The sequence below is a fragment of the Neoarius graeffei genome, chromosome 10 (genome assembly GCF_027579695.1).
Source record: "Neoarius graeffei isolate fNeoGra1 chromosome 10, fNeoGra1.pri, whole genome shotgun sequence".
NCBI classification, from domain to species: Eukaryota; Metazoa; Chordata; class Actinopteri; order Siluriformes; family Ariidae; genus Neoarius; species Neoarius graeffei.
The window spans coordinates 80,788,909-80,895,285 of NC_083578.1; the positions used below are offsets into that span (position 1 = coordinate 80,788,909).

The following is a 106,377-nucleotide window of genomic DNA, read 5'->3' on the forward strand; positions in this document are numbered from 1 at the left end:
TACTACATATAAATAAAACCTCATACTTCATTCAATCTGGTCATGTTCATGAAATTCCTACTTTATGTCAATATCGTCGGTGATTGGAAATTTTAGATGATAGGCTGATTTTATACACAACGCAATCCTGACATCATTTCCTCCCAAGATATGGTCTGTTTTCAAATGAAAATATCATTTTGTTGTTAGGGGCGGCACGGTGGTGTAGTGGTTAGCGCTGTCGCCTCACAGCAAGAAGGTCCGGGTTCGAGCCCCGTAAGCCGGCGAGGGCCTTTCTGTGCGGAGTTTGCATGTTCTCCCCGTGTCCGCGTGGGTTTCCTCCGGGTGTTCCAGTTTCCCCCACAGTCCAAAGACATGCAGGTTAGGTTAACTGGTGACTCTAAATTGACCGTAGGTGTGAATGTGAATGGTTGTCTGTGTCTATGTGTCAGCCCTGTGATGACCTGGTGACTTGTCCAGGGTGTACCCCGCCTTTCGCCCGTAGTCAGCTGGGATAGGCTCCAGCTTGCCTGTGACCCTGTAGAACAGGATAAAGCGGCTAGAGATAATGAGATGAGATTTTGTTGTTATAAATATTGATACTTACACAACCAGTTCCCGTGTCCGGCGCACTTGTTTTCCCCACTCTTCGCGTCTGATGGGATCCTTGGGAAAGGTATACAGACTATACCCGGCTTCCCTGGTGTTGGAGCAAAATCCAGCCACACAACGAGCAGGGATATTCACCTAAATAAATAACTCAGGCGCAAAAATATTCACTTGCAAAGCACTGGTGAACAACGAGAAGTTGAGAAAATGTCTGTCAGCAGTTCTGCATGTGACATCATATCCGCCTTCTTCCTCGGCCGTGGGTTGGCTTGCCGTGATATCGATTTATCTGCGTGGCGGGCCATTCAAAACGATGTTTCTTACTATTCTGTCGCGCGATGTGTGAAGTAAATCTGTCATTTTATTCAACTCAATATGACGGAAATTAACAAATTAACATGTTTTTTGGTGTCCGGTGCACTTTAAGCATTGATTGAGAACTTGAACAGTATACTTGGTGATGTCTACGTGACTCTCCCTCTGCCCACAGATAAGCCTAGTCACATTTCTTCCAGGTGATTGAGTATTATGGCCCTTTTCCACTACCCTTTTTCAGCTCACTTCAGCTCGCTTCAGCCCGACACGGCTCGCGTTTCGACTACCAAAAACCAGCACGACTCAGCTCGCTTCAGCCCTGCTTAGCCCCTAAAACTCGCACCGTTTTGGAGTGGGGCTGAAGCGAGCCAAGCCGTGCCGAGTGAGGTTGGGGGCGTGAGCAGACACTCCCCTGTGCACTGATTGGTGAGGAGGAGTGTCCTCACATGCCCACACACGCCCCGCGAGCGCGCTGGGATCTGTAAACACCGCAAACCCGGAAGAAGAAGAATTACGAATTACGAGAATTTCTGAAGCCTTATGCGCCTCGCCTCATCTATACGCTCTTGCCAGTATCTGTTGGCGTTGTCGGTGACAACAAGCCACAGCACCAAGACCAGCAACACTAACGACTCCATGTCCTCCATGTTTATTGTTTACTCTCCGGGTCGTGAGACTACCGCTTAAAAGCTCACTGAATCAGTGACATACAGAGCATCGTGGACGAGTTCGCGGAGCGCAAGGCTCGTCGTATGCCCTTCAAATAATGCGCGCAGTAGGCTATTGATGTTTTATTATGAGCCATGTACAGTATGTCACCTAATGTTTTTTTGTTTCTGAGTTACATGTTCGTTTGAAGGACTTAATGTACAAAATAACATAGTTGCACCCCGTAGTGTTGAAATTGGTAAACACAGTGCATTCAGTGAGGTTTGCACCGCCCTCCTTTTATTTCTGACTCTTCCTGTCACCGTTGCAACCTCTGAGCGCTCATTCGTATGCCCTTCAAATAATGTGCGCAGTATAGGCTATTGATGTTTTATTATGAGCCATGTACAGTATCCTAATGTTTTTTGTTTCTGAGTTACATGTTCGTTTGAAGGACTTGATGTACTAAATAACATAGTTGCACCCGGTAGTGTTGAAATTGGTAAACACCGCAGTTGCGGACATTTTGTAGCCTAAAATGATGTTATGATAAGCTTTAATAAAGGGCCCGGTCATTTGCCCCGCCCCCGGCCCGGCTCTGACTTGTTCCGCCACTGTCACTGATGTCACTGTTTGCGCTGCTTAACGACATCACCTGACGTCCACCCACTTTCGCTAACTCCACCCAATGTGTCCACCCACTTCCAGCCAGCACGGTTCAGCGCGGTTGTAGTCGAAATGCAACTCCAACAGCCCCGCTCAGCTCGACTCAGCTCGACTCGGCACGGCACGGCTCAGCCGCGTTTGTAGTGGAAAAGCGGCATTAGTGCACAGCCTGAACGAGAACAGCTGTCCTCAATGACTTCCAGCCACAGTGGATACATGCCAATTGTCTGAAAAGGTCTCCTCCAGCATCCCTAACTCCTCTCATCTCCCCCAAAAAGATAGGAGCAATACAGCAATCAAAAAGTTCCTAGGGGACCTCATCTCATCTCATCTCATTTTTGACAGGAGCAATACAGCCATCAAGAAGTCTTAAGAGGACCTCTTCTCATCTCACCTTTTTACATACACATATAGTAAATTTTATATTAGCTTTCTTGACACAATCAAAACAAATTTGTATACCATACATGCCTATTCCTGCGTGATAGTGCATGTACGGTAGCATCTCAATACTGATTCTGACGTATGTCCTACATTACTTATTTTCTGGGCTGCATTACTGGTCACCAACTAGCCTTCACTGTTGTGGGTTGATACACTCTTGTCATACAGGTGAAATTATTCATCCCTCTTTTCCTGAGTTCTCCTCTTTCACTGGTCATGTGATATGTCATCCAATCCATGTTAGACGGTGAATTAACATTGTCAGAGTAGAAAAGGAACCAAGTGGGTTTGTTTCTCTTAGCAACTGTATGCTAAAAGGAGGCACATGTCAGGTTCTCAGTACTTCCTGCTGTTTCTATATTCATGATAACTTTCAGAATATTTCAAATCTCATCAAAGATACACGTCATGCATCATGCTTACTGTAGGTGCGCCCATGCTTTGTGTCCTGCTACTGGTGTGTGTGTATCCCATACATTATTTGATGTTGGCAATTACTTATAACCTGTACAATGGTATGAAGTATACTTCAACAAAAGAGTCTTCATGGTAAAACTATAATGATATATAATCATATATCATTATATGATGGTAAAACTATAATGATATATAATCATAATATAATCATGCTATCTGTTATCACCCAAGTGAGGATGGGTTCCCCTTTAAGGCTGGTTCCTCTCAAGGTTTCTTCTCCAAAGTAAGAGTTTGGAAAGAAAATGAAATAAATCAAATGAAATTGTAATTATTGTAATTTTCAAAATATTGTGACCAATTATTGACAGTTCCATAAAAATGTAATCATTATGAAACCCTAATAGATCAATATAAAGAAGCCAAATCACGAAATGATGCAACAAATATCACTCTTACTAAAATGTCTGTGAATGTTGAATATATAATCCTAGTACTTAAACTAGTTCTGCTCTAGAACTCCCTTACACTGCACCATTTTCCTGCTAACTCACACAACTCACGACTTGACAAAAAGAAAGTGATCTAAATACACCATGTGTATTTATTTCAGGATAAAACTAAAGTGGCATAACTACATGACTGGAAATGGGGGGAAATCATTGATAAAGCTATTTTGTAAGGTGCTTCAAGAGTTTGGGTTCTTAAATAGCTTTTCCATCATGAGGAATATATATGAGAGTATCTGTCATTAGTTCTACAATTAGAAATGAAAAGGTTTAAATTACTTTTTCTGAAGGAACCAGAACCTTATTAATGTTCTTTGGTTTTATCTGAAAAAACAGAAGGAAGATGAAGTTTATCAAAAATCAAGCAGTAGAGTTACCACTATGTGGTTTGAAGATCACATCAAGAGTATGTATGATGAGAAGTGCCAGTTCAGGGGAAACATTTTAGGAGTGCACTGTGGCTTTGTGGTTCAGCAGCCTGCTGAGAGATGTGAGAGTGAGAGAGAGAGAGGTTGCGCGATTGAAATGTAAAATATAGACATAAGCAAAAAAAGTACACTGGAAAGTAATATCCCTCAGTGGTTAACGGTTCAAGGAAGAACTGTCTCTAAATAAAGAACCTTGTGAAAAAGTGAAATATCGAAGAGTTGATTCCGACTTCATCGGGTTCTTATCAGCTCATTTAAAACAAAATCCTAAAAGGTGTTGGGGTTTTTTTTGGACTAGTAATAAGACCACTAGTTTATCTCACTCGCTTCTGTTAACCTCTTTTTCCTGGTCAGGGTCATGGTCGATACCACCTATCCCAGGAACACTGCATACACACTGGATGGGCTGCCAGTCCATTGCCAGGCAACATACACACACATTCACACAGTAACACTTGGGGGAAATTTAGCATAGCCAATAGTCCAGCTGGCATGTTTTTGGGAGGTGGGAGGAAACCGGAGAACTTGGAGGAAAACCGCACAGACATGGGGAGAACGTGCATAGAAACTCTGCACAGAGAGTAATGCAATCCTAAGATAGAACCAGGGACCCTGGAGCTATGCGGCAACAAGTATGCCCGCTTCATGGATACACCATGCATCCCTGTACTAGGTTGTACACCTGAAATTTACTTGTTGAGTACTTTTTTTAAAGTACCACTTTTTATATCACAAAGGTTCTCGTGACAATATTTCATGCAACTTTAAAATTGTGATGCTTTTTTAAGACGTTCTACTTGAAATTTTTCTGAAAGGACTCTCTCCTCAACCTTTTGTTGTTCCAATGTGTCATCTCTAATTTTGATTGCCATTATTATCTTTCCCACAGTTTACTCATCAAGACATTGTTTCTAACCTAATTCTAGGTAGAATTTAGTTTTTTTGTGATCTAGTGTATCCTTGTCAGTAATAGCACCGAAAAGCTGAGTTCAGAGCAGCATCCAAACATGGCCCCTACAGACTATACTTCCCAAGCACCACAGTGCCTCTCATCTCTTGAATTCTAGGAAGTACAGCTGTTTCCCATTTCCCCAGGAATCACCTCCCTATATAAACCCAGCAAACACAAATGCTCACTGTGAAGTTTCATTCTGTGTCTGCGTACCTGATCATACAAGCCTTGCATTCCAGTTCTGACTATTGGTGACTTTGACTATCTTTGCATGTTTACTTTGATTCTGAATTCTTTCCTAATGTCTGACATGACAGTTGTTCATCGACCTACCCTTGCCCGTCCCCAAATGTGCCTTCAGATTGCTGTTTCGGATTTGGTTACCAGTTTGCGACACACCTGCTCTCCCCTGTGTTTGCATCTGTAAATGCCTGCACGCTGACAGGATATTTCACCAGCAATGGGTGCAGCAGAGGAAGAAAAGCAAACTGTTCTCAATGGTCAGCAGTGATTGTGTTAGGATTTTGCTGGGATTCAAACCTGGTTCGCTGGTGTGATAATCCAGCAAACCCCCACTAGGCCACCAGGGGGATGGCGCAAATGCAGAGGCGTGAGGTGGAAGTAGAAAAGTATCAAAAAGTTTATTTACAATATATACAGTCCAAAAAGAAATAATCCAAAACGCTCAGAAGATGAAGGGAAAAATAAAAAATATCCAAAAGTTCAAAGTCAAAACAAAAGCCAAAAAAACAGAAAAGAAAAGGCAAAAATACCAACGCTCAGAAGATCCAAAAAACAGTAAATACTAAGTCCAAAAAGAAAAGCAAAGTGCAAAACCAAAAAGACAAAGGCAAGGAACACGGTACAGAGGTAACTGGAGCTAAACATAACAGCACAAAGACTCCGTGACAAGAGGACTGAACTCAGGGGTATAAATACACAAACTAATTAAGGACAGGGCGGGGCAGGAAACAGGCAATAAGACAAACACAAAACACAGAACACAGTGGCAACCTCTAGAGGCCAAAACAAACATGACCAAACAAAGGAAATAACAGCGGCCTCTAGAGGCCAAAACAGTCCCAGTCCTAACAGATTGTTAGGAGTGCACCAGCAAATGTTAAGTGAACTTAACACCAGAATGTTACAATTAACAGCTGTTGTCTCGCAGGCCATCCTGACATGTCCCTCATCCTCCACCAGTGCAGCCATGATGGTTCTCCGAACTGCGAAGTACTCCAGAGAGGTTTCAGATTATAAAGGGTTTCTTCAGTTTTCGTTATATTTCACAACCCTCACAGGAGCAACAGAGGAGCAGAAGCTCATGCAATTCCTCAGTCTCCTCACAGGCAAGGCCATGAAGTGGGCTAGTGCTGTTTGGGAGCGTGGAGGTGAACACACCTCCTCTTATGACCGATTTATTGAACTGTTTAAGCGAGTCTTTGATCATCAGCCTGATGGTGTTGAAGTAGGGGAGAAATTACCATCAGGCAGGGCGAGAGGAGAGTGGCCGAACATGCTCTGAAGTTTTGCATGCTGACAGCAGGAAGTGGGTAGAATGAGCCAGCCCTAAAGGACACCTTTCGCCAGGGGCTGTGCCCTGAGGTTCTCACCAAACTGGCATGCCACAACGAGCAACTCACTCTCAACTCCCTCATCGACCTGGCCATCCACCTAGATGACTTGCTTCAAAACAAACTCTTGTTACAACCGTTGCCAGCCCTTTGACCTACTCCACAATCCCTGACTCCTATGGAGGTCTCCCATGCTCACTTACAATGTTCTGAAAGGGACAGGAAGCATCATGAAGGGTTGTGTTTTTACCAAGGTGAATCAAGCCATCTGATAGCCAAGTACCCTGTTCACCCACCTAACCCTAGAAGGGAGGTTCTCACCAACATGGAGACCTGTCCGCCCAGCCCGGTGAGCCATGAATCCATTCACACACCACACTCTCTCAAGATTCATGTATTGTTAAAGCTCCCAGACTTAATCCATGTTCTCTCTACCTTCATAGACTCAGGGACAGAGAGCAACTTCATCAGTCTTGAGATCGTCCAGAGGTACAACTTGCCCATGGAAGAACTCCAGTGACCAGTGAACCTCAAGGTGATTGATGGAGGTCCCATCAGTGACAGGCTCATTACAACATGCATGTCACCTTTCAAAATCTAGGTTGGGGCTCTTCATTTCAAACATATCACCCTGCTAGTCACTCACACAGCACAGCATGCTATAGTTCTGGGTTTCCTGTGGCTCCAGCTTCAAAACCCCCTAATTTCCTGGCAACACAGAGAAATTCTACAATGGTCCCCATCCTGCTTCCAAAACTGCTTGAAACTTCTGCAAGTCACCCTTTCATCCACATCTGTAGAAAGCCCGTTGCCTGGAAATATCGACACTCTTCCCCCTGTTATCATGATCTCAAAGAGATTTTCAGTAAGGATAAGGAAAGCAGCCTACCTCCTCATCAAAACTATGACTGCGCCCTAGACCTTTTCCCAGGTATGACCCCATCTTGCAACTGCATATATCCTCTGTCCATCAGTGAACAAGCTGCCATGAAGGAGTATGTACAGGAGCTACTACAACAGGGGTACATTAGACCATCTATGTCCCCAGTCTCAGCTAGCTTCTTCTTCATGGAAAAGAAAGGGGGGGCTTCGCCCATCCATTGGTTACTGAGGTATTAACCAGATTATAGTCAAATACCCTTCTTTGCTTCCCCTGGTGCCATCGGCCCTGGACCAGTTAAGGTCAGCTAGAATCTTTACCAAGTTGTACGTTTGAAGTGCCTATAACCTGGTCAGAATTTGGGAGGGTGATGAGTGGAAGACCATCTTTAGCACAATGTCTGGGCACTTCAAATATTTGGTAATGCCTTATGGACTTTCTTGCACTCCCAGCATCTTCCAATGTCTACTCAACGACATCCTCAGAGACATACTGGAACACTATGTTATCACCTACATAGATGATATTCTGATCTATTCCCCCAATGAGGGCTCACACCACAAACATGTAAGGTCAGTGCTTGCTCGGTTACTTGAGAATCATCTTTATGTGAAAGCAGAGAAGTGCGAGTTTCGCATTCACCAGATCTTGTTCCTTGGGTACATCATCAGCATGGAGGGAGTAAACATGGACCACAGTAAAGTGTCTGTGGTCACCTCCTGGCTGATGCCAACTACCGTATAGGAGCTGCAATGCTTCCTGGGGTTTGCCAACTTCTATACTCACTTCATCCGTAGTTTCAGCATGATCACTGCACCTCTCACTGCCCTGCTGAAAAAGGGCCCGCAACATCTTCAGTGGAACCCAGCTGCCAAAGAAGCCTTTAAGCAGCTTAAGGTCACCTTCACATCAGGCCCCATTCTCAGCATGGAGGTAGATGCCTCTGAGACTGGAGTTGGAGGGGTGCTATATCAACGTTTTGGAGATAAGCCAAAGTTACATCCCATGGCCATTTTCCTCAAAGAAACTCACCACAGCCAAGCAGAATTATGACATTGGCAATGGAGAACTTCTAGCAATCAAGTTAGCTCTTGAAGAGTGGAGACACTGGCTTGAGGGTGCCACACATCCATTTACCATCCTCACCGATCATAAGAATCTCGAATATCTGAAGACAGCTAAACACCTAACTCCCCGCCAAGCCAGGCAGACACTCTTCTTCACCCAATTCAGATTCACAATTTCTTACCACCCAGGTCCCAGAAACACTAAAGCAGATGCCCTGTCCAGAATCCACACCACATCCAGACCCACTTCAGAGCCCACAGCAATCCTACCACCTGAGTGGTTTGTGCATGCCATTACATGGGAAGTAGACAAGGAAATAGCACAGTCCTAATTTCCAAGTCCTCCTGAGAACTGTCCTCCTGGACTCATGTATGTGCCTCCCAGAGTTCGAGGTCAACTCATCACCTGGGCCCACGCTTCTCCTGCCTCAGGGCACCCCAGCAGTCAACAAACCTATCAACTCCTCCAGAATAAGTGCTGGTAGGAAAACATGGTTTCAGAAATTAACCACTTTGTTTCATCCTGCCCCACCTGTCATGCTCCGCCCCAGACATCCACTCCGGAGATTACGGATCTCTCACACCAGCGCCGATCCTTCTCCCCTGAACTCACTTCCTGGTTTTCACTGCTGCTTATTTAAAGGCCATTCTCAGACTCTGTTTTTGCCAGAACGTCTCGTTTCTTGCACTAAGGGTCTTTTATTGTTTATGTTTTTTTGCGCTAGTGTTTTTTGTCTTTGCCTGTCTCATGTTTTTGTCAAGTTGTTTGTTCTCATTTTGTCCAGACTATTTTTGCTGTTTGTTTTTCGTCCTGTTTGTTTATCTTTTGCAACACCTTTTCTTCCCTGTATTAAATCATCTTATTTATTGGATTACTGTCTGTGTTCTGTTTTTGGATCTTAACTTCACCATACCTCCACCAGCCCTAACACCACCTGCACCCAAGCTAAAGTACCCCAGGCTCCACCTGCTGGAAAGCTCTGACTGCTCACGGTATCTCAATGACCCTGGTCACATATAGCCATAGATTTCATCACTGACCTACCCTGATCCCAAGGTAATACAGTCATCTTTGTTGTCATTGACCACTTCTCCAAAGCACTCAAGTTCATTCTTCTGTCCGGCCTACCCACTGCATTTGAAACTGCAGAACACCTGTTTTACCATGTTTTCAGATATTATGGTATCCCAGAGGACATCAACAGTGACTGGGGTCCCCAGTTAATCTCCAGGGTTTGGGCCAAGTTTATGGACAGATTAGGGGTCTCTATAAGCCTAACCTCAAGATATCACACACAGGCCAATGGCCAGATGGAGCACGCCAACAAGGAGGTCGGGTGGTTTCTCAGAATCTTCTGCATGAAGAACCAAAGGGATTGGGTGCAGTTCCTCCCTTGGGCCAAATACGCCCAAAACTTGCTGAAATACTCGGCTACCCAACGAACACCATTTCAGTGCATCCTCAGTTATCAGCCACCACTCTTCCCTTGGGATGACTCCCCAACGCAAATCCTGGCTGAGGATTCCTGGTTCAAGAGATGCGAGCAGGTGTGGGAGGGAGACCCAACATACCAAGTGCACAAGCTCCTCAATTCTCAGCACAGACAGGGACAATTAGAGTACTTAGTGGATTGGAAAGGGTACAGCCCAGAGGAATGCAGCTGGGTAAATGGTCAAGACATCTTAGACCCACTCCTCACCCAGGAATTCCACATTGAACACCCAAACAAGCCAGCACCGAGAAGAAGAAGCCATTCCAGAAAGGAGATCACTTCCAGAGTGAGCGCCTTGGGAGGGGGGTGTTCTCTCAGTAATAGCACCAAAAACTTGAGTTTGGAGAAGCTTCCAAACATGGCTGCTATGGATTACACTTCCCAAGCACCACTGCGCCCCTCATCTCCCGAATTCCAGGAAATGTAGCAGTTTCCCAGTTCCCCAGTAATCACCTCCTTATATGAGCCCAGCAAACACAAACACTCACTGCAAAGTATCATTCTGTGTCCGCATACCTGATCATACTGAGCCTTGCATTCCAGTTCTGACTATCCATGACTTTGACCCTCTTTGCGTGTTTACTTTGAGTTTGAATTCTCACCTAATCTCTGACACACTGTTTGTTCATCGACTGACCCAAACGTGTCCCCAACTATGCCTTCAGGTTGCTGTTTTGGATTTGGTTACCAGTTTGCAATGCACCCGCTTTCCCCTGCATTTGCATCCATAAATGCCTGCACCCTGATAATCCTACTACTTATGAGGGTTCTGGTCCAGGATACTTGGGAAGCAACAGTGTTTGTTTCTGTTACACTATTTCTGCTTTTAATTTGTTTCAAGTTTTACTTTTGTATTATTCTGCCTCTTCTTTCAGCATTTTCCTTCTCAGGTAGAATTACTTTCTTCACTTGGGATTCACTGCCTGGTGGTACTGAACAGATTGAAAAATACCGTATATAAGCTTTTCTGGATTGCTTTTCTGTATTTGTATTCTGTATTTTCCTTTCAGTCTTTGCTTTCCTGTTCACCTGGGTTTGTGGAATTATTTCCTCTCGTCTGATTGCTTCCAAAACAATATGCATTGGTGCATGCTGACCCACAATTTTTACTGGTGTGATCTAGTGCATCTTTGCTCTGTGGGTTTCATGGGAGTCTCATCACCATCACTCTGATTACACCACAGATCTGCAGAGCCACACTGCTGCATAAGCTCTGGTGACCTGTCATTTCCTTAAGGTCTTCAGTAACCTGACGTGTTGCATGCTGAGAATACGAGATTAACAGATTGAGGTTCATTAACCACAGGCTACACAAGCATCACCATGACATCAGAGTACTCTGCCAAACAACCTTGTACATTTAGCAAACCAATGGTAGGTACAGCATGTGCCTTTGCAACCACCAGAGAAAAACAGGATGCCATATGCTTGCTTTCTATAAGACACTTTAGCAACATCTCAGGTAAATAAGCAAATAAATAAGGAAATGTCTAATAAGATGTGTATTTTGTGTCCAGGACACTACTGAAAGCAACCCAAACTTTAAAAATCTGAGAAGAAAATCCATCCATCCATCATCTGTAGCCACTTATCCTGTACAGGGTCACAGGCAAGCTGGAGCCTACCCCAGCTGACTATGGGTGAGAGGTGGGGTACACCCTGGACAAGTCGCCAGGTCATTGCAGGGCTAACAGAGAAGAAAATCAAAATGGCCAACTATATCATTCAGAACAGTTTGGACTTTGTCTTGATCAATGTCTTCCAGAACAATAAGAGAGCCTCTTGATTTTCTTATATTGTCCACTTTGGAGATTGGGGTACACAAGTGATGGCAAAAAGCTATAATTGTTGCCCACTGCTTACAAAAAAAAAAATGCTCTGCAAATGCTTCTCTGATATCAAGACTGACAGCTGACCCCTGAAAAGCCTGGAAGCTGGAAAGAAGTCATTTAGGAAATCAAATTTATGACTAAGTCATATGTAGACTTGTCTTTGTAATATTTTAAGTTGTAATTTCAATAAGAATATATTGATGAGACAGCAGTAATCTGATGTGTCAGAACTTGTGCAATGATCTTGGGCACATTTTAGCATTTTACAGAGAAATGATCAATGTGTTCAGACCATGTGGCCAACAGGTAAATGTGTTGTTACTGAAAATTTTGACCGAACCCACCCACTCCCACACAATGCTGCACCTATCCTGCTCACTTCCACAGAAAGTTTAACCATTCTTCCCAGCTCCCTCAGAAAGTTTGTCCTGTCCTGCCCGCTTCTGCAGAAAACTCACTCAATCTTGCCCACTCATCTGGAAATTTTGACCATTCCAAACTGATACTGCAGTACATTTAACCACAGAAAGCTTGAAATCTTGACCAATCCCTCCCACTCATGCAAAATATTGGAGACATCCATCCACATTATTTCCTGAGTCATAATTCTGAAAGAAATCCTCATTGATTAAGGCAATACTTTTATGTCGCACACACTGTGCGAATTGTATGAATTATTGGGGATTAAATTGATTCATATTAGTGTTTATCACCTGAAAACAGACAGGCTGGTAGAAGTATTTAACCAAACCCTTAAAAACATGATTCATAAGTTCGTTCACGGAGACGAACAGATGAACTGGGATAGGTGGCTAGATCACCTATCTGTTGTTTGCAGTGTGTGAGGTCCCACAAGCCTCCACCGGGTTTTCCCCATTTGAATTGCTGTATGGACCGTTCATCTTTTATATCCATTATGTCATATTTTTGGTTTCCCTTTTTCTATTTGTATACAAATGAATTCTGGCTTCTGTAAATTATTTTTAAATTTCAAATTTTTATGTCATGGACAACCATAAATCATTTCACTACACAGCATATTGTGTATGGATGTGTGTGACCAAAAAAATGGAATCTGAATTGGAGAAATGGTAGCGCATATTCTTTACAATATAATTAATAAAAGAGTGACATACTGAGTCATGTGTTGACCAGGCCATGTGGCATCACTAAATGTTCTTAATGATCTGATTTACAGATATGCTTTGTCGTCTCATGCTCATTCACTAGGTCAGGATTTAGGGTAAGAAATTTGAAAAAAAAAAAAAGAAAGAATAAGTTACAAAGAGTGAATTTAAGTGGATTTAAGACAGCCAGTGATTCACCTGTTCAGACAGCCTGGGGAAGTTCATTCCACCACCTTGGTGACAGGATGGATAAGAGCCTGAGTACATCTCTTCTTTATCCTGGGAGAGATGGTAGGTATTGTATACAAATTAGAGGCTCATGTTAGAGGCTCAAAGGAAGCCATGTTAGAGGCTCAAAGGGAGCATGGTGCAGAGCAGGGTGTGATGTGCGTTAAGGTAGCTGGGTGCTCTTCAAGTTTTGACTTTGTAGGCTAGCATCAGCATTTTAAATATGAGGCAGGATATCCATTGCTACAGAAAGGGAATGGAGGGACCATGGCAATGGGGTGGAGTGGGAGAACCTTGGGACATTGGAAAAAGTCACACAGCTGCATTGTAGAACAGTTGCAGAGGTCAGCTGGTGAATAGGAGCAGACTTGCCAGGAGCATGTTGCAGTAGTCCAGTTTCAAAAAAGACAAGTGACTGAACAAACACCTGAGTGGCCTCTGTGGATAAAAATATTTGGATCCTGCTCATGTTGTGAGACAGTTTACCAATGTGTAGCAAGAAGGACAGTTTGTTGTCCATGGATAGCTCAAGGTTGTGTGCATTGACAAAGAGTAAGATCTGAGAGCTGTCTTGGGAAAACACAAGATCTTGACATGAAAATGCATTTCCAGAGATGTACAGCAGCTGCATTTTGCTGGGTTTTAGTTTCAGCTGATGAGCTGTCATCCACAGTGAGATGTCTGCCAGACATGCTGAGCTCTGAGTGGAAACATGAGTGTCCGAGGGAGGAAAGGGGAGAATGAGTGTCATCAGGATATCAAGTGGTATGAAAACCCATGTGAAGATATGACCTCACCAAGAGAGTTGGTATAGAGGGAGAACAGAAGAGGAACCAGCACTGAGTCTTGTGGGAAACCAGTGGAGAATTTGCATGGAGTAGATGTGGATCCCCTCCATGTCACCTGATATGACCAGCTCTCTAGGTAAGAAGCAAACCGCTGCCATGCTCTGTCATGAATTCCAAGATTCTGGATGGAGAGGAGAGTCTTGTCATTAACTTTGTTGAAGACTGCTTACAGGTTAAGGAGGATGAGGACTGGTGACACTTTGGGAGATCTAGAAGCACAAAGGTTCGAAGTAATGGCCACAAGGATATTCTTTTTTATGTACTGTTTCTGTGAAATGGACTGAGAATAAGTTGATAGAGCCACTTATTTTGAATAGTTGGGTCCACCTTTTTTTTAATTGCATCTCTGTCCACGAGGAAACAATGTTCTTGTGTTTGAGTGACAGCTTTATTGGTGGAACTGTGGTTTCTGTCCTTCTGACATTCTTTAGCAGTAAGGGAGCAATGTTTTGGACCCTGCTGCAGGGTAGATGAGGAGCATCAAATGTTTACCAGACATCTAAGGAAGGCAGGCTATCTGTAGCCATTGGAAGATGGAACTGGGATGTGGTTTAAAGGCATGATTAAACAGTCCATTTGGCTCTATTGGTTTTGTGATTCTTAAACCTGCACAAAACTATTTTGTGCTTCTTGGCAACAAGCACACAAGGTTGGTTCCTTCAAGTACACCTGGTGATGAGCATAAACCAAGCGAGAAGAAAGTTGCCCCAGATGTCCCAGGACTGAGGTGTCAATTAACTGCCTAACAGAAGGATCAATGTCTGCAGATTGGAGTTATTGATGTGAGCAAAAGAATAGTCAATATGTTTTATATATATATATATATATATATATATATATATATATATATATATATATATATATATATATATGGTCCAAGTGCACTAAAGCAGTGTTTTTCAACCATTGTGCCGCGGCACACCAGTGTGTCGTGAGAGATCGTCAGGTGTGCCACGGAAAATTGTTCAATTTCACTTAATCCGTTCAAAAAATTATTATTTTATAAATAATCTCATTGTTGAGCGTCTGTACCTGCAATGTAGTGGCTGGCTAAGTAATTAAATACTCTTCCAAGCCAGTGGGTGGCAGTAGGTTGTGCAATAATTATTAATTTAAGACAAATTAAAAGATGCATGGGAGAAGTTGCAGTAGGTTATAACACAACAGCGATGGATAAATTTTTGAAAAGGAAAAATGCAGACTATGAACTGGGTACTGGACAAAATTCAAACCCAGATGAAGCGCCTAGTAGGAGTGGTGATCAAAAGAAAACGAAAACCGTGAGCTCGAGGCAGTACAGCAAAGGCTATCTTTCGTTTGGATTTACTTTCACTGGGGATCCAGCTGCACCGACTCCGTTATGCTTGGTGTGTGGGAAAAAGCTATCCAACGGTGCCATGGTCCCAAGCAAGCTTAAACATCATCTCCAAACAAAACACCCATCACTTCAAAACAAGACCACGGACTATTTTGTTCACTTGCGTGAACAAACTGAGAAACAGGTAACTTTCATGAGAAAAACCATGAAGGTGTCTCAGAGAGCTCTCAAAGCTACCTACTTAGTAGCTGAACTCATAGTTAAAACAAAAAAGCCACACACTGTTGCAGAGACATTATACTACCTGCCTGCAAAGCCATTGTGACTGAGATGCTCGGCCCTGACACGGCTAATGAAGTAGGTAAAGTCCCTCTCTCCAATAACACAATTGCCAGACGTATTAGCGACATGTCTGCAGACATCGGAAGCGTTGTTTTGGAAAAGATACACATCAGTGGGAAATTTGCAACTTGATGAGTCCATGGACATTAGTCGACATGCTCAACTCTTGGCCAATGTGCGTTTTGTGGATGGGGACGTAAATCAGAGAAAACTTCCTATTTTGCAAGGTATTGCCAGAAAAAACAACAGGTGAAGAAATTTTTCGGGTCACATCAGAATACCTTGAACAAGGGGGGCTTAATTGGGAAAACTGCGCGAGTGTCTGTACTGACGGTGCAGCAGCTCTGGTCGGCCGCACCAAAGGCTTCGTTAGCAGAGTAAAAGAGCGACACCCAGACGTGATTGTTACGCACTGTTTTTTGCACCGTGAGGCGCTCATTGGTAAGACTTTACCCGCAGACCTAGCTCCTGTTTTGGATGATGTTGTGTGCATGGTAAACTTTGTAAAGACAAGACCTCTGAAAAGTCGCATATTTGCATCTTTATGTGAGGAAATGGGAGCGGAGCATAAAGCCTTATTGCTCCATACGGAAGTCCGATGGTTGTCGCGCGGCAAAGTGCTGGCTCGTGTATATGAGCTGCGGGAGGAACTAAAAGTGTTTTTGACTGATGAGAGGTGCAATGACGCAAAGCTGCTTGCAAGTGATGAGTGGTGTGCAAGGCTGGCTTACATGGCAGATATATTTCAGCATCTAAACAAACTGAACACGCGAATGCAAGGCCGACATGAAAACCTGCTCACAAGCATAGACAAAATAAATGGTTTCCGTTCAAAGGTGCACCTCTGGCAACAACATCTTGAAAGTGCCAACCTTGACATGTTCCCCCTCACCCAGAAATGGCAAAGAGATGTTAACACTGCTGCACTGTGTGAGGTAATAGGTAAACATTTGAAAGCACTGGAGGAGAAGTTGTCATTTTATTTCCCCTCCACATTCACTGAATGCCTTGACTGGGTCAGGGACCCATATAGCTCAGCAACAATTTTTGGAAAGGACATGACTTTGCAGGAGCATGAGCAACTAATTGAACTTAAGACCGTGGTTTAAAACTAAGCTTTGCTGAACTACCTTTGGACAGTTTTTGGTTGACTGCTGCCATGGAGTTCCCCATTCTGGCAAACAGGGCTATTTCGACACTGCTCCCATTTTCCACAACATATTTATGTGAGCTGAGCTTCTCAAGCATGACTGCTATGAAAACAAAAAACAGAGAAAGACTGAGAGCTGTTGAGGAAGAGCTTCGTGTGTGCCTTTCTTCAGTTCCTGCCAGGATTTCAGCTTTGTGTTCATCTAAACAGGCCCAGGTTTCACACTGAACGAGTGTTAACAGATTAAAAGACTAAATTGTCATTATATATGCTGCATTTGGCTACAATGTGTCATTTTGTAATTTTTTTTTGGTTTTGGTGTGCCTCAGGATTTTTTTCATGTAAAAAATGTGCCGTGGCTCAAAAAAGGTTGAAAAACACTGCACTAAAGGAGCTAACCAATAATGCTGGAAGACAAAGTTGTGTTGACATTTTTGTGAATGGTGTATAAAGAACATATAAAGTAATGCCAGACCTGATACAGACCCACATGTAATATAGCCACATGTAATATGTAATATAATCTTGTATGAGGCATACAGGTTGATGAAATAGAAAAAAATGGCTTCTTGTGCTGTATATCAAACTATAAGAGTTTTAGAGCCATACAGTTTAATAAACAGCATCAGAGCCATTTTTCATTCTGTCCATTCATCACAGAGCCCAAACAGATACAAAAACTTTTTTAGAAAACTAAAGAAAACAGTAATGTGAACAAAAATAGATAATTATACTTTTTGTAAATATTTTATGGGGTGGGGAAGTTTGATTCAGACTATTTCAGAAACATCTATGTCCACTGTGGCATTTCGAAATGAGGCAAACACAGGCAGATAAGGATTCAAATCCATAACAAACAAAGGAAAAGCTTCAAACCAGAAGTCGCACAAGATTATGAATAAGGAACAGGAACAAACCAAGGGAACCAATGCCAACTCTAGGAACGCAAAGAATTGCAGTCAGAAATGCAAGACTTTTCTGACTGTGAGATAAACAAAGAGCTTGATGACCATAAACAGAAGAAAAAGCAGGTTGGAAAGACTTTATGGATAATGTATGTGGACTAACGACATCAACTGGCAGGCTGCAAGGTGTCACATAGTCAACATGGAGTACTTCAGCCAGTTATAACAGAAAACATACACAATGCAGGGCTATATGGTTCTTGCAACTTTATATAAAATAGATTTTAAAAACAGCAGTTTGATGAAAGTAAATATTAAAATGAGCATGTATTGTCTAATATTTGGAGTACAACAACAACAACAACAATAATAATAATAATAATAATAATAATAATAATAATAATAATAATAATAAACACAAGACCACAAGTTTCCTCTTTACAGCAATATGTAAAACAAATAATGTGGTCAAAGTAAAACAAAATGATGGAACAGGTTACCATTAAATGTAATAACAACAGACTACGTCAATTGTTACACATATACACATTTTAGAAAATGAATTACAAAAGAAAAATAGGTTTTAAACTTCTTCATTCCATTAAATTTTAGAAACTCACAATTACAAATTTGATTTGTGGAAACAGTTTCACATTCTGCTGTTCCTCATTACAATAGATAGTATTTATAATTAAGAAAAATTCGTATTTAGCATGTTGCTATTTACGCTCATGCCAATGCTTTTCAAAATAATGTATGAAATTATCATAATCCAATTAAGAAAAATATCATTTTTCAAGCCTTTTTAAAAATGTTTTGAAGAACCTGAAAATGACCTTGATTACTCATCTTTCTGATGCTTGGCTTCATCATTTGAAACCAGTAATGGTGGCTCTAATGATAGACCAGGTATATCGAGCCTTTCTTTTTCCTCACTCACCACCGTCTGGGGTAAAATAACATCGTCATAGTCCTCCTGTGGCTCCACGTCAGCTTCGAATGTTACTTTGTCTGCAAAGGTGGTAGGAATAATATATCTCAGACAAGTTATGAACTCTTTTATAGAAAGAGCTTAGAAATAAGGAATGTTAGAATACCAAGTAAGTTGTCAGGTCTGGGAGGAAGGAGTGGCTCAGTGGGGTTGCTGTTTGCTGGTGGTTTGGCATTTTCTTCATCAGCTTCGTCATAGTCAGTGCCAGAGAAGCTTTGACTTGTGCTCATATTCTCCTTGTCATTTTCAGAGGCACTTACTGTCACACCAAAAATGAATAAGAACACAGAAGGATGTACAACTGTGACATAAGGATGTACAACTGTGACACAAGACACGGTGCAGCATATAGACTTACAAAGTAAAGAGGGGTCACAGCACCTGGGAGTACTTCAAATATTTGTACTTCACTAATATACTTAAACAGCATTTTAAGGGACTTGTACTTTACCTGAGTATAAATCAAAAGTAACACCTTGTATCCATATACTCTTTCATCTGTTGGGGGGGGTTGCATATATATCCACTTTTTAAATGAAATTTCACAAACTACTTCTACTTCGAATTGAATAATACACAGTAACCATCCTTTCATTACCTGAATGAGGCAAACACCTGGATCCACTGGAAGTTATTTAAATCACATTGTAAAAATTAATAAATGAAAAGGACTTACCTTCACTCTGGTTGTCCTCCATGGGGTTCACAATGGTACCAATATCGTCATAATTTTCAGAACCATTTTCAAGATTATCTGCTGTTTTTGGGATAAACTTATAGGTTAATGAAATATATATATATATATATATATATATATATATATATATATATATATATATATATATATACACAGTGGTGCTTGAAAGTTTGTGAACCCTTTAGAATTGTCGATATTTCTGCATAAATATGACCTAAAACATCATCAGATTTTCACACAAGTCCTAAAAGTAGATAAAGAGAACCCAGTTAAACAAATTGGATGAAAATCTTACACTTGGTCATTTATTTATGGAGGAAAATTATCCAATATTACATATCTGTGAGTGGCAAAAGTATGTGAACCTCTAGGATTAGCAGTTAATTTGAAGGTGAAATTAGAGTCAGGTGTTTTCAATCAATGGGATGACAATCAGGTGTGAGTGGGCACCCTGTTTTATTTAAAGAACAGGGATCTATCAAAGTCTGATCTTCACAACACGTCTGTGGAAGTGTGTATCATGGCACAAACAAAGAGGACCTCAGAAAAAGTGTGGTAGATGGTCATCAGGTTGGAAAAGGTTACAAAACCATCTCTAAAGAGTTTGGACTCCACCAATCCACAGTCAGACAAATTGTGTACAAATGGAGGAAATTCAAGACCATTGTTACCCTCCCCAGGAGTGGTCGACCAACACAGATCACTCCAAGAGCAAGGCGTGTAATAGTCGGCAAGATCACAAAGGACCCCAGGGTAACTTCTAAGCAACTGAAGGCCTCTCTCACATTGGCCAATGTTAATGTTCATGAGTCCACCATCAGGAGAACACTGAACAACAATGGTATGCATGGCAGGGTTGCAAGGAGAAAGCCACTGCTCTCCAAAAAGAACATTGCTGCTCGTCTGCAGTTTGCTAAAGATCACATGGACAAGCCAGAAGGCTATTGAAAAAATGTTTTATGGACGGATGAGACCAAAACAGAACTTTTTGGTTTAAATGAAAAGCATTATGTTTGGAGAAAGGAAAATACTCCATTCCAGCATAAGAACCTTATCACATCTGTGAAATATGGTGGAGGTAGTATCATGGTTTGAGCCTGTTTTGCTGCATCTGGGCCAGGACGGCTTGCCATCATTGATGGAACAATGAATTCTGAATTATACCAGCGAATTCTAAAGGAAAATGTCAGGACATCTGTCCATGAACTGAAGGTGGGTCATGCAGCAAGACAATGACCCTCAGCACACAAGTCGTTCTACCAAAGAACGGTTAAAGAAGAATAATGTTTTGGAATGGCCAAGTCAAAGTCCTGACTTTAATCCAATCCAAATATTGTGGAAGGACCTGAAGCGAGCAGTTCATGTGAGGAAACCCACCAACATCCCAGAGTTGAAGCTGTTCTGTACGGAGGAATGGGCTAAAACTCCTCTAAGCCGGTGTGCAGGACTGATCAACAGTTACCGGAAACGTTTAGTTGCAGTTATTGCTGCACAAGGGGGTAACACCCGATACTGAAAGCAAAGGTTCACATACTTTTGCCACTCACAGATATGTAATATTGGATCATTTTCCTCAATAAATAAATGACCAAGTATAATATTTTTGCCTTATTTGTTTAACTGGGTTCTCTTTATCTACTTTTAGGACTTGTGTGAAAATCTGATGATGTTTTAGGTCATATTTATGCAGAAATATAGAAAATTCTAAAGGTTTCACAAACTTTCAAGCACCACTGTATTTACACACACACACACACAATATATACATATATATATATATATATATATATATATACATATATATATATATATATATATATATATATGATATTAGATGGTTGTGCAAAGATACGAAGTTTATGTTCAAGTGTGAAACATATTCGTCAGTGAACAAAGTGGCCAAGTGAAAATACTTTCAACACAAGAAGATAAACTTCATATCTTCGTGCCACTGTGTAATTTTCTTTATTTTATATTATATGGACACATCCAGGGCGGCACGGTGGTGTAGTGGTTAGCGCTGTCGCCTCACAGCAAGAAGGTCCTGGGTTCGAGCCCCGGGGCCGGCGAGGGCCTTTCTGTGTGGAGTTTGCATGTTCTCCCCGTGTCCGCGTGGGTTTCCTCCGGGTGCTCCGGTTTCCCCCACAGTCCAAAGACATGCAGGTTAGGTTAACTGGTGACTCTAAATTGACCGTAGGTGTGAATGTGAGTGTGAATGGTTGTCTGTGTCTATGTGTCAGCCCTGTGATGACCTGGCGACTTGTCCAGGGTGTACCCCGCCTTTCGCCCGTAGTCAGCTGGGATAGGCTCCAGCTTGCCTGCGACCCTGTAGAAGGATAAAGCGGCTAGAGATAATGTGATGTGATGTGATGTGGACACATCCACAAAAAATGCAAGTTTATCAAAAGATTTTTTTAATTTAAAAGAATTTTAATTTTGAATCGGTTCACCATTCTGACAGAAAGAGAGACGACGAGGCTAATCCAGTGCTAGGTTTAAGCACTAAATATATAAACTGAAGCTAAAAGATGTGCTGAACACCCAAAAGGCTACCAAAACTTCATTATATATATGCTTCACGAATGTTTACAAGAGAAAACCATACCAATGGACATCAAAAAAATGGAAAAGAGACACATCAGAGATGTAAAACTTCTGCGCTAGCGAATGACTGAAAATTTGTAAACAAACATGGCTGCGAGGTTTGCTTCGTTAAAAGCGGAAGATTTGGAGAGAATTTTGGCTGCCAGGTTGCTCCATTGTGTGTAGTTGTCGCTGTTGATTTTTTAAAGTAACTAAGTAAATTACACAGGGAAAAACAAACAAATAAATAAATAATTGGCTTGACTGTGCAAGCATTGGTGTGCAGTAGCATTGCCCCACGCTAACATGACACCAGCTAGAAGGTAACTGGACTGCTGCGCTAACAGCACCGAGTCATGGGTAAGCTTGCGTTGGCCTTCGCTAACACTACTGCTACACCGGTTGGAAGCTAAGTGGACTGCCGCACTAACAGCACCGAGTAGTGGGTACACAGCAAAATCCCCAGTGTTGAATTAACACCCAGAGTGTTGATTTAACACCCTACTGTGTTTATATAGGTCCAATGGGACACAAATTAACTCTGAAGGTGTTAATTCAACACTGAGGAATTTGCTGTGTAAGCTAGTGTCAGCCTTCACTGATGCTACTGCTACGCTGGCTGGAAGCTCACTGGACTGCTGCACTAACAGCACCGAGTCACGGGTAAGCTCGCATTGGCCTTTGCTAACACTACTGCTATGCCGGCTGGAAGCTAAGTGGACTGCCATGCTAACAGCACCGAATGGCGGGCAAGCTTACGTTGGCCTTCGCTAACACTACTGCTACACCAGTTGGAAGCAAAGTGGACTGCCACACTAACAGCACCAAATTGTGGGTAAGCTAGCGTCAGGCTTTGCTAATGCTATGCCGGCTAGACGCTAACTGGACTGCCGTGCTAACAGCACCAAATCGCAGGTAAGCTAGCATTGGCCTTCACTAATGCTACTGCTATGCCAGCTGGAAGCTAATTGGACTGCTGGGCTAACAGCACAGAATCACGGGTAAGCTAGCCTTGGCCTTCAAGAATGCTGAAGCATGTGTATGTATAATAATAATCATATTGGCTAGCTTTTTTTATGGTCTATCAGATATATTCCATTCAACTAGCATGATATTGAACTCATCTTTGACTCATTCAATATCATGTTACCTGAACGGAATACAGTGGTGCTTGAAAGTTTGTGAACCCTTTAGAATTTTCTATATTTCTGCATAAATATGACCTAAAACATATCTGTGAAGAATCTCAGTCATCAAGGTACATAGTAATCTGTGGTTGGTTGAAGAGAGCAACTGGACTTGCTTGAAGATTCTTGAAAACGTTTCGCCTGTCATCCTAAAGGCTTCCTCAGTTCTGTCTGACTAATAGGGAGTATCAAGTATTTATCCTCTCATGGATCATCATAGAATCCGCGTCAGAATGCTGATGGCTGCATTGTAGGTGGCTGATAAAAGATGTCATAGACACCCACCTCTGTTCAGTGATGGTCATTCCAGGTTGACAAAAATGAACAATCCTCTCTGGCTAAGATGTCTGCCAGTTTTCTGGAAGTCCTCTCATACTCCCGCACCAGTCGAAGGGATCTCATCCCAAAGTGCGTGTTCCATCAATGATGGCAAGTCATCCTGGCCCAGATGCAGCAAAACAGGCCCAAACCATGATACTACCACCACCATGTTTCACAGATGGGATAAGGTTCTTATGCTGGAATGGAGTGTTTTCCTTTCTCCAAACATAACAGAAGAAACCTTTATTTATTCGTCACATGCACACTTCAAGCACAGTGAAATTCATCCTCTGCATTTAACCCATCTGAAGCAGTGAACACATGCACACACTCAGAGCAGTGGGCAGCCACACCAGAGTGCCCGGGGAGCAGTCAGGGGTCAGGTACCTTGCTCAAGGGCACCTCAGCCCAAGGCCGCCCCACGTCAACCTAACTGCATGTCTTTAGATAATAACGCTTCTCATTTAACCCTTTGGTGACTGACCCCTTGAAAATGGTTCCTCCAGGAACGATGACGTTTCAGTTGTCAAGACAACGGAAAAACTAAAATACAAAAACAGAAAGATATGTCACAATGCTCTTGTGCACAAAACAAAATGCTCTTGTATTTTAGTTTTTCCGTTGTCTTGACAACTGAAACGTCATCGTTCCTGGAGGAACCATTTTCAAGGGGTCAGTCACCAAAGGGTTAAACCAAAAAGTTCTATTTTGGTCTCATCCATCCACAAAACATTTTTCCAATAGCCTTCTGGCTTGCCTATGTGATCTTCAGCAAACTGCAGATGAGCAGCAATGTTCTTTTTGGAGAGCAGTGGCTTTCTCCTTGCAGCCCTGCCATGCACACCATTGTTGTTCAGTGTTCTCCTGATGGTGGACTCGAACATTTACATTAGCCAATGTGAGAGAGGCCTTCAGTTGCTTAGAAGTTACCCTGGGGTCCTTTGTGACCTCGCTGACTATTACACGCCTTGCACTTGGAGTGATCTTTGTTGATCCACCACTCCTGAGGAGGGTAAAAATGGTCTTGAATTTCCTCCATTTGTACACCATCTGTCTGACTGTGGATTGGTGGCATCCAAACTCTTTAGAAATGGTTTTGTAACCTTTTCCAGCCTGATGAGCATCAACAACGCTTTTTCTGAGGTCCTCAGAAACCTCCTTTGTTCGTGCCATGATACATTTCCACAAACATGTGTTGTGAAGATCAGACTTTGATCGATCCCTGTTCTTTAAATAAAACAGGGTGCCCACTCACACCTGATTGTCATCCCATTGATTGAAAACACCTGACTCTAATTTCACCTTCAAATTAATTGCTAATCCTAGAGGTTCACATACTTTTGCCATGCACAGTTATGTAATATTGGATCATTTTCCTCAATAAATAAATGACCAAGTATCATATTTTTGTCTCGTTTGTTTAACTGGGTTCTCTTTATCTACTTTTAGGACTTGTGTGAAAATCTGATGATGTTTTAGGTCATATTTATGCAGAAATATAGAAAATTCTAAAGGGTTCACAATCTTTCAAGCACCACTGTACATCTGATAGACCACTCAAAGCCAGTCAATATTATTTAAATACGTCACTCAGATCTGCAATGTATTTTGTATGAAAAATACAAGTTTTTCAACACGAGAAGATAAACTTCAGATCTTCAAGCCAACATGTGAATTTCTTTTTATTATATCGACACATTCACAAACAAAAAGTACCCAAATTTATCAAAACAATTAATTGATTTCCTCACGAGTGACATATAGAGATTTATGTCATGGTTTTGGTTCTTTATGTCCCGGATGTAGCTTGTCTGAAACATATGATTGGTAGCCTGGGAAATCCCATGCTGCTTTGCACAATCATTCCGATCTGAAAAGACAGCATGGAAACTATGGTCTAAAGGCTCGCCTGAGTTAGGGAGCCAATCAGAGAGTGGGGAGGGGTGGAAAGCCGGTGACGCGTACTACTCGACAAACGGAAGCTTGTAGTTTATTTGGGACTGTTTACGGATCACATTTAACATGGCAGCGAGCGATACAAACCAAACTTTCGATCAAGCTTTAGACAGTGTTCTGAATAGTTTAGAGTGAAAGTTTGTTTTAAAAAAAGAACAGCGTTTGGCGTTACAGTCTATTTTTGTTTTGCCTTCTCTTTCCTTTTCTTCGCCTCTTCGTCGTCTTCGTCACTCTAACTACGTCACTGGGTACAACTGCCATGATTGGCCATGGGCTACGTATACGCCAAATGATAGACATTCACAACGTCCAATAAACGGCCGTTGACAATCGTAAACCACACCTCCCCTACGAGAAATTCAATAGGCAGATTCCAGACCATATTTCACTTGTGATATGGTCTTGTGTTAACCAGACTATATGATTGGTGTATTTCCCAGTAAAACACGTGTCCATATAATATTATTATTATTATTATATATATAAAATACTACAGTACAATGTGGAATAATTTCACTGGAATTAAACCAATTCATAATCTGGAATTCTTTCTAATGAATCATATCAATCATCATTCTGAAAAGATTTAAAGACACTGTGCATCACCTTTTTCATTCAAGCTCTGCATTTCATTCTTGTTGATCTCCACATCATTGTCTTCAGAAGAAGATTTGAATCTCACTGGAAGGAAAATTGGGTGAAATTTGACATGTTTGAAAACAGAAGACAATACATTTCAACATGGGATTTCTGATCATCCACACTGTAAATTTTGTTGTAAAATTTTAGGGTGAGATCATGTCAATGTTTGCTTCAAGGCACAGGTATTTCACTAAATATTTCAGTTGATTTTCTGCTTCTTACTGACAGTGGCGATCCTAGAGTGATTTACTCCCCGGGCGAAACCCCCTGCTGGCACACCCCCCGCCCGTCTTTTTTTTTTTCGGGGTTTTTTTTGGGGGGGACCTTTTTTTTTGGGGGGGGAACGTTTTTTTTTTTTTCACGCCCGCGCTCATGCCTCCCCCCCCGCGTTGGGCTCTGTATTAGCCAACAGAATGTTAACAGCTTTACATGGTCATTTAAGCATTTCTCGTCGTGTGTTGTACGTCGCGGACACGGCCCGTTATAAATTTACTGTTACCAGAATGGCAATGATCAAGTCGTAATGTATTACTTCAGACTCTGTGTAATGTCATAGTAGTGTAGTACTATGGTAGTAAAGTCTTTTTGATGACTAGTACAACGTTCCGCTGGCGGGATTGTGCATATTATGGGGCTACGACAAGTTAGGCACACACACACACTGATGACGTCACCTGCGCAACTTTGGTACAGAGGGCTACCGCATGACGTCACTGTGCCGTGAGATTTTGTTAAGCGCCAAAGACCAAGTACACATCTGAGATTGATATTTTATATATGAGATTGATATTGATAATTCATAAAAAAGTACACACTTGGAAGACCAAGTACACATCTATGCAAGTACATACATTCATAAAACAAACTACACCTGAAATGTAGCCAGGGCCGGTTCTGCCCTAATCTGGACCCGGGTGCAACATCGCGCAACCCCCCCCCCCCCCAAAAAAAAAAAAAACAAAACACCAGTCTAAATCAGTTAGGACAACCATCACATAACTATAACTATAAACATTTTATATCAACTATTTTAACTAAATGGGCTATAATAAATAAGCCTGCAGGCAGCCACGGCGGGCTGCCTCAGAAAAGTAACCATTTGTCCTACCTTAAAACTCGTTTTGCATTTTCTACCTCCTTTTTTGTATTTTCGACCCTCCGTTTATTTTCTTTCCTTTTCTGAAAACCCGATTTGTGTCCAGACATTTTGTTCTGCTACCAACGATCTAACTCGTCAGGTCTCGTCTCTCAAGCCCGCGATGATTCCCGTGGGAAGGGCAACAATTGATACATTTTTACAAATGACCAATAAACAGCCAATAGGGAGGTTGCAACGTTCAGGCTCTCCTTTGCTCAGAGACACTCAGTAATGCACTTATTCTCTGTCTCCTGGCAGAAAGCTCCTTGGTTTGCTTGTGTCTCAATCACAGCTGGTATAGAGATCTTGCAGTCACGTGACCGGAAAGTACACAGACGCCATCTTGTCGGGCAACAACACAGCTGAATACTGCTGCACTCGTGTACAGAATGGTTCAATTTCAACTGACGGACTACACGGCTCATTTTTCTAATGAACAGAAAACTAGATATATGTCTAAAATAAACGACCTACAGATTAGTGACCCTTATGGCTTTCCGGACGGAGTTTTCACGACCGTGTCAGTGGATGTTGAACTGCCAGCGGAATACCCGGACGTTTATAATTACCTCATCAACATTCCCTCGCTGTTCAGTGGTGAAGCACTGCGTGCTTATAAATCTCTGGACAGTTATCTTTACAGAAATTCAGGATTTGTCAGTGACTCAGATGTGGCATCTTGTAAACAAGAAAACAACAGTCCTCATTGGATGGGTAAGTCACTTAAGTATTACTAGTATTGCACTGACCAGCCGATTATAGAATAGAATAAGGTAATTCCAGCTGTAATTCCAAATCGTCCATTTTGTTTACATGGATCTGGCGTTGGAGAGATAGAGGCTTAGCAGTGGAGGTTTGAGTGGCTGTTTTCTGAGCTTAGTCAACAGGCCGGCTCTACAGCCTCGCTTTTGCTTCCTCTCCCGGCGCCGCCTCCTTCGCTTTGCTTCCGATAACAATCCACGGAGACCCCGCTGGTCTCGCTATCTCGTCCGGAATGTTTTTTTTTTTTTTTCTCGTCCGGAATGTTGTGCATGCGATGGAAATCACTACAAACCGTCATTTTCTGCTGGAAACCAATGTCCAGTAAGTCCATACGGTTGTAGTGGATATTGAAGTCCGGTACAGACGAACAACACGCAAAAATACACACAAAAAACAAAAAAAACGTGCACAGGTAGGGAGAGCTTGTAGCCGCAGCCGTTGTAGTAGAATTGTATATAGTAGGGTTTTCCAGAAGAAAAGGTAGAAGTAGAAGCAGAAGTAGAAGGCGGAAATATGGCGTTTGATCGACAAGATGGCGTCTGTCACAATCTGGATCGGCTGTGACGTCACATGCAAGTGCTCCATTCTGTAGAAAGACTTCTTTTCTCCTTTCCCATCAGCTTTGTTGGAACACCCTAACACAGCACAAAAGTTTACCATTGTAGGTTTATGATGAATCAAGTGCCTCGTGGGTTTAAATATCGCGCGCTGCCGTTATTTCCCCCTAATCACGAGTTTGTTGGTCTTCCAAAATGGCGCAGGGTTTGTTTACTTCCGGTTTCCGGTGACGTCAGTGAAAAGGGTCTATTGGGCTTCCCCATCCAAAATGTTCACACACACACACGCCCGTCTTGTTTTCTTTTTGAACATCTTTTAGATGCTTTGGATCTTCAAGCAGTTAGTTTAGCTTGGTTAAAAATAATAATAATAATAATAATAATAATAATAATAAAATTAAATTTTTAAAAAATCCAAAAAAATGTGTAGCCCAAATCATTCTGGTTCAACCCATAGTCATCTCATCTCATTCATCTCATTATCTCTAGCCGCTTTATCCTGTTCTACAGGGTCGCAGGCAAGCTGGAGCCTATCCCAGCTGAGTACGGGCGAAAGGCGGGGTACACCCTGGACAAGTCGCCAGGTCATCACAGGGCTGACACATAGACACAGACAACCATTCACACCTACGGTCAATTTAGAGTCACCAGTTAACCTAACCTGCATGTCTTTGGACTGTGGGGGAAACCGGAGCACCCGGAGGAAACCCACGCGGACACGGGGAGAACATGCAAACTCAGCACAGAAAGGCCCTCGCTGGCCACGGGGCTCGAACCCGGACCTTCTTGCTGTGAGGCGACAGCGCTAACCACTACACCACTGTGCCGCCCCAGCCATAGTCATATTATAATATTTTCTGTTGATTTAACTTGTTGTACAGGAGTAGCTCAGGGGTCATGCTTGTGCACTTGTGCCTTCACTTACAGAAAATATTGCATTTATTTTATTGTATTTAACTGTAACATAAATGCATTAATATATCATACTATTACAAACATATAAGGACATGCAACAGTGAGTTATAAATTAACTGTATAGTATCCTGTATTTTCATATATTATTAATATTTTAGTTCTGTTATTTCTTTGGACTTAACTGTGATGAATTGTCAGCCTAAATAAAGAGTACCGGTTATTAGAAGGCATGGCTTATAAACCAAGAACGTTCATTTTTATGTGAAATATGTAATTTTTAGATTTCTTCCACAAAAATGGGTCCTTTTGATGCAAACAGAACAGGTCAATTCTCAAATCTCTTCAGATAACATTTATCAATAATATTTAAGGAGAGCGGTATCATGGTGGTGTAGTGGTTAGTGCTGTGGCCTCACAGCAAGAAGGTCCGGGTTTGAGCCCCGTGGCCAGCGAGGGCCTTTCTGTGTGGAGTTTGCATGTTCTCCCTGTGTCCGTGTGGGTTTGCTCCGGTTTCCCCCACAGTCCAAAGACATGCAGGTTAGGTTAACTGGTGACTCTAAATTAACTGTAGGTGTGAATGGTTGTCTGTGTCTATGTGTCAGCCCTGTGATGACCTGGTGACTTGTCTAGGGTGTACCCCGCCTTTCGCCCATAGTCAGCTGGGATAGGCTCCAGCTTGCCTGCGACCCTGTAGAACAGGATATAGCGGCTACAGATAACGAGATGAGATTTAAGGCGAGCAGGATTTCTAATTTTATACTTTTTTGTAAAAAAAAAAAGTGGTATGTGGTCATCATGATAAAATTAATTGTATTTAATATAGTTTTTCATGCATGCAAGTGGGATTTTTACAAGAGTGACTTTCATATCACTTTTCATCACAAAGTTTTTGCTCTCTTTTTCTGCACAGCAAAACACCTAAGGAGGATGGCCTGAGATTTCCACCTAGTGGTTGATTGTAGGTAGCACGGTGGTGCAGTGGTTAACACTGTTGCCTCACAGGAAGCAGGTTGTGGTTTTGAACCTGGTCCTGCTGATCTACTGCAAGGGGAGGATCCAGGAAAACAGGAAGGGGGAGCATCAGCCCAATAAGGCTGGAGGTCCAGGGGCCGCCAGAGGCCCCTGGAACCTCTACAGTTTTTAAATGCTCGGAGATGCATTTTGAGCTGTCAGACACATGTTGTAAATGAAATCTCTTAAAGAAAATCACCATTTCAAAAATGTTTTAAAAGTAGGAACTTTCAAAACCATTTTATTAGTCACTGAAAATTAAAACACAAAAAACAGGTCAGAGTTGGAGGTATGTGCGTAGAACATAATTACAACTGATATATGGTAATATTTTAATGAATCCAAGATGGCGGCACGTACACATGCAGCGGCTCCTCTCCATCCCGACAGAACGGTGTTTTCGTGTTTTTTGTGTTTTAAAAACAGCGTGTATCTGTTCGTCTTTGTCGCATCCATCAGTCTTAAGGCGCACATACTCCCGTGAATTTCTGCTCGACATCCGCAGAACTATATTCATGGATATAAATCCAGCGGACGCGGAAGTGCTATGCGACTACGGTTTGCTCCGGAGGCCTGCTCAACCACCGACCCCCACTCCTGCATCCAGCCCACAGTGGAGACGCCACAGGCGGAACATGCAGAAGCAGAAGAGGGGCAAGTGCGGAGGTATCCGGGCTAGGCTAGCGGCTAGCCCTCACCGGCCAGCTATCCCTACCTCTGGCCAACGTACGCTTGCTGGACAACAAGCTGGATTATGTCCGCCTACTCGGCTCATCTTCTAAGTCTGTGAGTGTTGTGTCCTTGTGTTTGTGGAAACATGACTTAACGACATCGTCCCGGACTGTGCCATTCAGTTAGCCCGGCTAACATGCTACCGGTCAGACAGAGTGCTAGTCAAGGCGGGGGGAGACTCGCGGTGGAGGACTTTGTGTTTACATCAGTGATGCCTGGTGCCGTGATGCTGTTGTGGTCTGCAAACACTGCTCACCACTGGTGGAGTTTATAATTATTAAGTGCCGGCCATTCTACCTGCCGAGGGAATTTACAGCCATATTGCTGGTAGCATTATACATCCCTCCCGGCTCCAATAACAACAGGAGTGAAGGACTGAATGAACTCTATCAGCACATCAGTGAGCAGCAGACAGCCCACCCAGATGCTTTCCTCATCCTGGCTGGGGATTTCAACCATGCAAACCCCAAGAGCATGTTTCCAAAACTCTATGGACATTTCAACTTTCCCACACGTGGAAACAATACTCTGGACAATGTTTACACCATGCATAAAGGTGCCTACAAAGCCCTCCCCCTCCCCCACCTTGGTGCCTCAGATCACTCCACTGTTATGCTAATGACAGCATACAGGCCGCTGGTTAAAGTCACCAAACCAACTACAAAGCAGGCACGGGCTATTGCTCTAAGGCCAAGTTTACATTAGACCGTATCTGTCTCGTTTTCTTCGCGGATGCACTGTCCGTTTACATTAAAACGCCTGGAAACGCCGGGAAACGGGAATCCGCCAGGGTCCACGTATTCAATCCAGATCGTGTCTGGTCCGGTGTTGTGTAAACATTGAGAATACGCGGATACGCTGTGCTGAGCTCTAGTTGGCGTCGTCATTGGACAACGTCACTGTGACATCCACCTTCCTGAATCGCTGGCGTTGGTCATGTGACGCGACTGCTGAAAAACGGCGCGGACTTCCGCCTTGTATCACCTTTCATTAAAGAGTATAAAAGTATGAAAATACTGCAAATACTGATGCAAATACTGCCCATTGTGTAGTTATGATTGTCTTTAGGCTTGCCATCCTTCCACTTGCAAGTGGTAAGTGACGCGCATGCCCGATATGCACTGAGATCACACACACAGCGGTTCAGTCCTGAATCACTGCTCGTGCACTTCACTCGTGCACTCTGTGAGCTGCGCAGGGCCGGAGTGCGCACCCTCCAGAGGGCACTCGCTGTTCAGGGCGGAGTGATTTGGAGCGCAGGATGCCTGCGGAGCCGAGCGTATCCGTGTATTGGCGTTGCTGTGTGCACGCGAATCATGTATTGGCGTTGCTGTGTGCACGCTAATCGTTTTAAAAACGTTAATCTGATGATCAGCTGATATGGTCTAATGTAAACCCCACCTAAGACAACGAGGGAGGCTCAGCCTCCTCTAAAAATGACGAACATCGTGTAGGATGAATTGCGCTAGGCTTATGTTATAGCCGACCTTATAACATTGCTATTTCAGATCCAGAATCATAGAAATATATGTGCTCAACCCAACTACAGTGTGAAATCATTCCGTTATAACTTTCCCCAGTTTGCCTAATGTGTGCGTGAGTTTTTCCCCCTCGTGACAACGCGATGCAGCCCAGCCTCAGTGGACTTCAGTGGCATTTGGGAGCTATGCGCTTTTCAATATCAAAATGCAAGACTATTATTGGACAAATACTGCGAAAACGCCCGCCCACGGACTCCCATGGACTCCCAGCCTCACAGTGGGAGGGACATGGCAAAGCTTTCCGTGAGGAGACTGGTGATTGGTGAAAGCGGCCGGATATTTTCTTTGATTGACAGCTTGTTTCAAATATAGACAGGCAGCGGTGAATCTCAGTTCAGTCCCATGCGGATTCGCAAGTGGTGTGGTGTATTGTAAGAGCTCAGCTTATATTTCGATTTAATTCATTACATACGGTTTCTATCAGCTTTTTTAGTTTGCATATATTTTCATTGTAAATAAAGTGTAAATATTTACAATGTATATAAGTTTGCTATCTTAGTTCCAGAAATTTCATTTGAGTGACTGAACTTGAACTTGAGGGGGCTAGTCAGCTAGCAAGAAAGCTGTGCACGGATGCCAAGCATTGTTGATTTAATTTTGGCGAAGCCATTTGCCAGTCTTCCTTTCGAGGAAAAAGTTAAAATTAAAGAGCAGGGTAGACCAACGCCTCAAATTGACTTGGTGAAAAAGGTAGGGAATAATACTCGTTCCTTTCAGCTCTCCTGGTACGAGAAAGTGAATTGGCTAACAGCAAGTGACCCACATCAACAACAGTAAATAGGCTACTTTAGTAATATGTCATGGATGGACCAAAAATATAGAATCTATTTAAAATGTTTATGCTGAGTATATTATATTGGAATATATATTTCTCTGGATATGAATTAAACACAGCTACAATTTGGAAAACATTTTTAAACAAAAACACAGCCGAGAACATTTCACACTACAGACCTGGATTAAAAGTGAAGGGTTATCAAAATTGTCAATAAAACATTTCTCAGTCAAAATAAGTATAATATAGGGAAAGTGTCATTGAATGAAATGTGTGGCACCCAGCTCTATGTTTGGCGCCCCAAGGCCAGTGCTTGTGCCTATTCCAGAACACTCTGCTGTTACTGCTGAGGTTCCTGACAAAGAGCTGCTTTCAATAATGATCAATTTTTAAACAGTATGCCACATGCCACAATTTTCTCGTCTCGTCTTCTTCCGCTTATCCAGGACCGGGTCGCGGAGGCAGCAGTCTAAGCATGGAAGCCCAAACTTCCCTTTCCCCAGACACCTCGGCCAGCTCCTCGGGAAGAACACCGAGGCGTTCCCAGGCCAGCCGAGAGACATAGTCCCTCCAGCGTGTCCTGGGTCTTCCCCGGGGCCTCCTCCCGGGGGGACATGCCTGGAACACCTCCCCAGGGAGGCGTCCAGGAGGCATCCGAAAAAGATGCCCGAGCCACCTCAGCTGGTTCCTCTCGATGTGGAGGAGCAGCGGCTCTACTCCGAGCTCCTCCCGAGTGACTGTGCTTCTCACCCTATCTCTAAGGGAGCGCCCAGCCACCCTGCGAAGGAAACTCATTTCGGCCGCTTGTATCCGCGATCTTGTTCTTTCTGTCATTACCCAAAGCTCATGACCATAGGTGAGAGTCGGAACGTAGATCGACCGGTAAATTGAGAGCTTCGCCTTTTGGCTCAGCTCCTTCTTCACCACGACGGACCGGTAAAGCGACCGCATCACTGCGGAGGCTGCACCGATCCGCCTGTCGATCTCACGCTCCATCCTTCCCTCACTCGTGAACAAGATCCCGAGATACTTAAACTCCTCCACTTGAGGCAGGACTTCTCCACCAACCTGGAGAGGGCAAGCCACCCTTTTCCGGTCGAGAACCATGGCCTCGGACTTGGAGGTGCTGATTCTCATCCCAGCCGCTTCACACTCGACTGCAAACTGCCCCAGTGCATGCTGAAGGTCCTGGTTTGAAGAAGCCAACAGGACAACATCATCCGCAAAAAGCAGAGATGAAATCCTGTGGTTCCCAAACAGGATTCCTTCCGGCCCCTGGCTGCGCCTAGAAATTCTGTCCATAAAAATTATGAACAGAACCGGTGACAAAGGGCAGCCCTGACGGAGTCCAACATGCACTGGGAACAGGTCTGACTTACTGCCGGCAATGCGAACCAGACTCCTGCTCCGTTCGTACAGGGACCGGACAGCCCTTAGCAAAGAGCCCCGAACCCCATACTCCCGAAGCACCCCCCACAGAATACCACGGGGGACACGGTCGAATGCCTTCTCCAGATCCACAAAGCACATGTGGACTGGTTGGGCAAACTCCCATGAACCCTCGAGCACCCTATGAAGGGTATAGAGCTGGTCCAGTGTTCCGCGACCAGGACGAAAACCGCATTGTTCCTCCTGGATCCGAGGTTCGACTATTGGTCGAATTCTCCTCTCCAGTACCCTGGAGTAAACTTTCCCTGGGAGGCTGAGAAGTGTGATTCCCCTATAATTGGAGCACACTCTCCGGTCCCCTTTCTTAAAAAGAGGGACCACCACCCCAGTCTGCCACTCCAGAGGCACTGTCCCCGACCGCCACGCGATGTTGCAGAGGCGTGTCAACCAAGACAGCCCCACAACATCCAGAGACTTGAGATACTCAGGGCGGATCTCATCCACCCCCGGTGCCTTGCCACCGAGGAGCTTGCAAACCACCTCAGTGACTTCGGCTTGGGTAATGGACGAGTCCACCTCTGAGTCATCAGCCTCAGTCTCCTCAGTGGAAGACATGATGGTGGGATTGAGGAGATCCTCAAAGTATTCCTTCCACCGCCCGACAATGTCCCCAGTCGAGGTCAACAGCTCCCCACCCGCACTGTAAACAGTGTTGGCAGAGTACTGCTTCCCCCTCCTGAGGCGCCGGATGGTTTGCCAGAATTTCTTCGAGGCCGACCGATAGTCCTTCTCCATGGCCTCCCCGAACTCCTCCCAGTTCCGAGTTTTTGCCTCCACAACTGCCCGAGCTGCAGCACGCTTGGCCTGCCGATACCCGTCGGCTGCCTCAGGAGTCCCGGAGGTCAACATGGCCCGATAGGACTCCTTCTTCAGCTTGACGGCATCCCTTACTTCAGGTGTCCACCACCGGGTTCGGGGATTGCCGCCACGACAGGCACCGGAGACCTTGCGGCCACAGCTCCGAACAGCTGCGTCCACAATGGAGGTAGAGAACATGGTCCACTCAGACTCAATGTCCCCCGCCTCCCTCGGAAGCTGGGAAAAGCTCTCCCGGAGGTGGGAGTTAAAGACCTCCCCAACAGAGTGCTCGGCCAGACGTTCCCAGCAGACCCTCACCATACGTTTGGGCCTGCCAGGTCTGTCCAGCTTCCTCCTCCGCCAGCGGATCCAACTCACCACCAGGTGGTGATCAGTTGACAACTCAGCCCCTCTCTTCACCCGAGTGTCCAAGACATAGGGTCGGAGATCAGATGACACGACTACAAAGTCGATCATCGACCTCCGACCTAAGGTGTCCTGGTGCCACGTGCACTTATGGACACCCCTATGCTCGAACATGGTGTTCGTTATGGACAAACTGTGACTAGCACAGAAGTCCAATAACAAAACACCACTCGGGTTCAGATCGGGGAGGCCGTTCCTCCCAACCACGCCCCTCCAGGTGTCACTGTCATCGCCCACGTGAGCATTGAAGTCCCCCAGTAGCACAATGGAGTCCCCAGTCTGAGCACCCCTCAGTACCTCTCCCAGGGACTCCAAGAAGGCCGGATATTCTATACTGCTATTTGGCCCGTAGGCACAAACAACAGCAAGAGCCCTCTCCCCAATCCGAAGGCGCAGAGAGGCGACCCTCTCGTTCACTGGGGTAAACTCCAACACATGGCGGCTGAGCTGGGGAGCTATAAGGAAGCCCACACCAGCCCGCCGCCGCTCACCACGGGCGACTCCAGAGAAGTGGAAAGTCCAGCCCCTCTCGAGGAGCTGGGTTCCAGAGCCCAAGCTGTGCGTGGAGGTGAGCCCGACTATCTCTAGCCGGTACCTCTCAACCTCCCGCACAAGCTCAGGCTCCTTCCCCCCCAGCGAAGTGACATTCCATGTCCCAACAGCCAGCCGCTGTGTCCGGGGATCAGGTCGTCGAGGCCCCTGCCTTCGACTGCCACCCAATCCACACTGCACCAAACCCCTACTGCTACCTCTGTGGGTGGTGAACCCACAGGAGTGCCACAATTTTAAAATATAAAATGTTTAAATATACCCCCCCCCAAAACCACCATCATGTATATTGGACAGTAGGCTAATGGGCCAAAAGAACCTGTTATTTCACAGTTTGTGACCCTGCCAACAATCAGCCAGATCAGAGGCAAGAGTATGGGCAAAATTGATGTGTTTTTTCTTTTTTCTTTTAAAATCTGGAAATGGGGCGGCACGGTGGTGTAGTGGTTAGCGCTGTCACCTCACAGCAAGAAGGTCCAGGTTCGAGCCCCGTGGCCGGCGAGGGCCTTTCTATGTGGAGTTTGCATGTTCTCCCCGTGTCCGCATGGGTTTCCTCTGGGTGCTCCGGTTTCCCCCACAGTCCAAAGACATGCAGGTTAGGTTAACTGGTGACTCTAAATTGACCGTGAGTGTGAATGGTTGTCTGTGTCTATGTGTCAGCCCTGTGATGACCTGGCGACTTGTCCAGGGTGTACCCCGCCTTTGGCCCATAGTCAGCTGGGATAGGCTCCAGCTTGCCTGCGACCCTGTAGAACAGGATAAAGTGGCTAGAGATAATGAGATGAGAGGAGAAAATCTCGAAATATCGTAACCGACCAGCCTCCCCTGTTTGAAAGACTACCAGCCGCCACTGAAAGCAGGTACATGTGTGGCCAGAGGGGTCCTCAGAGGCACTCCAGGACTGTTTTTCCACCACTGACTGGAGCATGTTCAGACAGGCGGCCACCTACAACAACACTACAGATCTCCAGGAGTATACGGAGACCATCACTGCCTACATGAGGAAGTGCATGGATGAAGTTACAGTCACCAGAACCATCTCCATTCAGGCAAATCAGAAGCCATGGCTGACAGGGGAAGCCCACAGGCTCCTGAGGGCTCAGAACACCGCCTTCAGAGCTGGGGACAAGGTGGGCCTGAGGACAGCTAGGGCCAACCTGTCACGAGGCATCAGGGTGGCCAAGAGACAGTATTCCAGGAACATTGCTGACTACTTCAACAACAGCAGAGACACCAGGAACCTGTGGCTGGGGATTCAGACCATCACAGAATACAAGCCCTCGCCACAGACCTGTGATAACTCCACCTCTCTGCTGAATCAGTTGAACGACTTCTTTGCTCCCTTTGAGACAGACAACAGTACCATGGCACAGAAGACCCCACCACCTCCTGGCGACCAGGTGTTGACGCTGTCCCCAGACAGCATGAGGAGAGCTCTCAGGATGACAAATGCACAGAAAGCCCCGGGTCCTGATAACATTCCTGGTCGTGTCCTGAGAGACTGTGCTGAGGAGCTCACAGATGTCTTTACAGACATCTTCAACATCTCGTTGAGCCAGGCTGTTGTCCCCATGTGCCTCAAAGTCACCACCATCATCCCGGTCCCGAAGAAGCCGTCTCCCTCCTGCTTCAATGACTACCACCCAGTCACACTCACTTCCATCCTCATGAAGTGCTTCGAGTGGCTAGTCATGCGGCATATCAAGTCTGCCCTCCCCCCCGCCCTTTCCAGTTTGCATATCAGTCCAGCCATTCGACCAATGATGCCATCTCCACTGCCCTCCACTCAGCCCTCACCCACCTGGAGACAAAAGACTCGTATGTCAGAATGCTGTTCATAGACTTTAGCTCAGCATTCAACACAATCATTCCTCAGCAGCTCATTCATAAACTGGACCAGCTGGGACTCAACACCTCCCTGTGCAAATGGCTGCTGGACTTCCTGACGGGGAGACCACAGGCTGTACGGGTTGGCAGCAACTCCTCCAGCGCCATGTTTACCTGCTATACCTCAAGTGCCCTTGACTGTTTATTTTATGTCCTTTTGCTCCAATTTATGTGTATATGTGTATGTATATACCAGTGTGTGTGTGTGTGTGTGAGAGAGAGAGTGTTTAGTCTATGTCTATTTCTTATCTAGAGTGTTTATACTGTTTATATTGTTTATTTCAATTATTCTATTTTTATTTATTGCATTGCCTGTTTGCACCGTGGGTCAGAGAGGACTGAAATTTCATCTGTGCTGTATGTCGAGCATGTATAGCATATTTGACAATAATGTTGACTTGACTATTTATGAAAGTTGCATTGTCATATAATGTAGTACACTGACCACAAAACACCTTATATCAATAAATTATTACTATTTTAGCAACTGCAATCTGAGCTCCTGCTCAGGACATTCAGTGTACATATTGAGGTATTTCACCTGACGTCACAGGGTCATGTGACGCCCCGGTGTCCGCCATTTTGAACGTCAAGCTACATACTAACGCTGCAGACAGAGAGGGAGAACCGTCTTGAAAAAAAACATGTTACAGACACTTAGAATAGATTAATTTGTCAGTAAGCACTCTATAAATAACCATGGTGTTTGCTTGTTGTGCTGTGGGCTGCCACAACAGACAGGGACAGCGTGCAGGACGCTCCTTTTACCGGTTTCTAGTGATGGGAATTTCGGCTCTTTTGGCTCTTCTTACTATAAGGAGCCGGCTCTTTCGGCTCCCGAGATTTTATTTTTGATTTAATTGCTGCAATTAACTCATCTCATCTCATTATCTCTAGCCGCTTTATCCTGTTCTACAGGGTCGCAGGCAAGCTGGAGCCTATCCCAGCTGACTACGGGCGAAAGGCGGGGTACACCCTGGACAAGTCGCCAGGTCATCACAGGGCTGACACATAGACACAGACAACCATTCACACTCACACCTACGGTCAATTTAGAGTCACCAGTTAACCTAACCTGCATGTCTTTGGACTATGGGGGAAACCGGAGCACCCGGAGGAAACCCACGCAGACACAGGGAGAACATGCAAACTCCGCACAGAAAGGCCCTCGCCGGCCACGGGGCTCGAACCCGGACCTTCTTGCTGTGAGGCGACAGCGCTAACCACTACACCACCGTGCCGCCGCTGCAATTAACTAGTTAATTAATTACATTATTATTTATATTTTATCAATAGGATGTTTTCCATTTTATTTTTTAGTTTTTGTAGCCATTGTAAAGCTTTGTAAAGTATAGCAGTGTAACAATGTTCTAGCTATAGAAATAAAACTTACTTACCAATTTATAAATTATTTTCTCACAAACATAATGCAAAACTGTGTTATATTACCAATATAAAATACACAGCTGATTTTCCCCTCCTCAGGTGCCTCACAGACTCCTCTCCCCTACGCTCCACAGCTTTAAGCATTACACCAATTTTCGTATTTTCGCAGCTGTGAATGACATCAACCCCCCCAACCAAAAAAAGTAGGCGTACACCATGCTACTTTTTTCCTTTGAATGGTAATAGACAACACAAAGACGCAATTGGACAGCAACTTTTTTTGTGAAAGTCTCTCTCTCTCTCTCTCTCTCTCTCTGAGGCACCTAAGGACAAAAAACTAATTCGGCTCCCCAACTTGGCTCCCACCGAAGAGCCGGCTCCCGTCGTTCACTTCAAAGAGCCGGCTCTTTGAACCGGATCGTTCGCAACCGGCACATCACTACCGGTTTCCTACTGACCCAGACAAGAGGGCCAAATGGATTGCAGCTGTGAAGAGACAGGATTTGGAGTCAACAGAGTACTCCAGACTTTGCAGTGATCATTTCATTTCAGGTTAGTTTATCAGTTAACGCAATTTTGATAAAATATATAGCAAAAAGTAAATGGGTCAGTGTTTGTTAACCCATCTGAGCAGTGAAACAAGGCAGTGTTAATTTGTCTAGGGTTGCATGTAGCAGACATCAGACATAAAACGCAATAACAGAGGCTAGAAAGAAACGGGACACAGAAATAAATAAACAGGGCTCCATACCAAGGCTGGGTACAGTGTTTGTGATAAAAGACAGATCCAATTTAACACGAATCACAGCTTACTTTCTTGTTAAAATGTGCAGAGATCTCCACCATCTCATACCGCCTTGCGCTGAAGGACTTAAGCGTGCCGTCCAAAATGGCTGCGTCACGTGACTTGGTCATGTGGGTGAAATACCTCAATAAGCAGAGGTGGAAAAACCCGGGTGCAGAAAGTAAAAACCCCGCCACATTTTTGCTCCAGCCAATTCAGTGAACCAGCTGATCCTAATTACCACATCCCCTAAGCCAGGTTGATGAGCTAATTGGTGAAATCATCTGTGTTGAGAGCACAGGCAGAAGGAAAACCTAAGCAGGACTTTTACTTTGTCAATCCAGTTTTTCCACCTCTGCATATAAGACAGTGAATATACCCAGGTAAACTGAGGTAATGTAAGTGGCCACTTAAGACAGAGCTTAATAGATAGATAACTATCAACAAAGATGGCAAGAACTGCATGTCTACAATACAAAGTCAGTAACTGCAATCTGAGCTCCTGAGTCTAACAGATTGAGATAACTATACAATGATTGTGTGAGTTGCATGTGAACAAGTCCGATAATACGTCTTCATTCTCAAGATTCAGGAGATTTCAAGCAGATTTTCTTCAGAGCCATTGCAAAAATCAACATTTCTCACAAACCTATCCAGCTGCTGTTGTAAAAATCAAAGTGAGGCTCACCCTCAAAACAGCACGCGTACCATGTACATACACAGGGTATAGTAAGTACGGGGATACCCGATTAATGAATATGAGCAGTAGCCAGACAGCTGACATGTTTGTGTATATACAGTAAGGCTGCTGCAGCATCTTATAATTTTGGCTTGTGAACATGCGTGTTAACAATACCATAAACATAAAAGGATGGCGGACACCCTTTACATGCAGTCTACAGTGCAGTCCAGTAATACAGTATGTTATTATGTTGATGCATGAAGTTCCCACACCCTGTTAAAGTCCAACAGGACTTGCCCAGCTTGCTTTTCACTGCATTCATGTCACAAGTGAAAACAATTTAGCTAGGACCTACGATTAAATATAAATTTATTCCATAAACTCTTCAGCTCTACATAATGGTTTATTTTTTAAACCTTATTAATTAAAAAACAACAGGCATATCTTGGTATCTGCAATACAATCAAGTCACAATTCCAAATAGCCATGCACTAAAACTTTTTTTTTTGGATGGGGGTGGGGGGCAGGTGCACCTCCCTTAAATCCGCACCAGTACTGGAGTCTTTCTGTGTGGAGTTTGTATGTTATTGAGGTATTTCACCCACGTGACCAAGTCACGTGACGCAGCCATTTTGGACGGCACTGACCCATTTACTTTTTGCTATATTTTATCAAAATTGCGTTAACTGATAAACTAACCTGAAATGAAATGATCACTGCAAAGTCTGGAGTACTCTGTTGGCTCCCAATCCTGTCTCTTCACAGCTGCAATCCATTTGGCCCTCTTGTCTGGGTCAGTAGGAAACCGGTAGTGATGTGTCGGTCGCGAACGATCTGGTTGTCCTGCCGTCCTCTGTGCTCCACCCACACGTTATTCGCGCTACAATCCTATTGATAAAATATAAATAATAATGTAATTAATTAACTAGTTAATTGCAGCAATTAAATCAAAAATAAAATCTCAGGAGCCGTTTGGGAGCCGTAAGAGCCGGCTCCTTATAGTAAGAAGAGCCAAAAGAGCCGGCTCCCGAAAAAGAGCCGAAATTCCCATCACTAGAAACCGGTAAAAGGAGCATCCTGCACGCTGTCCCTGTCTGTTGTAGCAGCCCACAGCACAACAAGCAAACACCATGGTTATTTATAGAGTGCTTACTGACAAATTAATCTATTCTAGGTGTTTGTAACATGTTTTTTTTTCAAGCTGGTTCTCCCTCTCTGTCTGCAGCGTTAGTATGTAGCTTGATGTTCAAAATAGCGGACACCGGGGCGTCACGTGACCCTGTGACGTCAGGTGAAATACCTCAATACTCATACCTGTGGGGCTCTGGTTTCCTCCCACAGCTCAAAGACGTGGATTAAGTCAACTGGCTACTCTAAATTCCACATAGGTGTGAATGGTTGTTCATCTCTATGTAAGATGAAGAATGCTGTTTTGTGTTACATTGTTCGATTCTGTAAGGTTACCATAAGTGTGTCTACATGCAGAGATAGAAGAGAAGACACCTCTGGCCGTTAAATGAGATAACAGGGGAACATCTGATATGTCAGTCATGCTAAACTGTATAAAAAGGTGTGTTGATAACAGAAGCATGGCCGTAACTACCATTGAGGACACCGAGGTCATGTCCTCGGTATTTTTTCAGAAATTTAAAATTGGTCTACGCTGAATTCGAGCAGTGATCAATGTAAAACGCAGCATCCACATCCACATGTCATCTGTATTTCCCCCCAATAAAATTCACATTTGTCTAATGTCATCTGAAATCTCTCAGCCTCTATCTCTATCGTTGCCGTGTCTAACGCAGCGTCACGCGACGTAGCCTATACTAGTGTCGGCCGGGGAAGTTGGGTTTTGGATAAAACAGGCAGGGTGTAGTCTAAGCTCTATCACATATGCCTACCTAACCTAACGTAGGCTAATAGTAGGGCTGCACAATTAATCGAATTTAATCGAAAATCGCGATTTTGGCTGCCACGATTAAATTAAATGAAAATCGCGATTTATTTCCATTTAAAATGCGAGCTCTGCTGCATATCTGATCAAGCACTTTGACCAGTACTCCGCCAAACCATTAGGGGGCGAACCGACGCATGTAAGGTTTCATTACTCCGCCTAAATAAGCAAGCAAGCCAAGTGCGCAGAGCTTCAGTGCAGCGGTATCTTCAAGGGGTGATAGCGTGAGAGTAGGTAACAGATTGAGGCGAGAGAGAAAAGCTAACTATGTCGGAACAACAGACTATTTAGCACTGGAGCCAATGTTGTGACCTGCCTTCGCTCATGTTTAAAGCCAGAGCATGTTGATAGGCTGGTCTTTCTAGCTAAAAACTTGTAGGCCTCAGTATAATGCTATGTAATTGTTGCAATTGAGTTTTCAGTTCCTTCATCCTTTGGTAATTTCTTGGATAAATTTCATTTATTTGTCATTTGGAAATCAGAATTTCTCTTTTAAATTTCATTCTGCACTGAAAGCTGTTCATATTGTTTGTTTGAATATAGTGAAATAAAATTTAAGTGATTTCCCTAACATCAAGAATAATCGTGATTAATAATCGTGATTACAATTTTGATCAAGATAATCGTAATTATCATTTTTCCCATAATCGTACAGCCCTAGCTAATAGTCACATCGCATTATAGAGCTTTATCTGAGTGCAAAATGAAAATGTTGCAACAACAAACTAAATTAAGGTTTGGACAGCCAACAGAAGAGCAGGGAAAGAGAAGGAGGGAAGGTGAGAAAATATTGTCAGTGCAGTGGCAGACCGTTCAGCGATGTCATGCCAACTTTCCAAGGGGAAACGTTTCATTGTCATTGCCTATTACATTTTAGTTAGCATTTCGAGAAACATTCAAAACTACGTTGTCACAGGCAGCCCTGTGCAGGGCTTACTAAACGGGCTTGTTTGAGTAACTCTCTCTCTTTCTCTGATAACTCTCTCTCACTCACTCACTCACTCACTCACTCACTCACTCACTCACTCACTCACACAGACACACACACACACAAATAATACACTCTCACACACTCTCTCTAATACATAGTCTTCACACAGAACTAATAGCCCTACATTCTAATGTAATTTAAGATAATGAAATGTAAATAATGCCAATACTTCAGGTAGCTGAGCAATACACTCAGTTCAGTTCAGTTTCGACTTTTATGTCAGACAAAACTCCACAGTTATGATGGCACAGTTTTAGAATTGTTGAAGTAAATGTGTTATGAGCCAAACTTACATTACAGGCAATGGTGAGAACACTCTGTTTCAGAGAATGCATACAAATGGATCGCAATTCAAGACAGCCAGATAGACTGATGCCTTTACATTACTGCTCAGAATGTCTCTACACATACAGACACCCACAAATAACACACAAACTCTCAGCCCATGTTTACATTAGACCGTATCAGCGGATCATCAGATTAACGATTTTAAAACGATTAGTGTGCACACAGCAACACCAATACACGTTTCGCCTGCACACAGCAACGCCAATACACGGATACGCTCGGCTCCGCAGGCATCCTGCGCTCCAAATCACTCCGCCCTGAACAGCGAGTGCCCTCTGGAGGGTGCGCACTCCGGCCCTGCGCAGCTCACACAGCGCGCGAGTGAAGTGCACGAGCCACGATTCGGGACTGAGCCGCTGTGTCTGTGATCTCAGTGCATATCACTTACCACTTGCAAGTGGAAGAATGGCAAGCCTAAAGACAATCATAACTACACAATGGGCAGTATTTGCATCAGTATTTGCAGTATTTTCATACTTTTATACTCTTTAATGAAAGGTGATACAAGGCGGAAGTCCGCGCCGTTTTTCAGCAGTCGCGTCACATGACCAACGCCAGCGAATCAGGAAGGTGGATGTCACAGTGATGTTGTCCAATGACGACGCCAGCTAGAGCTCAGCACAGCGTATCTGCGTATCTCAATGTTTACACAGCACCGGAGCTGACACGATCTGGATTGAATACGTGGACGCTGGCGGATTCCCGTTTCCCGGCGTTTCCAGGCGGTTTAATGTAAACGGACAGTGCATCCGCGAAGAAAACGAGACAGATACGGTCTAATGTAAACTTGGCCTCAGTCTCTCTCTCTCACACACACACACACACACACTCACACTATTATTATAAGGTGTAATACTAAAGCTTACAATTCAGCAGTTCACACCCTTTCTGTCATGTGTATGCTGCAATGTAAATAATGCCAATACTTTAGGTAACTGGTACTTTAGGTATGTATACTCAGTTCAAGAGTTCTCTACCTTTCTACTTTTATGACAGATAAAACACCACAGTTATGGTGCCACAGTTGTAGAATTGTTAAAATAAATATGTCCACCACCAAACCTATCCTTGGTTTGTTATTTATTCATTTAAGTTGTGCCGGGGGGGGGGGGGCCTTCGGTGCTGTCAGCCATGCTTGACCTCTGTATTTGAAAAATCCTGGTTACGGCCCTGAACAGAAGGTGCTTGTCTGGGTGAAATGCTTTGCGATTCTCATTCTGGAGAAGCCAGCTCTTGTGAGAGAGTATAATAAACTCATATTTCTGTCCGCTTTTTCCTAACAGTCTTGAGGTGTTGAATTATTCCACTTTTCCACCACACTAATAAACACTGAGGACTTGAAGGTACACAAATGCAGTCAACATTCTCGTAACTTCACACCTTTCCTTTTAATTTCAGTTACTATATTTTATGCTTCTGTAAGAATAAATAAATAATAAACAAAGTGTTCAGGGTCTATTAAATGGGTGATTTTGATACAAAAAGAAATGTTTTAAAAAGGGTCATCTTGTTCACTTGTTTTTCTCTCTGATCATAGTGGACTTGCAGATTTCTCACAGTATCAGTATTTTTTTTAATCATATATTATTTGATAATATGCTGTCTGGACTGTTAAATGAGCTACTTACATATGGCGAGGAAAGTTTTTCTCTTCCAGTACACAATCAGTGCAGCCACCAGCAGCAGCACGAGTCCCACCACAACCCCAATAATATATCCAATGTCTGCTTTTTCTTTCTTCACTGGAGGAACATAATCTGGAATTGCAACCATATAGAAAGAAAGGCTATAGCATGACACACAATGCAAGATACTGAAATAATGACTATGCATAATTAAGGAAAAAACACAACAGGGTGTACTGGTACAGGAAAATAATCAACATTATCACCCCAGTTACTGTTACCACCCAGAAGTTAATATTTATTTTAATATTAGTTTATTTCCTCTTGTACCACAACAATGTGCCAATATTTCTGTAACAATTTTCATACATTTTATCTGTTTCAAGTTACATTTATTGTTGTGGAACTTCTGCAAAACAAGTTCTTGTTATCATCTACAGGATGTTATAGCAGTTATAAAGAGTTGTTCTGAAGACTTCCCTTGACTTTCTTGACTGTTACAAAGCACTGACACTGGAGAGTCCTTCCATAACTGTTAAATAAGCATCTCCTTACAGAAACCTTCACCATATTAATTATATGTTTTCTTGCAAAAAAAAAAAAAAAAACTGATGTGAGAATTACAAATCAGATGTGAGAATTCAATAGTGTTATAAAAGACAGTAATAAATTTAGTACAGTCCAGGACAAGATGTGGAACATAATTACATATACTAATTTTAGCAAATTCAAACACCATCCAAAATGTAGAAATAAATACGATGACATTGAAAACCTGGCCAAACAAAAATCAATTAAAAAAAAACCCTATACCATCCACAAAGACGATCAAAATAAAGTAATTTTCATGTCAGTGCTGAAGACAGTGTCCAGCCACACTTCCGGACTGCACTTCACAGAACACACTGCAGCACACCTGCTTCATGCTTGGACATAATAAGCACATTTATTTAAGCTTGATTTTCTGTTTAGTTTATCATCTTGCTTTCAAAGTCTATTCTTCATGTTATGTTTGCACTTTGTCTCATGCTCATAGTTTTGTTTTGTTTGAGTCACATTTCTGTTTTCACCTTATTTAATAAAAACTTCTGCATTTACAAGTAAGATGGCGGCACCCTGCTCGGCTGCAGCTGCAATGGCTCATGATAGTGGAGATATAACGGCAGATATCCCAACCAGTTACTTCAATGGAAGTCAGCAATGTAGTTACTCCAGACCAGCATACGACCGTCAGGCAATCCTAGATCTACGCGAATCCGGCAGCAGAGTACTCGTAGAGGTGACCACTCTGGATCTTCTCTCTTGGACTGCTACGTCAGCTACATCCAGCGGCCTACAGAGCAGCAGAACCTCATACCAGAGGAGTCTGCCAGCGGAGGAGATGGAGACGGTGTGACAGAAAGCGGAAACGGGGATACCACACAGGGCTAACAGCTAAGCTAAAGGCTAACCTGTGTAGAACACTGCTTCCTTCCATCCTGCTGTCTAATGTCCACTCCTTAGAGAGCAAACTGGACTACCTGAAGCTAGAATTAAAAACAAAATGAGAGGTGAGAGACTGCTGTGCCATAATTCTCATAGAGACATGGTTAAAACCATCCATCCCAGACAACGCCATTAGCATAGAGGGGCTAACAACATTCCGGTCGGACTGATGGCATACCAGGATGGGTGCTCAAAGAATGTGCTGATCAGCTGTCTGGGGTTCTCACGGACATCTTCAACACCTCGCTGATCCAGGCTGTGGTACCAACATGTCTAAAGACTGCTACAATCATCCCGGTGCCTAAAAAACCCATAATCTCCTCCCTCAATGATTACCGCCCCGTAGCACTCACCCCCATAATGATGAAGTGCTTTGAGAGGCTGGTAAAGGACCACATTGTCTCCAGACTCCCCCACACATACACACATTTGACCCATACCAGTTTGCTTATCGCCCTAATCGCTCCACAGAGGATGTCATCTCCTCTGTACTCCATCTGAGCTTAGAACATCTGGAAGGGAAGGACACACATGTGCGGATGTTGTTTTTGGACTTCAGCTCAGCTTTCAATACTATCATCCCACAGCACCTAGTGAGCAAACTGGCCCCTCTTGGTTTCAGCTCCCCCCTGTGTAACTGGCTGCTTGACTTTCTCACCAACAGATGTCAGTCTGTGCAGGTGGGCAACAACACCTCCAGTGTCATCTCCCTGAGCACCGGCTCCCCTCAGGGCTGCGTCCTGAGCCCGCTGCTGTTCACACTGATGACCCATGACTGCTGTCCCAGGTCCACTACTAACCATATCGTGAAGTTTGCAGATGACACAACAGTAGTGGGCCTTATCCAGGGTGACAATGACATGGCCTACAGAGAGGATGTGATACACCTAGTGGACTGGTGCAAAACCAACAACCTGGTCCTGAATGTCACCAAAACCAAGGAGATCATCGTCAACTTCAGGAGGAGCCGGCCCACTCACACACCACTCATCATCAATGACACAGCCATGGAGAAAGTCAGCAGCACAAAGTTCCTGGGGGTGGAGATAACAGACACTCTGACCTGGTCCCATCATACCGGGGCCCTTGTAAAGAGGGCTCAGAAGCGCATGCACTTTCTATGCTGGATGAAGAAGGCACATCTCCCCCCTCCAATTCTCACTACCTTCTACAGAGGCACTATAGAGAGCACACTGACTTGCTGCATCTCTGTTTGGTCAGGAGCCTGCAGGGCCTCTGACTGGAAGTCCCTGCAGAGGGTGGTGAAGACAGCAGAGAAAATCATTGAGACTTCACTTCCTCCGATACAGGATATTGCAGAAAAACGCTGCCTGACCAGGGCTCGCAACATCAGCAGAGACACCTCCCACCCCCACTATGGACTGTTCTCGCTGCTGGTTTCTGGAAAGAGGCTATGCAGCCTCCAGAGTAGAACAGCCAGGTTCTACAACAGCTTTTTCCCACATGCCATAAGACTGTTGAACCAAATTAATCCCACCACCACCACCTAGGCAATATACTTTATATTCAGGCAATACACTTAATATTGTATATAGGATTTTATACACAGTTTTCTTTTATATATTTTTTTTCTTTTTTGCGCATTTTTTAGGTAATATACTTGCTGCTGTTTTGTTTCTGCACTACACTGAGCCAAAGCAACGAAATCTTGTTCTGATGTGTATTGTTTGATGCAAATCTGAATGACAATAAAGAAAGTCTAAGTCTAAGTCATTTGCATCTGCCTCCCTTTCCACTTGCTGACAGGAATAATGACCGTATCGTAGCATAGAAATATAAAATAAATACTATAGCATACCCAAAAGATCACCACAAAATATAGAAATAAAGACCTGAAACAAATGAACACTCGCCTCCCTAGAGATCATGAACAAAACTTTGCATCCTTAAACTTTGCACTTACTGTCACAATAAATTATAGCCTTCCTTTCGCAGTTTTCTGGTCTGAAGCAGTGCATTAGATACTGATGGTCTTTTGTACACTGAAATCCAACATCTGGATTTGGTTCATTTTCTACAGGCTTTGGTATAACTTTACTGGCATTTCCACATTTCAGGTTCATACATATCCTGTCCGCATTGTCCTTCTCCAGAGGACAGACGGGTTCCCACTTTCCACGGTACTTCACTTGAAATTCGCCCCCACAAGTACCACTGAGTTTCCAGTCAATTGTCCCTGTAAATAAATGGTAAGAGTTTCTGAAATGAACAGTAATGGCACAAAGGATAAAGTGTATCAGATTCAGTCCAAAAAAGTCAGCAACATTGAAATGAACAGGGGAAACAAAAATTCTTTCAGTTTTAAAAGTCCATCCTGAATCAGATTAAATATCATATCAGCCATTTTGTACCTAGAGGAGAATAACCAAAGTTTGCTGTTAGCTCAAAGAAAGAAAGAAAGAAAGAAAGAAAGAAAGAAAGAAAGAAAGAAAGAAAGAAAGAAAGAAAGAGAAATACATTCTTTTCTCACTCATTATTTTCCAATGATGTTGAACATCACATTAACAAGAAATCTGTTCCGGAAGTCGGAGAGACATTGGTGCAAATGCTGGACTCCAATGCAGTGAAACACATTGAAGCAACATAACACATTTACAGTGGTGCTTGAAAGTTTGTGAACCCTTTAGAATTTTCTATATCTCTGAATAAATATGACTTAAAACATCATCAGATTTTCACACAAGTCCTAAAAGTAGATAAAGAGAACCCAGTTAAACAAATGAGACAAAAATATTATACTTGGTCATTTATCTACTGCGGAAAATAATCCAATATTACATATCTCTGAGTGGCAAAAGTATGTGAACCTCTCGGATTAGCAGTTAATTTGAAGGTGAAATTAGAGTCAGGTGTTTTCAATCAATTGGGATGGCAATCAGGTGTGAGTGGGCACCCTGTTTTATTTAAAGAACAGGGATCGATCAAAGTCTGATCTTCACAACACATGTTTGTGGAAATGTATCATGGCACGAACAAAGGAGGTTTCTGAGGACCTCAGAAAAAGCGTTGTTGATGCTCATCAGGCTGGAAAAGGTTACAAAACCATCTCTAAAGAGTTTGGACTCCACCAATCCACAGTCAGACAGATTGTGTACAAATGGAGGAAATTCAAGACCATTGTTACCCTCCCCAGGAGTGGTCGACCAACAACGATCACTCCAAAAGTAAGGCGTGTAATAGTCGGCGAGGTCACAAAGGACCCCAGGGTAACTTCTAAGCAACTGAAGGCCTCTCTCACATTGGCTAATGTTAATGTTCATGAGTCCACCATCAGGAGAACACTGAACAACAGTGGTCTGCATGGCAGAGTTGCAAGGAGAAAGCCACTGCTCTCCAAAAAGAACATTGCTGCTTGTCTGTAGTTTGCTAAAGATCATGTGGACAAGCCAGAAGGCTATTGGAAAAATGTTCTGTGGATGGATGAGACCAAAATAGAATTTTGGTTTAAATGAGAAGCATTATGTTTGCAGAAAGGAAACCACTGCATTACAGCATAAGAATCTTATCCCAGCTGTGAAACATGGTGGTGGAAGTATCATGGTTTGGGCCTGTTTTGCTGCATCTGGGCCAGGACAGCTTGCCATCATTGATGGAACAATGAATTCTGAATTATACCAGTGAATTCTAAAGGAAAATGTCAGGACATCTGTCCATGAACTGAATCTCAAGAGAAGGTGGGTCATGCAGCAAGACAACGACCCTAAGCACACAAGTCATTCTACCAAAGAATGGTTAAAGAAGAATAAAGTGAATGTTTTGGAATGGCCAAGTCAAAGTCCTGACCTTAATCCAATCCAAATGTTGTGGAAGGACGTGAAGTGAGCAGTTCATGTGAGGAAACCCACCAGCATCCCAGAGTTGAAGCTGTTTTGTTCAGAGGAATGGGCTAAAATTCCTCCAGGCTGGTGTGCAGGACTGATCAGCAGTTACCGGAAACGTTTAGTTACAGTTATTGCTGCACAAAGGGGTCACACCAGATACTGAAAGCAAAGGTTCACATACTTTTGCCACTCACAGATATGTAATATTGGGTCATTTTCCTCAATAAATAAATGACCAAGTATAATATTTTTGTCTCATTTGTTTAACTGGGTTCTCTTTATCTACTTTTCAGACTTGTGTGAAAATCTGATGATATTTTAGGTCATATTTATGCAGAAATATAGAAAATTCTAAAGGGTTCACAAACTTTCAAGCACCACTGTATGCTGCATTAATTTACAGCAGAGCCAGTTAGCAATCTATAAGTTGATCAGTGCGATTTCAAGGAAGCCAGTATTAGTATGAAGGTTGAAGCTTTGGAAGCTGATCTGTTTAAACAGTGTGTACAAATGAGGAGGTAAGAGATGGACAGGCTAAAGGACTAAAGCACTGCTGCATCGTTCTCTTTAGGTAAAGATGAATTGAGGGCTAAACCCCACTGCACCACTATAATCAGATATTTGAATAGCACTGGGGTAATGTACGTTATTGGAAACCTTTAAACAAAGTGAAAATAAACCAACATATCAAGGAAAGAAGTTTAAACCAAAAAATATTAATTACAAAATAAATGTTCTGCATCACTGAGAATCACATTGAGAAACCTGGTGATTGTAAAGCACGTGGCACAGTGATGTTCGTGTCTTACCTGCACATGCCAGAGAGATGACATTTTCGCATGTATCTGTCCATGAGCTGCACTGCCATAGTTTGTTTTCCATTCCTATGCAGTTCAGGTAACGTGCTTTACTATTTTTCTTGGTGGGCCAGGTTTTGAAAAGCATGCTGCAGCCCAGTTCCTGACAGAACTCTTTGAACACTCTGCCCGTGTTCTGTGACGTGAAACACACATGCTCATTCTTAAGCTGCACCTCACCTGTACATTTGCCTGTGAGGTTCACTTGTGGCTCGTCTGTGGGAACACACACACACACAAACTGAAGATGTTTTTCTAAACTTATTACTCCAATACACCTGCAAGAAAATGATCAACAATGGCCAGACACCACTATTTGTTGTACTTCTCTTATACCACAACAAATTGCCAATGTTCACAATTATTTTTATTTATTAAACAATGAAGAATCATACTTTCATATTTTATTCAGCTATATTTAATATGGGGGAACATATAACAGCTTTAAGCAGTCATTCCTCCACCTGTCAGTAACCGCGCTGAAAACCTGAGTTCGGAGCAGTCACCTTCCCTATATAAGCTCAGCTCTCACACTAACTTTGCGAAGTATTGTTCTGTGTCCTCTTGCCTGAATTTACCGAGCCATTTGACTATCTGCCTGACTTCCCGTTATTGAACAATGTTTATATTTATTTCTGACTTCGTTCTCTTGCCTGATCTCTGATATTCTGCTCACTGATTGACTGACCCTTTCCCGTCCCTGACTACATCTCCAGTTTCCTGATTTGGCTTTATTTATAGTTTGTGACGCACCTGCTCTCTCCTGCATTTGCATCCATAAGTGCCTGCACCCTGACACCACTGGCCTCTCTTTTACCTCTGTCTTTTAGTTAAACCTCTGAGGTCAAGAGCAAAAATAAATACAGTTTGTCTATCCATCCATTATCTGTAGCCGGTTATCCTGTGCAGGGTCGCAGGCAAGCTGGAGCCTAGCCCAGCTGACTATGGGCAAGAGGCGGGGTACACACTGAACAAGTCACCAGGTCATCACAGGGCTGACACATACTGTAGACACAAACAACCATTCACACCTATGGTCAATTTAGAGCCACCAATTAACCTAACCTGCATGTCATTGGACTGTGGGGGAAACCGGAGCACCGTGAGGAAACCCACACAGGCAACATGCAAACTCCACACAGAAATGCCCTCGTAGGCCGCTGGGCTCAAACCCAGGACCTTCTTGCTGTGAGGCAACAGTGCTTAACCACTACACCTCTGTGCCACCCAATACAGTTTGTCATGTTACAGGGGGGAAGGGAAAAAAACTTCAAGTCTTCAATCCTTAAGATGTTTCTGTCATGGAAAATTTCAAAATTACAGCTTTACTGTTGACTGCTATGAAGCACTCACACTGGAGACTCCTTCCAAAAATGCTAAATGCACAGAAGTTGGAGAATCTGTGTAAGTTGCTATGAGAGAAATAATAATCTCATCTCATTTCATCTCTAGCCGCTTTATCCTGTTCTACAGGGTCGCAGGCAAGCTGGAGCCTATCCCAGCTGACTACGGGCGAAAGGCAGGGTACACCCTGGACAAGTCACCAGGTCATCACAGGGTTGACACATAGACACAGACAACTATTCACACTCACACCTACAGTGGTGCTTGAAAGTTTGTGAACCCTTTAGAATTTTCTATATTTCTGCATAAATATGACTTAAAACATTGTCAGATTTTCACACAAGTCCTAAAAGTAGATAAAGAGAACCCAGTTAAACAAATGAGACAAAAATATTATACTTGGTCATTTATTTATTGAGGAAAATGATCCAATATTCCATATCTGTGAGTGGCAAAAGTATGTGAACCTTTGCTTTCAGTATCTGGTGTGACCCCCTTGTGCAGCAATAACTGCAACTAAACGTTTGCGGTAACTGTTGATCAGTCCTGCACACCGGCTTGGAGGAATTTTAGCTCATTCCTCCGTACAGAACAGCTTCAACTCTGGGATGTTGGTGGGTTTCCTCACATGAACTGCTCGCTTCAGGTCCTTCCACAACATTTCAATTGGTTTAAGGTCAGGACTTTGACTTGGCCATTCCAAAATATTAACTTTATTCTTCTTTAACCATTCTTTGGTAGAATGACTTGTGTGCTTAAGGTCGTTGTCTTGCTGCATGACCCACCTTCTCTTGAGATTCAGTTCATGGACAGATGTCCTGACATTTTCCTTTAGAATTTGCTGGTATAATTCAGAATTCATTGTTCCATCAATGATGGCAAGCCGTCCTGGCCCAGATGCAGCAAAACAGGCCCAAACCATCATACTACCACCACCATGTTTCACAGATGGGATAAGGTTCTTATGCTGGAATGCAGTGTTTTCCTTTCTCCAAACATAACGCTTCTCATTTAAACCAAAAAGTTCTATTTTGGTCTCATCCGTCCACAAAACATTTTTTCCAATAGCCTTCTGGCTTGTCCACATGATCTTTAGCAAACTGCAGATAAGCAGCAATGTTCTTTTTGGAGAGCAGTGGCTTTCTCCTTGCAACCCTGCCATGCACACCATTGTTGTTCAGTGTTCTCCTGATGGTGAACTCATGAACATTAACATTAGCCAATGTGAGAGAGGCCTTCAGTTGCTTAGAAGTTACCCTGGGGACCTTTGTGACCTCGCCGACTATTACACGCCTTGCTCTTGGAGTGATCTTTATTGGTCGACCACTCCTGGGGAGGGTAACAATGGTCTTGAATTTCCCCCATTTGTACACAATCTGTCTGACTGTGGATTGGTGGCGTCCAAACTCTTTAGAGATGGTTTTGTAACCTTTTCCAGCCTGATGAGCATCAACAACGCTTTTTCTGAGGTCCTCAGAAATCTCCTTTGTTCGTGCCATGATACACTTCCACAAACGTGTTGTGAAGATCAGACTTTGATAGATCCCTGTTCTTTAAATAAAACAGGGTGCCCACTCACACCTGATTGTCATCCCATTGATTGAAAACACCTGACTCTAATTTCACCTTCAAATTAACTGCTAATCCTAGAGGTTCACATACTTTTGCCACTCACAGATATGTAATATTGGATCATTTTCCTCAATAAATAAATGACCAAGTATAATATTTTTGTCTCATTTGTTTAACTGGGTTCTCTTTATCTACTTTTAGGACTTGTGTGAAAATCTGATGATGTTTTAGGTCATATTTCTGCAGAAATATAGAAAATTCTAAAGGGTTCACAAACTTTCAAGCACCACTGTACGGTCAGTTTAGAGTCACCAGTTAACCTAACCTGCATGTCTTTGGACTGCGGGGGAAACCGGAGCAAACCCACACAGACACAGGGAGAACATGCAAACTCCACACAGAAAGGCCCTCGCCAGCCACAGGGCTCGAACCTGGACCTTCTTGCTGTGAGGCAACAACGCTAACCACTACACCACCGTGCTGCCCCAGAAATAATAATCTCATCTCATCTCATTATCTCTAGCCGCTTTATCCTTCTACAGGGTCACAGGCAAGCTGGAGCATATCCCAGCTGACTACAGGCGAAAGGCGGGGTACACCCTGGACAAGTCGCCAGGTCATCACAGGGCTAGAAATAATAATGTATTTGAAAATATATAATATAATATAAACAGATGATTTGTCTTTGCAGGCAGAGCTTTATTCTAGGAAATTAATCAACATCTTTACACCAGTCAGTATTTCAGAATTCAGCAGTGCTGTGGTAAAAGTAAAAACAAAACAAAAGAAACATATAGCAGTGACGTGGGCCGGACCTCCTGTGGGTTCACCACCCACAGAGGTAGCCGTAGGGGGCCAGTGCAGTGTGGATTGGGCGGCAGTCGAAGGCAGGGGCCTCGACGACCTGATCCTCGAACACAGCGGCTAGCTGTTGGGACATGGAATGTCACTTCACTGGGGGGGAAGAGCCTGAGCTTGTGCGGAAGATTGAGAGGTACCGGCTAGAGATAGTCAGGCTCACCTCCACGCATAGCTTGGGCTCCGGAACCCAGCTCCTCGAGAGGGGCTGGACTCTCCACTTCTCTGGACTCGCCCATGGTGAGCGGCAGCAGGCTGGTGTGGGCTTGCTTATAGCTCCCCAGCTCAGCTGCCATGTGTTGGAGTTTACCACAGTGAACGAGAGGGTCGCCTCTCTGTGCCTTTGGATCGGGGAGAGGGCTCTTGCTGTTGTTTGTGCCTATGGGCCAAATAGCAGTATAGAGTATCTGGCCTTCTTGGAGTCCCTAGAAGAGGTACTGAGAGGTGATCAGACTGGGGACTCCATTGTTCTACTGGGGGACTTCAATGCTCCCGTGGCTAATGACAGTGACACCTGGAGGGGCGTGATTGGGAGGAACGGCCTCCCTGATCTGAACCCGAGTGGTGTTTTATTATTGGACTTCTGTGCTAGTCATGGTTTGTCCATAACGAACACCATGTTCGAGCATAGGGGTGTCCATAAGTGCATATGGCCCCAGGACACCTGAGGTCGGAGATCGATGATCGACTTTGTTGTCGTTTCATCTGATCTCTGGCCCTATGTCTTGGACACTCGGGTGAAGAGAGGGGCTGAGCTGTCAACTGATCACCACCTAGTGGTGAGCTGGATCTGCTGGCAGAGGAGGAAGCTGGACAGACCTGGCAGACCCAAATGTATGGTGAGGGTCTGCTAGGAACATCTGGCCAAGCACTCTGTCGGGGAGGTCTTTAACTCCCACCTCCGAGAGAGCTTCTCCCAGCTTCAAAGGGAGGTGGGGGGCATTGAGTTTGAGTGGACTATCTTCTCTACCTCCATTGTAGAAGCGGCTGTTCGGAGCTGTGGCCGCAAGGTCTCCGGTGCCTGTCGTGGTGGCAATCCCCGAACCCGGTGGTGGACACCGGAAGTAAGGGATGCCGTCAAGCTGAAGAAGGAGTCCTATCAGGCCATGTTGGCCTCCAGGACTTCTGAGGCAGCTGATGGGTATCGGCAGGCCAGGCGTGCCACAGCTCAGGCAGTTGCAGAGGCAAAAACTCGGAACTGGGAGGAGTTCGGTGAGGCCATGGAGGAGGACTATCGGTCGGCCTTGAAGAAATTCTGGCAAACCATCTGGTGCCTCAGGAGGGGGAAGCAGTACTCTGCCAACACTGTTTACAGTGTGGGTGGGGAGCTGTTGACCTTGACTGGGGACATTGTCGGGAGGTGGAAGGAATACTTTGAGGATCTCCTCAATCCCACCATCACATCTTCCATTGAGGAAGCAGAGGCTGATGTCTCAGAGGTGGACTCGGCCATTACCCAAGCCGAAGTCACTGAGGTGGTTTGCAAGCTCCTCGGTGGCAAGGCACCGGGGGTGGATGAGATCCGCCCTGAGTATCTCAAGTCTCTGGATGTTGTGAGGCTGTCTTGGCTGACATGCCTCTGCAACATCGCATGGCAGTCAGGGACAGTGCCTCTGGAGTGGCAGACTGGGGTGGTGGTCCCTCTTTTTAAGAAAGGGGACCAGAGAGTATGCTCCAATTATAGGGGAATCACACTTCTCAGCCTCCCCGGGAAGGTTTACTCCAGGGTACTGGAGAGGAGAATTCAGCCGATAGTCGAACCTTGGATCCAGGAGGAACAATGCAGTTTTTGTCCTGGTCGTGGAACACTGGACCAGCTCTATACCCTTCATAGGGTGCTCAAGGGTTCATGGGAGTTTGCCCAACCAGTCCACATGTGCTTTGTGGATCTGGAGAAGGCATTCGACCGTGTCCCTCGTGGTATTCTGTGGGGGGTGCTTTGGGAGTATGGGGTTCGGGGCTCTTTGCTAAGGGCTGTCCGGTCCCTGTACGAACGGAGCAGGAGTCTGGTTCGCATCGCCGGCAGTAAGTCAGACCTGTTCCCAGTGCATGTTGGACTCCGGCAGGGCTGCCCTTTGTCACCGGTTCTGTTCATAATTTTTATGGACAGAATTTCTAGCTGCAGCCAAGGGCCAGAAGGAATCCTGTTTGGGAACCACAGGATTTCATCTCTGCTTTTTGCGGATGATGTTGTCCTGTTGGCTTCTTCAAACCAGGACCTTCAGCATGCACTGGGGCAGTTTGCAGTTGAGTGTGAAGCAGCTGGGATGAGAATCAGCACCTCCAAGTCCGAGGCCATGGTTCTCGACCAGAAAAGGGTGGCTTGCTCTCTCCAGGTTGGTGGAGAAGTCCTGCCTCAAGTGGAGGAGTTTAAGTATCTCAGGATCTTGTTCATGAGTGAGGGAAGGATAGAGCATGAGATCAACAGGTGGATCGGTGCAGCCTCCACAGTGATGCGGTCGCTTTACTGGTCCGTCGTGGTGAAGAAGGAGCTGAGCCAAAAGGCGAAGCTCTCGATTTACCAGTCTATCTAAGTTCCGACTCTCACCTATGGTCATGAGCTTTGGGTAATGACCAAAAGAACAAGATTGCGGATACAAGTGGCCGAAATGAGTTTCCTTCGCAGGGTGGCTGGGCGCTCCCATAGAGATAGGGTGAGAAGCACAGTCACTCGGGAGGAGCTCGGAGTAGAGCCGCTGCTCCTCCACATCGAGAGGAATCAGCTAAGGTGGCTCAGGCATCTCTTTGGATGCCTCCTGGATGCCTCCCTTGGGAGGTGTTCCAGGCATGTCCCCCTGGGAGGAGGCCCCAGGGAAGACCCAGGACACGCTGGAGGGACTATGTCTCTTGGCTGGCCTGGGAACGCCTCGCTGTTCTTCCTGAGATGCTGGCTGAGGTGTCTGGGGAAAGGGAAGTTTGGGCTTCCATGCTCTGACTGCTGCCTCCGCGACCCGACCCCGGATAAGCGGATGAAGACGAGACAAGATGAAAAACATATAGTAAGTATAAAACCAAAGAGAACGACATAAATGACAGCAGTGGTCTACGAATTTTGGTAGCTTTTTAAACAGTATTGAAATGGAAACTTTCAGGTTTTCTCAGTGCCTTATAAATATTAACCCAATTTAAATATAAGAATTCAGAGTCCGTCATCAGATCTCCAATACTCTATAAATCTACAAATTTTTGGTCAAGAATTAAACTTGTGAACAGTAACACTATCTTGAAAAGCTCAAAACTGTTGCAGTAAAGATTACCCTTACCAGTACAGTTGATGTGGAGATGACGCTTCTCCACAGGTGCCTTGTCCTTCTCACATTCCCAGATGTTTTTGGGGTTCCCTGAGCAATTGTAGCTCCTGCCCCAGCAAGGCTGTGCTTTATTCATATGTTCTTCATCCACAGTTTCAGAAACATTCCCACACTCCAGATAGTTACACAGCTTATTATGTTCCGTTTCACTCCAACCATCACTGCTCACTGTGTTGAGGCCTGATTGATTCTGGAGGTAGACTTTCCCCGTACAAGCGGTTTTAGTGCTGGTGAGGAGCAGCCTTCTCCATTCTGAGAAGCAAAATAAACACTAAGGACACATCTTTCAGGGATGGTTGCATCTGTATAGAATTTGGTGTAGTTTGTGAAATCTTGAAATACATTAAGGGTATGCCATCGATTTACAAAATTACTCAACAATTCATTGGAAACATAGGAAGTACAAGCTTAGGGGGACCAACTTTTGGCGCAAAAGGTTTATATACTTATTTTGTGAGTGTACTAAAGAACTAAAGAAACAAAATACAGGAAAAATGTTCTTTTCATAAATATCAATGTTTGCTGTATAGATTTCTTTTTGGGCCTGCCATAGTTTTTCATATGGACTAGCATACACCGATCAGCCATCACATTAAGACCACTGACAAGTGAAGTGAATAACATTGATAATCTCATTACAGTGGCACCTGTCAAGGCGTGGGATATATTAGGCAGCAAGAGAACAGTCAGAATGCTGTTTCCTTCTTGAGCCTCCTGGTTCTTCAGAACATTTTTGAAGGTAGCAGGAAGTGCTACAAAAAGCCATGGAAATTGTTGGGTGTCAGCATATTCCAGCATAAGTATTACAAGGAGTACAAGAAGATATGAGTAAATAAAGTGTGGATTCAGATATTTAGATTTTTATTTAGTCATGTTTTCTTAAAGAAACTTTTACCAGACAACTGAAAGTGATTGGGCTGAGTGTTGTCCTCCAAGCAATAATGGAACTATCTGTGAAGGTAAATTTATGACTGGAGAAATAAGATGAATCTCCGAAACTGGGTTAAATACACTGATCAGCCATAACATTAAAAAACACTGACAGGTGAAGTGAATAACACTGATAATCTCATTACAGTGGCACCTGTCAAGGTGTGGGATATATTAGGCAGCAAGAGAACAGTCAGTTCTTGAAGTTGATGTGTTGGAAGCAAGGAAAATGGGCACTGAGTAATGCTGACAAGGGCTAAAGTGTGATGGATAGATGACTGGGTCTGAGCATCTTCAAAATGGCACATCTTGTGGGGTGTTCCTGGTATGCAGTGGTTAGTACCGGCCAAAAGTGGTCCTAGGAGGGATAACCAGTGAACTGGTGACAGGGTCATGGGTGTCGAAGGCTCATTGATGTGATTTGCATGGGGCATGAAGGCTAGCCCATATGGTCCAATGCAACAGAAGAGCTACTGTAGCACAAACTGCTGAAACATTTAATACTTGCTAAAACAGAAAGGTGTCAGCATTAACTTTATCAGTTTGTGCTACAGTAGCTCTTCTGTGGGATTGGACCATATGGGCTAGCCTTCCTGCCCCATGCAAATCAATGAGCCTTCGACACCCATAACCCTGTTGCTGGTATTTTTCATACAAGCTACATCTGGGAAATTGAGAGCCAAAACCATGACAGATCTCTATATGTCACTAGTGAGGAAATTGATAAATTATTTTGATAAATTTGGGTACTTTTTTGTTTGTGAATGTGTCTATATAATAAAAATAACATCACAAGTTGGCTTGAAGATATGAAGTTTATCTTCTCGTGTTGAAAAACTCATTTTTCATACAAAATACATCGTGGATCTGAGTGACATATTTTCCGATATTTCACTCCGATGATGTCACTCCCAGTGTTTTCCCGCTGACTGTGTTGTTTTCCCGTGTTGTCAAAATGGCGAAGCGGTTCAAAATTGAAATTCTTTTGATTAACTTGTGTGTTTTTTTGTGGATGTGTCCAGATAATATCAAAAACATTACATGGTGGCTCGAAGATATGAAGTTTATCTTCTCGTGTTGAAAAAATTTTCACTCGTTTGCTTTGCTCAATTATGAATATGTTCACCACTCGAAGATAAACTTCATATCTTCGCTCAACCATGTAATATCCTCTTATATATATTTTTATGTCATGAAAATCAACAAAAAATGTTCTCAACAAGATGATTTACTTCAGCAACTGACACATAAGGATGTAAAATTAAACAGTGTTGGATGTGTAAAATGTGTGAATACCTGTGCAGTTGAGATGGCCAACTTGGCACCTTTGTACTTCAGTGTTCGAGAAATCACAGTTGGAAATGTTGCCATCTTGACAAGTGATGCTTGTGAGTCCATAGCTGTCAAACATGTTGATAGACTTGTTGAAACTGACGGCTTCTCCACATCCCAAGTTTGTACAGATGGCATTCTGTGTCTCCTGATTGATGCCTGTACACACTGATTGCCATTTTCCAGAGTAAAATAGCTGAAGGTTTCCAGCACACTTATCTCTCAGGTCATGCAGCTCAGCTTTCACACTCCCTGTGGAAAATGTCATGAAGAGAAAGAGCAACATTTTGTGAATCCTCAACCAGGCAATTACCAAACAGGTGATTTATTATTACCTCCACCAACTGTCTTGGATGAGGTTATGTTTTCACCTCTGTTTGTTTGTTTGTTTGTTTGTTTGTTTGTTTGTTTGTTTGTTTGTTTGTTTGTTTGTTTGTTTGTTTGTTTGTTTGATTGATTGTTTTTTGTTAGTTTGTCATTTCCCAATGTAACTCAAAATGTCGTGAAAGGACTTTGATAAAATTTTGAGGAAAGGTGGGCCATGGGCCAAGGAACAAGTTATTAGATTTTGATACAAATCCAGTTATGTATATGGATCATGGATTTCTTTGACTTTTCCCAATGTAACTCAAAAAGTAGTGAATGGATTTTGATGAAAGTTGGTGTACAGCTTTAGTATTATCCTGGTTAAAGTTATTTGATTTTGATGTTGATAATATGTGGCTTGGCAGAGGTATGCACTCTACTGAGTGCCCTTCTACTTTCACAATACTGTAAATATCTAACAAATTACGGATTAATTTTCATATTTATTTTTAAAGTACATAGTAATGTTTAGGAACCAGATGTACTTAAATATTTCCTGCTGAAAAGTAACACAAATGTCATCTGTGCCAAAATGATGTGATTAATATATGCAAATATAACTATTTAAAGGAACCATTAAGAACAGACATTTTTGAATTATTTATACAGTATGCTCACAATATTATATAATTGTTCAACAATGACATTCACCTGAAAGTAAATAGTTATTGATATGCTGAACTATGGATTTTAATAGTTTGTCACATTAGGTACTATATACAGTACCAATCAAAACTATGAAATAACATTTAGAACATATATGGAATTATGTGGGAAACAAAAAAGTATTAAAAAACAAAATATGTTTCATATTTTAGATAATTCAAAGTATCCAGTGTTAGTCCCCTGTAATGCTTTTCAATTAACAGCTGTGCCTTGTCAAAAGTTAATTAGTGGACGAGTTTCTTGCCTTCTTCATGTGTTTGAGATCAAACAGTAAATAGTAAATAATAAAAGTACAGTAAATAGCCCTATTCCACAACTGTAATAATCAATATTATGTCAAGAATCACTCAACTAAGTAAAGAGAAACGACATCCATCAGTACTTTAAGACATGAAGTGTCTTTTAAATAATAAAAATAAAGACAAACCATCGAATTAGAAGGTGTGTCCACACTTTTGACTGGTACTGTACTTCTATTTCCCACTTGCAAAATTGGCACCATATTCACTTTATTTAACAATCATGTGCCAAAGGCAAAATGAATATCAGTGAATAATAACCGAGGCAATGATGAGATTTCATCTCAGTTATTTTTCATCAAGGCTCACTGAGCCTGAGGCGGATAACTGTTTTAGTATAAATACACAGGTGATTATTTTAAAAAATTGTCTTTAAAAAATAATTTATTTCAAACTTCAAAAGCCTTGCAAATGTACTAAAGGCGCAGTGCAGGGTTGATACTTCGTGTGATTTGGCGTAGATACTTATCTATGCCAAATTACATAAAATACTTTGTTTTTAAATTGATAAAATAAATTACAATTCCACCTTACCTTTGAATAGTTTTAGACCAAATTTCATTTTTTTAAATATTTGACCTTGCTGGTTTATTCCAATATCTCATCAGTTCTTCTGCTGACTTCAATGTTAATCCTTATAAATCCGACCAGCATTCAACCACTTACTCTTGAGATCTCGAACTAACGAGAATCTCTGACAGACAGACAGATAAGATCTGTCCTAAATAAAGTTTTCAGATCAGTTGTTGCATTTATGAACATCCCAAGGGCAAAAGTGATGAAAAGTAATTACATATCTTTTAGTATAGCTTTATTTTAGCTTTACATTTTGTACCTCACACTAATTCTTCTCACACTATTCATTGAATCTTTCAATTTATCATACTTATACCTATTTGTAGACCAATCTGTCTTTTTTTTAAATTAAAATTTGTCATGCTTGTTATATAAAGCCCTTTCATTTGCATTTAAAATGCAATGGTACAATACTCATCATCATTTTTAATTTTGTTCTTTTTTCTTTAGAGAGAACAGAATCATTACCTGTGCAGGAAACATAAGCTGGATTTTGGCAAAAGGAAGGATTTTTAAGTTTGAAGAAGTTGCACTGGCTAAAGTTCTCAGCTGTTTGAGAACAGTGTACACTGGTCAAACTCATTCCAGGCTCTTTCTTCCCACTGTACTCCTGTTTGATCGTCATTCCACAGCCCAGACTTTTACACAGCATTCTTGACTGCGCTTCCATCCAGGTGTCCTCACATATATCCATACAGTTTTCATTTGAACACACCTGCACCTTCCCATGGCACTTGTTCTCCAACTGCACCCTCATGGAGCCTAAGAGGGAAGAAGGAAATACATCTGCGTATATTAAATGAAAAAGAATGTACTTTATTCCATCTGAAAGCATGACCGCATATCAGAGAGCACAGTCACAAGAGTAAATGCAATGCTTCTGTCATGTACCAGCAAATTGTGCATTCAGACATTTAACGGATGTTGGTTTATCCCAAATGGGAGTGTTTGAGAAAATTATCTGAATTTGTTCCATGAAGCAATATCAATAAAGTGACAAATAAAGCAGCTCTCAGTTATTCCTTCTGGATTGATTCCAATATGTAGTGTTATTTAGAGGGGTTTTTATGTTTAGAGAAATTAAGAGAATTATTTTTGCACACTATCAATAATTTTACCATAGCTGACTGTAATTACCTGAGCATTTCACATAGGCAAACTGAGGTTCTGTTGATGTGGTTGTGTTCTTTATGGAGCAGTTGAATGGTGTGGTTGCATTTTCAGGGCAGACAGAGTACACCATGTTGCTGGTGTAATTTTTTATAGTTCCGCAAAGATTTCGTGCACACACTTCGTTAGCCTTTTCATTGGTGATGGATATTTGCAAAACACCAGTTTTACTCTTTACTCTCCCTTCACATGGTGAGTCGCCCTGCAGAAACCAGAGCTCATACTCTGTTAGGAAAAAGGGGACTCAAATCAAAGCACTATAAAAGCACATTATTTTTACTTCACAGTGGCACATATGAATAACAGTCAATGCCGAAAACATTCTTCCATCATAAGGCACAGCAGTAAAAGATTTCATGACATACGTGACTTGTCCAAGGGCATTGAAGGAGTTAACGTCATACAACCCTGATTCCAAAAAAGTTGGGACAAAGTACAGATTATAAATAAAAATGGAATGCAATAATTTACAAATCTCAAAAACTGATATTGTATTCACAATAGAACATAGACAACATATCAAATGTCGAAAGTGAGACATTTTGAAATTTCATGCCAAATATTGGCTCATTTGAAATTTCATGACAGCAACACATCTCAAAAAAGTTGGGACATGGGCAATAATAGGCTGGAAAAGTTAAAGGTACAAAAAAGGAACAGCTGGAGGACCAAATTGCAACTCATTAGGTCAATTGGCAATTGTTCATTAACATGACTGGGTATAAAAAGAACATCTTGGAGTGGCAGTGGCTCTCAGAAGTAAAGATGGGAAGAGGATCACCAATCCCCCTAATTCTACGCCGACAAATAGTGGAGCAATATCAGAAAGGAGTTTGACAGTGTAAAATTGCAAAGAGTTTGAACATATCATCATCTACAGTGCATATTATCATCAAAAGATTCAGAGAATCTGGAAGAATCTCTGTGCGTAAGGGTCAAGGCCGGAAAACCATACTGGGTGCCCGTGATCTTCGGGCCCTTAGACGGCACTGCATCACATACAGGTGTGCTTCTGTATTGGAAATCACAAAATGGGCTCAGGAATATTTCCAGAGAACATTATCTGTGAATACAATTCACCGTGCCATCCGCCGTTGCCAGCTAAAACTCTATAGTTCAAAGAAGAAGCCGTATCTAAACATGATCCAGAAGCGCAGACGTCTTCTATGGGCCAAGGCTCATTTAAAATGGACTGTGGCAAAGTGGAAAACTGTTCTGTGGTCAGATGAATCAAAATTTGAAGTTCTTTATGGAAATCAGGGACGCTGTGTCATTTGGACTAAAGAGGAGAAGGACGACCCAAGTTGTTATCAGCGCTCAGTTCAGAAGCCTGCATCTCTGATGGTATGGGGTTGCATTAGTGCGTGTGGCATGGGCAGCTTACACATCTGGAAAGACACCATCAATGCTGAAAGGTATATCCAGGTTCTAGAACAACATATGCTCCCATCCAGACGACGTCTCTTTCAGGGAAGACCTTGCATTTTCCAACATGACAATGCCAAACCACATACTGCATCAATTATAGCATCATGGCTGTGTAGAAGAAGGGTCCGGTTACTGAACTGGCCAGGCTGCAGTCCAGATCTTTCACCCATAGAAAACATTTGGCGCATCATAAAATGGAAGATATGACAAAAAAGACCTAAGACAGTTGCGCAACTAGAATCCTACATTAGACAAGAATGGGTTAGCATTCCTATCCCTAAACTTGAGCAACTTGTCTCCTCAGTCCCCAGACGTTTACAGACTGTTGTAAAGAGAAAAGGGGATGTCTCACAGTGGGAAACATGGCCTTGTGCCAACTTTTTTGAGATGTGTTGTTGTCATGAAATTTAAAATCACCTAATTTTTCTCTTTAAATGATACATTTTCTCAGTTTCAACATTTGATATGTCATCTATGTTCTGTTCTGAATAAAATATGGAATTTTGAAACTTCCACATCATTGCATTCTGTTTTTATTTACAATTTGTACTTTGTCCCAACTTTTTGGAATCGGGGTTGTATTTTGAGACATGTTAAGCTACTATATTCATTCCATTTATTTGGCTTCAGTAACTGCTTTATTCTGGTTTGGGTCACAGTATATCTGGAGTCTATCCACTGGTCTTGGGGAAGGAATACACCCTGGATTGAAAGCCAGTCCATCATAAGGCACACATATTAACACACTCAGCCACACTTCAGGGCAATTTTATTGTAGCAAATCATTGCTACATTGGTAGGTAGGAAAAAAAACCTAAAACCCACTTGGGCATGGGAGAACACACAAAACTCCATACCGTAAATACAGTAACCCAAACTCAGGATCAAGCCAGGGACCCTGGAGAAGTGAGACATGAACACTACCCACTGTGCTACCATGCACTACATTCCAAATATAAACAAAAATAAAATCCAATATACTAAATCCCATACTGTTGCAGATGATGTTGACTACTGCATCATTTTTATTATATTTCTTTCTTTCCAAGCTGCAGTTTGAGATATGAGAGCTCTTGCATGCCAACTTCCAGTCCAGTATACGTGAGTTGCTCTTCACAAAGCGATGTTGACTATTCTCCTCCAGAGCTCCACATTCAAGATGTTGACACACCATGTCTGAATTTTGCTTTGACCAGCCATCAGAGCTCATGCTCCACCAGGAATCCAGTAACTTCACCTCCAGTTGGCCTGCACACTTATCCAGATCATTGCTCAGACGCATAACCAGAGAGCCTGTCAGTGAAGAGGAATCACAAGTCAAGTATTCAATTCAACTCAGTTCATTTCAATTCAAGAAGTCCTTAATGATTACTGAGAAACAAGAACAATTTTTGAAAAAAAATCTCCAGTGGGGCATGTTCCCACTAAATGGGTAGAGACTTTAAGTCCCCCCAATGTTCAACCCAAAGCTAATGATAGGGTTGGGACTATAGGACACTAAAACCTCTGAGAGAGACTGGTGAAAATTAGGGAAACCTGGAAGAAACTGTAGGAAAGACTAAATGAGAGACTGGGGAGGAAAGGCTGATGGAGAGACTGGAGAAAGACTGAAGGAACGATTAAAGAAGAGGGTGAAGAGAAAGATTGGGTGAAATGATCTAGAAATTGGTAGTGGCACTAATGGAGAGACTGGGCAGAGATTAGGACACTGAAATAAAAAAAAAAACAGGAAGACACTGGAGGAGAGAATGGGGATAGATTGGCAGTAAATTAAAGGTAAACTGGATAAGACTAAAGGAAAGACAAGGCAAAGAAACTGGAGGTAAGACTGAAGAAGAGACTGTCAAGAAAAGACTGAGGGAGAGAGTGAACGAGAGACTGTCAAGAAAAGATTGAAGGAGAGACAAGGGAGAGACTGAAGGAGAGACTGGGGGAAGCTGAACTAGAGATGGAAAGAGAGATTGGGGCTGAAGGTGACACTGGAAAAAGGCTGAAGGAGAGACTGGGGAGAGACTGAAGGAAAGATTGGAAAGGGTAAGAGGGTGAACACCAGAAGAGAAACCACAAGGCATTGAGAGAATACTGGAGGAAAGAACAAAGGACAGGCTGGGGTGGAGGAGACTGGCGGAGAGACTTTGGAGAGATTGGCAGATCAAATTAAGACAGAGGCTGTTGAGAAAGAAGTTGGCTCTCAGGGCCTGGAGCTGGACTAGAGAGGATAAGAGAATTTTGGAAAGTCTAGGAAGACATTATTGTGTTGCCATACTTGAAATCTATCCTATTTTTATTTACCATCACTGTTCCAACTTTTGTAAAGAAATATACAGCATTTCAGCAGTTTGATCAGTTGAGGTTTGTGAACATTGCATGTCTTTATTATTGCACTGCAGTTACCTGAGCATATAACATTGATGGTTTTACACTTGCCAATGGTGTCATGTTTGTAGATGCATTCCCACACAGATTTCTCCTGTCCATAACATTCAGCATGACTAAATTGTCCAAGCTGTGGTGAGGAGCCCTGCGAAACACTGAGTGGGGTCCCACAGTCCAACTCTCGGCACACCACCTCACCAATCTTCTGATAAGAAGTGGCATCATTGACGCACACAGCTCTGGGAGAGCCATTCGTGCTTACATAGATGTCCCCGTAACAATTTGTTGTCCTTTGCCCACTTTGTCTTAGCTCTACCTTGACACGAGCTGAAAGGCATGGTGTAGTCAAGAGACACTTAGCTTCAAATGAATGGTCTGCAAATCACTTACATGGGTTTATTTATTATTTTTAAAATGAATTATACTTTGTTAATTTGTTAATTTGGAAATGTTATAACAAAACAAAAAACAAAGAAGACATATGATGTATAGAGCAAAACAATGAAAATGTGGCTAACAAAGAATGAATGTTTATTACAATTGTCAATTTCATTTTAATATTACAGACTGGAAAGCCTTCAGTTAAGGCCTGGCCCCACAATACCGATAACTATAGCTATAAATATAACTACAACTATAATGATAATTATAAATAAATCGGTCCCCTGCAGTTTGTGTGGTTGGTGGTCACATCAGACCGATAACGATACCTATAGCCCAGGCCTGGGTTTATCCGTATTGGTGAGATTGCTTCTGGAGTGATTTTTCCAGGCCTGGACCTGATCTGATAAAACATCTGACCAGTCAGGTAATTGTTTACATGTGACATTGTCTGAACATGTGCTATTTTTCCCAGGCATTTTTGTACATCCTTGTTGCATAATGAAGTCACGGAATATTGATTCATGGAAAATAAAAATATGTAATACAAAGCATGGATCTTTTATTCACGGATATGTGATTTTCCATGAAATATCAATCATAAATTAAAAAAGTAAACATATAAATGCAGGTAAGATATTTTAATTATGAACTTTGGCAAACATTTAATTGTTTTAGACTTCTTAATTTTTTTTCTCCGTGATGCATCATCTGTATGAAATCGGTAACCAATCTGTAATATATTGAAACATCCGTGACCAATCTGTAAATTATTAGCATCCCTGATGCATCCATATTAAACTCCATAACCACACCGTATTTTGTCTCCTTTTTTATTATATTTCCGTAGTCCGTGACCTATCCGTATTATGTCAACCACCGGAGTATGTGCATGGGTTGTTTTGAAGTCCAAATTGTACAGTATGACCAGGAATAATGTACTACTACTTGGAAAAAAACTTCCATGACTATTCCTAAGTTGCATGCATTTATTTACCTGAGTGTCAGGACCAACCGATATTATAGTCGGGATTATAGTTGTGGTGTGACTGCTCCACGCTGGAACTAAATTCAGGCAGAGGTATTATCATAGTTGTAGCTATAGGTATAGTTATAGTTACCAGTGTTGTGGGACTGGGCCCTTAGCATTATGAACTGACTCACTAGCCAGTTTAACAAACACATCTGTCAAATGGTTAGTGTACCAAAATAATATGTTTTAGTTGCTAGTTTGTTAGCTTGTTGAGCTTTATTAATGCAATGAATGTCATGATTTTGATCAAGTTGTTGGTTATGTGCTTTAGAAAAATGGATATAAGTCTAATACAACCCTAATTCCAAAAAAGTTGGGATGCTGTGTGAACTGGAAATAAAAACAGAACACAAAAATTTGCAAATCATGGAAACCCTATATTTCATTGCAAATAGTACAAAGACAACATATCAAATGTTGAAATTGAGAAATGTTATTGTTTTTTTTTTAATATATGCTCATTTTGAATTTGATGTCAGCAATAAGTTTCAAAAAAGTTGGGACCGGGCATGTTTACTACTGTGTCGCTTTTAACAACACTCTGTCAATGTTTGGGAACTAAGGAGACCAATATTGCTGTAGTTCTGAAAGAAAAATGTTGTCCCATTCTTGCCTGATAGACAATTTCAGTTGCTCAACAGTTCGGGGTCTCCTTTGTCATATTTTGCTCTTCATAATGCACAGAATGTTTTAAATAAGAGACAGGTCTGGACTGCAGGCAGGCCAGTTTAGCACCTGGACTCTTTTACTACGGAGCCATGCAGTTTTAATATGTGCAGAAAGCAGTTTGGCATTGTCTTGCTGAAAGAAGGAAGGCCTTCCCTGAACAAGATTTTGTCTGGATGGCAGCATATTGCTCTGAAATGTATTTGTCATTCAGCATTAATGATGCCTTCCCAGATGTATAAGCTACCCATGTCATGTGCACTAATGCACCCTCATACCCTCACAGATGCTGGATTTTGAACTGCACACTGATAACAAGCCGGATGGTCCCTCTCCTCTTTAGCCTGGAGGACATGGTGTCCATGATTTCTAAAAAGAATTTCTACTTTTGATTCATCAGAGCTTGGGACAATTTTCCACTTCGCTTCAGTCCATCGTAAAAGAGCTCGGGCCCAGAGAAGGTGGCGGTGTTTCTGGATCTTGTTTATATCTGATTTTACCTTGCATTTGTGGATGCAGTAATGAACTGTTTTCACACGCAATGGTTTTCTGAAGTGTTCCTGAGCCCATACAGTGATTTCCACCACAGACACATGTCTGCTTTTAATGCAGTGTCTCCTGAGGGGCTGAAGATCACAGGCATCCAGTGTCAGTTTTGAGCCTTGTCTCTTGCATACAGAGATTTCTTCAGATTCTCTGAATCTTTTCATGATATTATGTACCATAGATGATGTGATCCCCAAATTCTTTGCAATTTTACATTGAGGAATGTTATTCTTAAATTGTTGCACTGTTTGCCCACGCAGTCTTTCACAAAGCAGTGGAAACCCCCATCTTTACTTCTGAAAGACTCCGCCTCTCTGGGATGCTCTTTTTATACTCAATCATGTTACTGACCTGTTGTCAATTAACCAAATTCTGGGGGGGGGGGTTAGCATTACACAACTTTTTTAGTCTTTTGTTGCCCCTGTCCCAATTTTTTTGAAATGTGTTGCTGACATCAAATTCAAAATGAACAAATATTTTTCAAAAAACAATAAAATTTCTCAGTTTCAACATTTGATATGTTGTCTTTGTACTATTTTCAATGAAATATAGGGTTTCCATGATTCGCAAATCTTCACATTCTGTTTTTATTTATGTTTTACACAGTGTCCCAGCTTTTTTGGAATTGGGGTTGTAGATTCAGCTTGTAAACAAGTAAAAAATGATTCGTGATGCACTGATGTCAAATTATTTGTGATGCACTGATTGGCTTTCACTTAGCATTACTGACCTTAAACTAGTTTTCAATCATTGTTAGCTTGATTATCACAGCGTATTCAAATTGCCACATATAAATCTGCTTACTTGAGCATTTAAGCCAGGTGTTCTTGCTTTCATTGCATGGTTTCACACTGACAAATGTGCCGCACCCCAGCTTAACACACACATTATTAAACATGTTAGAATCACTCTCTTGACATGCTACATTAGCCCATTGTCCTTCAGTGCTGGACTCCAAAGTTCCTTGACAGGCATCAACACCACCCTGCAGACGTTCAGGTTTATGATCTGTTAAATAATACTCTGATTAGAATTGCATCAACAGGTATACACTCTACTCACATTGAACGAGATTATAAAATTCTGGAGAATCTGTGTAAAAAAAAAAAGAATTTAGCCAGGATATAGTCTAAGATTTCAAACCAGTTCCTATAGAATACACACAAATGTAGTTTAGACTTTGACAAGGGTCCTCAATCCTCAAGTGAATCAATTGTACATGTCTGGCAAGAAGGAAAAAACACAGTAGATGCTACTGATTGCTTGTTTTAACCATTATTTAAGAAATAATGGTTCCTCTAGTAGTTGTTGTTTTTTCAAGGATGGTTAATAATGGGTTTCTGTGGAGATTCTACTTATTAAAACATTTTAAGGATTCCTCAAGGAGAAAAAGAGCTACTAGATGGAATTTAGAGTATCGCTTAGGTAATGTCAGGCAACAATCTTACTTGCACAGATAACAGTTATTTCTTCTTGGCATGTCTTCGACATGGCAGATTCCCAGTCCACGCACTGCCATAAGAAGTCTTCATTGCCAACACAGTTTAAGGGAATGTTTTTTAAAATTCCACCTGAATTGAAGGTGCTGGACGTGAGTATCTTCTTATGTTCCCCACAGTTAAGTTCTTTGCACACCTTAGTTGCAATGTCTTTAACTGAAGGAGATAAATATTTCACATGTTAGACCATGGTTTTAATCTGGAATTTCTGAGTGGATGTGCCCTGCTAAAGCAACAATGGAAGAAGTTAAAAAGAGCACAGACAACATGATGCACAGATTATACAGTACATTCCCTATGTGCACCGGGACTCATTACATTTACAGATATGTACAAAGACTTCATTCATTCATTCATTATCTCTAGCCGCTTTATCCTTCTACAGGGTCGCAGGCAAGCTGGAGCCTATCCCAGCTGACTACAGGCGAAAGGCGGGGTACACCCTGGACAAGTCGCCAGGTCATCACAGGGCTGACACATAGACACAGACAACCATTCACACTCACATTCACACCTACGGTCAATTTAGAGTCACCAGTTAACCTAACCTGCATGTCTTTGGACTGTGGGGGAAACCGGAGCACCCGGAGGAAACCCACGCGGACACGGGGAGAACATGCAAACTCCGCACAGAAAGGCCCTCGCCGGCCCCGGGGCTCGAACCCAGGACCTTCTTGCTGTGAGGCGACAGCGCTAACCACTACACCACCGTGCCGCCCTGTACAAAGACTTATAGTATAATAATAGACATGTACAGTGGTGCTTGAAAGTTTGTGAACCCTTCAGAATTGTCTACATTTCTGCATAAATATGACCTAAAACATCATCAGATTTTCACAGAAGTCCTAAAAGTAGATAAAGAAAACCCAGTTCAACAAATGAGACAAAAATATTATACTTGGTCATTTATTTATTGATGGAAATGATCCAATATTACATTTCTGTGAGTGGCCAAAGTATGTGAACCTTTGCTTTCAGTATCTGGTGTGACCCCCTTGTGCAGCAATAACTGCAACTAAACGTTTCCAGTAACTGTTGATCAGTCCTGCACACCGGCTTGGAGGAATTTTAGTCCATTCCTTCGTACAGAACAGCTTCAACTGTGGGATGTTGGTGGGTTTCCTCATATGAACTGCTCGCTTCAGGTCCTTCCACAACATTTCGATTGTATTAAGGTCAGAACTTTGACTTGGCCATTCCAAAACATTAACTTTATTCTTCTTTAACCGTTCTTTGGTAGAACGACTTGTGTAATTTGGGTCGTTGTCTTGCTGCATGACCCACCTTCTCTTGAGATTCACTTCATAGACAGATGTCCTGACATTTTCCATTAGAATTCGCTGGTATAATTCAGAATTCATTGTTCCATCAATGATGGCAAGCCGTCCTGGCCCAGATGCAGCAAAACAGGCCAAACCATGATACTACCACCATTATGTTTCACAGATGGGATAAGGTTCTTATGCTGGAATGCACTGTTTTCCTTTCTCCAAACATAACGCTTCTCATTTAAACCAAAAAGTTCTATTTTGATCTCATCCGTCCACAAAACATTTTTCCCATACCCTTCTGGCTTGTCCACATGATCTTTAGCAAACTGCAGACGAGCAGCAATGTTCTTTTTGGAGAGCAGTGGCTTTCTCCTTGCAACCCTGCCATGCACACCATTGTTGTTCAGTGTTCTCCTGATGGTGGACTCATGAACATTAACATTAGTCAATGTGAGAGAGGCCTTCAGTTGCTTAGAAGTTACCCTGGGGTCCTTTGTGACCTCGCCAACTATTACATGCCTTGCTCTTGGAGTGATCTTTGTCGGTCGACCACTCCTGGGGAGGGTAATGACAGTCTTGAATTTCCTCCATTTGTACACAATCTGTCTCACTGTGGATTGGTGGAGACCAAACTCTTTAGAGATGATTTTGTAACCTTTTTCCAGCCTGCTGAGCATCAACAATGCTTTTTCTGAGGTCCTCAGAAATCTCCTTTGTTCGTGCCATGATACTCTTCCATAAACATATGTTGTGAAGATCAGACTTTGATAGATCCCTGTTCTTTAAATAAAACAGGGTGCCCACTCACACCTGATTGTCATCCCACTGATTAAAAACACCTGACTCTAATTTCACCTTCAAATGAACTGCTAATCCTAGAGGTTCACATACTTTTGCGACTCACAGATATGTAATATTGGATCATTTTCCTCAATAAATAAATGACCAAGTATAATATTTTTGTCTCATTTGTTTAACTGGGGTCTCTTTATCTACTGTTAGGACTTGTGTGAAAATTTGATGATGTTTTAAGTCATATTTATGCAGAAATATAGAAAATTCTAAAGGGTTCACAAACTTTCAAGCACCACTGTATGAATGTTGGACCTACAGCTTTTGAAGAATTAGCTCAAAAGCCTTCAAGCCAAGCCAAGTCAAATCAAACCAGAATATCTCAATACACATTTATTTTATAAGTTATCCAAATGATGGGTATAAGTTTTTCTTCCATTTTTGGCTGTGGGACTGTAAATAGGAAGTACATGCTGGGGGGGTGGGGAAACATTGGGCCACACGTGCAACAGGATTAGGGAGAGGAACAATAATTTGGATTTATCGCTTTACCGTGTCATACCTAATTTGCAATTCAAATATCATTTGATGCTTTTCTGCTTTGTTGCTTGCAGCTATGAAGGCCCTGTGTTGAAACTGAATCATCATCTGTCACATGCTACTGTGCTCACAGGCTAAGGTAACCAAAACAAGAATATAGACAGTACTGGTTATATAGCATATATTTGCTCTGAACTTCTGTATTCTTCTACATACAACATTATATGGCCAAATGTTTGTGGACAAATGTTATATGGCCAAATGTTTGTGGACACCTGATCATCACATCACACCCATATATGAGCCTTACCCCAACTGCTGCCACAAAATTGGAGGCACACAATTTGCCTAGAATGTTTTTATATGCTTGAGCATTACAATTTCCCTTCCCTGGAATGAAGCCCAAACCTGTTTCAGCATAACAATGCTCCTGTGCATAAAGTGAGCTCCATGAAGACATGGTGTGTTAAAGATAGATGGCCTTTCGATTTCATAAAATCTGTGAAATTTAGTTACCTCTGAAATTTGGTCATCCACAATGTTGCATTACTGCAATCTACAGGTTTACCTTTGACCGTGCACTGACAGTTACATCAGTCTGTCGCTAAACAAACAGCTGATCATACCAAGGTGCTCACTGACTGCCGATATTTATTAGTTTGGGCTTGCGTTTCCTTTCCTTAATGACATAACGTCTTTTCTTCTCACTTTCTGTGACTGTAGTTCGTCTTTCACGTTTCATTCGCACACTCACGTCCTCCATTTTTCTCTCCTGTTTCAAATTTGTATCCAACAATGCCTTGCATGAACAGGGAAAGTCCACCACGCAATGCATGACGTAGTATCTTGAATTGGGCCATGGTGAAACAGGAAAAAATAGAGAATTTAGGGCCACATGGCCCTAAATTCATGAATTGTTCTATTTAAAAAAAAAACCTAATAAAATTGGGAGTCTGTGATTCGAATTCAATAGCTTTCCGTCCACTAAACAAAAATAATTGGGTGTCAGGGAAAATTATTTTTAGGACCTACACTTGAAATATCTGAAAGGCAGTCTACCTTTAAAGTTGGAATGGAAGAACTTGAGTGTCCTGCACAGAGCCCTGACTGACCTCAACCCCACTCAACACCTTTGGGATGAACTGGAACTCCAATTGCACCCCAAACCTCCTTACCCTACATCAGTGCCTGCTCTTGTAACTGAATGGGAAAAAAAAAAACAGCCATGTTCCAAAATCTTTCCAGAAGAGTGGAGCTTATTATACAGTGGTGCTTGAAAGTTTGTGAACCCTTTAGAATTTTCTATATTGCTGCATAAATATGACCTAAAACATCATTAGATTTTCACACAAGTACTAAAAGTAGGTAAAGAGAACACACTTAAACAAATGACACAAAAGTATTATACAACCCCAATTCCAAAAAAGTTGGGATGCTGTGCAAACTGTAAACAAAAACAGAATGTGAAGATCTGTGAATCACAGAAACCCTATATTTCATTGAAAATAGTACAAAAACAACATATCAAATGTTAAAACTGAGAAATTTTATTCTTTTTTGAAAAATGTATGCTCATTTTGAATTTGATGTCAGCAACACATTTCAAAAAAGTTGGGGCAGGGTAACAAAAGACTGAAAAAGTTGTGTAATGCTAAAAAAGAAAAAAAAACTCATTTGGTTAATTGGCAACAGGTCAGTAACATGATTGGGTATAAAAAGAGCTCACAGAGAGGCTGAGCCTCTCGGAAGTAAAGATGGGGAGGGGTTCACTGCTCTGTGAAAGACTATGTGGGCAAACCGTGCAACGATTTAAGAATAACATTCCTCAATGTAAAATTGCAAAGAATTTGGGGATCGCATCATCTATGGTACATAATATTATTAAAATATTCAGAGAATCTGGAGAAATCTCTGTATGCAAGAGACAAGGCTGAAAACTGATATTGGATGCCTGTGATCTTCAGGCCCTCAGGTGGCACTGCTTTAAAAGCAGACATGTGTCTGTAGTGGAAATCACTGTATGGGCTCAGGAACACTTCAGAAAACCATCGTTTGTGAAAAAAAAAGTCTAATACTGCATCCACAAATGCAAGTTAAAACCATATATAAACAATATCCAGAATCCAGAAATACTGCCACCTTCTTGGGGCCCGAGCTCTTTTACGATGGACTGAGGCAAAGTAGAAAATTGTCCCGAAGTCTGATGAATCAAAAGTAGAAATTTTTTTTCGAAATCATGGACACCACATCCTCCAGGCTAAAGAAGAGAGGGACCATTCGGCTTGTTATCAGTGCACAGTTCAAAAGCCAGCATCTGTGATGGTATGAGGGGGCATTAGTGTACATGACATGGGGAGCTTGTACATCTGGGAAGGCATCACTAATGCTGAATGCTATATACACGTTTCAGAGCAATATGCTGCCATCCAGACAAAATATTTTTCAGGGAAGGCCCTCCTTCTTTCAGCAAGACAATGCCAGACCGCTTTCTGCACATATTAAAACTACATGGCTCCGTAGTAAAAGAGTCCAGGTGTTAAGCTGGCCTGCCTGCAGTCAGACCTGTCTTCCATTTAAAACATTTGGCACATTATGAAGAGCAAAATATGACAAAGGAGACCCAGAACTGTTGAGGAACTGAAATCGTATATCAGGCAAGAATGGGACAACATTTCTCTTTCAAAGCTACAGCAATTGATCTCCTCAGTTCCCAAACGTTTACAGAGTGTTGTTAAAAGTAGACGTGCTGCAACACAGTGGTCAACATGTCCCGTCCCAATTTTCTGAAACATGTTGCTGGCATCAAATTCAAAATGAGCATATATTTTTCAAAAAGCAATTAAATTTCTCAGTTTCAACATTTGATATGTTGTCTTTGTACTATTTTCAATGAAGTGTAGGGTTTCCATGATTTGCAAATGATCACATTCTGTTTTTATTTACAGTTTACGCAGCGTCCCGACTTTTTTGGAATTGGGGTTGTACTTGGTCATTTATTTATTGAGGAAAATGATCCAATATTACATATCTGTGAGTGGCAAAAGTATGTGAACCTCTAGTTTTAGCAGTTAATTTGAAGGTGAAATTAGAGTCAGATGTTTTCAATCAATGGGATGACAATCAGGTGTGAGTGGGCACCCTGTTTTATTTAAAGAACAGGGATCTATCAAAGTCTGATCTTCACAACACGTTTGTGGAAGTGTATCATGGCATGGACAAAGGAGATTTCTGAGGAACTCAGAAAAAGCGTTGTTGATGCTCATCAGGCTGGAAAAGGTTACAAAACCATCTCTAAAGAGTTTGGACTTCATCAATCCACAGCCAAACAGATTGTGTTCAAATGGAGGAAATTCAAGACCATTGTTACCCTCCCCAGGAGTGGTCAACCAACAAAGATCACTCCAAGAGCAAGGCATGTAATAGTTGGCGAGGTCACAAAGGACCCCAGGGTAACTTCTAAGCAACTGAAGGCCTCTCTCACATTAGCTAATGTTAATGTTCATGAGTCCACCATCAGGAGAACACTGAACAACAATGGTGTGCATGGCAGGGTTGCAAGGGGAAAGCCACTGCTCTCCAAAAAGGACATTGCTGCTCGTCTGCAGTTTGCTAGAGATCATGTGGCCAAGCCAGAAAGCTATTGGAAAAATGTTTTGTGGATGGATGAGACGAAAATAGAGCTTTTTGGTTTAAATGAGAAGCGTTATGTTTGGAGAAAGGAAAACACTGCATTCCAGCATAAGAACCTTATCCCATCTGTGAAACATGGTGGTGGTAGTATCATGGTTTGGGCCTGTTTTGCTGCGTCTGGGCCAGGACGGCTTGCCATCATTGATGGAACAATGAATTCTGCAAATACCAGCAAATTCTAAAGGAAAATGTCAGGACATCTGTCCATGAACTGAATCTCAAGAGAAGGTGCATCATGCAGCAAGACAACAACCTTAAGCACACAAGTCATTCTACCAAAGAATGGTTAAAGAAGAATAAAGTTAATGTTTTGGAATGGTCAAGTCAAAGTCCTGACCTTAATCCAATCGAAATGTTGTGGAAGGACCTGAAGCGAGCAATTCATGTGAGGAAACCCACCAACATCCCAGAGATGAAACTGTTCTGTACGGAGGAATGGGCTAAAATTCCTCCAAGCCGGTGTACAGGACTGATCAACAGTTACCGGAAACATTTAGTTGCAGTTATTGCTGCGCAAGGGGGTCACACCAGATACTGAAAGCAAAGGTTCACATACTTTTGCCACTCACAGATATGTACAGTAATATTTGATCATTTTCCTCAATAAATAAATTGTCAAGTATAATATTTTTTGTCTCATTTGTTTAACTGGGTTCTCTTCATCTACTTTTAGGACTTGTGTGAAAACCTGATGATGTTTTAGGTCATATTTATGCAGAAATATAGAAAATTCTAAAGGGTTCACAAACTTTCAAGCACCACTGTAACAGCAAGAGGGGTGGGGACTCCATCTGGAATGGGATGTTCAACAAGCACATACAGGTTTGGTGGTGTTGCACAGAAATATATTGCTCTAAAACACAAAAAAGACTGCTGTCAGTGACAAAGACAGCATTATGTTTGTGTCATTGGAATGAACTTTTTTTTTTTGCCCTGCATATAATGTTAATGTTTGTCACGTTACTGATGCACTGTAGTCATATAACTATAGCCACAAGAAGATGCTAGTTTATTACACATACATGAGCAGTACTAATATATGAAACTCACCGGTGTTTGTGCACACATTAACTTTTCCTTTCAGTGTTGTGAACTGGACCACCCCGGCACACACATCTGCTACTCCATTTCGATTCAGAGTCAGAGAAACGTTCCCTGTGTTGATCAACAAAAACTCAATTTACTGTATTGTATTTAATCTGTCACATTAAGCAGAGAACATGTTCATAGTGATGAGGGCAAGACATTTAGAAAGGCTAGCAACAAAAATGCATATGTATGTTTTCACTTTGCATGTTCTGTTTGCATTATGAACTGACTTAGGCTACATCCACACGACAACGGCAACGAGATTTTTTTTTTTAAATATCACGTCCACATGGGCAACGGATCAGTAAAATATCAGGTACATATGGCAACGCAACGCTTGCTGAAAACGATGCAATACACATGCCACACCTCTACATGCGCTGTAAGATGGTCCCATCGGAGACACCAGAACAATAGAAGAAGTAGACGCATGCGCATAAACCCCTTCTTCTGTAGCATCAGCCACATAAAGTTTTGATTATTAATCAGTAGCGTAAAACGAAAGACGCAGAAAGAGGAATGAATGGGGATAGATGGAAGCCGGTACGCCAACATTCTGATATCCTCCAGAATTCTTTAATGGTCCGGAATAAATTGAATGCTACACGTTGATGGATTACTTTGTTCTTCTACGCCCTTTTTGAGGAATGTATTGTCGGACTTAAACCAACATCTGAAGAGGTGAGATCGCTCCTTTTTTTCCCTATTTTTGCTGGCGGGATTGCTTTTGTTTTTGGAAAGCGCACGGGCGGTGCGCGGTTTGGTACTCCTTCCGCAGTGTTTGGACTAAAGACTCTGCCCTAAGGGCTATTCTCTCACTCTCTCTCTCTCTCTCTCTCTCTATCTCTCACTTTGCACCATTACACAATAAATATTCACAGTGAAAATATTTTGTAAGTGCATTTCATGAACCAAGTTATAGGATTTGTTGACAACTCACATCAAGTTCGTTACACTTCTACCCGGCGTGAAGCACTGACAGTCATGTGGTTGTGATGTCATCATAAACAAATCTGTTCTACTCATCCAGACGACTTCGCAACGGTGCCATTGCCAGATTTTTCCAATCTGGAACCCATTCTCAAAAGATTTCATTTTGGAGCACCCAAAACGCCGGTGCCGTGTGGACGCCAGGCCGAAACGATAAACAATTTTATCAGATTCACCTGAATCCGTTGCCATGTGGACAGGGCCTTAGCTCTCTATAAATATCTTCCACTTTTGACACTATTAGCATTCTGTACTGACTTGTTTTCCATTAGCATGATTGACTGAACAGCATTATTAACAGCTTCGTGTTCCATTAATATTAGTGAATGACACAAGCTAATCACTTGTTAGCCTTTCTATATTTAATGCTTAATGTGGCATATACTGAAATCTCTGTTGTATATTATGTTTTTTATCACAGCACTATTGAAATCTCATTTCTGATTGGTCAGAAGGTGTTGATTAATTTTTTTCATAAGAGCATGTCTGATGGTAGTTCTGGCTTCAAAGTAAATCACAGCTTTATATTATTGTGCTAGTTCTATAACCTTTATCACCAATACACAGGAACATGTTCTCATAAATTCTTTTATTTATTTATTTATTTATTTATTTATTTATTATTATGTGTAATCATTGATGGGTAAGTTCTCTGTGTGGAGACGTTTACTGAACATTTTTGAAAGCAGTCTCCCGTTTTAGTTCTTTGTAACACTCAGAGATAAAACTTCCCGCCCCAGGAAAGTCTTCAGGATGATGGGGTTGAAGTTTGCTTTTCTGTAACATGCAAAGCTGCATTTTTTTTTTTTGTCTTATTAACTTCAAGAGAGAGAAAAAGAATGGCTGGTGATGGAATAACTGTTTATTGCTGCTGTAACATATGCTTTAACTTGTTTTGTGACTCTGCCACAACATGTAACTAAACGTAACTATAAATGGATAAATGGATAAATGAATAAATAAATAAAAGGGCATTGGTGTTTCCAATTTTCCTTGCATTAAGAGGGATAAAACACCTTTGGGCCTGTTGATTAGTTTTCTCATAGTGTTCACAGTGCTCAGTTTTATCATCTGCATTTTACCTGTAGATATGTTTCACCAAATGAAAACACAACCAGTGCAATCATGCTAAAACCCTGAAACCTGGTACTCACCTGAGCAATTAACTGAAACATAGTTGTCGTTTTGGCATTGAGTGACATTCCATCCGCTGAAATTGCATTCCCAGAGCTTGTCCTCTGTCCCGTTACACATGATCTCATCCATCCAGAAGGTTGTAAGTAGAGGAAGGTTTTTGTAGTTATGGTATAAAACCCCAGAAGCCACATGATCACCACAGTCTAAGGATTTACACACTACCTCACCGTTTTTGGGCTCCCACTTATGATGTCCCACCAAACCACACTGCTGCTCGTAGTACACCTCCAGTCGGCCCTCACATGGGTGGGTCGACCCCCGTAAAATTATTCTTTGTGCTGTGGAAAATAAAGGACTAAGAATAATAATGCACTCACTTGACACAAACTACATTTCTTTTTCATAATAATAATCATTAATACAGTAAAACAGTATGTCAGAATTAAAAAGTGAACATAAAATACTCTAAAAAAATTATAGAATTTCATTTTGCAGTTCAGAAATGTGTAACGCTTATTGCACAGTACAATATATACCTGGAATTTAATGTAGGTAATCATTTGGTAAGTACTAGAACATTCTTCACATACAGTGGTGCTTGAAAGTTTGTGAACCCTTTAGAATTTTTTATATTTCTGCATAAATATGACGTAAAACATCATCAGATTTTCACACAAGTCCTAAAAGTAGATAAAGAGAACCCAGTTAAGCAAATGAGACAAAATATTATATTTGGTCATTTATTTATTGAGGGAAATGATTCAATATTACATGTCTGTGAGTGGCAAAAGTATGTGAACCTCAAGGGTTAGCAGTTAATTTGAAGGTGAAATTAGAGTCAGGTGCTTTCAATTAATGGGATGACAATCAGGTGTGAGTGGGCACCCTGTTTTATTTAAAGAACAGGGATCTATCAAAGTCTGATCTTCACAACACATGTTTGTGGAAGTGTATCATGGCATGAACAAAGGAGATTTCTGAGGACCTCAGAAAAAGCATTGTTGATGCTCATCAGGCTAGAAAAGGTTACAAAACCATCTCTAACGAGTTTGGACTCCACCAATCCACAGGCAAACAGATTGTGTACAAATGGAGGAAATTCAAGACCATTGTTACCCTCCCCATATCTGTAAGTGGCAAAAGTATGTGAACCTTTGCTTTCAGTATTTGGTGTGACCCCCTTGTGCAGCAATAATTGAAACAAAACATTTCCGGTAACGGTTGATCAGTCCTGCACACCAGCTTGGAGGAATTTTAGCCCGTTCCTCCATTCAGAACAGCTTCAACTCTGGGATGTTGGTGGGTTTCCTCACATGAACTGCTCGCTTTAGGTCCTTCCACAACATTTTGATTGGATTAAGGTCAGGACTTTGACTTGGCCATTCCAAAACATTAACTTTATTCTTCTTTAACCATTCTTTGGTCGAACGACTTGTGTGCTTAGGGTCATTGTCTTGCTGCATGACCCGCCTTCTCTTGAGATTCAGTTCATGGACAGATGTCCTGATGTTTTCCTTTAGAATTTGCTGGTATAATTCAGAATTCATTGTTCCATCAATGATGGCAAGCTGTCCTGATCCAGATGCAGCAAAACAGGCCCAAACCATGATACTACCACCACCGTTTTTCACAGATGGGATAAGGTTCTTATGCTGGAATACACTGTTTTCCTTTCTCCAAAAATAACGCTTCTCATTTAAACCAAAAAGTTCTATTTTGGTCTCATCCATCCACAAAACATTTTTCCAATAGCCTTCTGGCTTTTCCACATGATCTTTAGCAAACTGCAGACGAGCAGCAATGTTCTTTTTGGAGAGCAGTGGCTTTCTCCTTGCAACCCTGCCATACACACCACTGTTGTTCAGTGTTCTCCTGATGGTGGACTCATGAACATTAACATTAGCCAATGTGGGAAATGCCTTCAGTTGCTTAGAAGTTACCCTGGGGTCCTTTGTGACCTCGTTGAGTATTACACACCTTGCTCTTGGAGTGATCTTTGTTGGTCGAGCACTCCTGGGGAGGGTAACAATGGTCTTGAATTTCCTCCATTTGTACACAATCTGTCTGACTGTGGATTGGTGGAGTCCAAACTCTTTAGAGATGGTTTTGTAACCTTTTCCAGCCTGATGAGCATCAACAACACTTTTTTTGAGGTCCTCAGAAATTCCTTTGTTTGTGCCATGATACACTTCCACAAACATGTGCTGTGAAGATCAGACTTTGATAGATCCCTGTTCTTTAAATAAAACAGGGTGCCCACTCACACCTGATTGTCATCCCACTTATCGAAAACACCTGACTCTAATTTCTCCTTCAAATTAACTGCTAATCCTTGAGGTTCACATACTTTTGCCACTCACAGATATCTAATATTGGATCATTTTCCTCAATAAATAAATGACCAAGTTTAACATGTTTGTCTCACTTGTTTAACTGGGTTCTCTTTATCTACTTTTAGGACTTGTGTGAAAATCTGATGACGTTTTAGGTCATATTTATGCAGAAATATAGAAAATTTTAAAGGGCTCACAAACTTTCAAGCACCACTGTAGCAGATGTTAAAGTCCATAATAATGCATAAAAACCAAGAAGACTCTCCAGCAGTACTTGATGCCACAATGCTATAATTAATTTGCAAGTTGTATTTTCTTTATTTTTATGAATTAAAAGACATTTCATATCTTAAAGTAAAGATGGATGTTTTTTCTCTTTACTTAGTTGAGTGGTTCTTGGCATAATATGGATGTCTGCAGTTGTGGAATAGGGCCATTTACTGTATTTTTATTATTCACTATTTACTGTTTGCTCTCAAATGCATGAAGAAGGCAAGAAACTCATTCACTAATTAACTTTTGACGAGGCACACCTGTTAACTGAAAAGCATTTCAGGTTACTGCCTCATGAAGCTGGTTAAGATAATGCCAATAGTGAGCAAAGTATCATCAAAGTAAATGGGGATAATTTGAAGAATCTAAAATATGAACCATTTTGTTTAACATTTTTTTTGTTTACCACATAATTCCATATATGTTCCATGTGTTATTTCATGGTTTTGATGTCTTCAGTGTTGTTCTACAATGTAAAAAATAGTCAAAATATAGAAAAGCCTATGAATGAGATCCCTATGTACAACCCCAATTCCAAAAAAGTTGGGACAAAGTACAAATTGTAAATAAAAATGGAATGCAATGATGTGGAAGTTTCAAAATTCCATATTTTATTCAGAATAGAACATAGATGGCATATCAAATGTTTAAACTGAGAAAATGTATCATTTAAAGAGGAAAAATTAGGTGATTTTAAATTTCATGACACCACCACATCTCAAAAAAGTTGGGACAAGGCCATGTTTACCACTGTGAGACATCCCCTTTTCTCTTTACAACAGTCTGTAAACATCTGGGGACTGAGGAGACAAGTTGCTCAAGTTTAGGGATAGAAATGTTAACCCATTCTTGTCTAATGTAGGATTCTAGTTGTTCAACTGTCTTAGGTCTTTTTTGTTGTATCTTCCGTTTTATGATGCGCCAAATGTTTTCTATGGGTGAAAGCTCTGGACTGCAGGCTGGCCAGTTCAGTACCCGGACCCTTCTTCTACGCAGCCATGATGCTGTAATTGATGCAGTATGTGGTTTGGCATTGTCATGTTGGAAAATGCAAGGTCTTCCCTGAAAGAGACGTCGTCTGGATGGGAGCATATGTTGCTCTAGAACCTGGATATACCTTTCAGCATTGATGGTGTCTTTCCAGATGTGTAAGCTGCCCATGCCACATGCACTAATGCAACCCCATACCATCAGAGATGCAGGCTTCTGAACTGAGCGCTGATAACAACTTGGGTTGTCCTTCTCCTCTTTAGTCCGAATGACATGGCGTCCCTGATTTCTATAAAGAACTTCAAATTTTGATCGTCTGACCACAGAACAGTTTTCCACTTTGCCACAGTCCATTTTAAATGAGCCTTGGCCCAGAGAAGACGTCTGCACTTCTGGATCATGTTTAGATACGGCTTCTTCTTTGAACTATAGAGTTTTAGCTGGCAACGGCGGATGGCACGGTGAATTGTGTTCACAGATAATATTCTCTGGAAATATTCCTGAGCCCATTTTGTGATTTCCAATACAGAAGCATGCCTGTATGTGATGCAGTGCCGTCTAAGGGCCTGAAGATCACGGGCACCCAATATGGTTTTCCGGCCTTGACCCTTACGCACAGAGATTCTTCCAGATTCTCTGAATCTTTTGATGATATTATGCACTGTAGATGATGATATGTTCAAACTCTTTGCAATTTTACACTGTCGAACTCCTTTCTGATATTGCTCCACTATTTGTCGGCGTAGAATTAGGGGGATTGGTGATCCTCTTCCCATCTTTACTTCTGAGAGCCGCTGACACTCCAAGATGCTCTTTTTATAGCCAGTCATGTTAATGACCTATTGCCAATTGACCTAATGAGTTGCAATTTGGTCCTCCAGCTGTTCCTTTTTTGTACCTTTAACTTTTCCAGCCTCTTATTGCCCCGTCCCAACTTTTTTGAGATGTGTTGCTGTCATGAAATTTCAAATGAGCCAATATTTGGCATGAAATTTCAAAATGTTTCACTTTCAACATTTGATATGTTGTCTATGTTCTGTTGTGAATACAATATCAGTTTTTGAGATTTGTAAATTATTGCATTCCGTTTTTATTTACAATTTGTACTTTGTCCCAACTTTTTTGGAATCGGGGTTGTATGAGGGATGTACAAACTTTTGATTGATACTGTATGCTTTCTTTACAGTGTATAATAATATTAATAATAATAATAATAATAATAATATGATTATTATTATTATAGCTATAATTAATGGATTGACTGAGTGCTTGATTAATTGATTAATTTCAGTGTGGTGTGTGGTACTAATTATCAGTGCTGTACTAAAAATAAACAAAAAACCTTTTCACATCCCTTATATTTATTGTAATCTCATTTCGAGTGACAGCAGTAGTTGGAACTGGATTTCATATAACTGAAGTCATATAAAGGGATATAAAGGCTAAACTCTGCTTTATAGCACCTATGACACTTCCCCATGATTAATACTTTTAAGAACTGGTCCTTTTTTTTTCCTTGTCAAAGCTTATTTTCAAATAGGTGTGTGAAATGAACCTCATTTGGTCAGTGGAAAGTACTGGTCTAAGTGTCAGATGCAGAGGACTGGTTAACCACATGCTCTGCTGAAACTGCTCTTATCTGAGAGAAAGTGTTGGAGCTTGGCTTCTGTCAGAGTTGCACGTTAGTGCAGATTTCCTGATAAGTTCATGTCAAGTCAGTAGCAGGTTCAGTTATACCACAGAGCCACCCAAAATCACACTGCATGCAATTAAAACACACACACACACACACACACACCTGTCACTGAGGTTATCATGGAAAGAACATGGGGTAAAATTGCATACGGTTGCTAGATAGTTGATATTTAGTTGAAGGTTTCATTTAGACCAATAATAAAATAAGTTTTAATAAAATATAATTATTATAATTCTATAAATGATTACAATAATAAAAAATAAGAATAACATTTTTCAATAATTATTAGAAGAGAAATTAAAACAGAAGATAAAACTGGCTGATCATTTCAACTTGATGGCAATAGACGTGTGAGTTTGACTAATTGTTGCTCTGGCAGCAAGGGAGAAGAAAAATAGAGGACCTGGAACCAAACGGGCATAAAAATATATTTTGCGTATTGGAAATGGACAGACAGAGAGACGGACAGACAGAACAAAACGCAAATTTATTTTACCTATATTTTAATTTGTGAAATGTCATGAACACACACACATCATAATCATGTCATGGACATAATAATAATAATAATAATAATAATAATAATAATAATAATAATAATAATAATTTATTATAATAATAATAATTAGCAACAGCAACATCTCATCTCATTATCTCTAGCCGCTTTATCCTGTTCTACAGGGTCGCAGGCAAGCTGGAGCCTATCCCAGCTGACTACAGGCGAAAGGCAGGGTACACCCTGGACAAGTCGCCAGGTCATCACAGGGCTGACACATAGACACAGACAACCATTCACACTCACATTCACACCTACGGTCAATTTAGAGTCACCAGTTAACCTAACCTGCATGTCTTTGGACTATGAGGGAAACCGGAGCACCCGGAGGAAACCCACGTGGACATGGGGAGAACATGCAAACTCTACACAGAAAGGCCCTCGCCGGCCACGGGGCTTGAACCCGGACCTTCTTGCGCAACAGCAACATATTTCATTTAAAAAGCCTTCAGTTTGAAAGTTCTGGCCTTTTCTTAAGCTGGTAACAGAGCGTGTCTGATGAATGTTGTGCTATTGTGGTGGTCCAAACATTTCAAGCAAACCAAATGACTCCATTTCTTGTGTTTTATCTTTCAAACGCTCTCTAAAGTAGCACTTGATGTTGTTAAAACTCAATTTGGACAGCCATCTATTAGAAATGGATGAGGTGCTTAAGCTTTTTAGGCTTTTACAAACCTATAAAAGGGGTGTAAATGAAACAAGCAGGCAGTGTAGTGATGCTGGAACAGCAGTATAGACAATGCATCTGAATAAAATATAGATTTAAGCACATTGCATCCGCTGTAGATGTTTTAGTGATAAAATGATTCAATGCTACAGATTTTATATTGTTTTCACCCAGTTTACATACATCAGATTACTGGATGTAAGGATATAATGAAAAAAGAACATCATTCAACTACGGTACAATTTAACATGTATTCAATTACAAATGTTCAAAGTGGAATTTAAGCAATTATTAAACCTCTGTTACATGATTTAGAAGAAAATATCAAATAGAAATCAAACGCCATTCACAGGCAACACAAAAAACTGTTTATCAGTGTAGTGAATGAAATGCATATTTAATTGCATGAAGTTATAAGATATGAATAAACCACACTCAGAAATAAATTAAAAGAGAAATATGATGTGACGCCCTGGCTCAACCGTGCCATCCGGCGTTACGCCACTGCCTCCCACAATACATGAAATGCCATGGTTCCATTTCAACAATTAATGTCTCATCTCATCTCATTATCTCTAGCCACTTTATCCTGTTCTACAGGGTCGCAGGCAAGCTGGAGCCTATCCCAGCTGACTACAGGCGAAAGGCGGGGTACACCCTGGACAAGTCGCCAGGTCATCACCCACGTGGACATGGGGAGAACATGCAAACTCTACACAGAAGGCCCTCGCTGGCCACGGGGCTCAAACCCAGACCTTCTTGCTGTGAGGCAACAGCGCTAACCACTACACCACTGTGCGGCCCATTATTATTATTATTATTATAATTATTATTATTAACTTCTTTCTTTTTTTTTAACTCAGAATGGTCTTTGTTCCTCTGTCAGAACGCTTGGAGGTTCAATAAAGAACCTACAACAGATTGTTCCACCATCAGTAAGGTTCCAAGAAGAACTTATTTAGGAAAGTAAGAATCTTTAACTACTGAAAGTTTTTTTTTATTTTAATTTTTATTATTTTTTTTATTAAAGTGTGTTACTGTCCTTGATCTCGAGGATGTTTACAACTTTACTGTTGCTTCTAATGTAAATAAGTTACTAATAAAATGTAGCAGTCATATGTATTATATATAACTATGGAACACAACACAACAGGGTGTACTGTTACTTATAATAAGGTTAGTGTGAAACACTAAAGTTGATTATTTTCCTCTACCAGCGCAGAGTAGGGTTATGACTGTGAAAGTGTTTTCAAAATTTCTACTTTCCTGATGTTGCATTTGGTGAACTTTTACTCATATATTACTTTTTTGAAGTTATTTTTATTGGGTCATGCAAAAACCTCCCACACCCAACATCAACTCACTTTTGATAAATACATGCATATTAAATAAATAAATCATGATTATAGAATAAATTAATTGAAAGATGTGTAAAGTACTTTTATATCACAATAAATTGCTTAACAATTGTTGTAATAATAATTATAATTGTTAATTAAAACAAATTTTTAATTAACAATTATCATTATTATTACAACAATTGTTCAGCAATTTATTGTTATATAAAAGTACTTTACACATATTTCAATGAATTTATTCTATAATCATGATTTATTTATTTAATATGCATGTATTTATCAAAAGTGAGGTGATGTTGGGCGCGGGAGGTTTTGCATGACCCAATAAAAATAACTTCAAAAAAGTAATATATGAGTAAAAGTTCATCAAATGCAACATCAGGAAAGTAGAAATTTTGAAAACACTTTCACAGTCATAACCCGAGCGCAGAGTGTATTTATTATTCCTTTTAGCATAAATGTGGAGAAGATGATAGAAAATTGCGTGCGCTGATTGGTCAAGAAAATCAAACTATTTCTCAATAAGATAAGATAGATAAGACAAGACTTTATTGTAATTGTAGTTATACAATGAAACTTAGTTTAGCAAACAGCAGGAATAAAAAAAGAAAATAAATAAAATGCAAGATAAAGTAAGTGGGGGAATTGCAGTGTAGTGATAATCACCTTGAGCAACTCAGCAAAATGGCGGCCAATCACTTTGTCACCGTAAGTGAGGAAAATTTGCAGATTATGAAAGGAAATGTTGCTCCTAAAAGCACTAAAGATGCTACAAAGTTTGGTGTAAAACTATTCAAAGGTAAGGTGGAATTGTGATTTATTTTATTAATTTCAAAACAAAGTATTTTATGTGACTCGGCATAGATAAGTGACAAGTCTGTGCCACGGCGTTATTATTACATTTGCATGCCACTTTTGAAGTTTAAAATAATTTTTTTAAATACTTTTTTTTAAATAAATCATTTGTGCATTTCTACTAAAACAATTATCTGCCTTAGGCTCAGTGAATAATTGTTAATTATAACACAGAAATTTGACAATGATTACATTATTTTTTACTTCTTAAAGAATGACACATCATTTGTTAATAGTTATGTTTAATGTTGTGGAACATCCATGATGCAATTATTTAGAAAATATTTAAGAAAAACAAATTGAATTAATAAATACATTGGTAATTTATTAATTTTATTATTATTATTATTATTATTATTATTATTATTATTATTCAAGTTGAAATTAAAAGCACAAATGTTTTTGACATTTTACACATTAAACATGGCCCTTCAACCTATCCTTTATTTCCTCCTTATCTTTTATTTTGCTTTTAGCTTTAAAGCAAATAAGATGACTGAAGCCACTCAGCATCCTGTTTCTTCAAACATCTGAAATGGCGTACATCCTGAGTGAAAAGATTTTGTGATGATTTTCAGGTAAAAAGAAAATTATTGGTTCAGTGTCCTGGTGAAAGATCAGCTGCAATGGTGGGAAAAGAACAGAGAAGCAACAGTTAAGTAAAAGTATGAAATGAGTACTGTGTCAACCTCTCACTCAATTAAGACCAGTATGGGGTATGGCGCCAAAAATCTATTTGAGTGAAAGTCAGAAAGTGTCTACATTTAAACATACTCAAGTATTCAAGATTAAAAAGTCAAGATTTTTTAAAAAGCACCCCATAACTTCATCATGCCCAATCCTGCATGACTAACTAGTTCACTAAGGAGTGCAGTCCTCAGGAAAATATTCTACTCAGACAAATATAGAGTTTGGTTTACTGGTTAGCAAATGTTCAGTCACAGTTTTGGAATGAATGGCATTGCAGATTAGCAACAATAAACTTTACTAGGTAGCTAGTTTAACAAGATAAGCTGCAAAATTTAACTAGCTAGCTAATTCACCAAATTAATATGTAAACCCTAAATAGTTGCCTAATTCAAATAGCTGAATTAGAAAACATGAGTAGAAGGGCACTCGGTAGAGTGCATACCTCCAGCAAGCCACATATTATCAACATCAAAATCAAATCACTTGAACCGAGGATAATACTCAAGCTATCCACCAAATTTCACCAAAATCCATTCACTACTTTTTGAGTTACGCTGGGAACAGGCAAAAAAAAAAAAAATCCTGGCTCCACATACACATCTGGATTTACATTAAAATCACATGAATTGTTCCTTGGCCAATGGCTCACCTTTCCTCAAAATTTCATCAAAATCTTTTCACACTGTTTTGTTGTTGTTGTTGTTGTTTTGTTTTTTTGAGTTATGTTGGGAACAATTAAATAAACAAACAAACAAATGGAGGCAAAACCATAACTCATCCAACACAATTGGTGAATATAGTTAGGAAATTTACCAAACTTAATATTAACTCAACATGCATTTTTTTTAGCTTTTATGATGAATTTTAAAGACCAGAATTTCATTTTTATATGGAAGATGAATGGGGCACCTCCAAAATTAAAAAAAAAAAAAAAAACTCAAGCAAAAAGATATTTTACTTGGAAAAAATGGGGGAAATAGAAAAGAAAGAAATTTGAAAACTTGTAGTGAGATCAAATTCAAATGAAAACGTAAGGAGTAAAAAGTCTGTTTATTTTTTCCTCTTGGATATTTACTTGAATCAGTATTGAAGTGGATTAATGCTTGAGTAACGTACAAAAATTCCAAATAGTACTTTCATACAATAAAGAAAAATTATTCAATTATTTTCTAAGCCTGAAAAATTCAAGTCTCTTGTCAGAAATTATATATGTTTTCACATCAGATTTGTCCAGTTGAACCAAACTATTTAAAACCAATCAGAATTGCATTTCTGCATCATTTAATCCTGGTTTAATTTTTACAATATTCCGATAAAAAATAATAATTAATTTCAAGAGTAACTCTGATGCTGGGTTTGTTTGCTGTTTTTTGTTGTTTTTTCTGGTTTAGACTGGTAGACTATATATATATATTTTTTTAATCTCAATATTTTCAAGCCAAATACAAACTAACCTCTAATCTGAATTAACAAAGCTTTGATTAGACCCAAATTTATTATCCAGTTAAACTCAATCTCCATCAAGTTTGTAACTGTTTAATTTAATGCTTGTTGCTGCACACATCTGAAAGCCTCCTTAACTTTGTATGACGTGACAAAATAGATCAGGAATGTCTCCATTATTACAGGAAAAGCTTTGGGTTTGTTTGTATGTACTTTTCTGAAAGATACATTAGTAAGGGATTTGATTCTTCAATCTTAAAAATGAAATCCATTCCTCTAAATTTTTTTTCATGTGAATGTAATTGTTATTGCATGTGTTTTAAAAAAAATTCTAATAGCTTCAAGCAATATTGCATGCACAGGCAAGTGTGCTGTTGCACTGAATATCAGCAGCGATACGACATCAGTATAATAGCACTGTTATGAGTGTGATATTGCTTTTATACAACAGGTCTATAAACAAGAAATTAATATCAAGCAACTGACATTTCAGATACAATATGGCCAAATGTTTAGTACATTTTTGCTTCATCGAAGAAACTACTGTACATGGACAAAGAAGCCACAGCTGGACAGTGTGTTGTGTGTTACCATGACAACACATAGACTGACTGACAGCCTGTAAAAACCATAGTAACATACAGTTTCAGTGTAATAAACTTTTGCTAGAAATTGAATTTTATGTAGCAAAAACAAACAAGCAGAGTGATACAAACAGTGAAATATCCCACTGCTGTTACTGTAAACATCAGCACTCTTGGAACACCATTTGTCCAATCAAATTAATGGACCAGAACTAACTGTCTTAGAAAAATAAATAACAGACAAAATGTTTTGTCTTCAGAGCTTGCTGTTAAAAATGCAGTGTGATACTTCAATATCTCATCTCATCTCATCTCATTATCTCTAGCCGCTTTATCCTTCTACAGGGTCGCAGGCAAGCTGGAGCCTATCCCAGCTGACTACGGGCGAAAGGCGGGGTACACCCTGGACAAGTCGCCAGGTCATCACAGGGCTGACACATAGACACAGACAACCATTCACACTCACATTCACACCTACGGTCAATTTAGAGTCACCAGTTAACCTAACCTGCATGTCTTTGGACTGTGGGGGAAACCGGAGCACCCGGAGGAAACCCACACGGACACGGGGAGAACATGCAAACTCCGCACAGAAAGGCCCTCGCCGGCCCCGGGGCTCGAACCCAGGACCTTCTTGCTGTGAGGCGACAGCGCTAACCACTACACCACCGTGCTGCCATACTTCAATATATTGTAACATATTTGTATGCATAATTCATATTATATTTTACAATCAGTGCAAGAATCAGTTATAAGTGCATTTCTGCAACTCGATTTTATTTTATTTATGGTTTAAAATTCGAGATATCATGTCCTGACCCATGTGTTAGAGCATAACTATTATTACGTTTATTATTACAAATCAAATATAGTACTGTAGAGCAATGCCAAAGCTATTGCCAACTAATTGCATTGTATTTTTTTTTATTTTGTACTTATTTTTTAATTAATTTGTAATCAAAAATGGAATCATTGTCGAAGTAAGAATATTTATAGGGTTTGTTTGTTTGAGTCTTTTTTAATGACCATTTCATTGGATTTGCTTTCAAATTGCAAAGCTGTCAATCTTCACATTTTCGACAAAATTCACAATTTAGCAAATAGTACATAAAAGACATCTGAAATCCAGCCTCAAGAGAATCACAGCATGTCATCAAAACACTGTCTCCCCGCATTACCACTGAAATCTAATGGCAGTTATTTTATGATGATAATGTATTTACTCCATTATCATGAACATTTCATCAATCAGTATTCATCAGTGGTGTTTATCACTGAGTGACTGAGAATCAGGGAAAGAAGAAACTTTCAAATTCAAGCTGTTGATATTATGATAAATAATGATAGTTCAGAATTTTGGACATAAATTGTAATAATTGTTTATCGTAATAAAACAGAATGGTTTACTTGCCTTGTGTTGCTGTAAGATGGACATATATGAGCAGGAACCACATGGTCACTGGTGACAAGTGAGGGAGAGAAAGAGAGAAAGGAAGAATTCTCCAGCTTTTAAACTCGGTGTGATGTCACACAGCCATTACAACCTGCTGATGACAGAGCTTTGGCTTAAAGTTAGATGTCAGTTATGAAATACAGATATTCACTATAAGTTGAATGTATATAAGAAAGAAGCGACCCAGAATGAGTATATTTTAAAATAATAAAAATAAATAAATTTTTAACAACCACACAATGGCTCTAAATTAATTAATTAATTAATTAATTAATTAATTAATTAATTAATTAATTAAAAGCTTTTCCCTAAAATACTCCATTGTACTATTTTAGAAAATCCTTCATGGGCATTTTGTTGATTAGAATTATTGAATTATTCAGATTGTTTTACGCATATGTTCTTGTGTCTTTAATGCTATTTTGTCTAACCATTTGGACTAATATTAATTAACATGCATTCCTTGATTAAAAATCTAGGACCTCTGGAGAAAACCTTGGAAGTTTTATGTTGGGTTTAAAACTGTGAAATGAACCATTTTTCATGAAATGATGTCACCGAAAACCCCATGAACACCCAAATGATTCCAAACAAGTCAAACATCCACATTTGTGCATTATTAGTGCCTATTCATTTGTCCATAATTTCTGCATACAACATAAGCATATACAACCCCGATTCCAAAAAAGTTGGGACAAATTACAAATTGTAAATAAAAACGGAATGCAATGATGTGGAAGTTTCAAAATTCCATATTTTATTCAGAATAGAACATAGATGACATATCAAATGTTTAAACTGAGAAAATGTATCATTTAAAGAGAAAAATTAGGTGATTTTAAATTTCATGACAACACCACATCTCAAAAAAGTTGGGACAAGGCCATGTTTACCACTGTGAGACATCCCCTTTTCTCTTTACAACAGTCTGTAAACGTCTGGGGACTGAGGAGACAAGTTGCTCAAGTTTAGGGATAGGAATGTTAACCCATTCTTGTCTAATGTAGGATTCTAGTTGCTCAACTGTCTTAGGTCTTTTTGGTCGTATCTTCCGTTTTATGATGCGCCAAATGTTTTCTGTGGGTGAAAGATCTGGACTGCAGGCTGGCCAGTTCAGTACCCGGACCCTTCTTCTACGCAGCCATGATGCTGTAATTGATGCAGTATGTGGTTTGGCATTGTCATGTTGGAAAATGCAAGGTCTTCCCTGAAAGAGACGTCGTCTGGATGGGAGCATATGTTGCTCTAGAACCTGGATATACCTTTCAGCACTGATGGTGTCTTTCCAGATCTGTAAGCTGCCCATGCCACATGCACTAATGCAACCCCATACCATCAGAGATGCAGGCTTCTGAACTGAGCGCTGATAACAACTTGGGTCGTCCTTCTCCTCTTTAGTCCGAATGACACTGCGTTCCTGATTTCCATAAAGAACTTCAAATTTTGATTTGTCTGACCACAGAACAGTTTTCCACTTTGCCACAGTCCATTTTAAATGAGCCTTGGCCCAGGGCCTTGGTCTGCGCTTCAGGATCATGTTTAGATACGGCTTCTTCTTTGAACTACAGAGTTTTAGCTGGCAACGGTGGATGGCACGGTGAATTGTGTTCACAGATAATGTTCTCTGGAAATATTCCTGAGCCCATTTTGTGATTTCCAATGCAGAAGCATGCCTGTATGTGATGCAGTGCCATCTAAGGGCCTGAAGATCACGGGCACCCAGTATGGTTTTCCGGCCTTAACCCTTATGCACAGAGATTCTTCCAGATTCTTTGAGTATTTTGATGATATTATGCACTGTAGATGATGATATGTTCAAACTCTTTGCAATTTTACACTGTCGAACTCCTTTCTGATATTGCTCCACTATTTGTCGGCGTAGAATTAGGGGGATTGGTGATCCTCTTCCCATCTTTACTTCTGAGAGCCGCTGCCACTCCAAGATGCTCTTTTTATACCCAGTCATGTTAATGACCTATTGCCAATTGACCTAATGAGTTGCAATTTGGTCCTCCAGCTGTTCCTTTTTTGTACCTTTAACTTTTCCAGCCTCTTATTGCCCCTGTCGCAACTTTTTTTGAGATGTGTTGCTGTCATGAAATTTCAAATGAGCCAATATTTGGCATGAAATTTCAAAATGTCTCACTTTCGACATTTGATATGTTGTCTATGTTCTATTGTGAATACAATATCAGTTTTTGAGATTTGTAAATTATTGCATTCCGTTTTTATTTACAATTTGTACTTTGTCCCAACTTTTTTGGAATCGGGGTTGTATTTAACACTAACCCTAACCTTAAACTTGACATTTACTTTCTCCAAAATTGTTTGAGCACAAATTTTAATTTTACATGCACAAACGAATGAGGGCGGCACGGTGGTGTAGTGGTTAGCGCTGTCGCCTCACAGCAAGAAGGTCCTGGGTTCGAGCCCCGGGGCCGGCGAGGGCCTTTCTGTGCGGAGTTTGCATGTTGTCCGCGTGGGTTTCCTCCGGGTGCTCCGGTTTCCCCCACAGTCCAAAGACATGCAGGTTAGGTTAACCGGTGACTCTAGATTGACCGTAGGTGTGAATGTGAGTGTGAATGGTTGTCTGTGTCTATGTGTTGGCCCTGTGATGACCTGGCGACTTGTCCAGGGTGTACCCCGCCTTTCGCCCGTAGTCAGCTGGGATAGGCTCCAGCTTGCCTGCGACCCTGTAGAAGGATAAAGCGGCTAGAGATAATGAGATGAGATGAGACAAACGAATGAGACGACTCTGGATTCATTTGGACGTTAATGAGGCACTGAGTGATATCATCCATGAAGTAAATAATCTCATCATCTCTAGCCCCTTTATCCTGTTCTACAGGGTCGAAGGCAAGCTGGAGCCTATCCCAGCTGACTACGGGTGAAAGGCGGGGTACACCCTGGACAAGTCGCCAGGTCATCACAGGGCTGACACATAGACACAGACAACCATTCACACTCACATTCACACGTTACTGTGAGGCGACAGCACTAACCACTACACCCATTTATCTTTTTTTATAAGATTTATTTATAAGATTATCAAAAATCTTGTAAATTTTTGCCAGCATTTCTCAGTATAAAGCATTAATTTTACAGCATGGATAGCGATAACGACAGTCTTCACAGCGAAAGCGAGTTTTACTACCCTGAGGAAGAAGAAATAAAATAAAATATTTCAGGAGAAAGCTAAAAACCTCTAACTTGCTAACACCGAGCAAAAACATGGCTGAATCCTCATCTCTCATCTCATTATCTCTAGCCGCTTTATCCTGTTCTACAGGGTCGCAGGCAAACCGGAGCCCATCCCAGCTGACTACGGGCGAAAGGCGGGGTACACCCTGGACAAGTCGCCAGGTCATCACAGGGCTGACACATAGACACAGACAACCATTCACACTCACACCTACGGTCAATTTAGAGTCACCAGTTAACCTAACCTGCATGTCTTTGGACTGTGGGGGAAACCGGAGCACCCGGAGGAAACCCACGCGGACACGGGGAGAACATGCAAACTCCGCACAGAAAGGCCCTCGTCGGCCACGGGGCTCGAACCCAGACCTTGTTGCTGTGAGGCGACAGCGCTAACCACTACACCTACGTGCCACCCGTGAAGTAAATAATGTTTAATAATTTTTAAAATAATGAAGCGTACATGTTTATTTTGCAGGCACAAATGAATCAGAATACTTTTATTCATGTTCTTATCATATGGGCTGCCAACTTCATCAAGCTTTGAGAACCCTATAGAGAGGAAAGTACATGGTTGTGTGAAGATATGTATTTTATCTTCAAGTGGGAATGTATATATTCACAAGTGAGCTTAGCAAATGACTGATATATTCTTCAACACAAGAACATAAATTTCATATATTTGCACTACCGTGTAATGTTCGTTATATTATATGGACATATACATAAAAAATATGCAAGTTAATCAAAAGAATTTTAATTTTGAACCGAAGCAGGAAAATACTGGGAGTGACATCATCAGAGTAAAATATCATAAAATATGTCACTCAGATCCGTGATGTATTTTGTATGAAAAATTCGAGTTGTTCAACACAAGAAGATAAACTTCATGTCTTCAAGCCAACTTGTGATTTTCTTTTTATTATATAGACACATTCACAAACAAAAAGTACCCAAATTTATCAAAATAATTCATCAATTTCCTCACAAGTGACATATAGAGATTTATGTCAAAGTTTTGGTTCTCCATGTCCCAGATGTATCTCATATGAAAAATACGAGTGCTGTATTTCCCAATAAAACACTCATGTCTATATATTATTTACCAGCTGGGAGGTCCATATCATGAAATACCGTGACCGAGGTCACGGTATTTCACCATACGGACCGACCTTAAGCTGGTAAATAATATATTTATTTTTTTCTTTACCAAATTCTAACAGAAAACGAGTGCACCCGAAAGGGAAAACTGAGCCGAGCCGCCATTTTGAATCCTCATTCACGGCTGTAATGCAAATGGTTTCCTCCTCAGTATACAAGTGCACTTCCATGGCAGGAAAAAAAATTACATTTTGCCACCTATGTAGTCCCCTATTTATACAAAATTGAGTCATTCAGGATTCAGCCAGGCGGCACGGTGGTGTCGTGGTTAACGCTGTCGCCTCACAGCAAGAAGGTCCGGGTTCGAGCCCCGTGGCCAGCGAGGGCCTTTCTGTGTGGAGTTTGCATGTTCTCCCTGTGTCCGCATGGGTTTCCTCCGGGTGCTCCGGTTTCCCCCACAGTCCAAAGACATGCAGGTTAGGTTAACTGGTGACTCTAAATTGACCGTAGGTGTGAGTGTGAATGGTTGTCTGTGTCTATGTGTCAGCCCTGTGATGACCTGGCGACTTGTCCAGGGTGTGCCCCGCCTTTCGCCCATAGTCAGCTGGGATGGGCTCCGGTTTGCCTGCGACCCTGTAGAACAGGATAAAGCGGCTAGAGATAATGAGATGAGAGATGAGGATTCAGCCATGTTTTTGCTCGGCGTAAGCAACAGTTACAGGTTTTTAGCTTTCTCCTGAAATGTTTTATTTTATTTCTTCTTCCTCAGGGTAGTAAAACTCGCTTTCGCTGTGAAGACTGTCGTTATCGCTATCCATGCTGTAAAATTAATGCTATTATACTGAGAAATGCTGGCAAAAATTTATAAGATTTTTGATAATCTTATAAATAAATCTTATAAAAAAAGATAAATGGGTCTAGTGGTTAGCGCTGTCGCCTCACAGTAACGTGTGAATGTGAGTGTGAATGGTTGTCGGTGTCTATGTGTCAGCCCTGTGATGACCTGGCGACTTGTCCAGGGTGTGCCCCGCCTTTCGCCCGTAGTCAGCTGGGATAGGCTCCAGCTTGCCTGCGACCCTGTAGAACAGGATAAAGCGGCTACAGATAATGAGATGAGATGAAAAAGATAAATGTTGACAAAAAATGCTACTATGTTTGTTGTTGTTGTGGACGAGCGAGTTGCCAGAGGTCCGTAACTGGGGTCTGTATCGTAGGATGTGGACCCGCTCGCCAGCCAATCAGAGCGCAGGATTTGATGGAAACCGGACCGTGAAAAAAATAAATATATATTATTTACCAGCTGGGAGGTCCGTATCATGAAATACCGTGACCGAGGTCTTGAAAGTACTGACCGAGGCCCTCAGGGCTGAGGTCATTATTCAAGGCTGAGGTTACAGTATTTCACCATACAGACCGACCTTAAGCTGGTACATAATATATTTATTTTTTTCTTTACCAAATTCTAACAGAAAACGAGAGCGCCCGAAAAGGAAAACCGAGCCGAGGTGAGCCGCCATTTTGAATCCTCATTCACAGCTGTAATACAAATTGCTTCCTCCTCGGTATACAAGTGCACTTCCATGGCAGGAAAACAACTACATTTTGCTGCCTATGTAGTCCCCTATTTATATAAAATTGAGTCATTCAGGATTCAGCCATGTTTTTGCTTGGCGCTAGCAACAGTTAGAGGTTTTCAGCTTTCTCCTGAAATGTTTTATTTTATTTCTTCTTCATCAGGGTTGTAAAACTCGCTTTCGCTGTGAAGACTGTTGTTATCGCTATCCATGCTGTAAAACTAACGCTATTCTCCTGAGAAATGCTGGCAAAAATGTATAAGATTTTTGATAATCTTATAAATAAGTCTTATTAAAAAAGATAAATGTTGATAAAAAATGCTAATATGTTTGTTCTTGTGAACGAGCGAGTCGCCAGAGGTCCATAAACGGGGGCCGTAACTGGGGTCCGTATCGTAGGATACGGACCCGCTTGCCAGCCAATCAGAGTGCAGGATTTGATGGACACCGCACCACGAAAAAATAAAACACATTATTTTACCATTAGAAAGGGTTCCAAGTAGAACCATTTTTGTAAGCGAAACCTTTAACTAATAAGCAGTAGTGATAATTTTATATATAAAATAAATAAAATGTATGTGATGCAGCCACGGTGGTGTAGTGGTTAGCACTGTATAAAGCTATTTTGTAAGGTGCTTCAAGAGTTCGGGTTCTTAAACAGCTTCTCCATCATGAGGAATGTATATGAGAGTATCAGTCCTTAGTTCTACGTACAATTAGAAATGAAAGGTTTAAATTACTTTTTCTGAAGGAACCAGAACCTTATTAATTTTCTTTAGTTTTATATGAAAGACTTCATCTTCCTTCTGTTTTTTCAAAAATCAAGCAGTGGAGTTACCACTACGTGGTTTGAAGATCATATCAAGAGTGTGTGTGATGAGAAGTGTCAGTTCAGGGGAAACATTTTAGGTGTGCACTGTGGCTTTGTGTTTCTGCAGCCTGCTGAGAGATGATGATGATAATGATGATGGTGATGGCAGAGAGAGAGAGAGAGAGAGAGAGAGAGAGAGAGAGCTTGTGCTTTCGAAATGTAAAATATAAACATAAGCAAAAAAGTTGGAAAGTAATATCACTCAGTGGTTAACAGTTGGAGGTAGAACTGTCTCTAAATAAAGAAATTCATGAAAGAGTGAAATATCGAAGGATTGTTGGCGGCACGGTGGTGTAGTGGTTAGCACTGTCGCCTCACAGCAAGAAGGTTCTGGGTTCAAGCCCAGTGGCCAGTGAGGGGCCTTTCTGTGTGGGGTTTGCTTGTTCTCCCCATGTCTGTGTGGGTTTCCTCTGAGTGCTCTGGTTTCCCCCACAGTTCAAAGATATGCAGTTAGGTTAACATGGGGTGGTCTTGGGCTGAAGTGCCCTTGAGCAGGGTACCTAGCTCCTAACTGCTCCCTGGGCACTGTACTATGGCTGCCCACTGCTGTGTGTGTGTGTGTGTTCACTGCTTCAGATGGGTTAAATGCAGAGGTTGAATTTCACTGTGCTTGAGTGTGCATGTGACAAAGGCTTGTTCTTCTTCTTTACTACTTCATAGGGTTCTTATCAGCTCATTTAAAACAAAATCCTACAAGGTATTTTTTGATGAGTAACAATACCACTAGTTTATCTCACTCACTTCCATTAACCTCTTTTTCCTGGTCAGGGTCATGCTCGATCTGAAACCTGTCTCAGGAACTCTGCATACACCCTGGATGGGCTGCCAGTCCATTGCTCGGCACCATACACACACACACACACACACACACACACACACACACACACTCTCTCTCTAATGCTTCAGGGAAATTTAGCATAGACAATAGTCCAACTGGCATGTTTTTTTGAGGTGGGAGGAAACTGGAGAACCTGGAGGAAACCAGCTCAGACATGGGGAGAACGTGCACAGAAACTCTGCACAGACAGTAATGCAAGCTTAAGATGGAACCAGGGACCCTGGAGCTGTGAGGCAAAGTTACCTGGTTAATGGATACACCATGCACCCCTGTACTAGGTTCCATCCATCCATTATCCGTAACTGCTTATCCTGTGCAGGGTCACAGGCAAGCTGGAGCCTATCCTAGCTGACTGTGGGTGAGAGGCGGGGTACACCCTGGACAAGTCGCCAGGTCATCACAGGGCTGACACATACAGACAAACAACCCTTCACACTCACATTCACACCTGTGGTCAATTTAGAGCCACCAATTAGCCTAACCCGCACGTCTTTGGACTGTGTGGGAAACCGGAGCACCTGGAGGAAACCCTGCCTGGTGGTACTGGACATATTGAAAAATGTGTAGTCTTTTCTAGATTGCTTTTCTGTATTTGTACTCAGTATTTTCCTCTCAACCTTTGATTTCCTGTTCACCTGGGCTTGTGGAATTATTTTCTCTCTCCCGATTGCTTCCACAACACTATGCATCAGTGCTGACCCACAATTTTTACTGGTGTGATATATTGTGTCTTTGCTCTGTGGGTTTAATGTGAGTCTCATCACCACCACTCTGATTACACCATGGATCTGCAGATCCACATTGCTGCATCAGCTTTGGTGACCTGTCATTTCCTTAAGGTCTTCAGTAACCTGACATGCACTGCATGCTTAGAAGAACATGAGGTTAACAAATTGAGGTTCATTAACCACAGGCATTAACTGCAAGCATCACCATGACATCATCAGAGTACTCTGACAAACAACCTTGTACATTTTGCAACAAAAGCAAACCAATGGTAGGTACATTGTGTGCCTTTACAACCACCACAGAAAAACAAGATGTCATATGCTTGCTCTCTCTAAGACACTTTAGCTACATTCCAGGTAGATAAACAAACAGATAAATAAGTAAATGTCCAATAAGATGTGTATTCTGTATCCAGGACACTATTAAAAGCAACCTAATCTTTAAAAATCTGTGAAGAAAATCAAAATGGCCAAATGTTTCATTCAGAACAGTTTGGACTTTGTCTTGATCAGTTTCTTCCAGAACAAAAAGAGAGCCTCTTGATTTTCTTATTTTGTCCACTTTGGAGATTGGGACACACTAGTTTAGGAGATTGGGACACATAAAAGGCTATAATTGTTGCCCACTACTTTAAAAAAAAAAAGCTCTGCAGATGCTTCCCTGATAGCTGACCCCTGAAAAGCCTGGAAGCTTGAAAGAAGTCTTTTAGGAAATCAAATCTATGACTATGAGTCATATCTAGACTTGTATATGTAACATTTTAAGTTGCAATTTCAAGAAGAACATACTGCTACTAGATCAGACCGCAGTAATAATCCAAGGTGCCAGAACTTGAGCTATGATCTTGGACACGTTTTAGCATTCATTTGAGAGAACTTATCAAAGTGTTTAGACTATAAAGAGGTAAATGTGCTGCTCCAGAAAAAAGTTGGACCAGTCCTACCCACTTCCACACAATGCTGGACCTATCCAGTCCACTTCCATAGAAAGTTTAACCATTCTTCCCAGCTCCCTCAGAAAGTTTGTCCTGTCTTGCCTGCTCCTGCAGAAAACTTGCCCAGTCTTGCCCACTCATACAGAAAGTTTGACCAATCCTACCTCATACTGCAGAACATTTAACCAGTCCTGCCTACTCTCACAGAAAGCTTGAAATCTTGACCAATCCCTCCCACTAATGCCACTAATCCCTCCCATTTGACTATTCCCACCTATTCCCACACTATTTTGGACCAATTCCCGCTATGCCAAAATATTTGACCAAGCTGGCCCTTGCCCACAAAATAAGCTTTATTCAGCCCTGTCTTTCCCACAAAAAGTTAGTCTAATCCCACTCTCTCACACAAGGTTTGACCAAGCCTGACCAATTCCACCTGCTACCACAGAAATCTGACCAATTTTGCCAACTTACACAGAAACTTTTATCAGACTTGCCTGCTAATGGAATGTTTGTCCAATCTTGCCCATTTTCACAGAAAGTTTGACCAATAATGCCTATTCCCACAGAATATTTGACCAGTCTCCCCAATCCTGAAGAAAGTTTTATCAATCCAACCTACACCAATGCTTGACCAATCCTCCCCAATCCTGAAGAAAGTTTGACTGATGCTGCCTACTCCCATGCTTGACAAATCCTCAGTGATCCTGAAGAAAGTTTATCCAATCCTGCTCAAACCTTGAATAAGGTTTGAATAATCCTTCCTAATACTGAAAAAAGTTTGACCAATCCTGCCCACTCCCATGTTTGACCAATTCTGCCTGAAGATTGGTCTGAGGATGAGAAGACTGCCTGATGATATTTTGATCAATCTGACCCATTCCTGTAGAAAGTTTGTCCAATCCTTCCCGCTCCCACAGACAGTTTGACAAATCATCCCCACTCCCATGTAAAGTTCCAGCAGTCCTCCCCAGTCCCACAGAAAGTTTGACCAATAAGGCCTACTCCCACAGAATTCTTGACCAGTCCTCCCCAATCCTGAAGAAAGTCTGACCAATCCTACCTACACCAATGCTTGACCAAGCCTCTCCAATCCTGAAGAAAGTCTGACCAATCCTACCTATACCAATGCTTGACCAAGCCTCTCCAATCCTGAAGAATGTTTGACCAATCCTGGCTACTCCCATGCTTGACCAATCTTCACCAATCCTGAAGAAAGTTTGACCAATCCTACCTACAACAATGCTTGACCAATCCTCCCCAATCCTGAAGAAAGTTTGACCAATCCTGCCTACTCCCATGTTTGACCAATCTTGCCCAATTCTAAAGAAGGTTTGACCAATCCTGCCTACTCCCATGCTTGACCAATCCTCACCAAGCCCGAAGAATGTTTTACCAATCCTGCCTACTCCCATGTTTGACCAAGTTTGCCGAATCCTGAAGAAATTTTGACCAATCTGACCTATTCCTGCAGAAAGTTCATCTGATCCTCCCCACTCCCACAGAAAGTTTAATTTCCTGCCAATTCCTTCAGAAATTCTGACCAATCCTGCCTATTTCCACAAAACGTTTAACCAATCCTTCCCACTCCTGCAGAAAGTTTGACCAATCCTGCCCACAGGAAGTTTGATTAACCTTGCTCACTCCCACAGGAAGTTTGACTAATCCCTTTCACTTCCACAGTTATTATTTTTATTTGTATTCACCATCAATATTATCTAATTATCTTAGACCAAAATTAGTTTTGTTTTTCATTATATAAACAAATTAGCA

General features: G+C 41.6%; 1 protein-coding gene across 2 annotated transcripts; it reads right to left on the reverse strand.

Moving 5' to 3' along the window:
• Positions 1-18,200: 18,200 nt before the first annotated feature.
• On the reverse strand, positions 18,201-95,396 carry LOC132893350 (scavenger receptor cysteine-rich type 1 protein M160-like). 2 transcript variants are annotated; one of them, XM_060932395.1, is made up of 18 exons: positions 95,318-95,396; positions 82,479-82,799; positions 80,296-80,400; positions 72,902-73,108; positions 72,258-72,461; positions 68,846-69,154; positions 67,445-67,744; positions 64,991-65,248; positions 64,322-64,615; positions 61,911-62,198; positions 59,637-59,936; positions 52,552-52,815; positions 49,825-50,097; positions 46,419-46,547; positions 26,070-26,144; positions 19,396-19,473; positions 18,826-18,978; positions 18,201-18,739 (listed from the first exon to the last, which is right to left on the reverse strand). In XM_060932395.1, exons 1-18 carry the CDS (start codon positions 95,358-95,360, stop codon positions 18,570-18,572), a joined length of 3,771 nt encoding a protein of 1,256 aa, XP_060788378.1. In that variant the 5' UTR covers positions 95,361-95,396; the 3' UTR covers positions 18,201-18,569. The 2 variants fall into 2 exon arrangements, with proteins under 2 accessions (XP_060788378.1, XP_060788376.1); XM_060932393.1 differs by having other exon boundaries at positions 19,396-19,476.
• Between the last annotated feature and the right edge of the window lie 10,981 nt (positions 95,397-106,377).

Bases quoted from the DNA above. Each gene is read 5' to 3' on its own strand.
- LOC132893350 (XM_060932393.1), bottom strand. From the start codon at position 95,360: ATGTGGTTCCTGCTCATATATGTCCATCTTACAGCAACACAAG. The intron at 72,462-72,901 runs GTAAGATTGTTG...ATTATTTAACAG, and splicing joins AATAACTGTTATCTGTGCAA to ATCATAAACCTGAACGTCTG. The intron at 46,548-49,824 runs GTAAGTGCAAAG...TTGCAATTCCAG, and splicing joins GGCTATAATTTATTGTGACA to ATTATGTTCCTCCAGTGAAG.